At 46.4% G+C, this 144,179-nt stretch overlaps 3 protein-coding genes across 5 annotated transcripts in view; 1 reads left to right on the top strand and 2 right to left on the bottom strand.

The window, feature by feature from the left end:
• Window positions 1-7,467: 7,467 nt before the first annotated feature.
• On the bottom strand, window positions 7,468-21,091 carry LOC143927237 (uncharacterized). Its single transcript, XM_077451234.1, has 3 exons — window positions 20,514-21,091; window positions 17,975-18,066; window positions 7,468-11,202 (listed from the first exon to the last, which is right to left on the bottom strand). The coding sequence occupies exons 2-3, from the start codon at window positions 18,057-18,059 to the stop codon at window positions 9,845-9,847; spliced, it is 1,443 nt and encodes a 480-aa protein (XP_077307360.1). The 5' UTR covers window positions 18,060-18,066; window positions 20,514-21,091; the 3' UTR covers window positions 7,468-9,844.
• A 6,395-nt stretch (window positions 21,092-27,486) lies between these two features.
• On the top strand, window positions 27,487-85,403 carry LOC143927236 (sphingomyelin phosphodiesterase 5-like). 2 transcript variants are annotated; one of them, XM_077451233.1, is made up of 9 exons: window positions 27,487-27,557; window positions 31,900-31,921; window positions 51,069-51,957; window positions 54,572-54,647; window positions 62,630-62,770; window positions 68,621-68,710; window positions 73,998-74,061; window positions 74,147-74,285; window positions 76,530-76,638. In XM_077451233.1, the coding sequence occupies exons 3-9, from the start codon at window positions 51,103-51,105 to the stop codon at window positions 76,620-76,622; spliced, it is 1,458 nt and encodes a 485-aa protein (XP_077307359.1). In that variant the 5' UTR covers window positions 27,487-27,557; window positions 31,900-31,921; window positions 51,069-51,102; the 3' UTR covers window positions 76,623-76,638. The 2 variants fall into 2 exon arrangements, with proteins under 2 accessions (XP_077307359.1, XP_077307358.1); XM_077451232.1 differs by lacking the exon at window positions 76,530-76,638 and adding an exon at window positions 85,087-85,403 and having other exon boundaries at window positions 27,488-27,557.
• A 19,510-nt stretch (window positions 85,404-104,913) lies between these two features.
• Window positions 104,914-144,179, bottom strand: part of LOC143927234 (transient receptor potential cation channel subfamily M member 2-like) — a 219,172-nt gene continuing 179,906 nt past the window's right edge. For both annotated transcript variants that reach the window (XM_077451231.1, XM_077451230.1), the window contains exons 26-34: window positions 131,544-131,625; window positions 130,789-130,940; window positions 127,614-127,690; window positions 125,936-126,031; window positions 120,274-120,360; window positions 117,921-118,026; window positions 111,933-112,034; window positions 111,738-111,848; window positions 104,914-105,070 (exon numbers count right to left, since the gene is read on the bottom strand). In XM_077451231.1, coding sequence (XP_077307357.1) covers window positions 104,945-105,070; window positions 111,738-111,848; window positions 111,933-112,034; window positions 117,921-118,026; window positions 120,274-120,360; window positions 125,936-126,031; window positions 127,614-127,690; window positions 130,789-130,940; window positions 131,544-131,625 — 939 coding nt within the window. In that variant the 3' untranslated portion in view covers window positions 104,914-104,944. The remainder of the gene's footprint in view (window positions 105,071-111,737; window positions 111,849-111,932; window positions 112,035-117,920; window positions 118,027-120,273; window positions 120,361-125,935; window positions 126,032-127,613; window positions 127,691-130,788; window positions 130,941-131,543; window positions 131,626-144,179) is intronic.

Genomic DNA, 144,179 nt, shown 5'->3' with positions numbered 1-144,179 from the left:
CTTGGCACCCCAGATGATTTAGAACTACATTTCCCATGCTTATGGACTCTGTAGTGTAGATGAGCATCATGGGAAATGTAGTTCCAAAACATCTGGAGTGCCAAGGTTCACCATCACTGGGCTAAGCTACTGATTGCCACCTGCCCTGACCCTTACCTGAATAATGGGTAAGCTACCAATTGCTGCCTGCCCTGACCCTTGCCTGGATAACAGATAAGTTACTGATTGCCACTTTCCCTGACCCTTGTCCGGATAAGGGATATGCTATCGATTGCTGCCTGCCCTGACTCTTGCCTGGATAACGGATAAGTTACTGATTGCCACCTGCCCTGACCCTTGCCTGGATCAGGGATAAGCTATCGATTGCTGCCTACCCTGACGCTTGCTGGATAACGGATAAGCTACTCATTGCCACCTGCCCTGACCATTGCGTGGGTTATAGTGAAGCTACCGATTGCCGCCTGCCCTGACCCGTATAACAAATATGCTACTGATCTCCGTCTGACCCTTGATTGGATGAACACTGCTTCTGTCCAGTTCTAGACTGTCCTGACCGCTGCACACTTGCTGTCCTGCCAGTCACTCGCCCTGGTCCCTTCAGCATACGATACCGGTCTTGAACCTTTTCTGCATCAAGAAGCCACCTGACATGGTACATCAACTCTCTCTCACTCTCTGAAAGTTGCTGGGGAGTATCCTGGCTCTGCAAAAAAAATAAAAAAATAAAAAATAAAATAAAAAAGCGCTGCACCTTACAAGTGGTTGTAAACCTCAGACATGAAATATGAACAAAATATATCCCTCTATAGTGTATACTTGTCTGAATTAAGAGCACCAAGTGTCACTTTTGGCTACTGCTTTGTTCCTCTGCTAATCAGTACGAGTCTGATCTGACAAGTTTTCCTGACACCAAGAGAAAAAAAGGTGACGGGGAGGGACCTCCAGCTGATTGACAGCCTCAGCTCTGTTCCTGTCTGCTGTATGGAGAGGGGGATGTGTCTCTTCCCTCCAATCAGCTCTCAGAGCTCTCCCTACAGATGTAACTACAACTCTCCACCCCCAACTTTACAGAGCTGAGAGATCCTGTGTAAATTCTGCACTTTGAATGGATGTAGAGGAAAGATGGCTATAGATACACAACTTATGTATGAAGGATTGGTTTTATCTCGGTATAGCACCTAAAGCCAGTCTGGGTATATGTAAAGCTCCGTTCACACCCAAGTTGATTTTGATCGCAAATCGGAATCGCCACGATTCAGCCCGCGATTCCAGAATCATGGCAAAGTGTGGAACATATTTGCGATGCCATTATTTCTTAATGGCACCCCAAAACGCAGTGTGAGTTTGCCACGATTGTCAAGCGACAAAACACGTTACAATCATGGCAAGAATCGCAAGCGGTTCTGCCTCTGTGCCAAGAATTGGTACATGAGCTTCTTTGGAATGGAGGGAGGCCCATTCAAATGAATGGTACCGGTCCAAAAAGGCTCTACTAAAAAAAAAAAATAGTCCAGGAGCTACTTTTGGGCCTTCCGCGATGTGGGTTGTAGCGATTGCAGCATATTTTATCGCGCGACAATCACAGCAGACCCACGCCGCGATTTGAGGGGGGTCAAATGAATGGCATCTCAAATTAGAGTCCCGCGTTTTGTCATTTACACCATCGGCGCTGTCAAATTGCTGGCAGATCTGCGGCAAATCTGCCCATGATTCAAAACGCTGTAGTGTGAGTGCAGCCTAAGGGTTTACAACCACTCTAAGGTCCTTGTGGGATTCAAGTACCAGTGTGCATACCAGCCTAAAAAAAGTGAAAGGCGGCTTCTATAGGTAAAAACGCGTATAAGGCTTTCTAGAATAGAACATGAACAGGTAAACCTTAGAGAGAGGAATTGGCAAGACCACTAAGGAAAAACATGAAAACTAATGCAACCACCACATCTAAAAAGACAAGTAAGCTGTAATATATGACATTTTTGTTTTGGGAGTTAGATACATTTGGGGCTCTACTGGGGTTCCTGCATCTGCTCAAATGCTGTAACCAATAGGCCCCTTTCACACGATCAGCCTGCTCGGATCTGAGCGGGCCACCCATTGTCCTCTATGGGCAGTGGATCAAATGAAAACAGACAGGCTGTCCGTTTTCACCTGTTCTCCCCACAGAGAACAGCGGGGGGGGGGCTCTGACAGGTCCATCCCTGCACAGTGAGCGGCGACTGACCTGCCACTCGCCTGCTCAGCGCGGGGGGGGGGGGGGGGGGGGAATCAAAATGGAGCGATTCCCAGCTGAGCTAATAAAGTCCGGCCAGCGGATCTGCCCAATATGAAAGGAGCCATATGGGGGCTCCCACATTCCACTTCTGTTTTTCCTAATGTACAGTGGTGGAAAAAAAAGTATTTGATCCCTTGCTGATTTTGTACGTTTGCCCACAGACAAAGAAATGCTCAGTATATAATAATTTTAAAAGGGTCGGTTTATTTTAACAATGAGAGACAGAATGACAACAACAACAAAAAATCCAGAAAAACGCATTTCAAAAAAGTTATAAATTGATTTGCATTTTAAATGAGGGAAATAAGTATTTGATCCCCTATCAATCAACAAGATTTCTGGCTCCCAGATGTCTTCTATACAGGTAATGAGCTGAGATTAGGAGCACTCCCTTAAAAGGGAGTGCTCCTAATCTCAACTTGTTACCTCTATAAAAGACACCTGTTCACAGAAGCAGTCAGATTCCAATCTCTCCCCCATGGCCAAGACCAAAGAGCTGTCCAAGTATCTCAGGGACAAGATTGTAGACCTACACAAGGCTGGAATGGGCTACAAGACCATCGCCAAGCAGATTGGTGAGAGGGAGACAATGGTTGGTGCGATTATTCGCAAATGGAAGAAACACAAAATAACTGTCATCTCCCTCAGTCTGGGGCTCCATACAAGATCTCACCTCGTGGGGTTTCAATGATCATGAGAACGGTGAGGAATCAACCCAAAAAGACACGGGAGAATCTTATCAATGATTTCAAGGCAGCTGGGACCATAGTCACCAAGAAAACAAGTGGTAACACACTACGCTGTGAAGGACTGAAATCCTGCAGTGCCCGCAAGGTCCCCCTGCTCAAGAAATCACATGTACAGGCCCGTCTCAAGTTTTCTAATGAACATCTGAATGATTCAGAGGAGAACTGGGTGAGTGTGTTGAAGTCAAAGAGCTCGCTTTTGGTCTCATCTGACCACAACTCAACTCGCCGTGTTCGGAGGAGGAGGAATACTGCCTATGACCCCAAGAACACCATCCCCACTGTCACACATGGAAGTGGAAACATTATGCTTTGGGAGTGTTTTTCTGCTAAGGGAACAGGACAACTTCACAGCATCAAAAAGGACAATGGACGGGGCCCATGTATCTTCAAATCTTCCCTCAGCCAGGGCATTGAAAATGGATCATGGATGGGTAATCCAGCATGACAATGACCCAAAACACACGACCAAGGCAACAAAGTAGTGGCTCAAGAAGAAACACATTAAGGTCCTCGAGTGACCTAGCCAGTCTCCAGACCTTAATCCCATAGAAAATATGCGGAGGGAGCTGAAGGTTCGAGTTACCAAACGTCAGCCTCAAAACCTTAATGACTTGGAGAGGATCTGCAAAGAGGAGTGGGACAAAATCCCTCCTGAAATGTGTGCAAACCTGGTGGCCAACTACAAGAAACGTCTGACCTCTAATTGCCAACAAGGGTTTTGCCACCAAGTACTAAGTCATGTTTTGCAAAGAAGTCAAATACTTATTTTACTCATTAAAATGCAAATCAATTTATAACTTTTTTGAAACGTGTTTTTCTAGATATATTTGTTGTTATTCGGTCTCTCGCTGTTAAAATAAACCCAACATTAAAATTATAATGACCACGAAAACTAATAATAATGAAAATGAGATGTGAAATTCACACCCAAACTAAAGTCCACGGGCCATCATACAAAAAAGTTGTTTTAAAACATAAACATAGCAGTCTTTAACTAAACGGTGAAAAGAAATTGTGTAGATAGAAGTGGGATTCCACGTGACATCAATGTTGAGGTGAGGACACAGACAATAGAATCACCACCGGTTAGTGAGGAGGCTTACCGGAGTGAGAGGACTCAAATGGGCACACGCTCAGTGAGTCAACAAGGCTTATGGTCCAACCACCTAAATATGGGACCTCCACGTCTGAGTTCCAGATCAAGTTGTAAGGCAATCCAGTTGGTCAAGAGATATCACCAAGAAGCGGTCTTCAGAAGCAGCCAACTTGTCAGACCAAATACTCTCAAGTGTTCAAAATATCACACACACAAAAGAGAATACTCCACATAGTGTGCATCCGTCTAAATTTTAAAATTAAAATTTATTAAAAGAAAATTGGAAACGCTCACATTAAGAAAGTGGGTCAAGCGCTTTAAATTGAACTTTGTGGGTAACTCAATGACATCAGCAGGGCACGTCGCTTGGGTCACTACGTTACCCACAAACTTCAATTTCAAGCGCTTGATCCACTTTCTAAATGTGAGTGTTTCCAATTTTCTTTTAATAAATTTTAGTAAAATTTATTATACGGATCACACTTTGTGGAGTATTTTCTTTTTTGGTTTTGCTATTTTGAACGCTTGAGAGAATTTGTTCTGACAAGTTGGCTGCTTCTGAAGACCGCTTCTTGGTGACCTCTCTTGACCATTTGGATTGCCTTACAACTTGATCTGGAACTCAGACGTGGAGGTTCCATATTTTGGTGGTTGCACCATAAGCCTTGTTGACTCACTGAGCATGTGCCCATTTGAGTCCTCTCACTTCGGTAAGCCTCACTTACCGATGGTGGTTCTATGGTCTGTGTAGCCTAGGCTTATGACGTCGTGCACAGCTCGCTCTCTCTCTCTGGTGGGAGTTTGCCAGGAAGGGAGGGAGGGAATAAGAGCTGGAAGTGTGCCTGTGTAAATCCAGGAAGTGAACAGGCAGCAGCTTCAGCTGCCCACAGTTAAAATGGCCGCAGCCAGACTCCGTGGAGGGAGATTTCTGCAACATATTTGGCAAGTACAGAATCACAGTATATACAAAATAATATGCAAAGTGTTTGGAGGGATGCTTCAGAATGTCAAAGATAGAGAGGATTTGGTCTGACAAGTTGGCTGCTTCTGAAGACCGCTTCTTGGTGACCTCTCTTGACCAATTGGATTGCCTTACAACTTGATCTGGAACTAAGACGTGGAGGTCCCATATTTTGTTGGTTCCACCATAAGCCTTGTTGACTCATTGAGTATGTGACTATTTGAGTCCTCTCACTCCGGTAAGCCTCCTCACTAACCGGTGGTGGTTCTATTGTCTGTGTCCTCACCTCAACATTGATGTCACGTGGAATCCCACTTCTATTTAAAACCCCTTCCTGCCGAGCGTACGCATATGTGCGTACTCGGCTTCCGGGGGGGGGGGGGGGGGGTGTACCGGGATGATGCCCGCACCTGCCGTTTTTTACAGCTTAACCGTTTTTTTTACAGCGGGCGATTGGCTATCCAGCTATAACAACCGAAGCAGCTAAAAGCCGCTCGGCTGTTATGCCGGAGGAGCGGGAGGGGACGTCCCCCCTCCTTCCGCTATTACCGGTGCTCCCGTTCAATCGGGAGCACCGATTCAAGATCCGATGCCTCCGGCTGCTGGGGAGGAACTGTAGCAAAGCCGTAAATCGGCTTCGTTCCAGTCTCCTAATAAAAGAAATAAAAGTGATCAAATTTAAAACAAATTTATTCATTAATAAATAAAAATGTAAGACGCCCCACTGTCCCCGCGAGCTCGCGAAGCAAAGAAAAAGCATACGGAAGTCGCGCCCGCATATGTAAACGGTGTTCAAATCACACATGTAAGGTATCGCCGCGGTCGTCAGAGCGAGAGAAATAATTCTAGCACTAGACCTCCTCTGTAAAGCTAACCTGGTAACCGTAAAAAAAAAAATTTAAAGCGTCGCCTATTGAGATTTTTAGTTACCGTAGTTTGTCGTCATTCCACGAGTGCGTGCGATTATAAAGTGTGACATGTTTGGTATCTATTTACTCGGCGTAACATTATCTTTCACATTATGCAAAAAAATTGGGCTAATTTTACAGTTTCATTTTTTTTTTCAATTCATGAAAGTGTCCCTTTTCCCAAAAAGTTGCATTTAAAACACTGCTGCAAAAAAACGTGTGACAATATATTGCAACAATCGCTGTTTTATTCTCTATAGTCTCTGCTAAAAAAAAAAAAAAAATTTTATATATATATATATATATATATATATATATATATATATATATAATGTTTGGGGGTTCCAAGTAATTTTCTAGCAAAAAAATATGGATTTTAACTTGTAAACACCAATAATAGGCTTAGTCATGAAAGGGTTAAACAATTTGTTTTCACCGTTTAGTTAAAAACTGCTATGTTTATGTTTTAAAGCGGGAGTTTCGCCGTTTTTTTAAAAAAAAGCCAGCAGCTACAACTACTGCAGCTGCTGACTTTTAAAATAAGGACACTTACCCGCCCAGTGCACCCGCGATGTCAGCACCCGAAGCCGATCTCTCGATCGTCTCTCGGGTGCTGCCGCCGCCGCCATCTTGGGTATGGGAATCAGGAAGTGGAGCCTTTCGGCTTCATTTCCCGGTTCCCTACTGCGCATGCGCGAGTCGCGCTGCGCAATAAGGATGGACCCCGCTGTCTCTGGGATCTGTGTGTTTCCCAGCAGGCAGCGGGGGAACTTTCGGAAAGGGGCGTAGATTCTGCAGAATCTACGCCCCTTTTCGCAGAGAGCTATCCCGGAAGTGGGTGCAGATACCTGTACTGTACACATGTAGGATTCCAATGAGCGGAAGGTCCACTTTAGGGTGGACCTCCGCTTTAAAACAAGATTTGTATGATGGCACATGGACTTTAGTTTGGGTGTGAATTTCACATCTCATTTTCTTTGTTATTAGTTTTTTTTATGGTCATTGCACAGTGTACATTAGTTTGTATACATATGTATTTCCATGTTTTGAGCGCTGCACGTAATTTCACTTTTTACTTATTCCTTGATTTGCACTTGTCCTAGTGTTGTGCAGGCTGCTACTAGATATAGGTCGGCGCGATATACACCAATTTTTTCTATTAAAATTATAGACAGATCATTTCTTTGTCAGTGGGCAAAACGTACAAAATCAGCAGGGGGATCAAATACTTTTTTTCCCCCCTCACTGTATATCTTGGATGGTGTAATGGTGTAGATCAGGGATATGCAATTAGCGGACCTCCAGCTGTTGCAAAACTACAAGTCCCATCATCCCTCTGCCTCTGCCTGTCACGCTTGTGGCTGTCAGGGTCTTGCTATGCCTCATGGGAATTATTAGCGGACCTCCAGCTGTTGCCGAACTATAATTCCCATGAGGCATAGCAAGACCCTGACAGCCACAAGCGTGACAGGCAGAGGCAGAGGGATGATGGGACTTGTAGTTTTGCAACAGCTGGAGGTCCGCTAATTGCATATCCCTGGTGTAGAGGGATCACCCACCCCAAAGAGGCCAGGAACAGAGCTAGGAGCCATGGAAATCTAAAATAAATAGGGATATAAATAAAAGGAGGTATGAAAAGGGTGATTTGGCCCCCGGGTGCCACCGATTCCTGAAATCAGTTTTGGATGGACTGAACTTTTATCACGAACCTCTTTCCCAAACTGAAACATAAGAGGTGGATAAAAGGCAGTGCAACACTGGGGCCCTTTTATTAATAAGGCAAAGAGCAATGCGTAACTCACAGCAGCCAGGACCGATCTCTCTCCATACCGACTGCTTTTAAACTATGGCAGATACATTCTGATTGGCAGCCTTAAAAGAGAAAAACTGCCAAGGCAAATTATAACCTGGAACAGCTGAGGCCCGTATCCAGCTTTGGGGAAAGCTCTAGCTGCACTCCTGTAGTGATGAGAAAATTTGGTACACAACTCAGGTCTACAAAATTGTGCAAAAGTGACCGATCGCGTCCCGCACCAATGCCTGGCTTCCAGAAAGTTGTACAGCGACGGCCCCCCCATTGCTGGATGGAAAACACTGATATCTGGAAAACACAGCAATCAAAAATTTAAAATATTTCTCTCTCCTTTTCTTTCTTAGCAGACATATTTTTTACGGTTGCCACAACTTCCATGATGCCATTTCTTGTGATTCCCATGAATACTGTAACTTTTTCAACAAATGGAGCCAACTATATATCCACAGCGGAAGGATGAAGAGGGCAGGTCAGAAGAAGAATGTTTGTATCCCGAGTACCAGTCTGAGAGTTTTAATATTTAAAGCACATGCCCCCTTCCCAATGTGACATCACAAGGCCACATTTTTTAGTGGGTAGAATCAGACATAGATGAACTACAGATGAGCCGGTGTGTGGCAAAGTCACAAGTTGTGGCAACGGTGGGCAAAGCTTCAGCCCATGCAATGCATTTCATCCATAGAATCTAAAGTTCGAAAATTGGCTCATTTAATGAGAATGAATCAGGCAACGACGTTTGGCCATTCGGGGAACCTGAACTGCCTGCATCACCCAAATGCACCAGAGATGAAGACATTTAATAAGATGGCATTCACCCTGGAAGATCAGGGACAGCAAGAAATGACTACACACAGTGTGGGTTGTCTATGTGTCCCAGTGATACTCCCACTGTGAAAAAGGCCATCAGACCTAATACTAGTCCAGCATTGGTTAACATCTTGATATAATTATCCAAACCTTCAGCGAAATGTAATGCAACAGAGAAACCTCACGAAGTTGGCAAAAAAAATAAAATAATTCTGGATTGGTTGGTGTCCAAGTCTGTATTTACTAATACATCACTGGACAGTTGCCAACTTGGCAAGCTAAACAACAGACACTTCGATTGGCTATCAAGAAGCCCAAAGCTGGCCATACACACAAGTGATATTTGGTTTGAAAGTTTGTATGGAAATTCTGAAAAAAAATAGTCCTTCAGTGCCTACAATCCTCGCCATCGAGCTAAAATAATTTTGTTTGGAAACTACTGGAATGCAATCCCAGACATACAAGGAGAACTTCTCTCAAGAAGTGAAATCTTGCTGGTTCTAATTCTACTAGTGTATGGCCAACTTTTGTCCACAGATTACAATCACTCGTGTTGCTCCTCACAGGCTCTGTACACATTCGAGTCATGGCCCTTCCAAAAGCAAGCTGGGAGAGGTTTCTGAGAGCTTAAAAACCATTCAAAAAAAAAAAAAATGAGGAGGTGGATGTTTCCTCCATTTTTATCCACGGATGTGAATATAACATGGCAAGATATATTGGCTTGGCATGGTTACCACTAAAATTTGGACTTCAAGTTGCAGGTCTTTGTGACCCAAGGCTCTATTCTTTGTATTTATGTCTGTACCGGTGTGAGAGAGCATCCGAGCCAGAGCACCCACAAGCCTGCAAAGGACTTACATTTTGAGCGTTGCATTATCTGCTTTGATCTTTGTGAACCAAGGTTGCAATCTGTATGTAAACATTCCAATTAATGGAAAGGGTCATTAGGCCTTAGGACAACACCACAAGATCTGCGATCTACAATACAACTGAGAATGCTGCGTGCAGGCCAACCCCATTCCGCCATTTCACCAAATATTTGTGAATGGATATTGGGCACAAGATGGACAAAGATCCAGCCATTCACAGATATGATGGAGAATTGGGGCACGAGACAGGAACACGCTGTATGGTATGATTGGATATTGGGTACGGGATGGACAACTGCCCAACTGCCCTGCGATATGGCCGCATATTACGCCCAGGTGGGTACGGTTTAATTGTTCTCATAAATAGCGTATTTACACAAAGGAGTTTTCTGTCGTGTGCGATTTCTGGTGAGTGGCCAGTTGGTAGCTCCAGCAGAAGCTCTGCCCGCATTCAATACAAATGTAAGGCTTTTCACCAGTATGGACACGCTGGTGGCGGACAAGCTGGTAACTCCAGCTGAAATTTTTGCCGCACTGCGGGCAAGCATACGGCCTCTCTCCGGTATGGGTGCGTTGATGTTTGTTGTAGTCGGAGTTGCGACTGAAGTTCTTGCCGCAAAGGGGGCACTGGAAAGGCTTCTCGTCGCTGTGCGTGACGCGGTGGCGGTCGCAGCCCACCTTGTCGATGAAACATTTGCCGCAGTCGGGACAGGTGTAGGGCTTTTCGCCCGTGTGTATACGTTGGTGGGTCACCAGGACGGAGCGCTGGCTGAAGCTCTTGCCGCAGGTGGCGCACGTGTAAGGGCGCTCGCCGGTGTGAATGCGTTGATGCATCACAAGCTTGGAGCTCTCGCTAAAGCTCTTGCCACACTGTATGCAGGTGTAGGGGCGCTCACCCGTGTGAGTCCTCTGGTGCGTGATAAGGTGCGAGCGCACGCTGAAGCTCTTGCCACAGTCGCTGCAGGAATACGGCCGTTCGCCAGTGTGAGTGCGCTGGTGGATGACTAGCTTGGAGCTCTCGCTGAAACTCTTGCCGCACTCTATGCACGTGTACGGGCGCTCTCCGGTGTGAGTGCGCTGGTGGCGGACCAGCTGGGAACTCTCGCTGAAACATTTGCTGCAGTCCAAGCATGCAAAGGGTTTTTCACCAGTGTGAATCTTCTGGTGACGGATGAGCAGAGAGCAGGAGGTGAAACTTTTGCTGCAATCCATGCATGGGTAGGGGCGCTCGCCGGTGTGGTTACGGTGATGCTGGATGAGCAGAGATTTCTGGCTGAACCATTTCCCGCACACCGTGCACAGGAAGGGCTTGGCTTTTGTGCTGGTTCCTTTCTGAGATCGGAACATTCGGCTAGCAGAAAATCGCGACCCGCAGGATGGTACAGGACACTCAGCTCCTCCATTGTTGTTTGTTTCATTCTTCTCCCCTGTGTGAGCCTTCAACTCGCCAACTAAAAGGTCACTGTTGCGGGCCTCCATTTTGTCCCCACTCAGCAGCTCAGGCAGCTTGTTTGGGGAATGATCGTCGCTCGTCTCATTATCCTGACCAGAAGCATCAAACTCATTCACATTGTTCAGAGACGGTTCTGGAGAGCTGCTGCTTGGGTTGCGATGTGTTTTGGTGGGCTTCCTCCTACGTCTGGGGGAATCTGCTAAGCTACGCTTGGTATTATTCTTCTCCTGCCACAGGGGGGGTGGCGTTCTTGGGGCTCCATCTATTCCTTTAGACTCTGTGGAATAAAAAAAATAAAAAATAAAATAAAAATTACCTTTAGCAATAACAATAGCCTAGAACATAGTTACATAGTTAGGCTGAAATAAATAAAAAAAAAAAAAAAAAAAAAAACACAAGTCCATCTAGTTCAACTAAAAACATTATTAATAATAATAATAATAATAAAAATAAATATCCCATATATACAAACCTATACCCACCATTAATCCAGAGAAGGGCAAAAAAATAAATAAATAAAAAAAACACAGCAAAGCATGAGCCAATTTGCTACTGCAGGGGAAAAAAATAATCCTTCCTGATCCCCCGAGAGGCAATCGGATTTTCCCTGGATCAACTTTACTTATAAATGTCAGTACCCAGTTATATTATGTACATTTTAGAAAGAATCCAGGCCTTTTTTAACCACTTGCTTACTGGGCACTTAAACCCCCCTCCTGCCCAGACCAATTTTCAGCTTTCAGCACTGATGCCCTTTGAATGACAATTGCACGGTTATACAACACTGTACCCAAATGAAATTTTTATAATTTTTTTCCCACAAATAGAACTTTCTTTTGGTGGTATTTAATTACAGCTGGGAGTTTTATTTTTCGCTAATCAAACAAAAAAAGATGCAAAAAAATAAAATCATGTTTAATAGTTTGTTATAAAATTTTGCAAACAGGTCATTTTTCTCCTTCATTGAAGTGCGCTGATGAGGCGGCACCGATAGGCACAGTTAAGGTGGCACCAATAGGCACAGATAAGGCGGCACCAATAGGCACAGATAAGATGGCACGGATGGGTGCTGACGGGGGGCACTTATTTATTGATGGGTGGCACTGGCAGGGGGCAGGTGGGCACTGGCAGGGCTGGCCGTGATCGGGACTGATGTCCCGATCATGGCCGCCGGTGATCGGCTCTTTTTTTTCTCCTCGCGCTGTTAGCACAAGGAGGAATAATAGCCGATTACTGGCTCCGTTGTATCACATGATCAGCTGTCATTGGCTGACAGCTGATCACGCGGTAAGGGGTCAGGATCGACCCCTTGCTCGGATCCGTGATCAGGCGAGTCTCATAGACTCGCCGATCACAGAGCGCGCCGCGCGCGCAGGCCGCTCGTGCACGGGACAACGTCAATAGACGTAGGCCCAGCAAAGGAGGTCCGTGCTGTAGGCGTCATTTGGCTATAGCACGGATCTCAAGTGGTTAAAGCAATCTACTGAGCTGGCCAAAACCACCTCTGGAGGGAGTCTATTCCACATTTTCACAGCTCTTAAGCCTTGTACACACGATCAGATTGTTGGCCAACAAAATCGTGGAGTTTTGTCCGAAGGCCGTTGGCCCAAACTTGTCTTGCATACACACGGCCACACAAATTGTTGGCCAACAATTACGAACGTAGTGACGTGCTATGCATTTTTTTCAGCTCTTTAGCACCACCCTTTAAGCTCCTTCTTCTAATTTTGTGTTAGCAGAAGTTTGGAGAGTGTTGATTTGCACTTTTTTTTTTTTCGCATTTTTCATTTCGTGCTTTTCAGTTCATTTCTGAACGTTCGTCAAATAGACATGTTGCGGAATCGGAGGAGATAAGGTGTTATTTATTATCAGCCTTGGAGTTATTGCTTTGAGATTAATTTTTTGGTTGAATAATAATGATTTCATTTGGTATATTTTTGGATGCATAGAATGCACTTTTTGGTTAAAGGGGTTGTAAAGGTTTGTTTTTTATTTTCTACATAGGTTCCTTTAAGCTAGTGCATTGTTGGTTCACTTACCTTTTCCTTTGATTTCCCTTCTAAATGTTTTTTTTTTTCCTTTGTCTGAATTTCTCACTTCCTGTTTCTCCTCAGTAAACTTCACACCATCATCCGAGCGGTGTTTAGTCAGCCAGAACAGATTACTGAACAGCTTACTGAGGAGGAACAGGAAGAAATTCAGACGAAGAAAACAAAGAAAAAAAACATTTAGAAGAGAAATCGAAGGAAAAGGTAAGTGAACCAACAATGCACTAACTTAAAGGAACCTATTTAGAAAATAAAAAACGAACCTTTACAACCCCTTTAAGTTCTATTGGCAGATTACATGTGTAATTTTATTTGTTTTCTTTTTTTAATGCACATTAAAAAAAAAATTGTGGAGAATAAATACTTGCCCATTTGTTTTACTTCAAATGACAGTTTGGGAGTAGGCAGATATATTTTAAAAAATACAATAAAATTGACAAGGGACACCAACATAGTTGTATCTTTGATCTTAAAAAGTACGGGATAATGGTGTTGTGGTAACTTGCACAAATTTAAAAAAAAAAAAAAAAAAAACACATAATAAATATTATTCTTGATATCACTAGAAAAAAAAAAAAAAAAAGCCTTTGAAAATCAGTTTGCCATAACTCCATCAGTATCACCAGCAAAGCAGCTTCATTATTATCCCATTATAGAAGAAGAGAATTGTGCGCTGCATTTCAAGATTTCATAATTTGCATCACGTCACAAATGTTAATTCTCCATTACGAGTGCTAGTTTACAAGACCGACCGGCTCGTCCTCGCTTCTGAGCATGCACGTTTGTACTTTGGACTTTTGTCCAACAGACTTGTGTACACACGCACGGAAAATCTGACAACACACATTTGTCCGCGGAAAAGTCCGACAACAAAATTGTCAGATGGAGCATACACACGGATTTACCGTCAACAGCCTGTCATTGAACATTTCCCGTCGGAATGTCCGTGTGTACGAGGCTTTACTGTGAAGAAACTTTTCCGTATTTGTAGATTAAATCTCTATTCCTCTAGAAGTAACAAGTGCCCCCTTGTCCTCTGTGATGACCTTAAAGTGAATAACTCAACACCAAGTTCACAATATGGACCCCTTCTATATGGTGATCATAGCCCCCCTTAATCTCCTCTTATCAAGAGAGAATAAATTCAGTTCCTCTAATCTTTCCTCATAGCTGAGCTCCTCCATGCCTCTTATCAGTTTGGTTGCCCTTCTCTGCACTTTCTCCAGTTCCCTGATATCCTTTTTGAGAACTGGTGCCCAAAACTGAACTGCATATTCCAGATGAGGTCTTACTAATGATTTGTACAGAGGGGCAAAATGATATCTCTCTCTCTGGAGTCCATACCTCTCTCAATACAAGAAAGGACTTTGCTCGCTTTGGAAACCGCAGCTTAGCATTGCATGTTGTTATTGAGCTTATGGTCTACCAAAACCCCCAGATCCTTCTCCACTATGGATCCCCCCAGTTGTACTCCCCCTAGCATGTATTAACAGATCTGTGGGGGAAGTTTAAAGCATTTCCAAGTGTCAAAAGCACTTCTTAACACCCGCACACACAAAATTTTCCATCCCTCTACAAGCCGATCATTCCCTTTTATGTAGCCACTTTCGGACCAGTGACAGGGCCATCTTTAATATAGATTGGACCCTGGGCAAAAATTTTCTTGGGCCTCCCCCCATGCAATTTCCCTCTCCACCTACTCAGACATACAATAAATAGCATCTAGACTTAAAATCAGTTTTCTGTATCAGATCAGGCAGTGATTGCGATTGGTTGCCAGCAGTTACAGCATAATATTACTGCTTACTGACTAGTTGCTAGAGGTTACAGCACACATTACGGCTCACAGATTAGTTGCTAGAGGTTACAGCACATCACCTCCACACAGCAGGGGAGCATGATATACATAGGAATGCCGCCTTTATTTACATATCAATGCCACCAGTCGCAGCTATTTTCTTAGTATTGTCACCGCTATTTACATATAAAAGTCGGTTATTTACATGTAAACACAGGGTCTGCAGGTGAGTCATCTGCACACAACAATAGGGCAGAGCTGGGCAGCATTAGTAGCAGCACTTCACACTGAGATATTGGGATACAGCACAGGAATAAAACTTCAAGGGACAAGGGAATTTAAACCTGGATAGTTGGCAAGTATGAGGTAGCCGTTTTGGGCCCCACAACAATGACAGGGCCCAGGGCAGCTGCCCCTTTTGCCCTGCCTTAAAGACGGCCCTGACCAGCGACATACCTGTACATCACTGGACTTTCAGTGGTTATATTGGGATGATGCCTGCAGCTGCAGGCATCAATCTGGTACCATTTTTAGAGTCAGCTTTAATAGAGGGGATCTCTTCCCTCTCCTATGGCTTTCTGAGGCTCTCCTGTACCACCGAATCAGCTTTGATCTGCTCTCCCCTCTCGTAATGACCTGACATATCTTTTTGCCTGTTTGTCCAGAGGTCAACGTCCCCATATTTAAAATAAATAAATAAAAAAAATAAAAAACATTCGAAAACACCAATCTTGGTGTTTTGAATGCTTTTAAGGGCAGATGAGGAATTTGGGGGTTTTATAGAGCCCAAGCGTCTCCATAAAAAAAAAAAAAAAAAAAGAGCACCCTTCTCTGTGGATTACTGTCACAAAGGAGGAGTACAGTGAGGGAAAAAAAAAATGTATTTTATTATTATTATATAATTTTAATTGTAGGTTCATTTTAACAGTGAGAGACAGAATAACAAACAAAATGTATAAAAAATTTTATAAATGTAAATTGATTTGCATTTTAAATGAGTGAAATAAGTATTTGATCCCCTATCAATCAGTAAAATTTCTGGCTCCCAGGTGTCTTCTATGCAGGTAATGAGCTGAGATTAGGAGCACGCACTCAAAAGGGAGTGATCCTAATCTCAACTTGTTAGCTGTATAAAAGACACCTGTCTACAGAAGCAATTAATCAGATTCCAATCTCTCCACCATGGCCAAGACCAAAGAGCTGTCCAAGAATGTCGGGGGTAAGATTGTAGACATACACAAGGCTGGAATGGGCTACAAGACCATCACCAAGCAGCTTGGTGAGAGGGTGACAACAGTTGGTGCGATTTCGCAAATGGAAGTAATGCAACTGTCAATCTCCCTTGGTCTGGGGCTCCATGGAAGATCTCACCTCGTGGAGTTTCAGTGATCATGAGGACGGTGAGGGATCAGCCCAGAACTACACAGGAGAATCTTGTCAATGATCTAAAGGCAGCTGAGACCATAGTCACCAAGAAAACAATTGGTAACACCCTACGCCGTGAAGGACTGAAATCCTGCCGCACCCGCAAGGTCTCCCTGCTCAAGAAATCACATGTACAGACCGTCTGAAGTTTACTAATGAACATCTGAATGATTCAGAGGAGAACTGGGTGAAAGTGTTGTGGTCAGATGAGACCAAAATCCAGCTCTTTGGCATCAACTCAACTCGCCGTGTTGGGAGGAGGAGGAGGAGGAGGAGGAGGAGGAGGAGGAGGAGGAGGAGGAGGAGGAGGAAGAGTGCCGCCTATGACCCCAAGAACCATTATACATGGAGGTGGAAACATTATGCTTTGGGGGTGTTTTTTTCTACTAAGGGGGTGGTGAAAAGTAGGGGAGGGGGAATTTGGGACTTTGAGTGAAATTACGGCCTGGTAAGGTCATGTATTACCACCCCCATTAATGTAATAATAAAAAAGGCACGTGAGCATAGGCTAGCGGGCTGGGGGGGGGAAGAGTTGGGACTTTAAATGAAACTCATTGTTTGCAAGCAGCAGAAGGTGGATAAATAAGCGGTTTAATATAATATCTCTATAGCTCTAATTATATATATATATATATATATATATATATATATATATATATATATATATATATATCTATCTATCTCTATCTCTCAATCAAACATGTTCCTATTGATACTTAAAGTAGATAAAATAGGTAATAAAACTGGTGTACAATGATCGACATATATATTGCTAGTATCATATGGCAAGACTGGTAGAATAAGTAATACAGGTAATAACATTAATAAAACCAATATTACTGAATAAAAGCTAAAAGGGACCACCAATAACTGGAGGAATAGACAATTCTTGCACGGTAATGCCTACATAATCTCTGGCCTCTAAAATGGAATGTTTCACGAACAGGGTGCACTGTGTAAATGGGAAATCTGGTAGCTCGACGCGTTTCGTGGATTCAAGATCACTCATCAGGAGCAGACACCAGGGCGGTTCTGAAATTGAAGTAACATAAAAAGGTCAGCGTAATTAAAGTGGACACAAAAAGGGGCAAATAACCCCCACTCTGGCTGGATCAAGGTACTCACTGGGGTAGCTTTTGTTGGTGGTCAGGGGCCCGAAAGTGGTAAGCCATCTGGGATCACCGCAACCGGGAGCTGAGGCAGGCAGCCCCGCTACGGCTTTAATTTCACAACCATGGCGTGTCTGCTCATGATGAGTGATCCTCATCAGTGGTCCCATGTCCTATTCCTATTACAAGGGATATTTACCTTCCTTGTAATAGGAATAAAAGTGATCGAGAGAAGAAAAAAAAACGACATGTTGTCAGGTATCTATGTACTCGGCGTGACATCATCTTTCACATTACACAAAAAAAAATAAAAAAATTGAAAAAAAAATTAGCTAACTTTAGTGTTTTTTTTGTTACATTTGTGAAAAAAAAAAAAAAAAAACACGTTTGAAAAATTGCATGCGCAAATACCGTGACATAAAAAGTTGTAATGACCGCCATTTTATTCCCTAGATCAGTGATGGAGAACCTTGGCACCCCACGTAGGCAAAAATGGCCAAAGGCAGTGAAAGAGTTAAGGAGACACAGAGCAACGAGTAAAGTGCAATAACCCAAGCCTAGCCAATCAGAATTAATTTACAGTGAAGTGGGAGGGGCTCTGCCTTCTGAAATAGGACAAAAAGTACAGTTATAAGGAGTGTGATCATAAGTGAAGTGTACAATGCTCACCGTACACAGGGGCATTTGAGGGTCCATCCCCAGGGCCCTCCACGTCCTGCATACTCTCCCTGCTGCGCCGCGGCTTCACGATCATTCGGCCACTGCAAAGACAACAAGACTCGGGTTACTAGACAATGTCTGTGAATGTCATTACCCCCCACCACGTACACTTTGGTCCCCACTGACAGAATGGTCTTTTCCTGGCACATTCCAGCATCAGCTGGTGGCTGTCCAACGTGTGGGCACGGGCATAACCAGAGGGTCACATTCAATGACCTTAGTGCTGCCTGAAAATAGTTTTTAACAAATCTTCATAATCTACAAGCTCTCTGTACTGTATTTTCATTCATGTGAAAATATCTGTGTTTCAGGCAGTCAGTCAGCACAACAGCCGCTGAGATCATACCAGAGAGAGAGAGAGAGAGAGAGAGAGAGAGAGAGAGAGAGAGAGAGAGAGAGAGAGAGAGAGAGAGAGAGAGAGAGAGAGAGAGAGAGAGAGGAACAGGAAAGGGAAAACTATGAAGGATTGCCGAAGTGTTGAGTTTCCGGGTCTGTACACCCACTGTGCCCATTATGAGGGGTTCCCACCATCCCTGTGCTGAGTTCTCGGGTCTGTACACCCGCTGTGCCCATTATGAGGGGTTCCCACCATCCCTGTGCTGAGTTCTCGGGTCTGTACACCCGCTGTGCCCATTATGAGGGGTTCCCACCATTCCTGTGCTGAGTTCCCGGGTCTGTACACCCGCTGTGCCCATTATGAGGGGTTCCCACCATCCCTGTGCTGAGTTCTTGGGTCTGTACACCCGCTGTGCCCATTATGAGGGGTTCCCACCATCCATGTGCTGAGTTCTTGGGCCTGTACACCCGCTGTGCCCATTATGAGGGGTTCCCACCATCCCTGTGCTGAGTTCTTGGGTCTCTACACCCGCTGTGCCCATTATGAGGGGTTCCCACCATCCCTGTGCCGAGTTCTTGGGTCTCTACACCCGCTGTGCCCATTATGAGGGGTTCCCACCATCCATGTGCTGAGTTCTTGGGTCTCTACACCCGCTGTGCCCATTATGAGGGGTTCCCACCATCCCTGTGCTGAGTTCTTGGGCCTGTACACCCGCTGTGCCCATTATGAGGGGTTCCCACCATTCCTGTGCCGAGTTCCCGGGTCTGTACACCCGCTGTGCCCATTATGAGGGGTTCCCACCATCCCTGTGCCGAGTTCTTGGGTCTGTACACCCGATGTGCCCATTATGAGGGGTTCCCACCATCCCTGTGCCGAGTTCTTGGGTCTGTACACCCGATGTGCCCATTATGAGGGGTTCCCACCATTCCTGTGCTGAGTTCCCAGGTCTGTACATCCGCTGTGCCCATTATAAGGGGTTCCCACCATTTGTTCTCTTTGATTAGATACAATTCATGTGTCATTGAAATAAAAACAGGTAACCAGTATAAACATGCATTTCAATGTACGGCACGATTCACAGCATTAGTGGGGGGTTCTGTGCATCAGTCACCGCACACAGAAAGAATATAACTTGTGATGTGATTTATAAACACATGAGCCATGTACAGCGAGTCATCAGATAGTCCATGAGCGGTGTGTACAGGCAGTATACGGGGTGTACAGGCAGTATACGGGGTGTACAGTCAATGAACAGTGTATACAGTCAGTGTGTGGTGTATGGAGTGTAGAGTCAGTATATAATATGCACAGTCAGTGTATAGTATGGACAGATAGTATACAGTGTATGGGGTGTACAGTCAGTATACGCTGTGTGATATATACAGTCAGTATATAGTGAATGGTGTATACAGTCAGCATAAAGTATATGCAGTCAGTATAGGGTATGTGGTGTATACAGTCAGTATATAGGTGCACAGTGGTCAGTATATAGAGTATACAATCAGTATATATATTATGTAGTCAGTATGTATGTGCAATTAGTATATAGTGTATACAGCCAATATATACAGTATGTACAGTCAGTATAGGCATATATTGTCAGTATATAGTATTTACAGTCAGTATATACAGTCAGCATACAGTTAGTATATAGGTGTACAGTGGTCAGTATATAGAGTATACAATCAGTATATAGTATGTACAGTGGTCAGTAGAGTATAGAATCAGTATATACAGTCAGTATACAGTGTGTGGTGTATACAGTCAGTGTATAGGTGCACAGTGGTCAGTATATAGAATGTGCAGTCACTATAGAGAGTGTATACAGTGTATGGTGTACGGTGTACGGTATATAGTATGTACAGTTAGTATACAGTGTATATTATGTAAAGTCAGTATACAGCGTCTGGTCATATACAGTCAGTATATAGGTGCACAGTGGTCAGTATAGTGAGTATACAATCAGTATATATTATGTACAGTCAGTGTATATAGTCAATATACAGTGTATGGTGTGTACAGTCAGTATATAGGCGCACAGTGGTCAGTATATGGTATATACAATGGTCAGTGTATGGTGAGCCCCCTCCCCCTCTCCTCACACACACTGATATCACACTGACACACACACACACACACAGATCTCTCTACCTGCAGTCATCCTCCGGCCCGCCCTCTCTGACGACGTCACCTCCTCTTCCGCCCTTCCCACGTCATCGCCCCGCCTTTTCTTCACACGTGGGCTGTGCTGTAGTGAGGTAACGTGTTTCCTAGGCCTGTGATTGGTGGATCTGTGTTTGTCTCCGGTGTCTCCGCCCTCATACGCTTTCCTGTCGTCCTGTGTCCCCAATAGGCACATCGAGCAGAGAGAGCGCTGTGTGTCCGCACTGTGTGTGCAGGGGGCGGGGCGGGGCGGGCTGACATTAGGGAGCCCATACGAGTAGAGAGTGTCCCCCCCTTTGTGTGTTATCAGCGATGTACACAACGTGTCCTCATCCCACCCCTAGGTCATATGATCTCGTCTCCGGGGCGTGGTCTGCTGAGTGGGCGGGTCACTGTCATGTGTGGATCCACCCACCGGCATGTGGAAGAATTAAAGAGACTTGCACCAACCAATCAGAGTTCTTCTATCTTTTCTGTTCTGCTGGTTGTCCCAGGGAAAAGGACATCTCCTTGGTGATACACCAGAGGGGCGTGTATATACGTCCTACACCCGAGAGACCGGTGTTCTACCGTATAGTGTCCGGCCATCAGTACGGAGCAGACGAAGCTTTTGAAAATCTCCGAAGCTTTTGAAAATCACGCCTGCGCCGTGAGTGGAGGTGGTAGCCCCACCATCCAAGCGGACATAGGGTTGTGAATTTTAGAGGGCCCCTCGCGGGTGAGCTTCGCTCGCCACGCTTCGGGCTCGGCTTCGCTGCGCTCAGCTCTTTTTTATTCCTGCTCTATGTCCACTTGTATAGTGGGGATAGAACCTGGACTCACGGCGCAGGCGCCGGTCATCCTCGGCAATTTTCGGAATATGTGTTGCTGTGTACTGCGCATGCGCAGTACGCAGCGGACACTATCCGATGGAGGACGATATTTGACAAGACATCGGCCAATGGTGCACAGCCCACACCTCTCCTCCTCACTATTCTTACACGTTTCATTTTGTCATCTTCCTTATATTAGAATGACTTTCACATCAGTTATTCTATTCTTTTATATTCAAATCTGATCACCAGTTAGATCGTATATATATATATATATATATTGTGTATATTCCTGAGCGCTACACCTGTCCCCACTCCCTAAACCTGTCCCCGCCCCTACATCTGTCCAACGCCCCCTACACCTGTCCCAGCCCCTACACCTGTCCCCACTCCCTACACCTGTCCCCACCCCTTCACACTACACCTGTTGCCCCACCCTACACCTGTTCCAGCCCCCTTCACACTACATCTGTCCCCCGCCCCCTTCACACTACACAAGTCCGTCGCCGGTTTCGTTCCCAGTTTGGATTTCAACAGGAGCTGGGGCAATTTCAAAGACATTCAGTGCAGAATAAAAAATAAATTCTGAATTACACACCTCCACTCCACTGCTCCTATTAGCTTAGGGGGTGTATTTTTTTTTCTATTATCTGTGCCCCTTTCTGATGATCTGATGTGCTGGTCAGAGCGGAGGGACTATTTTTTTAGCTCCGCTCCCATCTTCTTCTGCCTTGGCTCAAATCCCGGCCAGCCACCTGCCTGCTCACCTCCTTGCTTGGCAGAGTGGTCTGCCTCTGCTCCCCACCCAGTAGTATCCAGGGGGCCCAGAGAGTGAGACTTGAGAGGCTGTGCGGCGGCGGGCACAGAGTGGCAGCTGAGCTCAGCTGATGGTGTCCATCAGCAGGACCCGAGGGGAAGCGCATCCGATTGTGGGGCTGCCCGTGGCTTCAAGAACTCAACACAGGTGTGCTTTGGGGGTGTCTGTGATTAGACTACATTGCACTTTGTCTATCTTTCTGGCATAGTGGATGGTATTGTAACTCACAGGCAGTGGGCACTTATTGGTCATCATATGTTAACCACTTAAGCCCCGGACCATTTTGCAGGCCAAAGACCAGACTACTTTTTGCGATTCGGCACTGCGTCGCTCCCAAACAAATTTGACGTCCTTTTTTTCCCACAAATAGAGCTTTCATTTGGTGGTATTGGATCACCTCTGCAGTTTTTATTTTTTGAGCTATAAACAAAAAAAAAGAACGACAATTTTGAAAAAAATGCAATATTTTTTACATGTTGCTATAATAAATATCCCCAAAAAATATATAAAAAACAATTTTTTTCTCAGTTTAAGCCGATACTTATTCTTCTACATATTTTTGGTAAAGAAAATCGCAATAAGTAATTATTGATTGGTTTGCGCAAAAGTTATAGCGTTTACAAAATAGGGGATAGTTTTATGAAATTTTTATAAATTTTTTTTTTTTTACTAGTAATGGCGGCAATCAGCGATTTTTATTGTGACTGCGACATTATAGCGGACACATCAGACATTTTTTACACATTTTTGGGACCATTATCATTTATACAGCAATCAGTGCTATACAAATGCACTGATTCCTGTGTAAATGACACTGGCAGTGAAGGGGTTAAGTGAGCCCTGAGGAGTGTTTCTAATTGTGGGGGGGGGGGGCGTGGCTGTGTATGACACGTCACTGATCTCTGCTCCAATCACAGGGAGCAGAGATCGGTGACACTGTCACTAGGCAAAACAGGGAGATGCTTGTTTATATTAGCATCTCCAGGTGAGATGACCGCGAGTATCCCCGTGGTGATCGAGTCTGCAGGACCCGCGATCGGAGGTCCCGATCAGCGAGCGCACACGATGGCACAGCTGCAAATTTAAAGGGACGTAACTGTACACCCATTTGCCTGTCCATGCCATTCTGCCGACGTATATCGGCGTGCGCCGGTCAGCGCGTGGGTAACAAAATCAGCACTCAGCAGCCATGTTATGTGACAGAGTGCCTGCTGCCTGTGAGTTATCATAACACGGTTGATCTTAACCAGTTGGCAACCGCTCAATAGTGTCAGAAACCATGAATTAGACCGAGACAGAAGTACAGTTAAATCTCACTTGTTTAATAATAATAATAAAAGGTAAACAGAGTAAAATGTAGCCAAAACTTAGCCAGAGTTCAGGAACCAAAAGGGATAGTCAGACAAGATGTCAGGGAGCCGGATGTCACAGATGTCCCCGCTAGCAGCGAGCATCCGTCTTCGCCCCTCTTCCTTCCGGGGCCGCAAACTCCCGCTCTGTGATTGGCTGGAGTCGCGTGACCTCACTCCTGCGCCTGGGAGCTGCCAATCACGGCATGACCCCTTTGCAAACAGCACGATCTGCCCTTTCTAAAGTGCACATGCGCTGTAGACATCGGCACGCGGCTTTTTTGTAATTATCTCCTAAACCGTGGAGGTGTAGGCGATATTTCCAGCACCTACAGGTGACCCTTAATATGGGCTTACTTGTAGGCAGGCCTTTTTTCCAGCGGGAACGCGGGGGAATGCAGTTCCGGCACCTCCAACACTGAATGTATTTTATGGCATGGTGTGCTGGAGGGTCAATTGATGCCGGCTGCTGGGGAATCTATTGTCGCTGGTGGGAATCTATTTTTTGTGGGAGTCTATTGTTGCTGGGTGGGTCTATTGCTGTTGGCTGGGGGGGGGTCAATTATTGCTGGGAGGGATCTACTGTTGAGGGAGAGGTCTATTGTTGCTTGCTGTTGGGGGGGTCTTATCGATACTGGTGGCTGGGGGTCTATTGTTGCTGGGGTGGCATTTTGTTTTCGGGGGGGGGGGTCCATTGTTGCTTGGGGTGGGGTCTGTTGTTGTGTGGGCTATATCTTTTGTTGCTGTGGTGAGGTCTGTTGTTGTGGTAGTCTATTGTTGCTGGGGTGGTATCTTGTAACGGGGGTCCATTGTTGCTTGGGGGGGGGGGGTCTGTTGTTGTGTGGGCTATATCTATTGTTGCTGTGGTGAGGTCTGTTGTTGTGTAAGTCTATTGTTGCTGGGGTGGTATCTTGTTACGGGGGTCCATTGTTGCTTGGGGGGGTGTCTGTTGTTGTGTGGGGGATCTATTGTTTCTGTGGTGGGGTCTATCAAATTCCATACAATTACTTTGTAGCACACAATGATACTTGGTTCTGTATTCGCTTAAAGGGGTGGTACTAGGGGGTTGGTAGGGGGTGGAGCCAAAAGACAGTGCTCAGAGGTGGGTAGGGGCAGAGACTAAGGTTGGCTCAGAAAGGGGGAGTTCCTGCACCTATTCTCTGAGAAAAAAAAGCCCTGCCTGTAGGTAAAAGTGGTTGTACAGGGTGTGCAACCACTTTAAGGACTGACGAGCAGGATATCATCAACAGGTGAGTCACTGTGGAGAGATAGGAGCTGGTAATAGGAGCTGGCAATTAGCCAACAGCTGAGCGGGCAGCTCAGAGAAGTAAGGGCTGAGCCCAGCCCTGACACATAGCAGATTTACAGCTACAGGGCAGTCACCCTGCGCAGGATCACTTATATATACGTCATCCTGCATTTCTGGGCATCTGAGCCAATCAGCGGGTCTGGCAGACTCGATGACCACCGGTACCCGCTGATCGTTATGTACATTAGAGGGAGGAGGTGGTGCCTGTTACACTCTGTAAACTCCACGGGCTAATAAACTGATGGGAGAATGTTTTTTCATTAATATTTCACTGACCCAGGGTTGGGGCAAGGGGGGGGGGGGCAGGAGGGGCGGCTGCCCTGGGCACTGTGGTTGCATATGTGTGTGTGGGGGTTGGGGGCAGGAGGGGCAAGTGCCCTGGGCACTGTGGTTGCATATATGTGTGTGTGTAGGGGGACAGGAGGGGTGGCTGCCCTGGGCACTGTGGTTGCATATGTGTGTGGGGGGGCAGGAGGGGCGGCCACCCTGGGCACTGTGGTTGCATATGTGTATGTGTGGGGGGACAGGTGGGGCGGCTGCCCTGGGCACTGTGGTTGCATATGTGTGTGTGTGTAGGGGGACAGGAGGGGTGGCTGCCCTGGGCACTGTGGTTGCATATGTGTGTGTGGGGGGGGGGGGGGGCAGGAGGGACGGCTGCCCTGGGCACTTTGGTTGCATATGTGTGTGGGGGGGGCAGGAGGGGTGGCAGCCCTGGGCACTGTGGTTTCATGTGTGTGTGTGTGGGGGGGATTTGTGTTAACTGTGTAACTTGCCACCAAATGCAGCGTGCCACTTGCTGCTGAGCCAGTCACATCCGTCTCTGCACCAGAGGAGCTTACACTCTAATGTCCCCTCCCCCACAGTCACACACTTTTATTATTGTAGCAGCCATAACCCTTGATGGGGCGGCCTTGACTTTTGGGCTTACCGGTTACCTCCTCTTGGTTTGTTCTTCCACATCTAGGGGTTCCCAGAGTTAGTACCCAACGACTTTGGACACTGGCACCATAAAAGTCTTTAGAAAGGTTTTTATTTGCAGGGGTAACATCCAACAATACAGTCTCGTATGGGAACAGGGGGCAAGGGTGAAGAAACTCGGGCACCTTGAACTGCTAATCGTCAGAAAGTCTCTAATACCACCCAGAGAGTAGCCACTCGTAGCTGGGCACTTCAAAGCTGAACAAATCTCTAGCCAAAGATTATGGCAGTGAGGACTTTAATCCGGAACTCGCAAAGTCTCTGACCTTGAATAAATTTGCAACTGAAAGTGAACAGGAACCTTTTTCCTCAGTACCTGGAACATTCTCTGCCTCCGTGGCAGTACTGGAAAAACGTGGCTTCGTCAGTGTCCTTCACAACCCAGCAACCAGGCACTTCTTGGGATGCCAGCTTGTTGGCCCTCATCCGAAGAGTCCTCCCCCGATCGCTTACACGAGCTGCAGCGCCCTGCAAGCCGAGAGCACACCCGGATGCCTTGAATCCTCCCTCAGTTACTGCGCTTCGGACCAGCCGGTTCCGAGACTCGAGAACAGACGGATCCTTACCCCAGACCAGGCGGGTCTATTGGGGCTAGTCAAACCGACCATGTTGCGGGGCGGCCTACGCTCCTGTGACCGGGACCCCTCGTGGGGCTACCCCGGTCCAGACTCAGGAATAGGCAGCTCTGGCCTCACGAACGACCCAGAACACGTGACTTCAACATCTTAAGTAACCCTTCCCCAGACTTCTCAGCGGGGCCCGACACACCCACTGATTGGCTCCGGGAACGCTGATACTTAAAGCCTCCAACCAGGCCTGGTTCTGGGCCTGTCATGTGCACCTCACCACACACATGACCAGGCAGAACTCTAATGCCGCATACACACGACTGGACTTTTCGAGGGACTAGGTCCGACGGACTTTCGGCGGAGTTCTGACGGACTTTCCAAACGAAAGGACTTGGCCACACACAATCACACCAAAGTCCGATGGATTTGAACGTGATGACGTACGACCGGACTAGAATAAGGAAGTTCATAGCCAGTAGCCAATAGCTGCCCTTGCGTCGGTTTTTGTCCGTCGGACTAGCATACACACGAGCGGATTTCTCGGTAGGAACTGGGTCCGACGGAAAAATTTGAAACATGTTCCATTTCTAAAGTCTGTCGGATTTTTTAAAATGAAAAGTCCGCTGCAGCGCACACACGATCGAATGGTCTGCCGGAATCGTTCTGTTGGACCTTTGATGTCGAAAAGTCCGGTCGTGTGTACGTGGCATTACACAACCCAGCCAGACTGAGGCCAAAGCCAAACCTGCACAATCAGCCCTCAGAACCTCTTTACTGTTCTGAGGAAAAACTACATTTGCACAAAGCGGACATCTTGTCCAAAGTGTCGCCGCTTCATTATTATTATATATTTATATAGCTCTGACATATCGCGTAGCTCTGGGACTTGTACAGGATTCCTGTGTTGCGGTGGAGAATGGGATAGCACTGTGTGTAATGGCTGGTTTGTTTCCACCTCCAATGTTATGTTTTATTCAGAGTTCAGCTTATAAAACATTGAGATCCCATCTGCTGGGCATCAGTCAGTGTGGGGTTCTGTCATTAGAATTCATAGATGGAGGGGAGATACGTGAATGGTGAGGGGGGCTGCGGAGTCCAGGAAGAGAAAATGAATGAGGTGTCCAGTGCTGAGTTGTAGCTCCGCCCACATGGTCATGTGACTTCCACACCAACATTTCCTGGATTGCTGAGCTGGGAGGTGAGGAGACATCAGTGTGTATATTATATGGAGGATGTATTGTATATATTTCTAATGTATGCTGTGTGTGATATCGGTGTACAATGCTGTGTGTGTGTGATATCGGTGTACAATGCTGTGTGTGTGTGATATCGGTGTACAATGCTGTGTGTGTGTGTGATATCGGCGTACAATGCTGTGTGTGTGTGTGTGTGTGATATCGGCGTACAATGCTGTGTGTGTGTGAGATATCGGTGTACAATGCTGTGTGTGTGTGAGATATCGGTGTACAATGCTGTGTGTCTGTGTGTGTGTGTGTGTTATCGGTGTACAATGCTGTGTGTGTGTTATCGGTGTACAATGCTGTGTGTGTGTGTTATCAGTGTACAATGCTGTGTGTGTGATATCGGTGTACAATGCTCTGTGTGTGTGTGTGTGTGTGTGTTATCGGTGTACAATGCTGTGTGTGATATCGGTGTACAAAGCTCTGTGTGTGTGTGTGTGTGTGTGTGTTATCGGTGTACAATGCTCTGTGTGTGTGTGTGTGTGTGTGTGTGTGTGATATCGGTGTACAATGCTCTGTGTGTGTGTGTGATATCGGTGTACAATGCTCTGTGTGTGTGTGATATCGGTGTACAATGCTCTGTGTGTGTGTGTGATATCGGTGTACAATGCTGTGTGTGTGTGAGATATCGGTGTACAATGCTGTGTGTGTGTGTGATATCGGCGTACAATGCTGTGTGTGTGTGTGATATCGGCGTACAATGCTGTGTGTGTGTGTGTGAGATATCGGTGTACAATGCTGTGTGTCTGTGTGTGTTATCGGTGTACAATGCTGTGTGTGTGTTATCGGTGTACAATGCTGTGTGTGTTATCGGTGTACAATGCTGTGTGTGTGTGTTATCGGTGTACAATGCTGTGTGTGTGTGTTATCGGTGTACAATGCTCTGTGTGTGTGTTATCGGTGTACAATGCTGTGTGTGTGTGTGTGTGATATCGGTGTACAATGCTCTGTGTGTGTGTGTGTGATATCGGTGTACAATGCTGTGTGTGTGTGTGTGATATCGGCGTACAATGCTGTGTGTGTGTGATATCGGTGTACAATGCTGTGTGTGTGTGTGTGTGAGATATCGGTGTACAATGCTGTGTGTGTGTGTGTGTGTGTGTGTGTGTGTGTGTGTGTGTGATATCGGTGTACAATGCTGTGTGTGTGTATGATATCACACACACACACAGCATTGTACACCGATATCCCACACACACAGCATTGTACACCGATATCGGTGTACAATGCTGTGTGTGTGTGTGTGTGTGATATCGGTGTACAATGCTGTGTGTGTGATATCGGTGTACAATGCTGTGTGTGTGTGTGTGTGATATCGGTGTACAATGCTGTGTGTGTGTGTGTGTGTGTGTGTGTGATATCGGCGTACAATGCTGTGTGTTTGATATTTGTGTACAATGCTGTGTGTGTGTGTGCTGCAGAGAGACAGCTGCTTCCACACACACACAGATGGGTCGTTGTTGGTAGAGGGGTAGATGGGTAGATGTTGGTAGGGGGTAGATGGGGGTAGGGGGGGTAGAGGGGTAGATGTTGGTAGAGGGGTGGAGTAGATGTTGGTAGGGGGGTAGAGGGGAGTAGATGTTGGTAGGGGGGTAGAGGGGGGTAGATGTTGGTAGGGGGGTAGAGGGGGGTAGATGTTGGTAGGGGGGTAGAGGGGGGTAGATGTTGGTAGGGGGGTAGAGGGGGGTAGATGTTGGTAGGGGGGTAGAGGGGGGTAGATGTTGGTAGGGGGGTAGAGGGGGGTAGATGTTGGTAGGGGGGTAGAGGGGGGTAGATGTTGGTAGGGGGGTAGAGGGGGGTAGATGTTGGTAGGGGGGTAGAGGGGGGTAGATGTTGGTAGGGGGGTAGAGGGGGGTAGATGTTGGTAGGGGGGTAGAGGGGGGTAGATGGGGGTAGAGGGGTAGATGTTGGTAGAGGGGTGGAGTAGATGTTGGTAGGGGGCTAGAGGGGGGTAGATGGGGGTAGATGTTGGTAGGGGGTAGATGTTGGTAGGGGGTAGATGTTGGTAGAGGGGGGGTAGATGTTGGTAGGGGGTAGATGTTGGTAGATGGGGGGTAGATGTTGGTAGGGGGTAGATGTTGGTAGAGGGGGGGTAGATGTTGGTAGGGGGTAGATGTTGGTAGAGGGGGGGTAGATGTTGGTAGGGGGTAGATGTTGGTAGAGGGGGGGTAGATGTTGGTAGGGGGTAGATGTTGGTAGAGGGGGGGTAGATGTTGGTAGGGGGTAGATGTTGGTAGAGGGGGGGTAGATGTTGGTAGGGGTAGATGTTGGTAGAGGGGGGGTAGATGTTGGTAGGGGGTAGATGTTGGTAGGGGGTAGATGTTGGTAGAGGGGGGGTAGATGTTGGTAGAGGGGGGGTAGATGTTGGTAGAGGGGGGGTAGATGTTGGTAGGGGGTAGATGTTGGTAGAGGGGGGGTAGATGTTGGTAGAGGGGTGGAGTAGATGTTGGTAGGGGGGTAGAGGGGGGTAGATGGGGGTAGATGTTGGTAGGGGGGTAGAGGGGGTAGATGGGGGTAGAGGGGGGTAGATGTTGGTAGGGGGGTAGATGGGGGTAGATGTTGGTAGGGGGGTAGATGGGGGTAGATGGGGGTAGATGTTGGTAGGGGGGTAGAGGGGGTAGATGGGGGTAGATGTTGGTAGAGGGGGGGTAGATGTTGGTAGAGGGGTGGAGTAGATGTTGGGAGGGGGTTAGATGTTGGTAGGGGGGTAGAGGGGGGTAGATGGGGGTAGATGTTGGTAGGGGGTAGATGTTGGTAGGGGGTAGATGGGGGTAGATGTTGGTAGGGGGGTAGAGGGGGTAGATGGGGGTAGATGTTGGTAGGGGGGTAGAGGGGGTAGATGGGGGTAGATGTTGGTAGAGGGGTGGAGTAGATGTTGGTAGGGGGTTAGATGTTGGTAGGGGGGTAGAGGGGGTAGATGGGGGTAGATGTTGGTAGGGGGGTAGATGGGGGTAGATGTTGGTAGGGGGGTAGAGGGGGTAGATGGGGGTAGAGGGGGTAGATGGGGGTAGATGGGGGTAGATGTTGGTAGGGGGGTAGAGGGGGTAGATGGGGGTAGATGTTGGTAGAGGGGGGGGGGTAGATGTTGGTAGAGGGGTGGAGTAGATGTTGGGAGGGGGTTAGATGTTGGTAGGGGGGTAGAGGGGGGTAGATGTTGGTAGGGGTAGATGTTGGTAGAGGGGGGGTAGATGTTGGTAGGGGGTAGATGTTGGTAGGGGGTAGATGTTGGTAGGGGGGTAGAGGGGGTAGAGGGGGGTAGATGTTGGTAGAGGGGGGTAGATGTTGGTAGGGGGGTAGAGGGGGGTAGATGGGGGTAGATGTTGGTAGGGGGTAGATGTTGGTAGGGGGGGCGCCTTCTGTGTTTCCTCCTCTTCTATGTGATGACTTCCTCCTCCTCCTCCTCGCTCTCCCATGTCCTGTGGATGGAGATGTGGTGACGCTCGGTGATTGTCTCCTCTCCCCTCCGCTCCCACACACTTCTCACAATCTTTGACTAATAGCAGCAGAAGTCAGTGGCTGCCAAATCTCCTGGGAGAAGAGAGGGGGGGGGGGGGGGGAGCTGCTGGAGGTGGGCACAGTGCTGGGTTGAGATGGGGTTCAGGTAAGTGTTAGGGGGGTAGTGCTGGGCAGGGGAGGGAGCTACGTTCACAAAGCCTGCTCAAATTGGAGTGACGTTCGTCCAATGAATGTTTTATCAATAAGCCCCTCAGGCTCGGCTCACACTGGGGCGCCTGACAAGTAGCGCTCCATTCAGTGCAATGGAACCGTTCCAAGCGGAGCGACTCAACTCACCCGACTTAGAAAAAGGCTCTCGCACTACTTGAGAGCGGTTTCCATCGGCTTCTATTAACTTCTTGCCGGCCCTCATGTGACGGCCAGGCGGAGCGACTTTCATATGACATCCGTCCATTTAAAACGGGGAATGCGCGCAGTCGTGCACGCGCATCCCTGTACCTTCGGTGGCGCTGTGTCACAGAGACGCCGCTTGCCGCCGAGATGTTTTGTGATTGGGGTTTGTATCTTGTTTAATGATTGCGAGGTTGATTTTGATAAAACACGAATGATGGGATATGTCAGTTGGGGGTATTTTTTATTTGTCCTTCTCGGTCACATGTCTGGCTGTCGTCTCGGTCGTGATTGGTCAGGCTGTGGTGGGAGGAGACTGCTGGGTATCTGGGAATGTGGTTTAGAAGATGAACGGATGATACGGCACTGCCAGAGTATGAATATTTATGGCTGATATGAGGATCTGCTCCACCCAGAATCTGAGCTCATTATATGTTCTGATCTGTTTTCCAGCATGCCTGAAGAAGAAGACGAGGTAAGCGGTGAGACGGGCGCAGCTCTACACGCACAGATAAGTCTGTAGATGGGGTGGAGCTCCGCCTTTAACCTAGAAATGGTATCGCCAAAGATCGTTCAGGATGTGCATGCAGAATAGAATTTTGTGGTTAAAGTGCCTGTCGTAGGCTATAAGGCTGGGTTGACACTAAAAGCGGGTGCAGCTGGCAGCAGGGGGGTCCGGTGCGTCCCCGTTCTCCGTTTTTAGGGACAAATCGGGCCTGAATTTGACAGACTTTTTGGCTGAATACAGACCTGAACCTGAGCCAAAGATGCACAGGACTCCTGTGCAAGTCGCCCCACAGCCGCCTCGGAGATTCGTGAACCAGCTCCATTGAGAGAGCCGGGCACAGTCTTCTGTCATGCGAATTGGATGCGGACAAAAACCCCACATCCGATTGGCACTAGTGTGAACCCAACCTAAAAGAAATTGACTTTTGCTTACTTTAACCACTTCCCGACCGGCGCGCGCCGATGTAGGTCGGCAGAATGGCACGGGCAGGCAAATGGGTGTACCTGGACGTCCCTTTTAAATTTGCCGCAATGCCATCGCGAGTGCGCCACCGGTCGGGACCCCGTGAGTCCGGTCGCACGGACTCGATTGCCGGGGCGGCTGAGCTAGGAGATGCCGTTGTAAACAGCATCTCCCCGTTCTGCCTAGCAACAAGTGACGCTGATCTCTGCTAAATGTGATTGGAGCAGAGATCAGTGTTCACTAAAACAAAGCCCAGCCCCCCAACAGTTAGTAACACACCCCTAGGAACACTTAACCCCTACACTGCCACCCACTGGTTAACCCCTTCACTGCCAGTGTCATTTACACAGGAATCACTGCATTTGTATAGCACTGATTGCTGTATAAATGACAATGGTCCCAAAATGTGTCAAAAATGTCCGATGTGTCCGCCATAATGTCGCAGTCGCAATAAAAATCGCTGATCGCCGCCATTACTAGTAAAAAAATAATAAAAAAAAAAATTAATACAAATGCCATAAAACTATCCCCTATTTTGTAAACGCTATAACTTTTGCGCAAACCAATCAATAATCGCTTATTGTGATTTTTTTTTAAATTTTTTTTTTTACCAAAAATATGAAGAAGAATACGTATCGGCCTAAACTGAGGGAAAAAAATGTTTTTTTATATATTTTTGGGGGATATTTATTATAACAAAAAAAAAAAATGCGTTTTCTTTCAAAATTGTCGCTCTATTTTTGTTTATAGCGCAAAAAAAAAAAAAAAAAACGCAGGGGTGATCAAATACCACCAAAAGAAAGCTCTATTTGTGGGGAAAAAAGGCCGTCAATTTTGTTTGGGAGCCACGTCGCACGACCGCGCAATTGTCAGTTAAAGCGACGCAGTGCCGAATCGCAAAAAGTGGTCTGGTCTTAAGCCAGCAAAATGGTCCGGGGCTGAAGTGGTTAAAGAGACCCTGTCACCCACCTAAAAATCCCAGGTGAAAGCAAATGGGGGGGGGGGGGGGGGAGAAACAGGTACAGTTGTACCATCGATTAAGAGCATAATTCATTCCAGAAGAATGCTTGCAATCCAAAGCACTCGTATATCAAAGAGAGTTTCCCCATAGGGGTCAATGGAAACTCAGATAATTAGTTCCACAGTAACGGCTACAGCCCCTCCGCATTGGAATCCATGCGCCCTTGTCCTGAAAGGGGCCAGACACATGGTTGGGGGGGGGCAGGGGGTTTATGGTGCCCGTGTGCCCTTAATGGACGGGCTGCCCCTGCCTAAGTTAGATCCTCCCTTTATTTGTGTCTCACACGCTTCCCCCTTCCAGATTGTGCAACTCATACTAGGAGGGTTTCAGTTACAGAGGCAGTGCCCAATCCAGAAAGCAGTGCCCAAAAAGAGAATACCCCATGAACACTGTGGGGTTGATTTACTAACACCGAGGGGTGCAACATCTGGTGCAGCCGTACATGGTAGCCCATCAGCTTCTAACTTCAGCTTGTTCAATTAAGCTTGGACAAAGCAGCACCGGGTTTTACACTCTCCAGTTTTAGTAAATCAACTCCAGTGCATGCTTCCCCCTCCGGCGGTCCAGGTCTCCTACTTCAAATAGCTTTGCAGCTTCAGAAAACCTATTTAGCATTTGACACTTTCGGGGATGTTGTTAGTTAGGGAACCGCCCCAGCACCCTGCTTGAGTGCTTTCGTTAGTATACCGCTAACTCCAGTCTGGGAATAGATACCAGATATTGTAGCTAACCATAGGAGAAGACTAGCTGGCAAATAGCTTGTATGAGCCTGGAACCTTTTATTGAACAGAAATACAGGCTTTTTATACACTTAAAAAAAATAGGTCAGTCACCACAAGAACAATAACCCAACTATTTACCCACAAGGTCACACAATGGTTTAGCTAACATCATAGATACCTCCCAAGAGTTAGTCAAATTAGTCAACACATACTTAAAACATTAATTTGATGAAACAACCAGCCACCTGGACGATGTTGTGAGTAATCAGACAATAGGTGACCCAATTAATGAGACAGACATGCTTGGCAGAAAACACACTTTTTAATAAACACAATAGCAGGAGACCACCCGTAACATACTGTCCTGCTGCTGCATTGAAGAACATGGAACAGAGGCTAATGTGACCAGATCTTTCAATGAACGTGTATAGTTCAGAATCAAACAAACCAGGAATAGTCTTCATATATTTCTTGAGGGATGTTGTTGATAAATATCACTGTCCTATTTTGAAGTAATCCAAACCACATTCTCAGTGTCCGTGAAGTAGTTGTCCATCATTTTCTCAAGCACCCTGTGCCCCTAATAGACACAGGGTGACTTACACATAAGAGAGGCCTGTGGAGCTGAACCAGGAGTTTGCCGACCTCTCTAACTTAAAGTGGGATGCCCCTAAAAAATATAATAAAAATAAAAGTCAGCAGCTACAAATACTGCAGCTGCTGACTTTTAATAATCGGACACTTACCTGTCCCAGGGTCCACTGATGCGGGGGGGAACGAAGCCCCCCCCCCCCCCTCATTCCCCCGCTCCCCTCGCGGCGCCGTCATTCTTACCGTGGGCACCTGGCTGTGGCTTCACAGCCAGGCGCCCACTGCGCGAGCGTCGCAGGGTGCCGTGATTCGCCACACAGTCATCTGGGACACGTGACGGGTCCCAGATGACTGTGCGGCGCGAGGGGAAGTGATGTCACCAGCCCGGGCAAGGAAGAAGGCAGACTACGAGGGGACCCCCTGGCAACAGGTAAGTAAAAAAAAAAAAAAAAAAAAATTCCACTTTTTTTTTTTTTTTTTTGGTGGCAACACCACTTTAAGCTGGGTTCCATGAGCCCCCTGCCCAAAGTGACTCTCGTCACATTGTTTTTTTTTTTTACATGCGTTCCCCACTATGCTCTGGTTCCTTCCTCTGACCCATATGTTCCAATATGACTCGAGGGTCCAAGGAAGAAACGGGACACATGTATCCAACAATCCCAGACGTGTGTCAAATGGTGAACAGGTTTTCTGAGATTGCAGTGCTGGAATATTGGGGATCTTTAAGTAACCAGTAGCAGGAGGGTTAAAGAGGAAGTAAAGCCTTAATAAAAATAAAAATAGACCCTGCACGGCAAAGGCATAATGAGCTGATATGCATAGCATACTAGCTCATTATGAATAACTTACCTGAGATGAAAGCCCCCTAAGCGACCCTCGTCGTCCTCCTCGGACGCCGCCTTGATACCCGGAGTGACATCCGGGTATCGTGGCTTCGGTGCTGTGACTGGCCAGAGCCGCGATGATGTCACTCCCACACATGCGCGCGTGAGCCGCCACTAACAGCAGGATTGCCGTTAGCAGCGGCATGCTTAGTGCGCCTGCGTGCCGCTGTCTACGGCGCATGCGCCATAGACAGTGGTGCCTGTCATTTGCAAATATCTGCTAAACTGTGTAGGTTTAGGAGATATTTCTTGGACCTACAGTTAAGCCTTAATCTAGGCTTACCTGTAGGTCAAAGTGGTCTGTAAGGGTTTACAACCACTTTAAGCACTTTTCTATGTTGTTTCAGGTTAGGCTGAGGTTTGTGGATCCTCTATGTTGACTGCAGCTTTGATTGAGGTCTGAGCCAAAGTGTAGAGTCTAAGGAGCCACCTGGTGTGCACTCACACACACACGCACGCTGCAATTGGTGATGGGTTGCAGGGTGTCTCCCAGGTTACATCACTTAACCACTTAAGCCCCGGACCAATTTGCAGCCAAAGGACCAGGCCCCTTTTTGCGATTCGGCACTGCGTCGCTTTAACTGACAATTGCGCGGTCGTGCGACGTGGCTCCCAAACAAAATCTGCATCCTATTTTTTCCCCACAAATAGAGCTTTCTTTTGGTGGTATTTGATCACCTCTGCGGTTTTTATTTTTTGCACTATAAACAAAAATAGAGTGTCAATTTTGAAAAAAATGCAATATTTTTTACTTTTTGCTATAATAAATATCCCCCAATAAATATATAAAAAAACATTTCATTCCCTCAGTTTAGGCCGATACGTATTTTTGGTAAAAAAAAATCGCAATTAGCGATTATTGATTGGTTTGCACAAAAGTTATAGCGTTTGCAAAATAGGGGATAGTTTTAAAGCATTTTTGTTAATATTTTTTTTTTACTAGTAATGGCGGCGATCAGCGAAATTTTTTTTTTTTTTTTTTTTTTTATTGTGACTGCGACATTATGGCGGACACATCGGACATTTTTGGGACCATTGGCATTTATACAGCAATCAATGCTATTTAAATGCATTGATTCCTGTGTAAATGACACTGGCAGTGAAGGAGTTAACCACTAGTGGGCAGTGTAGTGTTATGTATGACGTTATGTGTTTTTTTTATTTTTTTTTATTGTAGGGGGGCGTGGCCTGGCATGTGACGTCACTGATCGTCCTTCCCTATAAAGGGAAGAGACGATTGGTGACAGCCACACAGGGAAGCACAGGGAGAGGTTTGTTTACACAGACCTCTCCTCGCTCTTCAGCTCTGTGACCCAATCATGGGACACCAGCGGCGATCGGGTCCGCTGGTCCCGCGGCCACGGTCACGGAGCACAGGACCGGGTTGGGAGCGTGCCGCCGGCAGCGTGCTCCCGACCCACGGCTGGGCACTTAAAGAATCACGTACATCTATGTGTCCAGCCGTGCCATTCTGCCGATGTACATCGGCATGAGGCGGTCCTTAAGTGGTTAAACGCACCCATGTAGACGGCAACTGACCTAGAAAATTACCAGGATGTAGTCGAGCTACATAATTGGTAGGTTGAATAAAGAAACCAGTCCATCCAGTTCAACCTGAGCATGTGTATGTATGTATGTATGTATGTACAGTATCTTACAAAAGTGAGTACACACCTCACATTTTTGTAAATATTATATTCTATCTTTTCATGTGACAACACTGAAGAAATGAAACTTGTCTACAATGTAAAGTAGTGAGTGTACAGCTTGTATAACAGTGTAAATTTTCTGTCCCCTCAAAATAACTCAACACACAGCCATTAATGTCTAAACCGCTGGCAACAAAAGTGAGTACACCCCTAAAGTGAAAATGTCCAAATTGGGCTCAAAGTGTCAATAGTTTGTGTGGCCTCCATTATTTTCCAGCACTGCCTTAACCCTCTTGGGCATGGAGTTCACCAGAGCTTCACAGGTTGTCACTGGAGTCCTCGTCCCCTCCTCCATGATGACATCACGGAGCTGGTGGATGTTAGAGACCTTGCGCTCCTCCACCTTCCATTTGAGAAACCCTTAGCCCTTGTACACACGGTCGGAGATTCCGTCGGAATGTGTCCTATCGGACCGTTTTGTCGGATAATCCGACTGTGTGTGGTATGCATCGGACTGTTTCCGTCGGAATATCCGTCGGACCCAATTTTCCAACTTGTTGGAAATATTTTCCGACAAACTGGTCCGATAGGACATACTCCGATCATGTGTAGAGAATTCCGATCGGACAAAGTGCCACGCATGCTCAGATCAAATTCCTACACCAAAGCTATTGGCTACTAGCCTGAATGTAGTCCCGTCGTAACGAAATTACGTCATCACGTTCTGAACGATCGGATTTTCCGACAACTTGGTCCGACCGTGTGTATGCAACAGTTTCGGACAAAATCCAACGGATTTGGTTGGCAGAATGTCCGACCGTGTGTACAAGGGCTAACAGATGCTCAGTAGGGTTTAGGTCTGGAGTGTAAATAGTGTTTTGGTATATACTGCGCTGTGATGATAAACTTTATCAAGCCGCCAACACAGCTTCTAGACAAAAAAGCATAAATAGAAAAAGAAAAAATAGATGTGTAGCGCTATGACAAAGACAAACATTTTTTAATTATATGTGTCACCGTATAAATCTTAAATAGGGCTGCAACGATTAATCGATATTATCGATAATGAAAATCGTTGTCAACGATTTTCATTATCGATTAGTTGGTCCGCACCTTCCGCCTGTATGTTCCTTGAAAAAAAACAAAATAAATCCTTTCCTCCTATCTCATGCTTCCTGTGTCCTCGGCGGCGCTCTGTGATTAGGCACGCACTCACCGCTGCAGGTCAGCGGCGCGCCTCTCGTCCTCGCTAATGTCACGTGACATTCACACAGATCTCAGCCCCTGCTGCCTTGAGGGAACAGAGAGGCGAGGGAGAGAATCTGTGAGGAGGACACTGAGCCGAGCTGCACACAGAGTGTGAAAAAAAGGTAGCAGCTATCGGCAAGTTGTAAAAGCACACACAACATTCAGTGCCACATTGGTGTTTCTGGGGGGGGGGGGGGGGGGGGGGGGGGAATAGTGCCCCATCATTGGTGTCCCTGGGAGGAGTAGCGCCTCCCGCGTACACCAATGATGGGGCACTATTCCCCCCCCCCCAGAAACACCAATGTGGGAGGAATAACGCCCCATCATTGGTGTCAGTGGGGGGGAATAGTGCCCCATCATTGGTGTCAGTGGGGGGGGGAATAGTGCCCCATCATTGGTGTCAGTGGGGGGGAATAGTGCCCCATCATTGGTGTCAGTGGGGGGGAATAGTGCCCCATCATTGGTGTCAGTGGGGGGGAAGAGTGCCCCATCATTGGCGTCAGTGGGGGGGAGTAGTGCCCCATCATTGGCGTCAGTGGGGGGGAGTAGTGCCCCATCATTGGTGTCAGTGGGGGGGAGTAGTGCCCCATCATTGGCGTCAGTGGGGGGAGTAGTGCCCCATCATTGGCGTCAGTGGGGGGGGAATAGTGCCCCATCATTGGCGTCAGTGGGGGGGGAATAGTGCCCCATCATTGGTGTCAGTGGGGGGGAATAGTGCCCCATCATTGGTGTCAGTGGGGGGGGGAATAGTGCCCCGTCATTGGTGTCCGTGGGGGGAATAGTGCCACGTCATTGGTGTCCGTGGGGGGGAATAGTGCCCCATCATTGGTGTCAGTGGGGGGGAATAGTGCCCCATCATTGGTGTCAGTGGGGGGGGGAATAGTGCCCCGTCATTGGTGTCCGTGGGGGGAATAGTGCCACGTCATTGGTGTCCGTGGGGGGGAATAGTGCCCCATCATTGGTGTCAGTGGGGGGGGGGAATAGTGCCCCATCATTGGTGTCAGTGGGGGGGAATAGTGCCCCATCATTGGTGTCAGTGGGGGGGAATAGTGCCCCATCATTGGTGTCAGTGGGGGGGAATAGTGCCCATCATTGGCGTCAGTGGGGGGGAAGAGTGCCCCATCATTGGCGTCAGTGGGGGGGAGTAGTGCCCCATCAATGGTGTCAGTGGGGGGGAGTAGTGCCCCATCGGCGTCAGTGGGGGGGAATAGTGCCCCATCATTGGCGTCAGTGGGGGGGGAATAGTGCCCCATCATTGGTGTCAGTGGGGGGGAATAGTGCCCCATCATTGGTGTCAGTGGGGGGGGGAATAGTGCCCCGTCATTGGTGTCCGTGGGGGGAATAGTGCCCCGTCATTGGTGTCCGTGGGGGGAATAGTGCCACGTCATTGGTGTCCGTGGGGGGGAATAGTGCCACGTCATTGGTGTCCGTGGAGGGGAATAGTGCCCCGTCATTGGTGTCCGTGGAGGGGAATAGTGCCCCGTCATTGGTGTCCGTGGAGGGGAATAGTGCCCCGTCATTGGTGTCCGTGGAGGGGAATAGTGCCCCGTCATTGGTGTCCGTGGAGGGGAATAGTGCCCCGTCATTGGTGTCCGTGGAGGGGAATAGTGCCCCGTCATTGGTGTCCGTGGAGGGGAATAGTGCCCCGTCATTGGTGTCCGTGGAGGGGAATAGTGCCCCGTCATTGGTGTCCGTGGAGGGGAATAGTGCCCCGTCATTGGTGTCCGTGGAGGGGAATAGTGCCCCGTCATTGGTGTCCGTGGGGGGGGGAATAGTGCCCCGTCATTGGTGTCCGTGGGGGGGGGAATAGTGCCCCGTCATTGGTGTCCGTGGGGGGGGAATAGTGCCCCGTCATTGGTGTCCGTGGAGGGGAATAGTGCACCGTCATTGGTGTCCGTGGGGGGGGGGGGGGAATAGTGCCCCGTCATTGGTGTCCGTGGGGGGGGGAATAGTGCCCCGTCATTGGTGTCCGTGGGGGGGGGAATAGTGCCCCGTCATTGGTGTCCGTGGGGGGGGGGGAATAGTGCCCCGTCATTGGTGTCCGTGGGGGGGGGGGGGACTAGTGCCCCGTCATTGGTGTCCGTGGGGGGGGGAAATAGTGCCCCGTCATTGGTGTCCGTGGGGGGGGAATAGTGCCCCGTCATTGGTGTCCGTGGGGGGGGAATAGCGCCCCATCATTAATGTTAAACGTTTTTTATTCTGCAGTTTGAGTGTAACACTCAGTTCTTTCATGATTACTTTTAAATAAACGAAAAAATTGAACATTACGTTTTTTGTGTGATTTTATCCGATTAATCGAAAAATAATCGGCCGATTAATCGATTATGAAAATAATCGTTAGTTGCAGCCCTAATCTTAAAACAAGAAAAACATGTTCCCTAGTGGTAAAAGGACATAAACCCCGAAAACCACATTTAAGAAGTTAAATAAACCTTTGAAATACAAATATAAGTGAAAAAATAAGTAAGTAATAATCCTTCACAAATAATTCTCAAAAAAGTGTTCAGGTGCTAAATAAGTCCCAAACTATAAAGTCCAGTAATGAATTTGTAGAAGAATCAACTTTCCCACAAACAACTTCAAAAAAGTGTGTACTCTTCATACATGCATCACCACCACCACCGTGAAACTGGGGGAGGCTTACCGGAAGACTTGGGACTTAGTCAGGCATATGCCCCCCAAGTCATGTAGGCTTGTATATGGAATTCACCCAATAGGTGTAGAGACTCCACGAACTCAGCTTGCACCACCACGTCAAATAGGCGAGAAATTCATTAATATCCAATGAGAGATGAGGTAATGGTCTCGTGCATAGAACTATAAAAACAAAAGCCCAACATGGCATAATATTGTCACGAATAAATTTTATCATCCGCTTCTTTAGCAAAGCAGTGGTCATCTTGAATATGTTTTTGGGTTCGTTTATCATGTTGGAATACTGCCCTGCGGCCCAGTCTCTGAAGGGAGGAGATCATGCTCTGCCTCAGTATGTCACAGTACATGTTGGCATTCATGATTCCCTCAATGAACTGTAGATCATCAGTTCCGGCAGCACTCGCCCAGTCCCTGACCATGACACTCCCACCACAATGCTTGACTGTAGGAAAGACACACACTTGTCTTTGTACTCCTCACCTGGTTGCCACCACACTTGTCACCATCTAAACCTAATAAGTTTATCTTGGTCTCATCAGACCACAGAACATGGTTCCAGTAATCCATGTCCTTAGTCTGCTTGTCTTCAGCAAACTGTTTGCAGTATTTCTTGTGCATCATCTTTAGAAGAGACTTCCTTCTGGGACGACAGCCATGTAGTCCAATTTGATGCAGTGTGCGGTGTATGGTCTGAGCACTGACAGGCTGATCCTCCACCCCTTCAACCTCTGCAGCAATGCTGGCAGCACTCATACATCTATTTCCCAAAGACAACCTCTGGATATGACGCTGAGCACGTGACCTCAACTTCTTTGGTCGACCATGACGAGGCCTGTTCTGAGTAGAACCTGTCCTGTTAAAGCACTGCATGGTCTTGGCCACTGTGCTGCAGCTAAGTTTCAGGGTCTTGACAATCTTCTTATAGCCTAGGCCATCTTTTATGTAGAGCAACAATTATTTTTTCAGATCTTCAGAGAGTCCTTTGCCACGAGGTGCCATATTGAACCTCCAGTGACCAGTATGAGAGTGAGAGCGATAACCCCAAATTTAACACACCTGCTCTCCATTCACACCTGAGACGTTGTAAAACGAATGAGTCACATGACACCAGGGAGGCAAAATGGCTAATTGGGCCCAATTTGGACATTTTCACATTTGTTGCCAGCGGTTTAGACATTAATGGCTGTGTGTTGAGTTATTTTGAGGGGACAGAAAATTTACACTGTTATACAAGCTGTACACTCACTACTTTACATTGTAGCAAAGTGTCATTTCTTCAGTGTTGTCACATGAAAAGATATAATAAAATATTTACAAAAATGTGAGGGGTGTACTTACTTTTGTGACATACTGTATGTATTTCATTACAATTTTCCATATCACTGTACATTGTGCTCGCTAAGAAACGCATCTAAAAGGTCTTTGTGTTTTTTTTTTGTTTTGTTTTTTTCCTACACTCCCCACTAATACCACCAACTGTGGAAGGGAGTTCCACATTCTTACAGCTCTAAAGAACCCCTTATACATTTAAAGATTGAACTGCTTCCCAACTTCATTGTGTGGCTACGTGTCTTCTTTAAGTTTAAAGTTTGTAGTCACTCTTAACAACTGAGGTCCTCCAGCCCCCTTGTTGACCTTCTTTGGGGTCTCTGTTGTTCGAGCACATTGATAGTTTTATAAACGGGGGCAGGTTGCAAATTAGTGTGATCAGGTACAAAGTTCAGAACCAGAGAGACCGAAACTGGAACAGAGAAACACTGGGTGGTGACACGGGGTGCCTTGGGGGGGGGTCACTGCATGGCACGGGATGTTCTGGGGTCACTGAAGACACCAGGTATACTAGAGATGCAGGGGATAGTGGGGGTTATGGGTGTGCAGAGGAGTCACAGGAACTTTCCCTGAAACTGGATCGAGCAACTAGGAAGGAAACCAAATGCTCAAGGTAGAGGGGTGTGAGACTAAGCCTAGCTTATACAGAGAGGTGGATAGCTAGGCTGGGTGGGAATTTGACATGTAGCTGATTAGATCAGTGTAAATAGGTGAACAAAATGAGCTGCGCTAAAAACAAAAAATAATATACCTAAAACCTAATCCAGAACTATACCGATAGATATAGAAAAGAACAATATTAAGTGACGAAATTATAATTAGTAAACAGTATACATAAATGTTATCATATCATCATATAAGTGAATATAGTGTATACTAGATATAAAATGAAGTCAACATAAATCCTAAAGAAAAACCCCCCCCCCACAAAAATTAATGTATATTAAAACAAAAATTGTGTGTGCTAAATCTAAACCAATAAAATTAGCAAAAATAGTATTCAAAAGCAATAAAGAGTTCATATATAATGAAGAGAAAATTGTCCAAAAAGTATTGTTGATTCCTCAAAAATGATATTAAGGTGCAAAAATATCCACAAATGCGTGTATATATAGAAAATAATCAAAACAATCCTCCACCAGTGAGAAGAGGGGCCGCTTACCAGAGTTTTAGATCCCAGTGTTAGTGAGATCAGTAAGGCAACAGCACAGAGGTTTCTGGATAAACCGTCACAGGCACCACACCATTTGCATCTCCAATACGAAGGCTCCAATCGGGAAACGAAGGTATCGTAAATTGCTGACACCACGCTGCTTCTATCTCCAATACGAAGCCTCCAGTCAGGAAACGAGGGTATCGTGGATCATGTATAAAAAATCAAAGGCACTCGCATAGCGTAAAACCACTTGGTTTAATGAAATAGAATAAAAAAGTTTACACTCACATATGTATAGAAAAAACGATCACATAAAAAGCGAGCCGGCCGGACTCGTGTGCCGCCCGCACTTCCTGGTTGGGCGTAGAACGCGGAGACGTCAGAACGCGCATCCCCGCATCCCGTGAACACGTCCGTTCGTGACGAAACGCGCGTAGGGAGATAGGCGTTCTGACGTCTCCGCGTTCTACGCCCAACCAGGAAGTGCGGGCGGCACACGAGTCCGGCCGGCTCGCTTTTTATGTGATCGTTTTTTCTATACATATGTGAGTGTAAACTTTTTTATTCTATTTCATTAAACCAAGTGGTTTTACGCTATGCGAGTGCCTTTGATTTTTTATACATGATCCACGATACCCTCGTTTCCTGACTGGAGGCTTCGTATTGGAGATAGAAGCAGCGTGGTGTCAGCAATTTACGATACCTTCGTTTCCCGATTGGAGCCTTCGTATTGGAGATGCAAATGGTGTGGTGCCTGTGACGGTTTATCCAGAAACCTCTGTGCTGTTGCCTTACTGATCTCACTAACACTGGGATCTAAAACTCTGGTAAGCGGCCCCTCTTCTCACTGGTGGAGGATTGTTTTGATTATTTTCTATATATACACGCATTTGTGGATATTTTTGCACCTTTAATATCATTTTTGAGGAATCAACAATACTTTTTGGACAATTTTTTCTCTTCATTTATATATGAACTCTTTATTGCTTTTGAATACTATTTTTGCTAATTTTATTGGTTTAGATTTAGCACACACAATTTTTGTTTTAATATACATTCATTTTTGTGGGGGGGGGGGGGTTTTTCTTTAGGATTTATGTTGACTTCATTTTATATCTAGTATACACTATATTCACTTATATGATGATATGATAACATTTATGTATACTGTTTACTAATTATAATTTCGTCACTTAATATTGTTCTTTTCTATATCTATCGGTATAGTTCTGGATTAGGTTTTAGGTATATTATTTTTTGTTTTTAGCGCAGCTCATTTTGTTCACCTATTTAGTTTGATATCGGAGTATTACGATTAGGGTTGCTGCTTATAGGTTACTTTCTTTTGCTGTTTGAGTAGCGCGGTTTACCCTTTGTACCGAGCTGATTAGATCAGTCAACAGGTAAGACCAGATTTTGACTATAGCACATTTGTAGAACCATTATTTACTTATTACAGGTACTTGTATAGCACCATCAATTTACACAGTGCTTTACATATATATTGTACATTCACATCAGTCCCTGCCCTCAAGGAGCCTACAGTCTACGGTCCCTATCTCACATCCTTGTTGTAGGGCCAATTGTCCTACCAGCATATTTTTGCTGTGTGGGAGGAAACCCACGCAGGCACACTCCAGACAGGTAGTGCCATGGTTGGGATTTGAACCGACGCCCCTAGTGCTGCTAGGCGGAACTAGTACTTCCACTGTGCTAGCAGGATAACTTTGCTGCTCTTGCTCCTATAACTACAAGTGGCAGATCAGCTTTGTTGCTAATGCTCCTATATTCGAATATGAAACAATAACAACAAATATTACACATTGGGGTAAATATCCCACAATGGTTAGGTAACGCAAAGTTGACAGAAGACTAATCACATCTCCAGGAGGATTAGCCAACAGACAGAAACAATAGGCGACTCAGTGAACAATGGGACTTCACACCAAGTAGGCACACAATGGGGAAATTATGTAATGGAAGAAAGACACTTCACAGTAAACACATAACCTCTTAATAAACAGAGACCCCAGCATCAGGTTGTTTTGTGCCCATTATAATCTTCTGCTTTGAGTCTAGGAGGGAGTTAAAGCAGTGAATGCTGGTTTGGGCTGTCTATACCCCAACAGAACACGGAGGCCCCAAATCTGTATCTGGGTCCTCCAGTTCTCAGAGTCTGTGTATTTTGGTGAGACATGGACTGGAATCCAAAGTAGGACTACTCCAATGTTCCCCCTGGGCCCACACCTCCCAAAGAATACAGCCCCCTTAATGCCAGGGCCCATAGTCAGTAAGCAAAAGGCTAGCCTGCTGTCCCCTCCAAAAGCCTCTGTCCCAATTGGGTCTGTCCCATGGATTATCCTGGAGTTTAGCTGTAAAGCTGGGTATATATGGGTTCATCAAGCTGATGGAAATGAAACTGAATGGATCCCCCCCCCCCCCCGATCCACACAAACAAGGTGGATAGAGGAATCCTCGCTGTGCTACTCTGTTCTGGCAGCCGGGACACCTCTGCTGTCAGAACACATTGATCAGCACTGCAGACGATTGGTTGCATCGCTGATCGAACAAAAAATTTCCATCAAGCCTGTCTGTGAGAAGTCAATTATTAGAAAATGAACACCCATAGATGGATTGAAAGTTGCCCAGTCCCTGCTGAACCGGCCGATTTTTGATTCCTCTATGGCCAGCTTTCTCTTCTGGCTGGAGCTAAGCTTTAAAGTGGTTGTAAACCCTTACAAACCACTTTGACCTACAGGTAAGCCTAGATTAAGGCTTACCTGTAGGTCCAAGCAATATCTCCTAAACCTATATGGTTTAGGAGATATTTGCCCGAAAACGGGCACCGCTGTCTACGGCGCATGCGCCGTAGACAGCGGCGCGCAGGCGCACTGAGCGCGGCATTTCCAAGAATGGAGCTGCCGCGCGTGTCGGCTCCCGTGCGCATGCGCGGGAGTGACGTCATCGCGGCTTCGCCGAATGACAGCGGCAGAGCTGCGAGACGCCACCAGCAAGATGGATGCGGCGGACTACAGGGGACATCGGTGACATCGCTGGCTCCTGTGTCAGGTAAGTGACACATAATGGACTACTATGCGATGCACAGCAGTCCATTATGCTTTGCCTTTTCAGGGAATGAAAGAGGAAGTAAACTCATCAGGGTTTACTTCCTCTTTAAAGTGGTTTTAAAGTCAAGACATTGGGGGTTATTTACTAAAGGCAAATCCACTTTGCACTACAAGTGCACTTAAAAGGGCACTCCGGAAGTAAAGTCTCTGTAGATCCGAGGGGGACATGCAAGGAAAATAAAAAAACAGCATTTTAGCTTGCACATGATTGGATGATAAAATCAGCGGAGCTTCCACTCATTTCAGATCTACCCCTTAGATTTAGAGCCACTGCACTTCTGTGCAAAGTGGATTTGCCTTTTGTAAATAACCCCCATTGTTACCTTAGTGCATTCTCTGCATTAAGGTAAAAAATATGTCCCAGTAATTGTATTGCGCCCTCCCACCCCCCGGCTTAATGTCCAGCCCTGTGCCCATCTGCAGCGGCCCTCTCTCTGCTCTCTCAAAACAGCAGCGCAAGCCATTGGGGAAGATTTACTAAAACTGGAGCATGCAAAATCTGGTGCAGCTGTACACAGAAACCAATCAGCTTCCAGGTTTTATTGTCAAAGCTTAACCACTTGCTTACCGGGCACTTAAACCCCCCTCCTGCCCAGACCAATTTTCAGCTTTCAGTGCTGATGCACTTTGAATGACAATTGCGCGGGCATACAACACTGTACCCAAATAAATTTTTTCATTTTTTTCCCACAAATAGAGCTTTCTTTTGGTGGTATTTAATTACAGCTCGGAGTTTTATTTTTTGCTAAACAAACAAAAAAAGATGCAAAAAAAATAAAAAATCATGTTTAATAGTTTGTTATAAAATTTTGCAAACAGGTCATTTTTATCCTTCATTGAAATGCGCCGATTAGGCTGCCCTGGTGGGCGCCGATTAGGCTGCACTGGTGGGCGCTGATGAGGCTGCACTGGTGGGCGCTGATGAGGCTGCACTGGTGGGCGCTGATGAGGCTGCACTGGTGGGCACTACTGATGGGCACAGATAAGGCGGTACTGATGGGCACAGATAAGGCGGCACTGATGGGCATGGATGGGCACTGATAGGTACCACTGATAGATGGGACTGATGGGCACTGATGGGCACTGGTAGATGACACTGATGGGCACGGATATGTGGTACTGAGGTGCAACACTGTTTTTGCGGCAGGTTGTGGGCACTGATAGGTGGCACTGATGGGTGGCACTGTGGGCACTAATGGGTGGCACTGATGAGTTTCACTTTTTCCAACACATAGGTGGCACTGGCAGGCGGCAGGTGGGCACTGATGAGCTGACTCCAGCTCGCCGTGATCGGGACTGTCAGCGCGAGGAGGAAAAATAGCTGATTACCAGCTCTGTTGTTATCACATGATCAGCTGTCATTGGCTGACAGCTGATCACCTGGTAAAGGGTCAGGATCGACCCCTTGCACCGATCTGTGATCAGGTGAGTCTCATAGACTCACTGATCACAGAGCGCGCCGCGCGCGCCCCTCAATAGACGTCGTCCCGGCAAAGCAGGTCCGTGCTGTAGCAGTCGTTCTGCTATAGCGCGGATCTCTAGAGGTTAATTCAACAACCTGTAGTAAACGCTGATTGGCTACCATGCACAGTTGCACCGGATTCTGGGTGCTGCACTTTAAATAAATCTCCCCCTTTTGGCTCTTACTGTTGTCAATCAAATCTTGCAAAGAGGGAGCGGGGAGGGCTTTGGCCACACACAGCCCGGGACTGAGCCCACTCAAGTGCCCCCATAGCACCTGACTTGCTATTGGGGCACTTGCAGAAGAGGTAAGTATAATGTGTTTTATTTATTTTTTTAAAATCACATTTTATAACCACTTTTATGGGGGGTAGCAAATGCTATTTGGAAGAATAACCTGTCCCAGCTGTGTATTTCCAATGTCTTCTTTAGCAAATTAAGAGATTGATGGGTTATCACCTGGCGCCACATCCTGAACTCATAGAAAAACAAAAAAATTGTATCCGTGTAAACTTAATAGTACTTAAGGTGCCATTAACAAACAAATGTATATGCATTTGTATAATGGTGATGATGAGAATATTACAACAGGTCAACAACGTCAGATTTCGTAACGCAAGTGACGTTTCGTCACGGCCATCTTGGTACACCACACACACTCAGCTGCAGTAAGCCTACAGTCTGAAGTTGCCAAGCTGACATCTTTTTACACAGCATCGAAGTCTTGCATTTCACACTTAATTTTACCAATAAACTGAGCTTATATCGTATTTAGAAGTCCTTGACGCTGTTTTGATGTTAAATTTTTAAAAGCAGCGGTCTTCTGTCAGATTAGAAAATGTGAAAGAAGGAAATCCATTGCTCCAGGCTGATCCACCGGAAAACTGATTGCTCTTCCTCCAAACAGATAGGGGTCCCAGGTGCAGGCTAATTGCACTAGCCAAATGGAAAAGAACAGAAGAACTCTGGATAGCCGCACAACAGCAAATGGAAAAAGAATATAGAACAAAAATTCTGCCGCGTTTCACGCTAAAGTTTGCGCTTATTCATAGCGTCAGCATTTTTTGTTCTATATTCTTTTTCCCTTTGCTGTTGTGACTTGTATGACGTGAAGGTTTTTTAGTGGAAACAATAAAGGCACAATTCACTTTATCTAATCCAGAGTGCGGCTATCCAGAGTTCTTCTGTTCTTTTCCATTTAGATTAGAAAATGTGTGAGATCAGCAGGCTTGCCGCTGCTTTTAAATTTCAACATCAGAACAGTGTCACGGACTTCTAAATACTGCATTTCATGATATAAGCTCAGTTTAGTGGTAAAAAAATAAGTGTGAAATGCAAGATTTTGGTGAGTGTAAAAAGATGGTAAAGACGAAAGAGGTTTAGGGACTTTAAATGAAAGTGTGGCCTGGTAAATGTGTACTGTGGAATTTTGTGTTGTTCATATTACTGTATACACATTCATGTTAATATTATGTATTGCCAGTATCCTTTTATCAATTGTTATTGAATTAACTATGTACATGTTATACTCTTTATGAACTTAATACATTTTCCCAAGTGTTCACCAATTTATTCTATTGCAATTTCGCACCTCATTTAAAGTCCCGCCCCCGTTGCTCTCCCCTTTTGTTGAGTGTAAAAAGATGTCCGCTTGGCGACTTCAGACTGTAGGCTTGGGGTGGCCGAGTGCAGGGGTGTACCAAGATGTCCGTGACGGAACGTGACTTCCGTTACAAAATCCGACAAGTCACCTAATCTGACGGAACACCGGCAGGAGGGTGTGTTTAGCTGGGAAACCCCTCCTCCTCCTCCTCCTCCTCCTCTCCTGAAGACTCCTGGGATATATAACATAATTTGCCTAGGCATAGAAAGCAGGAAGTAACTGAAGAAATGTAAAAAAAAGTTTAAAACAAGCACATATAACCTACTTTCCTATCTATTTACTAATGCTAGCAGTATAAGGATTACAAATAGTCAATGTTGATTGAGAGAGTGAAGATGGTGAATAACTTTGGGCTCATTCGCACTTGTAGCTGGGAGACTGTTTTATACTACTATTTTATTGTAACTATAGAGTTGATAAAACTACCATTTTGTTAACAACCCCGTTCAGCTAGGGGGTTGAACTACCATTTTATTGCCCCCTGACTGCCCACCTTAACGTAGCATTATGGCCAGAGGGGCCTAAACACATAGCTGCCTCCAAAATGTATACCCCGTGTTGTATTCGGCAGGCAGTACCACCAAAGGCAACCCCTTAAACTGAGCAAGGCCACATCACAACCGCGAATAGCGTATCGCTGCAGCGGCCTTTCAAGGTTTAAAACGGGCAACACATCGCCTTCCAACTGCCTGTCAACTTTTTCTTCTGTAAACGACCCTAGATTACTTTTGAGGATGGTGAAAACCGCCACAAGTGTAAAGGAGCCCCTTTTTATTTTTTTTTATTTTTTTTGGATAGAGTAACCTGTTGAGTTTTTATATGGCAGTCTGTGTCCCCGACATTATTACTATGAAAATTCCAAATTTTGAGTTGAGGAAATCTTTCAATGGGGATGCAAGTTCTCTGAACATTTCCTTCAAATTCCTCTCACTTCCTATTGCGCTTTATGGGACTGAAAGTGAAGGGGAACCTCCCCAATGGAAAAAGAACTGACAGAGTTATAACCCTCCCTTTCTCAACCCAAAATTAAAAAAGTATTGGCTTTGGTTCTACTTTATTCATTGTAATTTCAAATAATGTGGAGATGCTGCTCAATGTTAATGATTTCCTGTGTTTCTCCCCCCCCTCCCCCTTCTCTGTTTCAGTCTTGCTTTTCTAAGAAAGCTTCATGTAGCCTAGATGTCTCTGTCCGAGTCCCCATTCAGTTGCCTTTGTCTACAGTTCCTTTTCTCTCTGAGCTCAGCTCTGCTTTTCCCTTCTTATTGGTTTATCGATCGTCTCTTGTCCTGTGCGGTTTTCACTAGCATAGAGCGCTTCCACCGCCCAGGCCTGAGGTTCCTCTGCTTGCTCCTTGGGGTCCCATTGTTCTTTCTTCTCTTCGTTCTTTCTCTACCGCTAGGTTTTTTTGGTTTCCTGTTTTGGGCTCCTTTGCAGAAGCTTCGCCGTCCCTTCTCCTATCAGAACTCTGTAAAGACCCGCGATGTCCCGGAGAAGATACTCGAAGGTGACTGCTCCTTCATCTTCATCAGTGCCAACCTCTGCCTCCTGCCCGATGGCTTGGCACGTTTTAGTAATCTGCACCACACGCAACGTCGCAGTCTTGCCATTTCCCGGCTCCTGTGTTCCTCCTCAGAGCCTTCCAAGAATAACTGTGAAGACAAAGTGCCAATGTGTAGCACAGAAGATGTCCTGCCAATGATCGAGATACCTTACAAGACAGAGGGAGACACCAGTGCAGAAGGAGATGTGCTATTCGAAGTGTCCGCCGTCTTCCCCCAAAATGCCGACTTTGTGTGCTTGCAGGAAGTGTTTGATGGACGAGCGTCACGTAAACTACGCCATTGCCTTGGGTCAACCTTTCCTCACATTTTATATGATATTGGGCCCTCAGGACCTCATGGCTGTGGTTTTAGGTTCTTCAGGAGTGGATTGTTCTTGGCCAGTCGGCACCCGTTCACGGCGGTCAAATATTATTTCTACCCGAATGCACGTGGGGAGGATGCCTTGGCTTCCAAAGGTCTTCTCTGTGTCAAGGTAAATTCACTTAATAGAACCTAAAATGGAATGAAGTGTTAAAGTCAAGTGAAGTGTTCTTATGCTCTGTACACACGGTCTGACTTTCCGAACGGGAAATGTGCGATCGGACTGTGTTGTCGGGGAAAATCCGATCCTGTGTGGGCTCCATCAGACTTTTTCCATCGGAAAGTTTGAGAGCTGGACCTAAAATTTTCCGACAACAAAATCAGTTCAGACAGACAAAATGCCATGCATGCTCAGAATAAGAGACAAAAGCTATTGGCTACTGGCCCGTTTATAGTCCCGACGTACATGTTTGACGTCACCTCGTTCAGAACGATTGGATTTTCCGACAACTTTGTGAGTCTGTGTGAATGCAAGACAAGTTTGGTCCAAAATCCATCGGAAAAAATCAGATGCATTTTTTCATCGGAATGTCCGACCGTGTGCACAGGGCATTAGAGTTATAAGACCACATAGAGTAGCTCTATTTGGGATATTTGCATGGCAGTCTATACTTCTATCAATGTTTATCCTCATAAGTTTTTTTTTTTTTTTTTTTTTTTTTTTTTTTTATAGAATGTTGCGATTACTTGTTTTATTTAATCTAGGACAAATGTTCTCAACAAGGGTTCCACAAAACCTTTAGCTCAGTGTACACGTTAATTTATTTTTTTAAATGTTATTTTCAACCATCAGGTTGAATGAAAAAACAGACAGATTCCCCACTTCAGTGCAACGTTGCATAATGCAAGGATCTCTCTCACTATGCTATTGTATTCTGACAAGGGGACACCCTGCCAGAATACAACGATCAATGCTTGCAGCCATTGGCTGCGAGCGCTGATTGAATGCTGGTTTTCCAGCGTGACCATTCAACAGAAACTAGTTGTTATACCGTCTTCTGTTGAACAGACCATAGTACACATGTACCGAAAGTTGGGTCGGTTCCTAATGAACCGGCCGACTTTCGGTGTGTTTTTTGTACTGGGCCTTTGGGTTCCTACTGAGGTTGCAAAGGGTTTTTTGAGCAGTAAGCAGATTGATCTCCTGCATAGCCATCAATGTAGAGCACTGACCACCAATGTAAGAGAGCAGTACGCTGTCTGGTGGTAGGTGTAGCGCTGCCTATGTTGGCAGTCAGAGTATCACCTCCTTATATTGGTTGCCAGCTTGGTAAGCTTTACATTTCCAAGGTAATACAACGCTACAATGACCACAAATGTAATGTGATATTACACCAGGGGCGGACTGACAACTCATGGGGCCCCCAGGCAATAGGAGATTATGGGGCACCCAGGAAATCAGAGAATATGGGGCCACCCACCCACACACACACACACACACACACACACACACACACACACACACACACACTATACAATCACACAGACATGTTTCTATTGGCTGAGAAGGTACTGGAGAGGTGGGGTAGCTATAATCTCAGGATTTTTACACCAAAAGGATGTTGGTAAGGGACATTTCAGAGATAGATGTAAAAAAAAAAAAATAATTTTTTTTACATACTGTCCCTGGTTTACTGAGGCTGGCAACCCTGATGGGGCCCCCTAGTGCAGTGATGGCGAACCTTGGCACCCCAGATGTTTTGGAACTACATTTCCCGTGAGGCTCAACTACACTGTAGAGTGCATGAGCATCATGGGAAATGTAGTTCCAAAACATCTGGGGTGCCAAGGTTCGCCATCACTGCCCTAGTGGCATGGGGCAGTGCCCAAGTGGCCCAATGGACAGTCCGCCCCTGTACCACACTGTCTATTTTTGTAAGGAAGCACTACCTTGGACACCACTATAAGGATACACAATACTAACCACCCATTTATCAAGATAGCACGCTGACCTACCAGCGTAAGTGGACGCTACGCTGACCGCCAGCGCAAGTGGACACTAGCTACCAATGAAATGAGAAACTACACAGGCCACAATATAAGGGAGCACTACTCTGTCTGGGAATGTAAGGGGACTCCAAACTGGCCACCAATGTAAGGAGATGCTGCACTGACCACTAATATGGGGAGCACTTCACTGACCACCTACATAAGTGCTACACTGGCCACCAATGTAAGGAGACCATACACGTTTTTTTTCTAACCATCATTATTATTAATTTAATATGGTGGTGTTTTTTTTTTTTTTTTTTTACTACAACTAATTTTGTTGTATATAACTCAGGTGGTGAATTTTCTGATCCATTCTGGGCGGTACTAAATATCTACAACTTTGTGATCACTGTAGTCCATAAGCTGTGGGTTTGTAGGTGGGGTTCCCTAGGGCTAAAAAATAACTTCCATGGGTCCTCTGGGGAGAAAAAATTGAGCGAGGCTGATCGCGAAGGGTCAGTGTTTTTCCAAGTAAAAGCAATAAATTAATATTGGATAATGGGAGATCTATAAATGTTTTAAGAGTGTTTGGAATTTTTAAGTCACCCATATCTCATAATATACAAAGGTCTGTGCTGTACATACTTGGTACTTAAAAATGAGGAAAGTTCCAGTCTGTTATAATACACAGATGAGTGTCTGTGATTCTGGCCTGTGTTATATCTTCTCTCTGAGGCACACCGAGGGGACGTTCACTTCTAATCTCCGATTTTTGAATCCTTTTTCCATTTCAGGTTTACATTGGAATGACGAAACAAAAGCAAAAAATTGTGGGATATATAAATTGCACGCATTTACATGCGCCAGAGAGTAAGTAGATTCCAGATAATCTGGATGGTGACTAATTATACACTGAAAAATCAAGGCTGGGGGGGCAGAGGCATAACTTAACGCTTATGGGTCTCAATGTAAAAGTTGACCTGGGGCCCCTCCACTACCACCCGATGCTTCCGCTGCATGCCAAGATACTCAAAGTTGCTACTGGCTGCACGTGCACACGAGGTGGGGGCAGGCAGGCCACAGGTGCCAGGTGAAAGTGGTGGGCTTGTATATAAGAGGCCTGGGCCCAGCTTGGGGTGGGCAGTCCCCCTGACTTCCAGATTCACATACAAGCCCGCCGCTTTCACTTGGAAACTCAGTGTTGCCTGCCTACCCCCACCTTGTGTGCATGTGTATGGTTGGGTAGGGAAGAGCTGTACTGCTAGAAAACTACTTAGAACCCCCAAATATATATATATATGTTTTTTTCAGACACCTTAGAGAATTAAAATGGCGGTCATTGCAATATTCTGGGGGTTATTTACTGAAGGCAAATCCACTTTGCACTACAAGTCCAAACTACAATTGAAATTGCACTGAAAGTGCAGTCCCTGTAGATCCGAGGGGGACATGCAAGAAAAATTAAAAACAGCATTTTAGCTTGATTGGATGATAAAATCAGCAGAGCTTCCCCCTTTTATTTCAGATCTACCCCTCAGATTTACAGCGACTGCACATCCAAGTGCTCTTTCAGTGCAATTTCAAGTGCACTTTGCACTTGTAGTGCAAAATGGATTTGCCTTTTCGTAAATAACCCCCTCTGTCATACTGTATTTGTGCAGCGGTCTTACAAACGCAATTTTCTCTTATATTCACCGACCAACACTGCTTCTCTCTTGGCCATTGGGTTGTTACGCCCACCTTTAGGAGAATACTAGGCATTACTTGTTATGTAACGCTCAGAACTTTCCAGTTCTACCCAGGGGGCAGTCCCTTGGGTAACAACCCTCCAGCCTGCCTTGCAGTCATCAGTACGTCAACAAGCGGTATAACGTAAAGATAAAAAGGAGGGGCGGGTGCTGTGTCGGCCGGTGAATTACAGAGAAAAGTATTTGACGGGGAGTACAATAAAATCATATTTTCTCTTATATTCACCGACTGACACAGCTCCTCTCTTAGCCAATGGGACGTCCCCAAGCAGTGTCAAACGAGGGGTAGGAAAACCGCATAAAAACTTCATCCACCCTGGCAAGTGGAAACTAGTGAAACTTTACCCACAAAAAAACAACAGTGCATGGAAGAATCCACCACAAAACCAGGGTACCCTCAACAGGAGTGACCACCCACAACCACACCAAACCTGCGGCATGTAATGCAACAGCGCATTAACTTAACAGTACTGCGTTATTGAAAAAAAAAAATGGAAAAAAGAAAATATATTGCATATTCAATTGCAACTATACGGCCGCCTGCAAAACTTTGCGGCCAAAACAGGCATCAGCCGATGCACTGACGTCTACCATGTAGAACTTGGTAAATGTGTGGACAGACGACCAGGTCGCCTCTTTACACACCTGAACGACAGACGCTTGGTGTCAGAAGGCCCAAGATGTTCCGATTGCCCTTGGGGAGTGGGCCGTGAACGGAAAGGGGGGCAGCTGTCCCTTTTAGGGCTTAGGCTTGCACTACAATCTGTCTGATCCACCTGGAAATGGTGACCGACATGACTTTCTTTGGACCAGCCACCGAAACAAACAGTGAGTCTGACTTCCAAAAGGGAGCAGTGGCAGACAAATACACCTTTAGAGCCCGAACCACATCCAGAGAGTGAAGGGCCACTTCCTTAGGGTGTTTCGGCTTAGGACACCACAAAGATAGCAACACAATGTTCTCGTTGATATGAAAAGCCGAGACCACTTTCGGCAGAAAAGACAGTTGGCTCCCAGGTGCAGAGGAAACAGTGCTATGTTGGTGGAAGCAGCTGCTAATGGTGCTGAAACTGCTCTGAAGTGTGCTCAGGCTTAAAGAAAATGACCGCCCAGTGTCCAGCCTAAGGACATAAAACACAGGGAAAATGGCAGTCAGAGCACAGGAGCACATGTTGCCGCTAGAGAACACTGAAAAACGTGTTCAGGCTTCCAGAAAATGGCCGCCGGCGTCCTGTATAGGGACAATCACAAGGAAAATGGACGCCGAAGCCCAGGAGAGCATGCTTTCCCTTGCCCACACCTAAGATGGCCACCGAATGCAAGAACCATGAGGGACAGGGAGAAACAATGGCGGTGAGCACAGCGCTGCACAGGACACGCGCACAGCCTCACAGACACCTTCCAGGGACATGAAAAACAGGACCCAGGACTCAGCCAGCCAGTGCCACCCCCCCCCTGGAGAGCCCCTGCACAGACACACACACACCGCTCAGCAGCATCCCCCCAAGGAGGGGGGGGGGAGGGACAAGGAGAGAAGAGAGGGAGGTGAGGGAGACTACAAGGATAAGGGTATCCAGCCTGTCACCCAGCCGGCTGTTAATAGCAGATCACAGGATCAATTATCTTGCACAAAAAGTCAAACTTCTGCAGAAAAAAGATGGACCGATGGGCCCGTCAGGGTTCCTAGGTCCTTCTCCTTCACTAGGCAAAATAAAACTGATGACTGCATGGCAGGCTGGGAGGGTTGTGACACAAGGGACCGCCCCCTGGGCGGAACTGGAAAGTTCTGAGCGTAACATAACAAGTAATGCCTATTATTCTCCTAAAGGTGGGCGTAACAACCCAATGGCCAAGAGAGGAGCTGTGTCATGCAAGTCGCCTTATCTGGTTATCCACAGGGATAAGGTGGTGTTGCGTCCGCAACTGTCTTTTCTGCCGTAAGTGGTCTCCGCTTTTCATATCAACGAGGACATTGTGTTGCTATCTTTGTGTCCTAAGCCGAAACACCCTAAGGAAGTGGCCCTTCACTCTCTGGATGTGGTTCGGGCTCTAAAGGTGTATTTGTCTGCCACTGCTCCCTTTTGGAAGTCAGACTCACTGTTTGTTTCGGTGGCTGGTCCAAAGAAAGTCATGTCGGTCACCATTTCCAGGTGGATCAGACAGATTGTAGTGCAAGCCTAAGCCCTGAAGGGACAGTTGCCCCCCTTTCCGTTCACGGCCCACTCCCCAAGGGCAATCGGAACATCTTGGGCCTTCTGACACCAAGCGTCTGTCGTTCAGGTGTGTAAAGAGGCGACCTGGTCGTCTGTCCACACGTTTACCAAGTTCTACATGGTAGACGCCAGTGCATCGGCTGATGCCTGTTTTGGCCGCAAAGTTTTGCAGGCGGCCGTATACCGTATATACTCGAGTATAGGCCGACCCGAGTATAAGCCGAGGCCCCCAATTTACCCCCAAAAAACTGGAAAACTTATTGACTCGTGTATAAGCCGAGGGTGAGACATGGCTGTCCATCCCTGTGTGTCCGTCCATCCCTGTGTGTGTGTCCGTCCATCCATCCCTGTGTGTGTGTCCATCCATCCATCCATCCCTGTGTGTGTATCCATCCATCCATCCATCCCTGTGTGTGTGTGTGTGTGTGTGTGTATCCATCCATCCATCCATCCATCCCTGTGTGTGTGTGTGTGTGTGTGTGTGTATCCATCCATCCATCTATCCATCCCTGTGTGTGTGTGTGTGTGTGTGTGTGTGTGTGTGTGTATCCATCCATCCATCCCTGTGTGTGTGTGTGTGTGTGTGTGTGTGTGTGTGTCCGTGCAGCCTTGTGTGTGTGTCCAGCCTACCTGTGTCCCAAGCCTCCGTCCCGAGCCGCCGTCGTCCCGAGCCTCCTCCGTCCCGTGCCGTGCCTCCTCCGTCCCGTGCCGTGCCTCCTCCGTCCCGTGCCGTGCCTCCTCCGTCCCGTGCCGTGCCTCCCCCGTGCCGTGCCTCCTCCGTCCCGTGTCTCCTCCGTCCCGTGCCGTGCCGTGCCTCCTCCGTCCCGTGCCGATGGATCGCCGCTCTTCTCGGCGGCCATTCTACAATTCAAAATTCCGCCTCCGCCTGTGATAGGCGGAACACTCAATTTCCCAGCAGCCTGTGTTCCGCCTATCACAGACATCCTCTCATACTCGTCCGTAGTATGAGAATGAGCGGATGTCCGTGATAGGCGGAACACTGACTGCTGGGAAATTCAGTGTTCCGCCTATCACAGGCGGAGGCGGAGAAGGAGGCGCGGCTTTTGAAAATTAATGTCCGCCGTCTGTCTGCTCGATACGCTGATCGAGCAGTCAGACAGCGGCGACTCGAGTATAAGCCGAGGGGGCACTTTCAGCCTCAAAAAAGAGGCTGAAAATCTCGGCTTATACTCGAGTATATACGGTAGTTGCAATTGAATATGCAATATATTTTATTTTTTCCATTTTTTTTTTTTTCGATAACGCAGTACCGTTAAGTTAATGCGCTGTTGCATTACATTCCGCAGGTTTGGTGTGGTTGTGGGTGGTCACTCCTGTTGAGGGTACCCTGGTTTTGTGGTGGATTCTTCCATGCACTGTTGTTTTTTTGTGGGTAAAGTTTCACTAGTTTCCACTTGCCATGGTGGATGAAGTTTTTATGCGGTTTTCCTACCCCTCGTTTGGCACTGCTTGGGTGACGTCCCAATGGCTAAGAGAGGAGCTGTGTCAGTCGGTGAATATAAGAGAAAATATGATTTTATTGTACTCCCCGTCAAATGCTTTTCTCTGCAATTCACCGACCGACACAGCACCCGCCCCTCCTTTTTATCTTTACGTTATACCGCTTGTTGACGTACTGATGACTGCAAGGCAGGCTGGAGGGTTGTTACCCAAGGGACTGCCCCCTGGGCGGAACTGGAAAGTTCTGAGCGTTACATAACAAGTAATGCCTAGTATTCTCCTAAAGGTAGCGTAACAACCCAATGGCTAAGAGAGCAGCTGTGTCGGTCGGTGAATTACAGTACACTAAGAAGGAGTAAAGCGGACATGTTGTTACACCCGCATTTTACACTTATTTATAACAGTAAAGTCAGTTTATATAGTGAAATACAGGACTTAGAACTCCATCTGACTACTTAGATCTTGAATTTTAAAAGCAGTGGCAACCCTTCTCCTCTCACAGGTTTGCTAATCTGACAGAAGTTCGCTGCTTTTCAAAATTCAACATCTAAGTAGTCAGACGGAGTTGTAAGTCCTGTATTTCACTATATACTAACTTTAATGTCATAAATACGTCTAAAATACAAAACTCCGGTGGATGTAACACCATGTCCGCTTTCCCACTTCTTAGTGTATCCTTAATGTGGATGAGTGTGGGGTGTAGCAAGATGGCTGCGATGGAACGTCACTTCCGTAGAAAGCTGCGATGGGTTGCCGAATATTACAGCGGCTCTCGGGTCCTCTCGCAGTCCCGAGCGGAGCCGAGAGTAGCCGAGTGTACTTGGCTCGGCCCGCAGTCACGTCCAGTCCTTATGTTATGTCCATCATAGGGTGGGACTGGGCGTGACTGTGAGCGGAGCCGAGTACACTCAGCTATGTATCTCGGCGGGGCCTGTAGGGCCCATGGGATTGAGCCCAGTCAAGCCCAATAGTAAGTCCGGCCCTGCCTGTAATCCATAATCCTACTCGGGAGCAAGCAAGGGAGGGTGGCTACGTTCCTACATACAGAGGGACCATGGAGAACAAAGGTAGCCACTCTAAAAGGAAGCCTGATCAGAGCAGCAAAAAAAAAGGAATTTGGAGGAAGCTGGGAGAAGGAACTTAGAAGGGGCTTCAGAACCTTCAGTTCAGAACGTTAACTTTACTAGATAAACCCTGTGTTTTTTTGTTTTTGTTTTTTATTATACTATGGCCATTTTGTGAATTCAAGTAGATCCCAAGCAGCTGTTCAAAAAAAAAAAAGGATTGGCTTTGATGACTCCAAAACAAAAGCAGAGAAGCGCCTCTAAGTGCAGTAAGACGGTGTATTTTAATGGAGCCCCCAACAGGGCTACTTACAATAGATGGGTAAACAGGCACGTCAATTGGAGCGGGCCGCGGGAGCTGCTGGTACCACCAGGTGGAATGCAACAGGAGTCCCCGTGTGGAGGCTGTGTTGGGTAGAACGCAGCATCGTGGGCAACCAGGAGCTGGATGACGCGGGCAGGGCTTAGAATTCAAAGCGTTTTGGAGCATACGCTGCTACCTTCTCAAGCAAAGTACAACATCTGGCACAAGGGAACACTATGTGGTACAGTGCATTCTGCGAAGCGCATTGCATTCTGGTCCTGAGCCCTGCCCGCGTCCTCTCACTCCAAAAGATGGAGGGATGGTGCGGCTCTCGTTCTGGGAGGACGTCATATGACGGCACCCCAAAATGAGTGATATCGTGGGGGGCGCTCTGTGATCATGGCCACGCCGTGCTGCTAGGTCATGGCGCGACCCCTGATCCCTGTGAAAAGCCGCTGCTCTTGTGATCGGCTGTATCCAATGACAGCCAGTCACATGTAAATACGGAAGTGCCGTGAATCGGCTCTTCTCACCTCACACTGACAGTGTATGTGGCGGGGAGTGCCAATCAACAGCATCTCCTCGCAGAGGAGACCTGGGCAGGTAATTGGGGCACTGATCATTAGTGCCCTGATTACAGGAAAGCCCAATCAGTGCCACCAATCAGTGCCCGTAAGTTATGCCAGTCAGTGCCTGCTCATCAGTAATGCCCATCAGTGCCTGCCACCTATCGTTGCCCATCGGTAAGACGAGACATGTTAGTGCACATCAGCAAAGGAGAAAAATTACTTATTTACATTTTTCTTTTTTTTTTTGGGGGGGGGGGGGTGAAAAATAAAAATCCCAGCAGTGATTAAATACCACCAAAAGAAAGCTCCATTTGTGTGAAGAAAAAGATAAAAAAAATTATTTGGCTACAGTGTTACATGAGCTCGCAATTGTCATGTAAAGTGTGATTGCGCTGAAAGTTAAAAAATGGCCTTGGCAGGAAGGGGGTGAAAGTGCCCGGTATTGAGGTGGTTAAAGGCTTGACATGTTTGGTATCTATTTACTCAGCACAACCTCGTCTTTTTTTTTTTATATTTTAGCAATAAAATTGGGTAACATAATGGGGTTGATTTACTAAAAGTGGAGAGTGCAAATTCTGGTGCCACTCTACATAGAAACCAACCGGCTTCCAGGTTTTATTGTCAAAGCTTAATTGAAGAAGCCGAAGTTAGAAGCTGATTGACTACTAGCGGTGCACCGTAATGAAAATTCTGGTGTCAAAAGTGAAAATTCAGCATGCACTTGGCCCAAAATTTATGTTTTTTTTAAAAAAATATATATATTTTTATAAATAACTGTATTATATTCGAACATCGTGAATTTAAATGAATATGAATTTATTATTGGTCATTATCGACACCATTTGAAGCGGTGTGAAAAATCCCGCTCGGTGCATATTTGGCAAACTGTACCAAAAACGCACCTGCCCATTGAAATGCATTTTTTGTGTCCCATGACCTATGAAAAACACCATTGGCTATGTAAAATTGCATCAAAATCGCAGGATGATTGTGGGCTTTTTTTTCCGCAGCCATTATTTGCACTCTTAAACCCCTATTTTCTGCCGATAATTTTCCATGGCTGAAATTTCGGTGCTTGGGTATTGCGTTCAGAAAATATATACAGCTTTGGGGAAAAAGAAATCTTCAGGCATTAAATTATTTTTTGTTTTTTTTAATTGTGCAAAAGATTTAAAAATGGTTCCTTCAGCGAAAGGGTTAAAGGAGAATTATGGTGTCAGTAAAAAAATAAATAAAGATAAAATGGAGAGCTGACAGATCACATGACCACAGTCACTGCGCTCTGCTCCTCCTGTGCTTACTGGAGTGACAGGCTGGGGAGGAGTCGAGCATTGATGGCTCTCAGCCTTGTGTCAATAAGGCAGCTGTATGAGGAAAAATATAAGCAGAATAAGCTTCAGCTGTATGGATTCGGGGGGTAGGTTCATGTTGTAATCAGGTGTCACTGTGCATACAGATACCCCGGCACCAATCAAACCTTTCTTTGCATTTAGGTGATGCGGTCATCCGCTGTGATCAGATGTCTTTGCTCCTGCAATGGGTTTTGGACTTCCAGTCACAATACAGTGAAGATGGAGATCTGGTTGTGTTTGATATCCTTTGTGGAGACTTGAACTTTGACAATTGTTCCACAGGTAAATGTCGTCTACTAATTAGGAAGTGCTGATCTGTAAACTGTATCACCCTCCGCCTTCTTCCGCCCTCTACCCTCCGACCTTCTTCCGCCCTCTACCCTCCGACCTTCTTCCGCCCTCTACCCTCCGCCTTCTTCCGCCCTCTACCCTCCGCCTTCTTCCGCCCTCCACCTTCCGCCCTGTACCCTCCGCCTTCCGCCCTGTACCCTCTGCCCTGTAACCTCCGCCTTCCGCCCTGTACCTTCCGCCCTGTACCCTCCGCCTTCCGCCCTGTGCCCTCCGCCCTGTGCCCTCCGCCCTGTGCCCTCCGCCCTGTGCCCTCCGCCCTGTGCCCTCCGCCCCGTGCCCTCCGCCCCGTGCCCTCCGCCCCGTGCCCTCCGCCCCGTGCCCTCCGCCCCGTGCCCTCCGCCCCGTGCCCTCCGCCCTCCGCCCTCCGCCCTGTGCCCTCCGCCCTGTGCCCTCCGCCCTGTGCCCTCCGCCCTGTGCCCTCCGCCCTGTGCCCTCCGCCCTGTGCCCTCCGCCCTGTGCCCTCCGCCCTGTGCCCTCCGCCCTGTGCCCTCCGCCCTGTGCCCTCCGCCCTCTACCCTCCGCCCTCTACCCTCCGCCCTCTACCCTCCCGCCTTTGGCCCTCTACCCTCCCGCCTTTGGCCCTCTACCCTCCCGCCTTTGGCCCTCTACCCTCCCGCCTTTGGCCCTCTACATTCCCGCCTTTGGCCCTCTACCCTCCCGCCTTTGGCCCTCTACCCTCCCGCCTTTGGCCCTCTACCCTCCCGCCTTTGGCCCTCTACCCTCCCGCCTTTGGCCCTCTACCCTCCCGCCTTTGGCCCTCTACCCTCCCGCCTTTGGCCCTCTACCCTCCCGCCTTTGGCCCTCTACCCTCCCGCCTTTGGCCCTCTACCCTCCCGCCTTTGGCCCTCTACCCTCTACCCTTCGGCCCTCTACCCTCTACCCTTCGGCCCTCTACCCTCTACCCTTCGGCCCTCTACCCTCTACCCTTCGGCCCTCTACCCTCTACCCTTCGGCCCTCTACCCTCTACCCTTCGGCCCTCTACCCTCTACCCTTCGGCCCTCTACCCTCTACCCTTCGGCCCTCTACCCTCCGCCTCTCTACCCTCCGCCTTCGGCCCTCTACCCTCCGCCTTCGGCCCTCTAGCCTCCGGCTTCGGCCCTCTAGCCTCCGGCTTCGGCCCTCTACCCTCCAGCTTCGGCCCTCTACCCTCCGGCTTCGGCCCTCCGCCTTCTACCCTCCGCCCCGCCCTCCGCCTTCTACCCTCCGCCTTCGGCCCTCTAGCCTCCGGCTTCGGCCCTCTAGCCTCCGGCTTCGGCCCTCTACCCTCCGGCTTCGGCCCTCCGCCTTCTACCCTCCGCCCCGCCCTCTGCCTTCTACCCTCCGCCTTCGGCCCTCTACCCCCCGCCCTCCGCCTTCGGCCCTCTACCCCCCGCCTTCTGCCCTCCGCCTTCTGCCCTCCGCCTTCTGCCCTCCGCCTTCTGCCCTCCGCCTTCTGCCCTCCGCCTTCTGCCCTCCGCCTTCGGCCCCCTGCCCTCCGCCTTCGGCCCCCTACCCTCCGCCTTCGGCCCCCTACCCTCCCGCCTTCGGCCCCCTACCCTCCCGCCTTCGGCCCCCTACCCTCCCACCTTCGGCCCCCTACCCTCCCACCTTCGGCCCTCTACCCTCCCACCTTCGGCCCTCTACCCTCCCACCTTCGGCCCTCCCACCTTCGGCCCTCTACCCTCCCACCTTCGGCCCTCTACCCTCCCACCTTCGGCCCCCCACCTTCAATCTTCCTTCTTGAACAGCTTGTGATTTAAAGTGGTTGTAAAGGCTGAAGGTTTTTCACCTTCATGCATTCTGTGCTTGAAGGTAAAAAACCTTCAGTGTGCAGCTCCCTCCTCAGCCCCCCCAATACTTAAGCCAGATCCTGATCCAGCGATGTGCATGAGAGACTAAGCTCTCCTGGGTCTCTCCCTTTTTCATTGGCTGAAATGACAAACTTTTTTTTAAAACAAAGACCCCCAGTGCTGCAAAGCAGACATGCTAACCACTGTGGTCTTTACACTTTCCTTGGGTTGTCTTCTTCTCTAGGAACACATCGTAAAAGGCTAATCGTAACCTCACTATTTATTACTGTAAAACAGTTGAGCTGCATGTACTGTTTAAGTGCTGCATCAAGGGTTAGAATACTCTGCTAGCAGCACATGAAAGAGTCAGACTGCAGCTTGAGTTGCATATGTTGCCCTTGCAGACCTTGAGCAGCTACCATAGTGGGTGCTGGGCTGGGAAGGTGGTTCTCTGTGGCTATGAGCTGAATTCCGTATCTTATCCATCTCTTTGATCGCTCTGTGGTCCTGTCTCCCATTTTCATGTATAGTAGGCCTGCCTGCGGCACTCACGAGCCTTCAAATATTGTGGGTTTTTCTTTCATCCCAGTTCTTGTGGTGGAGAGGTTCAAGGTTTTCTTTGTTCCAAAACCATTCTCACTCCTCAAGATTTAGGTTGTCCCACCTGTTCCATTACGGCCCTGTTTCCTCAGGCCCTGGTGTTCCTTGTGGAATCCATTGGCTCCGTATTAGCCTTTTTTGCATCAGGAAAACCTCAGGCTTGCTGATTTTTTATTTTTTTTTTTCTTTCCGGACAAGTATATGTATGCTGCCAAATGGTGTGTGTGTGTGTGTGTGTGTTTTTTTGTTTTTTTTTTGTTTTACATGTCAGTGATTACTTAGCCATGCTTGGGGGGTTCCTGACATCTCTGTCGGTATCCTGCCATTTGACCTATCTCCCTTTGTCCCGGGTATTTGTAAATGCTTGCCCTTTCCAGCTCTATTAAGCTTTTGAGTGGTGGGTATAGTCAGTGCTGGTATTGGCTGCAGCTGGGGTTTTTTCCCATCTACTTAAGGTTTGGCTTTTATTTTGTTTATTCTTACCAACTTGCCTGACATAATCTAGTTGCCTCCAGGATGGTAGACTTTAACCACTTCCTGCCTGGCCTATAGCAGAATGACGGCCGGGTGGTGGTTCATTTATCCTGACTGGGAGTCATAGGATGTCCAGCAGGATAACATGCTGGTGTGCAGCCGTGGGGGGTGCACATCGCGCCGATCAGTGGTGCGGTTTGTCACTCTGACACTGCATCTCCGATCGTAGTAAGGAGGACCCCCTTACCATGTGATCAGCTGTGACCAATCTCAGCGTGAACCAGGAAGTGCCGGTAAACGTCTTTCCTCTATTCTCGCTGACAGGGAGAGCCTATTGGCGGCTCTCCCTGTCAGAAGGGGGTCTGTGCTGACAGTCAGCATATTGATTATCAGCACAGCCCCATCAGATGTGCCACAAACCATGCCAATGAGTGCCCATCAGCTGCCAGTCAGTGTCCCATCAGAAATGCTTGTCAGTGCCCACAACAGTGCCAATCATTGTACATCAATAAAACCTGTCAGTGCCTTATCAGTGCTGCCCATCAGTGCCCATCAATTCTACATATTAGTGCCCATCAGTGAAGGAGAAAACAAAATGTTATAACAACAAAACATATTTTTTTTTTTTTCAAAAATTTCGGTCTTTTTTATTGTTTTAGAAAAATGTTTTCTTCTTGTTTGTTTAGCAAAAAATAACCCCAGAGGTGATTAAATACCACCAAAAGAAAGCTCCATTTGTGGGAAGAAAATTATAAAAAATTTGTTTCGGTACAGAGTTGCATGACCGCGCAATTGTCATTCAAAGTGCGGCAGCGCCGAAAGGTGAAAATTGTCCTGGGCAGGAAGGGGGGAAAGTACCTGGTATTGAAGTGGTTAATAGTGCCCCCTGATTACTTCTGTCATTTTTACTCTAACCTTTCAGTAAATTTTTTAGAAATTTCCCAATTTCAGCACAATTTGTCCTTTTTTAAAATCTAAAACTTTTTTATTTTTGTATTTGATTTTTCCATTCTTGTTTTAATATCAAACCAAAGACCTTGGGGATCACTAGAACATCTGTGTTAGAAAAGAAAAAAATACAAGCATGGAAAATGACTGTTGCCTCCCCAGATACTGCTGAAGATGGAGATCATTTGTTTCCAGAAATGTTTTTTGAATCTCCAATAGTCATCCATCGTTTCTTTTTGGCTTGGGTGTTCTTCAGCTGTGGTAGTCTTCATTCATGGAGGTTCTTTGTCCACCACAGCCTTTTTTTGCCTCCTTTTGATCATGCTGCGTGAGACAAGTCTTTCAGTTCTCTGGTGGACCTCCTTGTGTAAACTTTAAGATTGGTTTGTTCTTGGCCTGGTTACTCTGGTATGCCATTTGGTTCCTTCTTCCTGTGTCTTGATAATCTTCGTAATGCATGCCACCTTGTCCGTGTCCGGGTTACCTTCTCAGGCAGGAGCTTTGGAAGCGAGAGTTCACTCTTCATCCATGTGCTACCTGAAGGTTTCAGGCTCTTGGTTGTTCCTAAAAGTAGACCATTGATAGCCCTTCGCCTTAGATGCTGTCTGATCATACCCCAACAATGGCAAGTGTCTCCTTACTGTTCTGACCAGAATTCCATGCTGAATCCTTATTGCTGCTTTAATTTCCAAGCTTGGGCTTTGGTTTTGTATGGCTGCCTTTCTCAACTTTCTGTGCTTGAAGCCCTGGAGGTGGTTTCTTGTGTGGGCTGCCAGTTGAACCTCCTGGTTCAGAACTATCTGGACAAGTTATTTTTGATACCAGTATCTAAGCCTAGGTTGCTCCATGGGATTGGTCCTGCTTGGTCTACACCCTTCCACCCTCATCTCCTGCCTCCCCTTTTCCAGGTGGTTGGGGTTTTTGTCCCGTTCAGGTTCCTGACAGATGTTTATAAGCTTCTCCTGACTATCAAGATCTCCAGGCCCAGGTTTGATGTATTATACATAAGTAAAGGTGCAGGGAACTAGAGCAATAGGTATCCCGCAGTGTTGAAAAGCATAAGTTAAAAGCATAATCCTTTATGCACAAGTGAAATAACAAGAGTCCATAGTCTTGTAATATATTAAAAAGTCCAAGGACCGTATGGGGTGGTGATTGGGGGAACAGAAACCATGTCCTGGTACACTGAAAAACACACAAGGGGAGTGGCGCCTCTGGGTGCAGATATAGGACAAGTTTAATAACACTTTAATACAGGCAACTCACAAAAAGTTTGTTCATTTTTGTTTCATGCGTTTTTTTGCTTTTTTCAGAAATTTGGAAATCCAAAAATTCGGAGGTTCCATTTTCCGAAATTTCCATTTTCCGAAATTTCCATTTTCCGAAATTTCCATTTTCCGAAATTTCCATTTTCCGAAATTTCCATTTTCCGGAAATTTAAACTATCCGAAATTTAGACTATCCGAAATTTTGACTTTCCAACTTTTCCACTTTTTTTACTTTTCCAATTTCTGAAATTCTGAGTTTTTGGAAATTGAAAAATTCTGAAATTTCCGAATTTGTTAAAAAAAGAATTCGGAACTAAACAAATTGCACATGTCTAATGTTTTTATGCCTAGTGTCCTACTGCTGAAGGGGGTGCCATAACCCAACAGTCAAATCAGATCTCCACTCAGGTCCCTGCAGTGAGTACAAAAAAAATGTTTTATTTTTTCACATCTGTCCTTTTGTCAGCTTATAAAAGAAAAAGTATGCAGGTAATTTTATTAAAACAGTATACCAAAAAAAAGACACCTTTGTCCTCAGGAGAAAAATTTTAAAAATGATGTAGTTAAGTTTGTCTTGCTTACTGACACTCTCTTCTATTTGGTCTGAGCATATAGTCATCATTGACCGCCTACTTTTGCAACATATATATTTTTTTTAATAACCTACATATTGACACCCAGATCATGTGTGAGTTTACACCCCATTTGTCTCCTATTTCAGACGACTCCATGGAGCAGAAACATCAGCTGTTTTCTGTATATAAGGATCCGTGTAGAGACTGTGCCGGCCAGGACAAAAGAGGTACAGTGGGTGAGTATAGAGGCACGCCGGATGGTCTTCACCAACGTTTCTCAACCTCTTCTCCATCATGTTACCTTTTTTTGTTTTTGTTTTTTTTTCTATGCAAGATCTAGAGGCACCCCAAACCCATGATTCCTTTATTTCAGAACAAATTGCTGGCAAATGTCAATATATCCTGATTTTTTATTTTTTTTTGTCAAAGGAAAACTACCAAAGTAGAAAAAAAAGTAAAAACAAGTTTGAACTTTAGCTGTATATTTTTTGCCATTACCATTACCCACCACCAAGAATACCTTTAAAATAAATTCTCTATTCCTGATGTGCACAAGGATGCCACACATGGTTACATCATTTTATTGTTTGTTACCCCTAGTAGGGCCCAGAAACAAATTTCATTTTATTTTTTTATTTTTTTTATACTACCCAAACATGAAACTTTTTTTTTTTTTTTTTTCTACCCAACACTGACACAAAAGATGAGCTGACACTGGGGGCAGTGGGGTAGTAAAAACAAAATAGGCAGCTAACCATTTTTATCACCACCACCCTGTAATGGGCCGCCTGGGTGCCTCCGCCTAATGGTGCATTCTGCCTTCCAAACCCTTCCAGTAGAAGACACCTTCCTGAAGGTGAACTTATGCTTTTATCCCTTTCACAGCCTGTTTTTGCATTTTTTGCACATATTTAAATAATTTTAGGACTGAAGATTACATAACCCCCCCCCCCAAACATTCTATGTTTTCTGAATGCAGACACCCTAGAGAATAAAATAATGGTAGTTTCAATTTTTTTATGTCACATGATATTACCCCAAAGGTCTAGGAAACACAACATTCATGTAAAAAAAAAAAAAAAAAAAACACAATAAAAGTAAATTTTAGGGGGGCTCAAAAAACACAAACACGTGATGTCCCTTCCAGGTCAACAACTAAAAAATGTAAAGGGCAGCACAGTGGTATAGTGGTTAGCACTCTCGCCTAGCAGTAAAAGTTTGAATCCCAACCAGGACACTACCTGCCTGGAATTTGCATGTTCTGCCTGTGTGGGTTTCCTCCGGGTACTCCGGTTTCCTACCACACTCTAAAGACATGCAGGTAGGTTAATTGACTTCTGTCCAAAATTGGCCCTAGTATAAGAATGGGGACCTTGGCTTGTGGGCTCCTTGAGGGTAGGGATCGATGTGAGTGTGCAATGTACAGGGATAGGGACAATTGTAGACACCTCACTCAGGATAGACTGGTGTCTTTATTCAACCTTACTAACTATACTATATGACTATATAACTAGAAAAACTCCCCTCTCCCCACCCCTTTCATTTATTGTATTTCACGTCTTTTACACCCCATTCACATTTGTTCAGCTTGTCATGTGACCTGTCAATGTGAACCATTCATATATGTGAGACTTATGGTGGTTGTAAACCCTTACAAACCACTTTTCACTACAGGTAAGCCTATATTGAGGCTTACCTGTGGATATCTCCTATACCTGCACAGCAGATATTCACTGTATCAGCATGTGCTGGAGTCATCGGCACATGCTCACTGAAGCAACGGCTCGTTTGTGCCATTGCTTTAGCTGATGTGCCATTACCGGTGGCTCCCGCGCACATGCGTGGGGGTGACGTCATCGCAACTCCGGGCAATCACAGCGCCGGAGGCCGCAAACCTGGAAGTAACATTCTGGAGACATGTTGCCGGTCACAGCGGTGTACAGGGACCACTGCACCAGCTTCGATCTAAGGTAAGTATTTCATATGCATCGCATACTAGCTCGTTATGCCTTTTTGTCTTGCGGGATTATTTTTTTTGGATGGATTTACAACCACTTTAAAGTCACAGCAACTGCATGCAATTTGAGGGCCTCAGGCTGCAATGTTAACTTTTAAAAGTTGCATGAAAGTCGTACCTGAATGTTTTACATGCAACAGTGGGTCCAACTTTGCAGAGGGACAAGTCGCATGCAAGTCGCACCCATCCAAAGTTGCGGCAAAGTTGTGCGACTTTGGAGTCGTACGAGTGTGAATGGCGCCTTAAAGTGGAAGTAAACCCTTTTTTGTAAACTTGTACCTATGGGCAAGCCTATAATAATGCTTTACTGTAGGTACTGTGAATATCTCCTAAACCACGCAGCATGTAGCCAGTGACGTCACTGGCGCATGTGCTCTGAATGGACAGTATACCCGTGCTGTCCCTTCAGAGCTCTGTGCTGCAGTCCGTGACTCCCACACGCATTTGTGGGAGTGACATCATCGCGGAGTAGCCAATCAGGCCTTGAACCCAGAAGCAAGGCTGGGTGAAGATGGAAGTGCCTGTCGGTGGTGACAACGCTTTGTTGGAGGGCTTTGTTTTAAGGTAAGTATTTTTATAATGTGCTAGTATACGATGCATACTAGCACATAAGGCCTCTACCTTGCAGGGTTTAAAAAAAAAAAAGAGGTTTACTAGTGCTTTAATCATAGTTTCAGCATCATATGTGGGTGTTACCCAGGGTGGTCTGTATGCAGATATGCTACTTAGGAATGCCCAGCCCTTCAGACTGACATCCATCCGTCAGGGCATGTTGATAATTACATAACTCCTCTCAAGAGCCAGCCCACTGCTTACATCAGGGCTGAAGGCTCTTGAGAAGCGTACTGAGGCAGGGTGCTGGGATGTTTTCAGAAATCATATGGAGAATCCTGCTGGCCCTTCCCTGCAGTCATTGTGGGTCTGTAGCACAAAGAGACCCAGAGAATACATGACTGGCCTTTAAATTACATATGTAATCCAGTTCCAGGTATGATAGTCCATGATGGTACCATTCCCCTTCTTCCCCCTATATAGTGTTTATAAGATTGGATAGCCCCTTAAAATCTGGACAAGATAGGAAAGCACAATGCAATTTATATAGGGCAGGATAGCCCTAAACAAGCGTCGTCCTCCTTTCATATTCCATGAGATTGTATAGGGCTATCTTGTTCTATAAAGACTGTATAGTGTTATCCAATTCTATGGAAATTGTATTCAGCTATCCTATGGCAATTGTATAGTGCTATGCTATCCTATGAAGAGTGTATTGGGCTATTTTATCCTGTGACAGTTTGTATAGGGCTATCCAGCCTTATGAAGATTGTATAGGACTCTCCTGTCCTAAAAAGATTTGTAAAGGGCTCTCCTATCTTATAAAGAATGTATAGGGCTCTCCTATCTTATAAAGAATGTATAGGGCTCTCCTATCCTATAAAGAATGTATAGGGCTCTCCTTGTCTATGAAGCCTGTAAAGGGCTACCCTGTCCTAATGAAGCTTGTATAGGGCTATCCAGCCCTATGAAGATTGTATAGGGCTATCCAGCCCTATGAAGATTGTATAGGGCTATCCAGCCCTATGAAGATTGTATAGGGCTATCCAGCCCTATGAAGATTGTATAGGGCTATCCAGCCCTATGAAGATTGTATAGGGCTATCCAGCCCTATGAAGATTGTATAGGGCTATCCAGCCCTATGAAGATTGTATAGGGCTATCCAGCCCTATGAAGATTGTATAGGGCTATCCAGCCCTATGAAGATTGTATAGGGCTATCCAGCCCTATGAAGATTGTATAGGGCTATCCAGCCCTTTGAAGCTTGTATAGGGCTCTCCTGTCCTTTGAAGCTTGTATAGGGCTCTCCTGTACTATAAAGAATTGTATAGGGCTCTCCTTGCCTATGAAGCTTGCATAGGGCCATCCTGTCCTAATGAACCTTGTATAGGGCCATCCTGTCCTAATGAACCTTGTATAGGGCCACCCTGTCCTAATGAAGCTTGTATAGGGCCATCCTATCCTAATGAAGCTTGTATAGTGCTATCCAGCCCTATGAAGATTGTATAGGGCTATCCAGCCCTTAGAAGATTGTATGGGTCTTGCCTTGCCTATGAAGCTTGTATAGGGCTATCCAGTCCTATGAAGCTTGTATAGGGCTATCCAGTCCTATGAAGCTTGTATAGGGCTATCCAGCCCTATGGAGCTTGTATAGGGCTATCCAGCCCTATGGAGCTTGTATAGGGCTATCCAGCCCTATGGAGCTTGTATAGGGCTATCCAGCCCTATGGAGCTTGTATAGGGCTATCCAGCCCTATGGAGCTTGTATAGGGCTATCCAGCCCTATGGAGCTTGTATAGGGCTATCCAGCCCTATGGAGCTTGTATAGGGCTATCCAGCCCTATGGAGCTTGTATAGGGCTATCCAGCCCTATGGAGCTTGTATAGGGCTATCCAGCCCTATGGAGCTTGTATAGGGCTATCCAGCCCTATGGAGCTTGTATAGGGCTATCCAGCCCTATGGAGCTTGTATAGGGCTATCCAGCCCTATGGAGCTTGTATAGGGCTATCCAGCCCTATGGAGCTTGTATAGGGCTATCCAGCCCTATGGAGCTCGTATAGGGCTATCCAGCCCTATGGAGCTCGTATAGGGCTATCCAGCCCTATGGAGCTCGTATAGGGCTATCCAGCCCTATGAAGCTTGTATAGGGCTATCCAGCCCTATGAAGCTTGTATAGGGCTATCCAGCCCTATGAAGCTTGTATAGGGCTATCCAGCCCTATGAAGCTTGTATATCCTGTCCTATCCTATCCAAGGGGAATAGTACAGTATCTGGAATTGTATCAGGTACAGGCAAAGTCTGGCTAAGAAGGACAAGATCTGCCTGCCATCATCTCAATCATGTTCTCATTTATAAAGTGTTCCTATTATATGAAAGACAGGCATTTTTATTTTAAATAAGAGAACTGAGAGTACATAAAAGCAGCGCTCCACCCAAAAGGGGAAGTTCTGCTTTAAGCACCCCCCCCCCCGGCCACATTAGTATGTAAAGCATTTTTGCATGTCATTTTATTTGGATGGGGGAGTGGGTAACTGCTCCCACAGGTGATCCAAGCAGAAGTTCTACCCTCCCCCTCACTCCCTGCAGTCTTCTGGGACATGTCACAGGTCCCAGAAGTCTGTCGGACCATTCACACACAGCACAACTCACACATGGGCGGTGCACAACCGGCTGTGAAGCCACAAACTGTCACAGCCGGGTGCCCACAGTTCAAATGCAGTCTCGAGGGAGAGAAGCGACGGTTCGGGTGAGCACATCACTGGATTCTGGGACAGGTGAGTGGCTGTTTATTAAATAATAAACTAAAAAGGACTGAAGCTTTGCTTTAAGAATGGCTGAATTTGGAGTTTTATCGTGGCAAATGGGTGAATTACAGTGACTCAGATTGGTGTTTGAAGGTTTATGTTGGGTCCTCTGGATGCAGACCTCTAACAATGGCTTCTTGTTTGTCCCAGGCACCCTCCTCAGATGGGACTGTCTATACCATGAGGCTGTCAACACTCCAGCCAGTCTAAAGAGGTGAGATGGGGATCATTGGGAATCAGTGAGATATTATTTTACTTGTCATGTTAATCCAGGAATCTCACTCCATGTTCTGTTGCAGGACCCTGGATTCAGACGCCGAGCGAAGATTGTACGTGGCTCCACCTCTTCCTGAAGGAATCGATGGGAGTGATGCACACTGGACAGGGCGGAGAATAGATTATATCTTATACAGAGAATCCGATTCCTTACTTTCTCTGGTGAGACACATGTCTGTGTTCTGAGAATGTATAGGGCTACTTTTTAGAGATTGTATAAGGCTATCCTATCCTATGGGGATTATATGGATCTATCCTAACCCATGGAGAATGTTTGGGGCTCGCCTTTTCCTCTGGCGAATGTATGAGACAGTCCTTTCCTATGAAGACTGGATAAGTCTGTTTTATCCTATGGAGATTGCATGGGTTTATCCTATTGTATGAGGCTGTCCTATCCTATGGAAATTGTATAGGTGCAGCCTATCCTATGGAGAATATATAAGGATGTCATATCCTATGGCAGTTGTATAGGTATATATCCCATGGGGGTTTTATGGGGTTGTTCTGTTCTATGGAGAATCTATGGGTCTAACCTATGGAGATTTTGCAGCAGGCTTTCCTATCCTATGGGATTGCTTAAGACAATCTAATGGAGATTGTATAGGTCTGTCCTATCCTATGGAGATTGTATAGGTCTGTCCTATCCTATGGAGATTGTATAGGTCTGTCCTATCCTATGGAGATTGTATAGGTCTGTCCTATCCTATGGAGATTGTATAGGTCTGTCCTATCCTATGGAGATTGTATAGGTCTGTCCTATCCTATGGAGATTGTATAGGTCTGTCCTATCCTATGGAGATTGTATAGGTCTGTCCTATCCTATGGAGATTGTATAGGTCTGTCCTATACTATGGACACTGTGCAGAACTGTCCTAGCCTTAGAAAATTCCATAGGGCTGTCTAATCCTTTGGAGATTGCATAGAACTGTCCAATCCTTTGGAGATTGTATAGGGCTGTCCAATCCTTTGGAGATTGTATAGGTCTGTCCAGTCCTTTGGAGATTGTATAGGGCTGTCCAATCCTTTGGCGATTCCATAGGGCTGTCCAATACTTTGGAGATTGTATAGGGCTGTCCAGTCCTTTGGAGATTGTATAGGGCTGTCCAGTCCTTTGGAGATTGTATAGGGCTGTCCAGTCCTTTGGAGATTGTATAGGGCTGTCCAGTCCTTTGGAGATTGTATAGGGCTGTCCAGTCCTTTGGAGATTGTATAGGGCTGTCCAGTCCTTTGGAGATTGTATAGGGCTGTCCAGTCCTTTGGAGATTGTATAGGGCTGTCCAGTCCTTTGGAGATTGTATAGGGCTGTCCAGTCCTTTGGAAATTGTATAGGGCTGTCCAGTCCTTTGGAGATTGTATAGGGCTGTCCAGTCCTTTGGAGATTGTATAGGGCTGTCCAGTCCTTTGGAGATTGCATAGGGCTGTCCAGTCCTTTGGAGATTGCATAGGGCTGTCCAGTCCTTTGGAGATTGCATAGGGCTGTCCAGTCCTTTGGAGATTGCATAGGGCTGTCCAGTCCTTTGGAGATTGCATAGGGCTGTCCAGTCCTTTGGAGATTGCATAGGGCTGTCCAGTCCTTTGGAGATTGCATAGGGTTGTCCAGTCCTTTGGAGATTGCATAGGGTTGTCCAGTCCTTTGGAGATTGCATAGGGTTGTCCAGTCCTTTGGAGATTGCATAGGGTTGTCCAGTCCTTTGGAGATTGCATAGGGTTGTCCAGTCCTTTGGAGATTGCATAGGGTTGTCCAGTCCTTTGGAGATTGCATAGGGTTGTCCAGTCCTTTGGAGATTGCATAGGGTTGTCCAGTCCTTTGGAGATTGCATAGGGTTGTCCAGTCCTTTGGAGATTGCATAGGGTTGTCCAGTCCTTTGGAGATTGCATAGGGTTGTCCAGTCCTTTGGAGATTGCATAGGGTTGTCCAGTCCTTTGGAGATTGCATAGGGTTGTCCAGTCCTTTGGAGATTGCATAGGGTTGTCCAGTCCTTTGGAGATTGCATAGGGTTGTCCAGTCCTTTGGAGATTGCATAGGGTTGTCCAGTCCTTTGAAGATTGCATAGGGCTGTCTAATCCTTTGAAGATTGCATAGGGCTGCCCAATCCTTTAGAGATTGCATGGGGCTGTCTAATCCTTTGAAGATTGCATGGGGCTGTCCAGTCTTATGAAGATTGTAGTCACTTTGTTGTTACTAAGATACCAAAGTACTGAATCTAGGGCTCAATTCACAGAGCTTTAACACAAGAATGGGGATCTTTATTTTCAGATATACTTTATATCTGGAATTTACCAGCCCTGTGGGTACACAGGGTATGTTTTTTCCTACAAACACTGGTCAGTTGATAATTATTTTCTAATATTCCCTGTTTGCTCACGCCTCACAATTCCAGATTGTGCTTTGTATTCCGTTTCAAGGCTGTGAACAAGTTCCAGTTCATCACACGATTGGTAGGACTGTCGGGTCACATTCTGGTCTCGATGCACTTCTCCGTCTCACTGCCAGGGTGAATATCTCCTAAATGGTGCACGTTTGGGAAATCTTCATTTTACCTACAGGTAAGCCTTATTATAGGCTTACCTGTAGGTAAAAACCACAAAGCAGGCTTTACTACCGCTTTAAGGGGATTGCATAGGGCTGTCCAATCCTGTGGAGATTGCATAGGGCTGTCCAATCCTGTGGAGACTGCATTTTGGGACATTGCATAGGGCTGTCCAATATTGTGGAGATTGCATAGGGCTGCCCAATCTTGCGGAGATTGCACAGGGCTGCCCAATCTTGCGGAGATTGCACAGGGCTGCCCAATCTTGCGGAGATTGCACAGGGCTGCCCAATCTTGCGGCGATTGCACAGGGCTGCCCAATCTTGCGGCGATTGCACAGGGCTGCCCAATCTTGCGGCGATTGCACAGGGCTGCCCAATCTTGCGGCGATTGCACAGGGCTGCCCAATCTTGCGGAGATTGCACAGGGCTGCCCAATCTTGCGGAGATTGCACAGGGCTGCCCAATCTTGCGGAGATTGCACAGGGCTGCCCAATCTTGCGGAGATTGCACAGGGCTGCCCAATCTTGCGGAGATTGCACAGGGCTGCCCAATCTTGCGGAGATTGCACAGGGCTGCCCAATCTTGCGGAGATTGCACAGGGCTGCCCAATCTTGCGGAGATTGCACAGGGCTGCCCAATCTTGCGGAGATTGCACAGGGCTGCCCAATCTTGCGGAGATTGCACAGGGCTGCCCAATCTTGCGGAGATTGCACAGGGCTGCCCAATCTTGCGGAGATTGCACAGGGCTGCCCAATCTTGCGGAGATTGCACAGGGCTGCCCAATCTTGCGGAGATTGCACAGGGCTGCCCAATCTTGCGGAGATTGCACAGGGCTGCCCAATCTTGCGGAGATTGCACAGGGCTGCCCAATCTTGCGGAGATTGCACAGGGCTGCCCAATCCTGTGGAGAGTGTAGTCACATGAATAGGTATCTTCAGTCTTAAGGTGATTGCATAGGACTGTCCAGCCCTATGGAGGTTGCGCAGGGCTGTCCAGCCCTATGGAGATTGTAGTCACTTTGTTATTACTAAGAGATCAAAGCAATGCCTATATGGCTCAATTCACAGAGCTTTAACACAAGGATAGGGATCTTCAGTCTTAAGGTGATTGCATAGGGCTGTCCAATTCTATAGAGATTGTAGACACTTTGTTATTATGAAGATACCAAAGTAGTGCATATAGGGCTCAGTTCACAGAGCTTTACCACAAGAATATGGATCTTTATTTTCAGATACAGTGGTGTGAAAAAGTGTTTGCCCCCTTCCTCATTTCCTGTTCCTTTGCATGTTTGTCACACTTAAGTGTTTCGGAACATCAAACCAATTTAAACAATAGTCAAGGACAACACAAGTAAACACAAAATGCAATTTGTAAATGAAGGTGTTTATTATTAACCAGTTGCCGACCGCCGCACGCCGATGTACGTCGGTACAATGGCACGGGCAGGCATAAGGACATACATGTACGTCCCTTGCCTCCCGCGGGTCGGGGGCCCGATCGGGCCCCCGCCCGGTGCCTGCGGCGGTCGGTATTCGTGCGGGAGCGATCCCGGACGAGGGGACGGCCATTCATTCATGGCCACCCCCTCGCGATCGCTCCCGACGAATAGAAATCCCCGGTGACATCACTTCCTCTCCTGTAATGTAAACACAGGAGAGGAAGTGATGTATTCTCTCCTCCGTGTCGGTATTTTTCGTTCCGACACGGAGGAGAGCGGATCAGTAAGTTGCACCAACACTCACACACACAGTAGAACATGCCAGGCACACTCACACCCCCCCTTTACCCCCCGATCACCCCCCCAATTACCCCTGCCCCCCAGTCACAGTGACACCAATGTCATTTTTTTTTTTTTTTTTTGCATTGGTGTCATTTGTGACTGTAATAACTGTTAGGGCAGTTAGAGTTAGCCCCCTTTAGTTCTAATGTACCCCCCTAACCCCCCCAATAAAGGTTTAACCCCGTGATCACCCCCCGTCGCCAGTGTCACTAAGGCTGGGTTCACATTGCAGCGGTTTATGAGAACGAATGTGATTCGCACCGCACTGCAGTGCAAATCACATCCGATCTCTGTGCGATTCGAGTTCAGCCATTCGCCGCACCCGCCACACCCGCCGCACCCGCCGCAAATTCGCACGGGACCCTTTTTTTGGCCCGCAGCAGAATCGGATCGCATGGGTGTTCACACCATGCGATCCGAGTTTGCAGATCGCACTGCGATATGCGAACTGATCTGGGGGTGTCAGTAACATTTCACTGACACTCCCAGCAGTTCGCATAGGGCAGTGTGAACTGCCGCCGGGAGGCATGCGATGCGGGAACCCGCCGCGCATTCGCGGCGTTTCCGCATTGCTCCAGTGTGAACCCAGCCTAATAAGCGATCATTTTTCTGATCGCCGTATTAGTGTCACAGGTGACGCTAGTTAGGCAGGTAGGTATTTAGGTTCGCCGCAGCTTTTTATAGCGCCAGGGACCCCCATATACTACCGCATAAAGCCCCCTGATTGCCCCCTAGTTAACCCTTTCACCAGTGATCACCATATAACTGTTACAGGTGACGCTGGTTGGTTAGTTATTTTTTTATAGTTTCAGGGCACCCGCCATTTATTACCTAATAAAGGTTTAACCCCCTGATCACCCGGCGGGTGTCATTTGTGACTAATAACTGTTAGGGCAGTTAGGGTTAGCCCCCTTTAGTTCTAAGGTACCCCCCTAACCCCCCCAATAAAGGTTTAACCCCGTGATCACCCCCCGTCGCCAGTGTCACTAAGGCTGGGTTCACATTGCAGCGGTTTATGAGAACGGATGTGATTCGCACCGCACTGCAGTGCAAATCACATCCGATCTCTGTGCGATTCGAGTTCAGCCATTCGCCGCACCCGCCGCACCCGCCGCAAATTCGCACGGGACCCTTTTTTTGGCCCGCAGCAGAATCGGATCGCATGGGTGTTCACACCATGCGATCCGAGTTTGCAGATCGCACTGCGATATGCGAACTGATCTGGGGGTGTCAGTAACATTTCACTGACACTCCCAGCAGTTCGCATAGGGCAGTGTGAACTGCCGCCGGGAGGCATGCGATGCGGGAACCCGCCGCGCATTCGTGGCGTTCCCGCATCGCTCCAGTGTGAACCCAGCCTAATAAGCGATCGTTTTTCTGATCGCTGTATTAGTGTCACAGGTGACGCTAGTTAGGCAGGTAGGTATTTAGGTTCGCTGCAGCTTTTTATAGCGCCAGGGACCCCCATATACTACCGCATAAAGCCCCCTAATTGCCCCCTAGTTAACCCTTTCACCAGTGATCACCATATAACTGTTACAGGTGACGCTGGTTGGTTAGTTATTTTTTTATAGTTTCAGGGCACCCGCCATTTATTACCTAGTCTCACTAGTGTACCCCTAAATTTAGGGGTGTCTACTTTCCAAAATGGGGTCATTTGGGGGGGGGTTTGTGCCATCTTGGCATTTTATGGCCTTCAAAACTGTAACGCCCTTAGAAAGCCTGAAGGCGGTGCTTGGTTTTCGGGGCCCCGTACGCGGCTAGGCTCCCAAAAAGTCCCACATATGTGGTATCCCCATACTCAGGAGAAGCAGCAGAATTTATTTTGGGGTGTCATTTCACATACGCCCATAGCATGTGTGAGCAATATATCATTTAGTGACAACTTTGTGTAAAAAAAAAAAAAAAATTTTTTTTTTTGTCATTATTCAATCGCTTGAGGCAAAAAAATAAAATATTCAATGGGCTCAACATGCCTCTTATCAATTTCCTTAGGGGGTCTACTTTCCAAAATGGGGTCATTTGGGGGGGTTTTGTACTGCCCTGCCATTTTAGCACCTCAAGAAATGAGATAGGCAGTCGTAAACTAAAAGCTGCGTAAATTCCAGAAAACGTACCTTAGTTTGTAGATGTGACAACTTTTGCGCAAACCAATAAATATACAATTATTGACTTTTTTTTTACCAAAGACATGTGGCTGAATACATTTTGGCCTAAATGTATGACTAAAATTGAGTTTATTGGATTTTTCTAATAACAAAAAGTAGAAAATATCATTTTTTTTCAAAATTTGCGGTCTTTTTACGTTTATATCGCAAAAAATAAAAATCGCAGAGGCAATCAAATACCATCAAAAGAAAGCTCTATTTGTGGGAAGAAAAGGACGCAAATTTTGTTTGGGTACAACATTGCATGACCGCGCAATTACCAGTTAAAGCAGCGCAGTGCCAAAGTGTAAAAAGACCTCTGGTCATTTACCAGCAAAATGGTCCGGTCTGAAAGTGGTTAAAGGTGAAAAAAAATCCAAACCATCATGGCCCTGTGTGAAAAAGTGATTGCCCCCTAAACCTAATAACTGGTTGGGCCACCCTTAGCAGCAACAACTGCAACCAATCGTTTGAGATAACGTGCAATGAGGCTTTTACAGCGTCCTGGAGGAATTTTGGCCCACTCATCTTTGCAGAATTGTCCTAATTCAGTTACATTAGAGGGTTTTCGAGCATGAACGGTCTTTTTAAGGTCATACCACAACATCTCAATAGGATTCAGGTCAGGACTTTGGCTAGGCCACTCCAAAGTCTTCATTTTGTTTTTCTTCAGCCATTCGGTGGTGGACTTGCTGGTGTGTTTAGGATCATTGTCCTGCTGCAGAACCCAAGTTCGTTTCAGCTTGAGTACACGAACAGATGGTCGGACATTCTCCTTCAGGATCTCTTGGTAGACAGCAGAATTCATAGTTCCTTTTATCACGGCAAGTCTTCCAGGTCCTGAAGCAGCAAAACAGCCCCAGACCATCACACTACCACCACCATATTTTACTGTTGGTATAATGTTCTTTTTATGAAATGCAGTGTTCCTTCTACGCCAGATATACTTGGACACACACCTTCCAAAGAGTTCCACTTTTGTCTCATCGGTCCACAGAATGTTGTCCCAAAAGTCTTGGGGATCATCAAGATGTGTTGTGGAGAAATTGAGACGAGCTTTGATGTTCTTTTTGCTCAGCAGTGGTTTTCTCCTTGGAACTCTGCCATGCAGGCCATTTTTGCCCAGTCTTTTCCTGATGGTGGAGGCATGAACGCTGACCTTAACTGAGGCAAGTGAGGCCTGCAGTTCCTTGGACGTTGTTGTGGGGTCTTTTGTGACCTCTTGGATGAGTCGTCGCTGCGCTCTTGGGGTAATTTTGGGCGGCCGGCCACTCCTGGGAAGGTTCACCACTGTTCCATGTCTTCGCCATTTGTGGATAATGGCTCTCACTGTGGTTCGCTGGATTCCCAAAGCTTTGGAAATGGCTTTAACCCTTTCCAGACTGATAGATCTCAATTACTTTCTTTCTCACGTTAAATAGACATCTACAAGATAAATGAATGAATCAATTCACCCGTAGAAGCAACAGCGCATATTCCTCTATAGAGAGAAAAAAATATATATATGTTATTTGTTCTAGTGCAAACTATTGTTCTACGGAAAGCACGTGTATCCTCCACAATATAGTCATACAAAATAGTTATTGTCCATGATAACTGTCCATATGTCCAGATTATGGTGAATAATCAAGATGGTTCCAGGAAAAGAGGAACTGAAACAGATTACCTATTTCAGTCCATAAACAAAATAAGAAGCAAAACTGAAACAAAGTATCCTGGTACAGATCATAAGGGGTATACGATGCAATCCTTCCTTAACGTGATTAAACTTCCAACAGTGAAATGCAGTGTTCCCAAATTTGCTGGGGTACAATCTCAGGCATGAGGCGACCCCCCTCAGTTATATTCTTACCAGATGTGCCTGGTTATGCGGGCTCTCAGATATTACTCCTCATCGGCTGGATCTCATCCGCTTCATAAGTGCCGGGTAATTCAAGATCTTCTATCAGGCTGCAGGCTGTGCCCTCCTTCTTCTTCTCTCCTCCAGCTAGAAGATCTTGAATTACCCGGCACTTATGAAGCGGATGAGATCCAGCCGATGAGGAGTAATATCTGAGAGCCCGCATAACCAGGCACATCTGGTAAGAATATAACTAAGGGGGGTCGCCTCATGCCTGAGATTGTACCCCAGCAAATTTGGGAACACTGCATTTCACTGTTGGAAGTTTAACCACTTGGGATCCGCGCTATTGCAAAATGACGGCAACAGCGCGGACCCACATTTCCGGGACTACGTCTATTGACGTAGTCCCGGTTACGAGCGGCCTGCGCGCCCCCTGAGGGGCGCGCGCGGCGCGCTCTGTGATCGGCGAGTCCGTGAGACTCGCCTGATCACCGATCCGTGTAAGGGGTCGATCCCGACCCCTTATCACGTGATCAGCTGTCAGCCAATGACAGCTGATCATGTGATAAAACGGAGCCGGTAATCGGCTAGTATTCCTCCTCGCACTGACAGCGCGAGGAGAAAAAAAAAAAGCCGATCGCCGGCGGCCGTGTTCGGGACATCAGTCCCGATCACGGCCAGCAATTTAAACGGACACCTGCCCCCTGCCAGTGCCCACCTGCCACCCGCAGTGCCATCCTGAAATAAAGTAAGTGCCCCCCTGTCAGTGCCACCCAGCAGTGCCCATAGTGCCCACAGTGCCACCCAGCAGTGCCCACAGTGCCACCCAGCAGTGCCCACAGTGCCACCCACAGTGCCACCCAGCAGTGCCACCCACAGTGCCACCCAAAATCTGCCTCAAAGGTGCTGCACCCCAGTGCCGCCCATCAGTGCCCAGCAGTGCCGCCCATCAGTGCCCAGCAGTGCCGCCCATCAGTGCCCAGCAGTGCCACCTATCAGTGCCCATCAGTCCCATCTATCTGTGGTACCTATCAGTGCCCATCCGTGCCACCCATCCGTGCCACTTATCCGTGCCACCCATCCGTGCCATCTTATCTGTGCCCATCTTTGCCCATCAGTGCCGCCTTATCTGTGCCCATCGGTGCCGCCTTATCTGTGCCTATTAGTGCCGCCTTAACTATGCCTATCAGTGCCCACCAGTGCAGCCTATCAGTGCCCACCAATGCAGCCCATCAGTGCCCACCAATGCAGCCCATCAGTGCCCACCAATGCAGCCCATCAGTGCCGCCTAATCAGCGCACTTCAATGAAGGAGAAAAATGACCCGTTTGCAAAATTTTATAACAAACTATTAAAACATGTTTTTTTTTTTTTTTTTTTTTGCATCTTTTTTTGTTTGTTTAGCAAAAAATAAAACTCCGAGCTGTAACTAAATACCACCAAAAGAAAGCTCTATTTGTGGGAAAAAAATGATAAAAATTTCATTTGGGTACAGTGTTGTATGACCGCGCAATTGTCATTCAAAGTGCATCAGCGCTGAAAGCTGAAAATTGGTCTGGGACTGAGGGGGGTTTAAGTGCCCAGTAAGCAAGTGGTTAATCACGTTAAGGAAGGATTGCATCGTATACCCCTTATGATCTGTACCAGGATACTTTGTTTCAGTTTTGCTTCTTATTTTGTTTATGGACTGAAATAGGTAATCTGTTTCAGTTCCTCTTTTCCTGGAACCATCTTGATTATTCACCATAATCTGGACATATGGACAGTTATCATGGACAATAACTATTTTGTATGACTATATTGTGGAGGATACACGTGCTTTCCGTAGAACAATAGTTTGCACTAGAACAAATAACATATATATATTTTTTTCTCTCTATAGAGGAATATGCGCTGTTGCTTCTACGGGTGAATTGATTCATTCATTTATCTTGTAGATGTCTATTTAACGTTTTCTAGTGGTTTTATTGATTTAATGCCTTTTAAAACAGCTGCTTAAATTCCACAGCTCCCAGGTAGAAAGCATATCATTTGATGCTGAGCGCCTTTTTATTTGCGTGGTTAACGGGCGGAGGTTACCCTAAGCAAAGGTGTATACTTTCTTTCTCAATTGTTCCTGAATTTCTTTGGGTCTCGGCATGATGTGTAGCTTTTAAGGATCTTCTGGTGGACCTCACTGTGTCAAGCAGCTCCTATTTAAGTGATGCCTTGATTGTGAACAGGTGTGGCAATAATCAGGCCTGGGTGTGGCTAGAGAAATTGAACTCAGGTGTGGACAACCACAGTTATAGTATGTTTTAACAAGAGGGGCAATCACTTTTTCACACAGGGTCATGATGGTTTGGATTTTTTTTCACCTTTAATAATAAACACCTTCATTTACAAATTGCATTTTGTGTTTACTTGTGTTGTCCTTGACTATTGTTTAAATTGGTTTGATGTTCCGAAACACTTAAGTGTGACAAACATGCAAAGGAACAGGAAATGAGGAAGGGGGCAAACACTTTTTCACACCACTGTATACTGTTTATTTCTAATTGACCATCCCTGTGGGTGCACATGGTATGGTTTTCTTACAAACACTGGTCAGTTGATTATAATTTTGTATTGTTCCCTGTCTGCTCTCACAATTCCTGATTGTTCTTCGTATTGCTTTTCAAGGCTGTGAACAAGTTCCAGTTCATCACACAATTGGCAGGACTGTCGGATCACGTACCGGTCTCAATGCACTTCTCCGTCTCACTGCCAGGGGGCGCCTCCCCTGTGAATAACGACACGATAATACCTCACTGACACGTCTGATCTGATGTACTATACATGTGACAGGATTACTAATCCTAAATTTTGTAAAATGTCTTGTTTATGGAAAGATCGTTATTTTCTTACTGGGATGTAAAATATATAAATCTTGTCGTTTTTTTTTTTTTTTTTTTTTTAACCATGTTCTGACACGACACAAATAAATATTGTGTTTGCAAGCAGTTTGTCTGTGGAATGAAGAGATCTTGCTGAATTGTTTTGAGTTCAGATATTTCTTTCCATTAGAATCTTTTAACTGGCTGAGCAGCTATGAAGTGGACCTGTCCTCTCTCGGGGTCGGCACCTTTATCTGTAGTTTTCAGTGCTGTGATACTTTGACTGACAACAACTCCGTCTTTCAACAATGTAACCAAACAATTTAAATTTATTTTCTGAGACAGCGCTCTCTTCTGGTGGTATTTAAAGTGGTTCTAAAGTAAAATCTTTTATTTTTTTTTTTTTTTTTTTTTTTTTTACCTTAAAGTGGTTCTAAAGCCTTAAGGTTTTATTTACCTTCGAGCATTCTATGCGTGAAGGTAAAAAACCCACTTTGCTTCAGTGCTGGTTGGGAATCCAGAAAAGGGAGTAAGAGACCGCTCTATGGAATACCACACAGCAGGTAAGAATAACATTTTTTATTTTAATTTAAAAAAATTACTTTAGAATCGCTTTAATAACCACTTGGCTTTTATTTTTTATTAATTAAAGGAAAAACCTTCATTTTCATTAGAAAAAACAAAAAACAGGACAGTATAACTTCCATCACTAAGCGATCCAATTTTTTGCAGCAATTTTTTGGAAATGCCAGCATTGAGGGGTTAAATGTGCAGGTCATATAAAGAGGGATCGGGAGGTATAGAGGGTAATGTGCAGGTCATATAAAGAGGGATCGGGAGGTATAGAGGGTAATCTACAGGTCATATACAGTGGGAAGGTTATTGTGCAGAATAATGGGTAGGGTAACGTGAATGACTTGGTTGGACGTAACCAAGACTTGGCAAGAAAGTTGCCAAAAAAGGAGTCCCATGGAAAAATACTTTTCACGTCTGCCGGTCCCATAAGACAGGGGTAGGCAACCCGGCGCCCTCCAGCTGTTGCAGAACTACAAGTCCCATCATGCCTCTGGGAGTAATTGTAACTGCCAGCCTTGCAATGCCTCATGGGAAATGTAGCACCACAACAGCTGGAGGGCCCCAGGTTGCCTACCCCTGCCATAAGGAACCTGGGAATCTGATGCCTGGGAAGGGAAATCTTCCATTTTTAAAGTCCCCACTGACCTTTTTAACTTTTCTGTATGGGGGTAATTCTTCCCAATGACCACAAGTGTAAGGACCATTCTTCCCAATGACCACAAGTGTAAGGACCATTCTTCCCAATGACCACAAGTGTAAGGACCATTCTTCCCAATGACCACAAGTGTAAGGACCATTCTTCCCACTGACCATCACACTAATGTATCTTGTGTAGTGGGTATAGTCGTTTTAAGCAGGGCTTCAAAAACTGGAAAATTATTTCAAGAGTTCCTCCGTTGAAAAGGTTGAGAAAAGCGGATCTGGGGTATGTTACAGGAGCAGCAGTGGTCAAAGTACAAAAAAGCCTATGCCTGATAAAAGGGGTCCTGCACGACTCTGAAACATTGCACTTAATATGATGTGATTGGTTTATTAAGTTCTTTTGAACTTTTACATGGATCCCTGGTGTCCTGGCGACGTATGCTTTCTTGTCCATTCATCAGGAAGAAGGATCCCTGCTTTTGCTTTTCATCTGCACTAGAAGTATGCAGTGTCCTGGTGGCCGGGGGGTATTCGCAATTTAGTTGGACCCCTAAGACCCGTTGTTGCGTTGTCTGCCGCATCCACTACCATCCTGGCTGATGGGGCTAAAATCCTCCATAAAACACGATCCATGGAGAAACACTATAATTGTAAAACAAAACCATTGCACGGGGTTATACAAACTTAATTTCCCTATTCCGTATGGAAGCACCCTGCATAGCCCTGAGCTCAGAAGCAGCATCTTTGTATTCAATGTTATTTTGTAAATTTGTCTTTTCTTTGGATGGTTGGAGAAGAACTTTGCATTAGAAATGTATTGTGATTGGGTACAGAGCTAACTTGTTGCTTTCTGGGTTATGGTTTATGAGTAGGAGAGAAAAAAATGTCACATCACAAATGAAGTGTTGCTTCTTCTGCAATTTATAGCTCAATAACTGTCCACCAACCCATCATCTCACCATTCCACATGCCAATTCACCAACCTACCAAGCCTCTATTTCACCGACCCACCAGATCACCATCCCACCAACCTAACAAACTGTTATCCCACTGATTAACCATCCCCCCCAACCTTCCATCCCACCACCTTACTAAACCCCTATCCCAGCAACCCATAATCTCACCATAACCCCAACACACCCATCCACTGATCCATCATCCCAGCCACCCACAGAACCATCAACATTTCATTCCGCCGAGCCAGGAACCCATTAATACACCAACGACCAATATACTGTTCCACCCAACCACAATATTACAACCCAACATTCAAGTAAAGCTGACCATGCTGAAGTGAAATTTAAAGCTGAGCTTTTTTCTCCCCCCCCCCCCCCCCCCCCCAAAAAAAATTTAAATCAGGAGCTGCAAATACTGTAGCTGCTGACTTTTTTAATTTTAGGACACTTACCTGTCCTGGGGTCCTGCAATGTCAGAACCCCACCTGATTTTTCAATCGGCTCTTGGCTGCTGCCACTGCCATTCCTTGTTAGGGAAACCGGCAGTGAAGTCTTGCGGCTTCACAGCCGGTTCCCTTCTGCGCATTGGCAAAGCTCGCTGCACTTTGTGAATGGCGCGGCGGTGGAAGGAGGAGGGGGCCCAAATTTGTAGGGGGCCTTGCTGTGGCGAGGTCTCACGGAAGTGGGGATGAGTACCTGTAAACAGGTACCTGTTCCCCCCAAAAGGTGCCAAATGTAGCAGTGGAGGGGGTAGGAAGCAAACAAGCAGGCCTTCCCCTTTTGGGTGGAGCTCCACTTTGAGCTGTGAGTGGCCCTGTCAGCATTCACTCTGCAAGGCTGAAGCAGAGAAATCTTACAGTATATGGCCAGCTTAACTCACAGACCTACTAACCCAGCATCCAACCAACTCACCATCTTACTAAACGACATCCAACCAACCCATCAACATTTCATTTCACCAAACCTCCATCCTGTTAAGCTAGCAACAACCCAAACAACTAACCCCACAATCTTCCAAAACACCAACCCAACATCAACCATCTTACTGACCCATTATACCTCCAACCCACCATTCCAGCAACCAATCCATTCAATCAACCCACCATTCTACTGACCCATCCTCAGGCCAACCCACTGGTGCATTGACATTATTATTAATATTATTATATACCTTTTGTGCATTACTTTACAACATGAGGGCTGACAGTACAGTTACAATACAAGTGCGGGATGAGGTAATGCAGAAGATAAAAGTACAGTTGCTAGGTTGAAGAGAGAGAGAAGGGTTTTCATGGAACAGTAGTAGATAGAAGGACAGATTGGGGTAGAGGATCCAGAGGCTGAGAAGAAGTCCAAGCCCTTGTACACACGGTCGGAGAATCCGTCGGAATGTGTCCTATCGGACCGTGTTGTCGGATAATCCGACTGTGTGTGGTATGCATCGGACTGTTTCCGTCGGAATATCTGTCGGACCAAATTTTCCAACTTGCTGGAAATATTTTCCGACAAACTGGTCCGATAGGACATACTCCGATCATGTGTAGAGAATTCCGATCGGACAAAGAGCCACACATGCTCAGATCAAATTCCTAGACCAAAGCTATTGGCTACTAGCCTGAACGTAGTCCCATCGTAACGAAATTACGTCATCACGTTCTGAAAGATCGGATTTTTCGACAACTTTGTCCGACCGTGTGTATGCAACAGTTTCGGACAAGATCCGACAGATTTGGTTGTCGGAATCTCCGACCGTGTGTACAAGGGCCTAGAGGCGAGCATGGGAGGCGGTGACAAGGGAGCTAGAGAGCAGGAGGTCCTGGGAGGAACACATTTTATGACTAGGTTAGTGATGTAGCTGGGGCAAACTTATGGATGTCCTTGCACCAACCAACCATCTCACCTTCTCATCCTTCTGTTAGGACCATTTTCCCCATCTACTCTTTTACAGAAGAAAGCATTTAACTACAGTGCCTTGAAAAAATATTCATACCCCTGGAAATTTTCCACATCTTGTCGTGTTGCAACCAAAAACGTAAATGTATTTTATTGGGATTTTATGTGATAGACCGACACAAAGTGGCACATGAAATAAGAATAACACAACTATAAATTCATGCGCTAATGGGTAAAGAAATTCCATGCGTTTGAGTGCATGAACACTGTAGGTGACAAATGAATCATATCCTTTGATAACGTCTCGCGGACGGTTACTCAATTTCCCGGCGTGAGACGCAGGTCGACAACCACTTTCGGTTCCGGTTTGTAATGTTTTAACATGTGAGTGGATATTGTTCGTTATCTTTGCAATAAACAGACGGCATTACGCTATATCGCTCTCTTTGACATTTATCCCTGATGATTTGCTGAGAACAAGGCACGTTACGGTTGGAGACACAGCTCGTGGAGCCACAGAACCCAGCCACCTTCCTGGGCACTTGTGGTTTCTGTTATGGGAGTCCTGGATTTCTGGTGAGCGAGGGGACATGCAGAGGAGAGCACGGATCACACGGATTATCTTCTTAGTATTTGGTACTTTATTTTGCATATATTGAAAACCTTGTGTAGCAGCACTGCAGAGTTTGAAGCTCATGAACTCGATACACGTCTATCTCCTATGGACTATTATTATTTATTATATCATTGATTTTTTTTTTTATGGTCAATGGCACTATTGGCATTTACTTTGTGTTATTAATGTATTCGTTTAGCACAAGGTTGCGCTCTTACTTTAAATCACAAAAAGTGGCACATAGTTGTGAAGTGGAAGGAAAATTATAAATGGTTTTCAACATTTTTTACAAATAATTATGTGAAAAGTATTCATTTGTATTCAGCCCCCTTTATTCTGATACCCCTAACTAAAATCTTAGTGGAGCCAATTGCCTTCGGAAGTCACCTAATTAGTAAATGGAGTACACCTGTGTGTAATTTAATCTCAGTATAACTACAGCTGTTCTGTGAAGCCCTCAGAAGGTTGTTGTTGAACCTTAGTGGACAAACAGCATCATGAAGACCAAGGAACACACCAGACAGGTCAGGGATAAAGTTGTGGAGAAGTTTAAAGCAGGGTTAGGTTATAAAAAATATACCAAGGTTTGAAGGTCTCACAGAGCTCTATCCATCATCCGAAAATGGAAAGAGTATGGCACAACTGCAAACCTACCAAGACATGGCCGTCCACCTAAACTGACAGGCCGGGCAAAGAGAGCATTCATCAGAGAAGCAGCCAAGAGGTGGTATGTACCATGGTAACTCTGGAGGAGCTGCAGAGATCCACAGCTCAGGTGGGAGAATCTGTCCACAGGACAACTATTAGTGGTGCCCTCCACAAATCTGGCCTTTTTAAAAGGAGTGTCAAGAAGAAAACCATTGTTGAAAAAAAGCCATAAGAAGTCCTATTTGCAGTTTGCGAGAAGCCATGTGGGGGACACAGCAAACGTGGAAGAAGGTGATCTGGTCAGATAAGACCAAAATTGAACTTTTGGCCTAAAAGCAAAATGTGTGGTGGAAAACTAACACTGCAACTCACCCCAAACACACCATCCCCATCGTGAAACATGGTGGTAGCAGCATCATGTTTTGGGGATGCTTTTCTTCAGCAGGGAAAAGGAAGATGGTCAGAGCTGATGGGAAGATGGATGGAGACAAATACAGGGCAATCATAGAAGAAAACCTTAGTCTGTAAAAGACTTGAGACTGGGGCGGAGGTTCAACTCCAGCAGGACAAGGATCCTACAGCTACAGCCTGAGCTACAATGGAATAGTATAAATCAGGGGTATTGAATTAAAATTCACGAAGGTCCGATTACTAAAATTTTCTTGCAGCCGAGGTCTGAATCGCAGTTTTGTGCGAGGACTCAGATTCTTTACATCACAGCCCAGGTGTGTAGGCACGACAGTCCATTCATTTGAATGGACTGCTGTGCCTGCGTTTTCTGCTAGGAAAAAGTCCTGCACCTTTTTAAAAATGCAGCTGCATGGTGCGTTTGTAGCATGCAATTTCCATGTGCTGGAAATTGCACATTGTATTTCAGTGCGTTTAAGAGTCAATGGTACCCCTACTTATTTTCTGTGCAGCTGCTTGTCCCCTTTACATCTTCCTCACCACAGCACTGCCCCTTCACATATCACCCCCACACAGTATTGCCCCCTTCACATATTACCCCCTTCACATATCGCCCCCACACAGTATTGCCCCCTTCACTTATCACCCCACACAGTATTGCCCCCTTCACATATCACCCCACACAGTATTACCCCCTTCACACATCACCCCCACACAGTATTGCCCCTTCACATATCACAACACACAGTATTGTCCCCTTTACATATCCACCCAGCACTGCCCCCTTTCCGCCGCTCCCCGTCATTCACAGTTCCATGTATTTTCCTTCCTTCAACAGAGCAGAGAGCAGGAGGCGGGACAATCCTAAACTGAAGGCACAGCAGCACTGGGCGGGGCGGAGAGCTGCCGGGTTAACTTTTCATATTAGCGAACTGGTGATTGGCTGCTAGGACCGCCTCCTAGCAGCCAATCACCTCCCGATTAACATGACAGGCAGCTACCTCTCTCCACGCAGTGCTGATCCAGCCCCTAGTCCTGAATTGTCCCGCCTCCCGCTGTCCCCTCCTCTCTACTCAAATGACAGCGGAGGAGGCTGGGGACAATAGCGGTGACTAAATCGCGCAATCGCAGTCCGGAAAGAGCAGCGGCTCATATTTATTTGTAAAACATTTTGAAAACCATTTATAATTTTCCTTCCACTTCACAATTATGTGCCACTTTGGGTTGGTCTATCACATAAAATCCCAATAAAATACATTTACGGTACTTTTGGTTGTAACGTGACAACATGTGGAAAATTTCAAGGGATATGAATACTTTTTCAAGACAGCAGATGTCCTAGTGTAGGTTACTTTTATCTTATGTTGTTATTTGCTTATATATACCTTTAACTTTATTTAAAGCGTAACTCCACTTTTGTTGAGACAAAAACATTCCCCTCTGGCTGATCTCTGTACATTACAAGGATTATAACAACCTTTGCTGCAGATTCCTACCTTGTTATTCTGAAGAAATCTCTGTTTGTTCCTCTGTGCTGAGTCAGTGTAATGGGAGTGGCTTCATAATTATCAATCAGCTGTGGCAGCTGCAGGAGACTAATGAGGAAAGCTGCTGGGCCTGCATCCCTTTATACATGATTTCCTACTGGGAGTATCTTGCCAAAAAATTACATTTTCTCTCGTCATCTTCCAGGACGGCATAACCTGAGAGATGAGATGACTGGTCCACCTGACAGGAAACACAATCTCCTCAGTTTTTGATTGTGTTTCCTGGCAGTGAAATGTTTGTTGTTTTGAGACAGACCTGAGGCTTGTAGCGGATGGTCCCCCCCTTGAGGGCTGGACGCCAAAACCGGGGAGGGTGGCGGGTCCAGCCAGGGCTCAGTTACTTCTCGGGGGGGGGGGCCCCAATGGCTGGGGGAGAGGGGTTCCCTGACAAAGGAGTCTCCCGGGTACAGAGGGGTATCCCGGAACTCCTGTGAGCTAATTCCTCTTACCTTTTTTTCCTTCCACCCAGTCAGGTACAGGGGTGTTGAAGGAAGCAGAGTCTGGGCAGAGGTCATGGCCACGGAGGAAGAGTGGTCCTGCCCTAGGGTCTGGTGGTGGGATTGTTTTCATGTGCTGTAAGTGTCCCGGGTGGAGCATGATGGTGCCGTTACCACTTCCGGTTCTGGGTGCAGCTACTTCCGGTTTACGGTCTACACCAAAATGGCGGAGTGGAAGCACTAGAGGCCAAAATCTACTTCCGACGGCGGCCTTCCAACAAAATGGCGCTGTTCACTGGCGTCTGAGGGGCAGACACAGCCAGACTCTGGAGGGACAGGTGGAGGCCTCACAACTGTCGCTTGCCTTCCTCCCGGATTATGCCCAGTACAGAACAAGCAGCAACTGGTATGGATAGAGAGTAGGAGACAGTTGCACCCTTAACCCAGGAAGAGGCTGCAGGTGGTGAGTCCTCTCCTGTTGGTATAGTTGTGGGGTAAGAGGGGTCTTACTTACACCATGGGGGGAGGCAGGAGAAAGACTATGAGACTACTAAGGATGTTATGTTTTTTGTCTCCTTAGAACCTAGCGACTCTGCTCAAGGGGCTCACAAGGTTAGGCGAAAAAAATCCCCCTCCCCCAAAACAAAAAGGTGTGGGAACTGTAGTGATAAGCTCCCACCAGACCATGTTAAACCTTTTTGTTATAAATGCATTCATAAGCTGACAAGTAAGGAAACCTCACAGGTTATGAAGGATTTCCTTGTAGTACAGTCTGGGATGCTGGCTACCCTGCAATCTCTCAAGACAACTATAGCAACTAAGGAAGTACAGAGGACGGATGACAAAGAAATCTTGTCCTCTAGAGGAGATACTTCCTCTCAGGAAGGTGTTTCAGATAGGGGGTCTGAAAACCTCGCAGAAAACCCCATCCTCAGTGACTTCAGGGGTAGAGGAATTCGAGGACTCAGAGGAGTCTGAGGAGGACTCGTTAGAAGAGGGGGAGAACTCGGAGGCTGAGAGCTAGGATAGTGACAGTCCTTGAGCTAGTAGCCACCTCTTTCCTTTGGAGGATATGGCGCAGTTACTCAGGGCAAATTATGTCTCTGAGGATATCCCAGAACTGCCGGTTCAGGCCACAGCCAGGGATAAGATGTACAGGGGATTGGGAAAGCCACAAACCAGGGTGTTCCCAGTCCACCAGGCTCTAAAGGAGGTGATATTAAAAGAGTGGAAAGACCGAGAAGGAAAGGTTCTTAGACTCAAGACTTGGAAGAGAAGGTTTCCCTTTGGGGAGGAAGAAGAACAGAAGTTTTTTTTTTTTAAGACCCCCAAGTTAGATGCAGCCCCGTCTCAGGTCTCTAAGAAATCTGATTTGTCTTTTGAGGACTCCGATAACTTAAAAGACCAAATGGACAGAAGGGCTAAGACGCTCTTGAGGAGAGCATTGGATGCCAATGCCGCAGCTATGGCTCCTGCCTTAGCGTCAGCTTGTGTAGCAAGAAATGTGGATGCATGGTTAGGCAGACTTTCCAGCCATGTGTCTAGAGGAAGTAACTCTAAAGAAGTCACAGATTTGCTAGAGCTAATAAGTAAGGCTGTGGCATATTTAGCAGATGCGGCTGTATAATCTGTAAGGAACACGGCTAAGTCTGCGGCCCTCCTTAACTCCGCAAGAAGGGCTGTCTGGGTCAAGTCATGCGAAGGAGACCATTTGTCAAGATCACGACTATGCAGGTTACCCTTTGAGGGCTCTCAACTTTTTGGACCCGGCCTGGATCAGGTCTTATCGAGGTCAGCAGAAAAGGGAAAAAAGTTCCCGGTTAAGGCTAAGAGAGAGAGGGGCAGGAAGTTTTTTCGTCCCTCCTCTAACCATGGACAGTTCAAAGACAAAAAGGATGCAAATAGAAGGTGGGGGAAGGGAAATAGCACACAAAAAGGTAGCCTGCTCTTTTCTGGACCTAAAGATGCCACCAAAACAGTCCAAGTGACGCCAGCGTCACGGTAGGGGGGAGGCTGGCTCACTTTGTCCCTCAGTGGAACAAGATCTCCAGAAGCCCCTATATCTTTCAGATTTTGACAGAGAGTTACCGTCTGGAACTCCTCTCCCCTCCCCCTTCAAAACTTTTTCCTGACCTGTCTCCCCAAGGAGACCGCAAGGGCTGCAGGGCTATTGCACAGCCTGCAGGGACTGGCGCCCCAAGAAGTGATTGTCCCTGTCCCACCGGAAGAGCATTACCAGGGATTTTATTCCCATGTTTTTATCGTTCAAAAACCGTCAGGAAAATTTCGCCTGATATTAACTCTCAGGAAGCTGAACAGGTTTTTGCGACAAAAGTTCTTCCACATGGAGAGTACATGATGTGCAGGCATTTATTAAAGGATGCGTTCTTAGCCACGATAGATCTCAAGGATGCTTACCTCCACATTCCGATTGCCTTGGAACACCAGTCCCTGTTGAGGTTTGCAGTCCTTACGAGCAGAGGAATTCAACATTGGCAATTCCGAGCTCTCCCCCTTGGATTGACAGCAAGCCCAAGGATCTTCACAAAAGTCCTGGCGGAGGCTGTAGCTTACTTACATCTGCAAGGGGTGTCCCTTATACCCTACTTAGACAACCTATTGGTATACGGGCAGTCTCAAGAGTAGGTGGAAGTCGACGTAGAGAGAGTGATCTCTACCCTGGAAACCTTGGGCTGGATAGTGAACAGAGAGAAATCTTCTCTGACACCATCACAAGTAATGATGTTTCTGGGATATCTGGTGGATACAGGAGCTCAGAAACTGTTTCTACCAGAGGAAAAAACGTCTGAAAGTGATGACAGAGGTCTCCTCTTTAAAGGAAGCCAGGGAGTGCTCTCACAGGCATATCATGTGGGTTTTAGGTCTGATGACCTAGTGTATTCCAGCGGCCCCTGGGCTCAGCTCCACTCAAAGGAGCTGCAGTTCTTCCTTCTATCCTCCTGGGACAAAAAGAGGGAATCACTGGATGGGAAAGTGTCTATTCCAGCAACAGTAGAGGCCTCCCTAGACTGGTGGCTGGCTCAGGACAGGCTCACGTTGGGTCGCCCTTGGGACCAGTTGAATCCCACAAGAATCACTACCGATGTCAGTGCTTGGGATTGGGGAGCTCACCTGGGGGACATCCAGGCACAGGGGGCCTGGACTGCTTCTCAGGCCGGGGCCTCCTCCAACCACAGGGAACTCCTGGCAGTGGGCCAGGCATTGAGAGCCTTCGGAGACAGGATTCAGGGTTTAGAGGTTCAAGTCCTATCGGACAATATGACAACTGTCTCTTACCTAAATCGTCAGAGGGGCACCAGATCCAGGAAGCTGCTGAATCTAGCCCTGAACATCCTAGATTGGGCCGAAGAAAATCTTCTGTCTATATCGGTTCACATCAGAGGAACAGCCATTGTGGTGGTAGATTTTCTACATTGGCAACCCATCCTCTAGGGAGAATGGGAGTTAAATCAGGAGGTCTTTCTCCAGGTAACTCACAAGTTTGAGTTCCCTGACATAGACCTTTTTGCCCACAGAGGGAACAAAAAAAGTAGATTGGTTCTTCTAACTCAGCAGAGAAGGGGGATCTCAAGGAGTGGACGCTGTCTCAGGACTAGGATTTCCATATAGCATACACTTTTCCTTCACTAGTCCTGATACCACGGGTACTACAAAAGCTAGCCCACTCAGACTGCGGACTGACCCTGATAGCCCCTTGGTGGCCAAAAAGGACATGGTTTGCCACTCTCAAAGAGTGGTCAATTTCTCCTCCGCTCTGTCTTCCAGCCAGATGAGATCTTCTCCTACAAGGACCAGTCCTTCACCCCGACCCGGGGTTCTTTTGTCTGACGGCTTGGTTCTTGAGGAGGAGAGCCTCAGAGGTAAAGGTTGCTCTGATAAGGTAATTAAGACCCTCTTGGGTAGCAGGAAGCTGGTCACCAGGAGGATCTATTCTAAGGTTTGGAAATGCTTCTCACATTGGTGCCAAGATAGGGAAGTGTCTGTCCCATCAGTTCCGGTGGTCCTGGAATTTTTTGCAAACAGGGGTGGACCAGGGGATTTCCACGAACACCCTGAGGGTACAGATATCAGCACTATCTTTATTTCTGGATCAGAGGCTCGCGTTAGACCCTCTGATTAAGAGGTTTATTCTGGCAAGGGAGAGGTTGACCCCGGTTAGGGTGAATTTATTCCCCCCATGGAATCTAACACTGGTTTTGGAGGCACTGACGAAAGCACCCTTTGAACCAGCGTAGGAAATTTTGAACTCTGAAGTTAGTTTTCTTACTGGCTATAACCACGGCCAGAAGGGTGAGCGAGCCTTTTCTGTTGGTTTTGAAAGATAGAGTGGACCTAAGACAGGATCCACTATATCTTCCCAAGGTCGCATCTAAGTTTAATAGGTCTCAGGAGATCATTTTGCCCTCCTTCTGTGATAATCCAAAGAATGAGAAGGAGAGGAAATTTAATTTATTAGATGTCAGGAAATGTCTGTTGACATATCTGGATAGAGTGAAGGACTACAGGAAGTCGAATCACCTTTTAATTTTATTTAGCGGCCCCAGAAAGGGAGAGCAGGCATCTAAATCTACGGTGGCTAGGTGGATTAGGCAGACAATAGCATTGGCCTATGAACAGACAGGGGTGCCAGTACCAGTGGGCCTTAAAGCCCACTCAACAAGATCCTTGGCGGCTTCTTGGGCAGAGAGAGCTGGGGCCTCATTAGAGCAGGTCTGTCGCACAGAAGATACCTTCTTGAAGCACTATAGAGTGGAACTGCTATCGCCTCAGGATCTGACATTTGGAAGAAAGGTTCTACAAGAGGTTATGCCTTTCTAGAAGATGACTAGAAAAAATTGACAGTTACTTATCGATAACTGTTTTCCTGGGATATCTTCCAGGACGGCAGGCCTAGTTCCCACCCAGGTTTTTAATGTAGGTATTACGGGAAGAGTTCCTCTCTGTTACCCGGATAACCTATTACTTTGGGAAAACTGAGGTACAGGGGGAAGGGAGGGGCCTTTTAACCTTGTGTGTGATTGTGTTTCCTGTCAGGTGGACCAGTCATCTCTCGGGTTATGCCGTCCTGGAAGATATCCTAGAAAAACAGTTATAAGTAAGTAACTGTCAATTTTTGTTGCAGGGGATGTCTGAAATCTGATTTGTATCTTAGGGAGACTTCTGGAAAAATTGGTGATCACAGAGCATGGCTAGCACGCTGTTACAGCTTTCATTACAATTGCCTACACTCTGCTCGCCGTCATACACAGCCCCGCCTTCTCCTGACCCTGCGCCTGTGATAGACAGAATGTGGGTCCAATGCTGGGATGAGTTCTGTCTATCACAGGCAGGAGGTGGGCACAGGTGAGGCTGCAATGGTGGGCAGAGGTGAGCCTGCATTGATGAGCACTGTTGAGGCTGTGCTGAGGGGCACAGATAAAGTTGTTAATATTTTTTTTTTTTACTTAATTCTGTGTAGCGGCGGGCTCCTGAAGAGCACGCGCTATGTGTTTTTCAAAATTTAACTTTAGCCAAACTACAGTTTGGTTTGGGTCTATTTGCCTAAATTTGACTTCTGTGTCAGTCTGACTGGGCTGTGAGATATTCAGCCTGGCCACAAGGGGGCGCTGTCTCTGGTGGCAGGCGTGGAACTATGGTCTGGTTGGGCGTTTAATTTACTCTCTCTCTGAGTCAGGTCAGTGGGAGTGGCCCTCTCGCTGTGCCATCCAGGAGAGGGTATTTAAGATGCGGACGTCACATGGTTCGGGGTTTCGGTCCAGTATGCTGTGCTGATTACATGGTCCTGGTCCTCCTGACCAGCCCCCAGGAAGGCTATGGCCTGGGGTGTGGATCCACCCGACTTTAATGCCTCGGGGCTGGCTAGCCCAAGGCAAGGGAACTAAGGAAGGATTCCAAGGTGGATGGGTGCTGTCTCCGGTTCCACTGAACTTCGAGCATTCCAGGGGATGACTCTTTAGAAGAACACCACGTACGGGTTGGTTTTCTTAACAAGAGCCTGGAAGGGCTGAAGTTACCGAGAGAATCCGGTCTTGTGGATATCACCAAGCAGGCTGAAAGATTCAGGTATCCTACAAGTGTTCTACAGCTTAGTTTCCCTACGTGTTCTGCAACAACGTCGGTGATAAAGACTTTGCTCCTGAGTAAACACCTAGTTGGCTGCTAGGCCTTGTGAGAGAGGGACTGTCCAATCTGAGTGATCATCCAGCTGCGAATGGCTATTCTCTGGATGCAGTCAAAGTAAGCAAGTTCTCCAATGTTTTTGACTTTGACATTGAGAGTACCTGAACTTTCCTTTCCAACCCTCTGATCCCAAGTTGAAAGACTGTTCAATGGTTTGTGTTTTTGCAAATAAAATTCAAGTGGCTCTATTGTCAGTCTCAAGTTACTGGGCCATTTACCACGGGACATCCCCTAGACGTGAAACAAGGAGAACGAAAGGTAACGGTGAGCCCAAAAATAACCAGCAGCTCCTTCGTGGGATAGTGCCACATCTGCATAAAACATTTAAGTGTCATTTCATGAGATAATTTCTGAGGGCGTGTTTATGGGTGGAATTAGGGGCGGGCAGGGGAGGGGTTTGGTGGGGCAACTGGTGGCGAGTAACCCTTGAGGCCTGGCTAGTAGCTCAGGACTTGAAATTTTGAGCCCTGGTATAAGCTATATTATTTTTTCTTCATTTGCTATTTTTCCCCCCACAAAAGTGGAGTTACCTTTTAAGTGTTGCCAAAGCAGACCACTGTGGAGCCTTCAAATCCTTTCAACCTCCGTAAACACTGCCCCCTCTTTCTGCCATACATGCTTCTCTCCCGGGTGTTTGGCCAATGTGGTGGTCAGGAACTTCATACTTGCAGACATGCATACAGTAGGTCATACTTGCCAACTGTTCCGGATGTGCTGGAATAGGCCTGTTTTTTATTCACCTGCCCCTTGAAGGCTGTGTCCCAGGCTTTGTCTCAAGATCATAGCATAAAGCCTGAGCCTGTCACTACCTTTGCCCAGCCCTGCACAGCTAAAATGTGTACACTATTGAATTAAATCCTGCAGTGCCTAGAAGCTACAACACTGAACACTCTAGCTGTGTAATTATTGGCTGCAATTCTTAGACTAAAATACAAAGGATGGGAGGACTGAGAGTCTGAATGCTACAGTAGAAATATAGATTATAGTGCTAAATTATGAGTGGTCCATGTACACTATATTACCAGAAGTATTGAGATGCCTGCCTTTACACGCACATGAAAACTTTAATGGCATCCCAGTCTTAGTCTGTAGGGTTCAATATTGAGTTGGCCCACCCTTTGCAGCTATAACAGCTTCAACTCTTCTGGGAAGGCTGTCCACAAGGATTAGGATTGCACCAACGCACAAAGAAAGGTCCATAAAGACATGAATGAGTGCATTTTTTAGGGTGGAGGAACTTGATTGGCCCGCACCTCAACCCGATAGAACACCTTTGGGATGAATGAGAGCGTAGACTGCGAGCCAGGCCTTCTCATCCAACATAAGTGCCTGACCTCACAAATATGCTTCTAGAAGAATGGTCAAACATTCCCATAGACACACTCCTAAACCTTGTAGACAGCCTTCCTAGAAGAGTTGAAGCTGTTATAGCTGTAAAGGGTGAGCCAACTCAATATTGAACCCTACGGATTAAGATGGGGATGCCATTAAAGTTCATTTGAGTATAAAGGCAGGCGCCCCGATACTTCTGGTAATATAGTGTATTTGTGGTCCTGAAGCGTCTGTGTTTATGCCTTCAGCATTGATACTGTGTGACAGTTTGATGGAGATTTTTTCTCCTTCAACGGAGATGCAGCGCAGATGTAATCTTTCTTGAGGTGTGATGCTGGACTGCGAAACCAGCTTGCTATAATACCCTTCCAGGAACAGGGTTTTCTTGAGCTACCCTGGACATCCACTAGTGGTGTACCTACCATAGTTTCTTCAGCTGCGGAAGCTTAGGGCTTCCCTGATATGACTTTCCTGAGGGTGACCAGAGCCCCTAGTTACTCTAATGCCGTGTACACACGGTTGGACTTTCCGGCAGAAAAAGTCAGACGGAATCATTTCATCGGATATTCCGATCGTGTGTGGGCTTCATCTGACTTTTTTTTCAAAAATTCTGACGGACCTAGAAATAGAACGTGTTTTAAATCTATCTAATTTCTATCGGGAAAACCGTTGTGTCGTTTTTGGTCCGTCGGAACAGCATACAGACAAAGGCCAGCTATTGGCTACTGGCTATTGAACTTCCTTTTTCTAGTTCCATTGTACGTGTTGTACATCATCACGTTCTAAACAATCAGACAGTGGTGTGATCGTGTGTAGGCAAGTCCGTTTCAGCGGAACTCAGTCGGAAAAACCGTCAGAGAGTTTATTCTGATGGAAAAAACGGTCATGTGTACGTGGCATAATACACCAAATATATGATGGATGACTGCAGAGGCCCCAATGCAAAAGTTGACCTGGACCCCCTCCCTCACTACTTCCAACATGCGTGCAGATACATCCACTGCACGCCAAGATACTCAGAGTGGCTTAAGAGTTTAGAGTTCCCAGAGTTCCTCTTTACATCAGAGGACATGGATCACCGCTGGAGAATCAGAGGACAGGGGCCACTAGCAGGTCACTTGGCAGACCTTCTTTCCCATCCCAGCCCTTTTTACAGCTCCTCCCCCACACACTACACAGGGCTTGAATCACATTCCTTTGCATACAGTCTGTCAGTCTTCGCAGGGTGTATCTGGCTTTCATGTTGCCCTTCTGACCTGTGATATTCTCTAGTTGGAACAGCAGTGTAGTTGAAGTAGGCAGATACACCCTGTGAAGATCATGGCTGACTGGCTATATTGTAATATTGTAATGTGATTTCAGCCCTGCGGAGGAGGAACAGTATAGAGTGCTGCAATGGGAAAGGAGCTCAGCAGCCAGGCATAGCATGCAGGGTGGAGGGGGTGGTCAGGGGGCAACTTAGATCTGGGAGGGAAAAGCCATGTGACAAAATCTGGAGTCTGTAGCCCTTCAGGGGCCCCCGGGAAGGTGTTAAGGGATTTGTTTTAGACATTTCTGAAGGTTTCTTTGTCAGTGTTGGCAGGTGTTGGGGAAGGTCACCTCCCGAGGTGTGTGTCTTTTCCCCAGTTGTCAGGGAAGTGGGGTAAGTAGACATCTCCGGGTGGGGGGTACAGAGAATCCCAGCTGGTGACTAGGAGACACTGAGCCATGTCTTACCTCACCAGTGACATCGGTCCTATCGTGGCTACAGGATGTCACTCTCCTCCTCTTGCCTCGCTGATCTCGGTTACCATTCCATTTTGCCAGCACACAGCACAGACACTTCCCCATCCTGGGCTGTTTTCACCCCATACTCCTCTCCATTCAGGAAATGGCTCACAGCTTCTCCCCAGCCAATGAGAACAGATGGGGCATGGACTGTGGAAGGCAAAATAGAAGCCCAGAACTGGAGTGTGGCTGTGGGGCCCTAGGGCAGATCAGAGCTGGATTTTGTGGAGGATATGATAATATGACAAAGAGGCTGCAGGGGCCCCCTGGAGCTAGGGGCAGGGTTGCAATTGTGATCCCTGCAAACCCTTATGCTATGCCCATGGATGACTGGCACACTGTAACTGAGACTTTTACTGTTCCACAGAGTTGTATATGAAATGAATTTGGATAGATATTGGTGCCTTAGTGCTTGATGTGGAATTGGCTAGTGCCAACTCTGGAGGGAATTTACTAGAAGAGGAGGCACAGGGGTTAATATACAGGTCACAGCAGGCTGGAGCTCAGATGTGTATGGGGAAGAGGTAAAAAAAAAAAAAATGATCACAGGATCCCATATCAGTCATGCCATTCACATTAAAGTCTGCAGTATGCACAAAGTTCAGTTGTTGAATCTCTATACTGGCCTTTGGCCTGCTTAACCACTACAGATCCGCGCTATTGCCAAATGACGGCATCAGCGCGGACCTACATTTCCGGGACTACGTCTATTGACGTCGTCCCGGATACGAGCGGCCTGCTCGCCCCCTGAGGGGCGCGCGCGGCGCGCTCTGTGATCGGCGAGTCCGTGAGACTCGCCTGATCACCGATCCGTGCAAGGGGTCGATCCCGACCCCTTATCACGTGATCAGCTGTCAGCCAATGACAGCTGATCATGTGATAGAACGGAGCCGGTAATCGGCTATTATTCCTCCTCGCGCTGACAGCGCGAGGAGAGAAAAAAAAAGCCGATCACCGGCGGCCGTGATCGGGACATCAGTCCCGATCACGGCCAGCAATACAGCTGACCACCTGCCCCCTGCCAGTGCCCACCTGCCCACCGCTGTGCCATCCTGAATAAAAGTAAGTGCCCCCCATCAGTGCCCCCCATCAGTGCCCATAGTGCCCACAGTGCCACCTACAGTGCCACCCACAATGCCACCCACAGTGCCATCCAGCAGTGCCACCAACAGTGCCACCCACAGTGCCCACAATCTGCCTCAAAGGTGCTGCGACCCAGTGCCGCCCATCAGTGCCCAGCAGTGCCGCCCATCAGTGCCCAGCAGTGCCGCCCATCAGTGCCCAGCAGTGCCACCTATCAGAGCCACCTATCAGTGCCACCTATCAGTGCCCATCAGTCCCATCTATCAGTGGTACCTATCAGTGCCCATCCGTGCCACCCATCCGTGCCACTTATCCGTGCCACCCATCCATGCCATCTTATCTGTGCCCATCTTTGCCCATCGGTGCCGCCTTATCTGTGCCTATTAGTGCCGCCTTAACTATGCCTATCAGTGCCCACCAGTGCAGCCCATCAGTGCCCACCAATGCAGCCCATCAGTGCCCACCAATGCAGCCCATCAGTGCCCACCAATGCAGCCCATCAGTGCCGCCTAATCAGCGCACTTCAATGAAGGAGAAAAATGACCCGTTTGCAAAATTTTATAACAAACTATTAAAACATGATTTTTTTTTTTTTTTTTTTTTTGCATCTTTTTTTGTTTGTTTAGCAAAAAATAAAACTCCGAGCTGTAACTAAATACCACCAAAAGAAAGCTCTATTTGTGGGAAAAAAATGATAAAAATTTCATTTGGGTACAGTGTTGTATGCCCGCGCAATTGTCATTCAAAGTGCATCAGCGCTGAAAGCTGAAAATTGGTCTGGGACTGAGGGGGGTTTAAGTGCCCAGTAAGCAAGTGGTTAAATATGTTTATTAAACATAAGAGAAATAATAAAACAGCAACTCAAACTGGTGTACTCGCCATTAATTGGGTGCAACCTTCCTACCCCCACAATACATCTTCTTAACCACAAGATGTCCTCCGTCTTGCAGGTTGAATGAGGCCTATAGTCACTCAACCTGGAAGACTGAGTACTGGACTGTGATTGCAGGGTGTCATGGTCCTGCCCCCTCAAAAGATATGTCATGGCACTTTTTATTCTCACCGTAATGGAGCATAGAGCAATGCTGACATAATCATGATGGCACCGCTTCATACATCAGGATGGGATTGATCTTGGGGGGACATGGAGAGAGAGTTGAGTTCTACTTTACCTGACCCTTCTCAAAAATCATATGTCCTTACTGGTGATTGATACAAAGGTAATACTATCTTGGTATCACATGTTTTTAATCTCCCTTTTTCTACACCCCAAGATTTTGTTTGCTTTGGCAGCTGCCGCTTGGTATTGCATTGAGTGGTTCCCGCTAATTGTTAAATTTGGACTCTAGCCTTCAGTACAGGCTCCTCTGCGGCACCGAAATTTCTCAGCTAGCACCTGCCTCATTTTCTGCCCACGGAACACAGCATCCTCTAGCTCTTTCCTCCCCAGCCCTACTGGCCCTCTCCCGCCCCTTCTATTCATTGGTTTTCAGTTTTTCTTTTCAATTAGAGGGATTCAGCATCACATGACTATAAAAAAACAGGTTTAATCAATAAATTAATATTGGGCATGGAGGTGCTTGGCTGTCCTCTGGAGAATCTCCTTCTCATTGGCATACATAGGAATCTTGTGGTCCAGGAGTTGCCACCGCAGTGTTATCTCATCATCTGATTCCTTCAGGTTCTGAAATGACAAAATACTGGAATATAAAGACTGAACCAGTGGAAGTGGAATGCCTCTGACCCAGAGTGATGGAAATGTGAAGCCTATAGTGATAATAATGAATGTAGCATCACCCCTGCTCCATACTCATACTTTTAGACCTCTCTGCTGCCTTTGACACAGTTGACCACCTGCTCCTCCTCAGCAAATTACACTCCCTTGGCCTCCATGATTATGCTTTTTCCTGGTTCTCCTCCTACCTATCTCAGCGCACTTTCAGTGTCACTTACAACTTCATCTCCTCCACTCCCCTTCTTCTTCCTGTTGGGGTACCCCAAGGCTCCGTCCTTGGGCCCCTCCTATTCTCACTCTCTTCCCTGGGCCAGTTGATAACCTCCCATGGTTTCCAATACCACCTCTATGCCAACGACACCCAGATCTATCTCTCCACTCCTCAACTCACCGCCTGGATCTCCTCACGGATCTCCAACTTACTGAATGACATATCGGTATGGATGTCACACCACTTCCTCAAACTCAATCTTTCTAAAACTGAGCTTGCTATATTTCCTCCTTCACGGTCCCCCCCCCTATGACTTCACCATTAATATCAACAACACAACCACTGGTCCCACCACACATGCCAGGGTGCTGGGTGTAATTCTTGACTCTGACCTCTCCTTCAGCCCCCATATCCAATCACTGGCTAAATCCTGCCGCCTTCACCTCCGCAACATCTCCAGAATTCGACCCTTCCTGACTAATGACACCACAAAGCAACTTATTCACTCCTTGAATATTTCCCTCCTTGACTACTGCAACTCTCTCCTTAATGGCCTACCCTTAAGCAGACTATCCCCCTTCAGTCTATTATGAATTCTGCTGCTAGACTAATATACCTCACTAACCAGTCCATGACTGCTGATCCTCTCTGCCAATCCCTTCACTGGCTTCCCCTACCCCACCATGTAAAATTCAAAATGCTAATCATAACATACAAGGCCATCCACAACATCGCCCCCATCTACATCACCAACCTCATCTGCAGATATCGGCCAAATCGTCCCCTCCGCTCCTCCCGGGACCTCCTGCTTTCTAGCTCCCTTGTTACCTCCTCCCATGCTTGCTTTCAGGATTTCTCCAGAGCCTCTCTCATCCTCTGGAACTCCATGCCCCGGTATGTCCGATCAGCCCCTACCCTGTCCACCTTTAGGAGATCCATGAAAATTCATTTATTCAGGGAAACCTATCCCACACCTACCTAACAACTGTCCCTGAGCCACCCGCATTAAATCATTCCCTGCAGCTATTACCTTTTGTACCACCCCCTCCCTTTAGAATGTAAGCTCTACGAGCCGGGCCCTCCCATACCTTTTGTATTGAACTGTACTGTATTTGTGTTGTCCCCCCTCTACATTATAAAGCGCTACGTAAACTGTTGGCGCTATATAAATCGTGTATAATAATAATAATAATAATGTGGTGGGTCCAAATGTTCCTGGTACTGATGACTCGGTAAATAGTACTTCATTATGCTAGAAGAAAAAAATCCTAAATGGAAACTATTCTCACTGCCATCCTGTAATAACTGGTGCCTGGCTGTCAGATCCACGCTTCCTATGTACCAGTTAATATAAATAAACAGAGGCTGCCTGGCTAAATATGACAAAATCTGGTCCACATTGATGGATTATGCTTCAACAACCACTTGCCCCCCCCCCCCTCATCTTCTTACCCCTCGTTACTCTATCTCCTCCCCCTTCCCGCCCTCTTCTTTTTCTTATGGGTTTAAAAATGTCCAGATTGTTGATAACTCTTGGTCTCTTCAAGCGGAGCTCCACCCAAAAGCCCCCCCCCCCCCACTGCCACATTTGGCACCTTTCGGGGGGAGCGAGTACCTGGCTTTGACATGTACCCACACCCACTTCCAGCTGGGTTCGCTGCGGCAAGCTCAGTCGGAAGTTCAGGCCCCCCCCCCATCCTTTCCCCGCCGTCAGGCCATTGTCGGGTCACCTTGAGGCGAGGTGACAGATGCACACCGTAGGGATCAGGAGTGCACCGCAAGGTTGTGGATCCTACGGCTCACTGCTGCGGACGGGAGACAGATCTCACCGGGGTTAGAGCATAAGATTCCCTGGGGCGCGGAGTCTAAGAGCCAGCAGGTGTTCACCAGAGCCTCTAGAGGTGAGGATGGACTGGGCTGCAACTGGCTCCAGGTCGTGACCCCCAGGGTCCCCCAGCTCACACCCACAGTAGGCAACAGGAGGATAGGGATAGTGAGGGATAAAACCAAGGTCGGGGCCACAAGCAGACAGGAATAGTCAGGGACACGCCAATAGGTCAGGATCACAGGCAAACAGGGATAGTCAAGGACACGCCAAAGTCGGTAACGGAACAACAGAAGAGCACACGGCAGGTAACAGGAAGCTAACACACAAAGGTTGATCAGCAGGGTTGGCCTGCAGTGCACAGGTTAATATAGAGTCCTCTGATAGGAGCTAGGGTGGAGCCATGCCAGAGGATGGATTACAAAAGCAGTCAGGTGAGGGTCTGCTAGTCTCTAGAGATGAACACATGGAAACAGGTAAGCAGACAAACTCTATTGCATAACCGTGACAGCCATTCACAAAGCGCAGTAGGGTACTGGCTGTAAAGCCCCAAGGAAGGCTTCAGTGCCAGTTTCCCTTAGCTGAGGTGGCATCGGCAGCACTCGAGAGCTGATTGGAAAAATGGTTTGGGTGAAAACACTGCTGGATTCATAGACAGGTAAGTGTCCTATCAATAAAAGTCAGCAGCTACAGTATTTGTAGCTGCTGACTTTAAAGTTTTTCTGAAGGAGCCTGGAGCTCCACTTTAACAAAGGCATACAAAATGTCATGAAATATGGTCTCTGTAAGTTCTAAACAGATATTGAACTTCTCTACATGCTATTTTCTGTGATTTAAGGGCCACTGATTTTTACTGGTTCTCCCCCAAACAGCACAGAGGCTTCCAGCCACCCAAGCAACAGTCCATTCACTCCGGCTCCAATAAGCAGTCTAGGGGTTATTTTTTTTCTGTGATTTATTATTGGTAAAAGTTGGAACAGGATAGGGATCGGGGCATGAGATACTCCAAAATGCTCAGCCATAGATAGTGAACTAAGGACAGTCTTTCTAGTAGAAGTATCAATGGCTAATAATGAACAGTCCAAGGCCTCACAGCTGAAGACCATGGGGCATGTTTTGGGACATCTGGTTACCCTACGCCAGTGGGCAACTATCAGAAACTAGTGCAGTGTCCAGCACACAGTCCAGGATGCACTGGAAATGGAGCGAGTACAAAGAAGGGCCACAAAGCTAATAAAGGACCTGGAGGATATTAGTTATGAGGAAAGGTTGTGAGCACTGAACTTATTCTCTCTGGAGAAGAGATGCTTGAGAAGGGATATGATTTCAATTTACAAATACCGTACTGGTGACCCACAATAGGTAAATTTTTTTGGGGAGAAGGGAGTTCAATAAGACATGTAGCCACTCATTAAAATTAGAATAAAAGAATATTAATAGGAAAAATGTTGGAAGAGTAAAAAGAGTCGAGGAGGGGTAAAGGGGGTTATAGTACTGTCTAGATAATGTTTTCATTTTCCTTTTTTTCTGTTCTTCTTATTAAATTATACTCGTTGTATGGATGTATACTTATTGCCCCCTTCTTCCTGGCACTTTAAAACCCAGACTCCTGGTTGGAAGGAATATGTAATGAACTGTTGGCAATGTTATTTGAAAAAGGTGTTCTGTATAGTCTGAAAATTTAATAAAGATTAAAGTAAAAAAAAAAAAAAAATTAGAATAAAAGAGGTTTAACCTTAAACTACGTAGAGGGTTCTTTACTGTAAGAGCAGTAAGGATGTGAAATTCCCTTCCACAGGCGGTGGTCTCAGCGGGGGGCATCGATAGTTTCAAAAAACTATTAGCTAAGCACCCGAACGGCCACAACATACAGGGATATACAATGTAATACTGACATATAATCACACACATAGGATGGACTTGTGTCTTTTTTTCAACCTCACCTAATATGTAACCTCCTCTGTGCAGTTGGTTTTGCACAGAGTGGCCCGATGCTCCTATTCTGGGGTCCCTCAGCGGCACTCCTGGCTCCTTCTCTTCTCGAGTGCCCTGTCAGAGAAGCGCTCTCCTTTGTGGACACCCATGCGGGCACACTCCTGTGTCCTGCTTCTGTGTCTATTGACACAGAATGCAGGACTCGGCCCTGCCCCCCCCCCCCGCATAATTGAATTTGATTGACAGCAGCAAGAGCCAATGGCTGCGCTGTTCTCAATCTATTCAATCAGGACACGGGACACTAACTAGAACTGGTGTGCTCTTTCCCATCATGGGAAAAACAGGGCTCAGGTAAGTATAATGGGGGCTCAGGGGGGCTGCTGAGTAACAGAATGTTTTTTATCTTAATGCATAGAATGCATAAAGGTGATAAAAAGTGAGGGTTTACAACCCCTTTAAAACCTAACCCTGTCATGGCATACATATATATATATATATATATATATATATATATATATATATATATATATATAAAGTACAGACCAAAAGTTTGGACACACCTTCTCATTCAAAGAGTTTTCTTTATTTTCATGACTATGAAAATTGTAGATTCACACTGAAGGCATCAAAACTATGAATTAACACACGTCCAATTATATACTGAACAAAAAAGTGTGAAACAACTGAAAATATGTCTTATATTCTAGGGTCTTCAAAGTAGCCACCTTTTGCTTTGATTACTGCTCCGCACACTCTTGGCATTCTGTTGATGAGCTTCAAGAGGTAGTCACCTGAAATGGCTTTCCAACAGTCTTGAAGGAGTTCCCAGAGATGCTTGGCACTCGTTGGCCCTTTTGCCTTCACTCTGCTGTCCAGCACACCCCAAACCATCTCGATTGGGTTCAGGTCCGGTGACTGTAGAGGCCGGGTCATCTGGCGCAGCACCTCATCGCTCTCCTTCTTGGTCAAATAGCCCTTACACAGCCTGGAGGTGTGTTTGGGCTCATTGTCCTATTTGAAAAATAAATGATGGTCCAACTAAACGCAAACCGGATGGAATAGCATGCAGCTGCAAGATGCTGTGGTAGCCATGCTGGTTCAGTATGCCTTCAATTTTGAATAAATCCCCAACAGTGTCACCAGCAAAGCACCCCCACACCATCACACCTCCTCCTCTATGCTTCACCGTGGGAACCAGGCATGTAGAGTCCATCCGTTCACCTCTTCTGCGTCGCACAAAGACACGGTGGTTGGAACCAAAGATCTAAAACTTGGACTCATCAGACCAAAGCACAGATTTCCACTGGTCTAATGTCCATTCCTTGTGTTCTTTAGCCCAAACAAGTCTCTTCTGCTTGTTGCCTGTCCTCAGCAGTGGTTTCCTAGCAGCTATTTTACTATGAAGGCCTGATTCACACAGTCTCCTCTTAACAGTTGTTCTAGAGATGTGTCTGCTGCTAGAACTCTGTGTGGCATTGACCTGTTCTCTAATCTGAGCTGCTGTTAACCTGCGATTTCTGAGGCTGGTGACTCGGATGAACTTATCGTCCGCAGCAGAGGTGACTCTTGGTCTTCCTTTCCTGGGGCGCTCCTCATGTGAGCCAGTTTCTTTGTAGTGCTTGATGGTTTTTGCCACTGCACTTGGGGACACTTTCAAAGTTTTCCCAATTGTTCGGACTGACTGACCTTAATTTCTTAAAGTAATGATGGCCACTCGTTTTTCTTTACTTAGCTGCTTTTTTCTTGCCATAATACAAAGTCTAACAGTCTATTCAGTAGGACTATCAGCTGTGTACTGTATCCACCTCCTGCACAACACAACTGATGGTCCCAACCCCATTTATAAGGCTTGAAATCCCACTTATTAAACCTGACAGGGCACACCTGTGAAGTGAAAACCATTTCGGGTGACTACCTCTTGAAGCTCATCAACAGAATGCCAAGAGTGTGCGGAGCAGTAATCAAAGCAAAAGGTGGCTACTTTGAAGAACTTAGAATATAAGACAAATTTTCAGTTGTTTCACACTTTTTTGTTCAGTATATAATTCCACATGTGTTAATTCATAGTTTTGATGCCTTCAGTGTGAATCTACAATTTTCATAGTCATGAAAATAAAGAAAACTCTTTGAATGAGAAGGTGTGTCCAAACTTTTGGTCTGTACTGTATATATATATATATATATATATATATATATATATTTATCTCCTCAAATATGGCCAAGAGTTGTTTGGGGTTTAGAAGCTCATCTGAGCTCCTACAGCTAATAAGCACTCCCGGACACAACAATTTTGAGAAGAAATGTGGCAATATTAAGACAAACTGATACTTTGCTTTAGCTGTGTGCGGCTTCAGCTAGTGCGGCTTCAGCTAGCGCTCCTCCAGACATGCCCCCATGATGTGTTTTGCCCCAGTGGCCAAGGCAAAATGCATCAGGGGTGTTTCTGGAGCAACGTTGGCTGAGGCCACACACAGTGAAAGCTCCTGGTCGGTCTTAGTGACGTCTCCCTCTCGGCATGTCTACACTTCTGGATTAGTGCACAGACGCCTGCTTCAACATTCTGATTTCCGGCAGGGAAATCCTCAATCCTCCAGCTTTGAGAGGCGCCACAAGCCCAACAATATTAAGACAAAACGTTAATTCACCTGCATCAAATTGTCCAAATCCTCTCTTTTGTCCAGGTGGACATTGACAGCAAGAGTCTCTATCCAGGCATTGTCTGTGTTTCGAGGGTCATCCAGGTACCCCAGGAAGACCTATGAGAGAAGACAGATATGTTGTTGTGTATTACTGCTATTAGCCTGATTAGTGCCCCAACATGTAAGCAGCAAACTACCAACCTCTGCCGCAGAGCCCAGTAATGCCAGAAACTGGCCAAGGTATGTGGGCTTTAGCAGGGCCTGCAACTTAATGGGTATCTGCTGTCCGGGATCCAGCGTGCCCTGAAAAATATCACCAACATTCAGAAGAACATTACTCAGAATGCTTTGCAGTAGAATGGTTAACATTTACAGCAAAGGGAATTTCAGCATAATACATACAAATTATAGCAGATCAAGCATCTGCACCATGGGTGCTCAATCTGTGGCCCTCCAGCTGTTGTGGAATTACAAGTCCCACGAGGCATTGCAAGGCTGACAGTCACAAGTGTGATGAGACTTGTACTTCCGCAACAGCTGGAGGGCCACAGGTTGAGCACCTATGATCTACACTTTCCAAAGAGACCATGGACAATTGTGCCCTTCTTAACCTGTGGCAACAGTTGGGGGAAAGCCCTTTTTTGTTCCAGCATGATAGTGCCCCTTTGCGCAAATTGAGCTCCATTAATACATAATTTGACCAGTGTGGTGTTAAGGAACTCAAGTGTCCTGCACACAGCCCTGACCTCAATCATTTTGAACACCACTGGGTTGAACAACGAGCCAGGTCTTCTCGTCCAACATATGTGCCTGCCCTCACAAATGCCCCTTTGGCACGAATTACCACAGACTCCAAAACCTTATGGAAAGCTTGCCCAGAACAATGAAGGCCATTATACTGTAACTGCAAAGACAGAGGGGGGGCAACTCTTTATCAACACTCACAGTTTTTAATATGATGTTCAACAAGCTCAAAAAAAGTTTGAAGGTCATGAATGAATGAATGAATGAATGAAATACTTATATAGCGCACAATGCGAACTGAATCGCCTCTAGGCGCTGTGGCGAGCTTTGATCATCTGCTAAAAGAGGAAGGTCTTGAGTTTTTTCCTAAAAGCCAGGTGATTTTCTTCCAGGCGGATGTTTATTGGTAGAGCATTCCATAGCCGAGGCCCTTGGACAGCGAATCTCCGATCCCCCTTGGATTTATACCGGGCTTTGGGCACGAGGAGGAGGTTTTTGTTGGCTGATCGAAGACTGCGGTTTGGTGTGTAATGATTTATTTTCTCCATTAGGTATTGCGGAGCTTCTCTATGCACGCATTTGTGGGTGAGGCAAAGGGTCTTGAACGTGATCCGATTTTTTACGGTTAGCCAATGTAAGCTCCTCAGTGAAGGAGAAATGGATTCCCAGGGTTTTTTCCCTGTTATCAGCCTTGCCGCCGTGTTTTGGATCAGTTGTAATCGCGCAAGTTGATATTGTGGTAATCCTATGTAAAGCGAGTTTGCGTAGTCCAGTCGTGAATTAATGATTGTTCCAACTACCACTGCTTTGTCATTCTTTGGGATAAAAGGGATGAGTCTGCGAAGCATGCGCAGCAGATGGTGAGATCGACTGACTACTGCTCCTATTTGCGCATCCATTGACATTTGTGCGTCTAAAATAACCCCGAGACTCTTGGCTTTGGTCTTTGGGGAGATAGTCTGCCCAAAGACGGTTGGTGGAGACCAGGAGGTTTTGGTTGCGGGCTTATGATTTGGGTGTAAGATAAGAAGCTCTGTCTTTGATTGGTTCAGCTGGAGGGAGTTGGTGGTCATCCAGTCCTCTATTGATTTGAGGCAGTTTTCAAGTTGTTGTTGGTGATCTTTTTTTCCATTGATCCGGAAATAAAGTTGCGTGTCGTCAGCGTAAGAGTGGAAGCAGAGATCTGAGCATCTGATGATTTGAAGGAGTGGGCGAATGTAAATGTTGAAGAGAACGGGTGACAACGGAGAGCCTTGAGGGACTCCGCAGGTGACTGCCCGAGTTTCGGAGAGGAATTTTCCTAGTTTCACTGTCTGTGACCGATTTCCTAGGAAGGACGCGAACCAATGGAGATCTATGTCTTGGACTCCGGCTACTTCTGTGAGGCGGACGAGTAGAGTATTGTGATCTACTGTATCAAACGCTGCACTTAGGTCTAGCAGTACGAGGAGACACGGCTCTCCGTCATCTGCCGCTTCGAGGGCGTCATCCCAAATCTTGAGGAGAGCTGTTTCTGTTCCATGACCCGGGCGGAAGCCTGATTGCAGCGGGTCCAGGAGTTTGTGAGTATCCAGGTGAAGTTGTAGCTGATGTACTACAGCTTTCTCCATGATCTTAGAAATGGTGTTGAGGCTTGTAATTGGCCTACGGTTGTTTGGATCCTGAGGGTCCAGGTTTGGTTTCTTGAGTAGAGGTTTGACAATGCCTTGTTTGAGGATGCTGGGAACAATCCCTTCGTGGAATGATCGGTTTATGAGGTGGGTTATGGTTGGAGCCACGATGTCGGAGCATTCTTTCAGTAGTTTTGTGGGGATGATGTCAATAGGTGAGGTACTGTCACGCAGTTTATTAATGATGTTTTTTGCGTTGTCTACGGTAATTGGGGATAGTGAAAATTTTGGCGGTTGCGGTATGTTGGTGCGGACATCCTCTTTATGTATTTGCTGGCTGAGGTCGGATGTTTTCTTCTGACAAATTGTTTCCCTGATGGTTTTGACTTTATCGATGAAAAAATCTGACAGTTTGTCACAGTAATCCTGGGATTCGCTTTCTGGGGGTTCTAGGCACACCGGATTCATTGATTGATTAACCAGTTTAAACAGTTCCCGTGGTTGGTTTGCGGCCGTTGAGATTGTATATGAGAAGTGGTCCTTTTTGGCTTTGAAGATTGCTTTCCGATAATTCTCTGTCAGACCTTTGTAGTTAAATAGGTTTTCCTCGGTGGGATTTCTTCTCCATGTTCTTTCCGCTCTTCTGCGTTCTTGCTTTAGTACGGAGAGGGAGCTATTAAACCATCCAGCATTTTTCTTCCTGATGAGAGCCCTGCGTTTTGGTGCTACCGAGTCTGCTGATTGCAGTAATGCCTTGTTCAGGGAGTTGAGTGTTTCCTCCGTAGAGTGGTTTAAGGTTATTGTAGATATTTTTTTGGACAGAGTGGTTTTGAAGGCTTCGGAGTACAGTTTTTTATGCGATCTGGTCCAGTGCGTTGTTACAGGTTTCCGTTTTGCGTTGGTGATGTTGGTAGTGATTTTGAATTTGATGGCGTGATGATCCGTCCATGGTAGAGTTATGTTGTCGAGTATGTTGACGTCGATGTTCTGTTTGAAAATGAGGTCCAGGGTGTGTCCTGACCCATGCGTGGGAGTCTTTATCAGTTGCTGTAGACCCAGTTCTTCTAGTTGATTGATGCAGGCAGTCGCGATGGGGTCTTTAGGCTCGTTTGCCCAAAGGTTGAAATCTCCGAGTGCCAGGAAATTTTTGAATTTTAGGGTGTGCATTGCAAAGGATTCCGTGAGGGGTGAAAGAAGATTGGACTTTGGTCCCGGTGGTCTGTAGCACAGTAGAATATGAGTGGTGTCATGGGGTGTTGGTTGAAAATGTAGCGTCAGGGTTTCCATAAAAGACACTGGGTTCTGAGATGATGGTTTAGTGAGATCCAGGTGACCTTTAAAGATCACTGCTAGGCCTCCTCCTTTTTTCCCTATCCGGTGTTCGGTTAGGATCCTGTAGTTTTCCGGCACCAATTCGGTGAGGATGGTGTTGCAGTCAGAGGTTAACCAGCTTTCGGTGATGAAGAGACAATCTACATTGTTCTCGATGATGAAGTCGTGTACTTCCAGTCTATGTTTGACTGCAGACCTGGCGTTAATCAAGGCGCAATCTAATTGTAGTGGTCGAGTAGATGTCTTCCTGTGGTTGGGAGCTGCTTGTCGTCCGGTTTTTAATAGTTGTTCTCTTTGAAGTATTTTTTGTATGGAAGATGGCAATGTGGTGTTGATGTTCCTTAGTCTGTGCAGAACTTCAGCTGAGTATTTGAAGTAGCACATGGTTTGCGGATGCTGTTGATGGTACTATGGGCCTAAGATGATGATCCTGATCAGGGTATTGATCCTGAGGTGGGGCTAGGTATCAGACTTGCCGCCGTGCTTGAGGCTATTAGCGCGCAAGTTGATCAGGGGATGCCTATATGGATGCGGAAGGAGTTGTTGTATTCGGTTGCTGGCTGTTCCAGCTGCCTTTACTTAAGGTGGAGGTCTCCGCTTAGAAAAGAAGTCTGGCTGTGATCTGGAATAGTCGTCCTAGGATAGCGTAAAAAATGGAAAGGAGGCCAGAGGTAGGGGTATGCTAACCTATGGTTGTTCCAGAGGAAGGCAAAAAACCCCCTGACAGTAGCAGCCAAATGCACCAGTGGGGCAAAAATTCCTTCCTGATCCCCGTAGGCGGTCGGACAGAGTCCCTGGAACAATCACTGGGGGGGGGGGGGGGGGGGGGGGGGAGTGGAGGTGCGAGCTTACCTGGCTGCGGTTGTCCCCTTAAAACACTCTGATCCGGTGAATCTGGCTTGCTGTCAACCTGACATTTCTGGAAAGCTGTCTGGTTGCCCCTTGCAGTGGGATCTTTAAAATGGAGGGGAGGATGGATGTAGGATAGAGGTTAGAGACTCCTGTCTTAACTCCTGGTTATTAACTCTCCACTTTAGTTCAAAAAAATCCACTTATGTTCAGAAAATCCACATGCAAGCCACAATCAGGGAGCAAGCTCAAGGGGGAGTTTGTATAACTACCTTTATACACCTGTGAACAATTAACCCCTCCCCTAATTTGGGAGGAAGAAAGAGGGGAAAAAAAATGCTGTTTAAAAAGTGTCAGCAAAAAAGGTCTTTTAAAAACTGCTAGCAAATGTATCAAATAAAGGAGGGGAGAAAATAAAACACCCCCAAAAACAACACTTGCAAGCAGAAGCAGTCAAGCAGAAGCAGTCAAAGCACAACTCCTGGTTATTAACTCTCCACTTTAGTTCAAAAAAATCCACTTATGTTCAGAAAATCCACATGCAAGCCACAATCAGGGAGCAAGCTACAAGCATGTGCCCACAAGCTACTGTGATTATATTTAAAAAATAAAAATCAAAAAACAATTCCTAGAAGGTTTATATTCTCCTCATGCTTGTCCTCTGACAGCCTCCATAATAATCGACACCACCTCCTGCTTTCATGGGTCAAAGCGTTTGTGGTGTTTTGAATTGCCAGCCGGTGATGAAGTACCATGGCAGTCTTAGCCCTTGTACACGCGGTCGGACATTCCGACGGAATGTATCCGATCAGACCGTTTTGTCGGATATTTTCCGACTGTGTGTGGTCTCCATCGGACTGTTTCCGTCGGAATATCCAACGGACCAAGTTTTCCAACTTGCCGGTAAAATTTTCCGCCAAAATGCTCCGATCAGACATACTCCGATAATGTGTAACCTACTCCGACGGACAAAGTGCCACGCATGCTCAGATCAAATTCCTAGACCAAAGCTATTGGCTACTAGCCTGAACGTAGTCCCGTCCTAACGAAATAACGTCATCACGTTATGTACAATCGGATTTTCCGACAACTTAGTCCGACCGTGTGTATGCAACATCACTTCCGGACCTCTTCCGGAATTAAACCGTCGGATTTGGTAGTCGGAATCTCTGACAGTGTGTACAAGGGCTTACACCTACACACAGTACCCAAGGTGACCAGCTATTACCATTTGATATGGCCAAGCCTTCTGATATATGACCTATGCAGTGAACATGTGTCACATGATCAGAGAAGGTCACCTAAATAGATCATTGAGATTAGTACATTTGCCGTGACATGATCTTGTGATTTATTGAATGAGAGTGTTTTACAATTACATCTGCGTATAATTTATGTTGTTAGTTTGCTTTACCCAGAAAGCGTTGAAATACAAAAATCCCAAAAAACTATATGCAATCCAGAGCAAATGCCCTCTAACACTAATGATCCTGGAGGCTCAACCTTACCCATAATTAACCAGAATGACTTGTAATACAATGTAAACCCAGAGTCCCCAAACACTGACTCAAGACCAAACAGTCCTTTGGCATAGATTATTCCCTTCCATCAATACTGTGATCAATAATTGGTAGTATACTGTTTTTGCCCTCACCCCCGGTAATGACCAAAGCTCGTTGTCTCTTCTCCTCACTATCAGAACTTCCAGCATATTCTTGGATGTTTTTCGGATGGTTCCATTGGCTGAGCTGATGTTCCACCTAGGAATGAAGTCACGAGATGAATCGGTCAGTAAGTGCAGTCACATCACAATGTGTTTTCCAAAAACAAAAATGTTAGAGCCCCTAAAAAGGTGCAAGTTACCCCAGGGGCCACTAACATGACCTCTCTTCTGGGCAGTGCTGGGACAAGGTCACACAGCGCCCAGGGCAAAGATGCCAAACTGCGCCCCCACCCCATTCATAACATGCACGCTTAGGGGATGTAGGACCCAAGTGTAGTGCCCAGCAGTGCCGGTACAAGGTCACACAGCGCCCATGGCAAACATGCCAAACTGCACCCCCCGCCCCCAAAGTGTATGAGCATTATGCGTCATCAAACCCCCCCCCCCCAAAAAAAAACCTAAGCATAAATTCCCCCTCCTCCCAGTGCAAATCTGTTCCCCTGCTGAAATCCCCCCTCCCAGCACAAATCGTATCCCCCCACCCCCCAAATCACCCCCAATTCAAGTGCCCCCCCCAAAAAAATCACTCCTCCATGCACAAATTATCTACCCCTAAGATTACCCCTCCCAATAACCCCACTGCAAATCCCCCCTTCCAGCACAAAGCGCCCTAATCATCCTTCCTAGCACAAATCTTCTTCCCCCATTCCTTCTCGACCCTAAATTTTACCATACCCCCCCAAATTTCCCCTCCTAGAACAATACTTACTCCCTGCTGCCCCCCAAATCCCCCTTTCCAACACAAATCCCCTCCCCCCTATTACCTTGTGGTGCTCCCCCACCGCCCATGATACCACTGTGCCCAGGGCAGCCGCTGCTTCTGGGTCTTCTTACTAGATGCCTTAAATCAGCCTCCAGAGAGATATGAACATGGAGACATGGGTCATACTGTCCATGGTGCTGTCCTACTCTGTGCTCCATCCTCCTCGATTTTCTCTGTTGTCCTGCTGTGTCCTTTATGCCATCTGTTCCATCTTCTGCACTGTCCTACTTTGTTCTATGTGCTCAACTGATCTATCCCTGTTTTGTCCTCTTTGCTCTTCACCTCTGTGCTGTCCTATTCTATCCTCTCTACTGTCCTGCTCTGTCCTCTCTGCTGTCTAATCTGCCCCCTTTGCCGTCCTACCAGGGGCGTAACTATAGGGGGTGCAGCAGTGGCGACCGCAACTGGGCCCTGTGCTGCAGGGGGCCCATGCAGCCCCCTCTACATATGGGCGGCAGCAGCATAGGCAGCTAGGGGTACCAGTGCACCATACACACGGGTGGTGGAGGTGGAGGGTGACTAGCAGAGCTCCATGCTCGACTATCGCACTGGCTGCTCTTTAGTTGTGCATTCCCCGCATGACCTGTGTCCTCGGCCGGCTCCTCAGAGTACCCCTCTCCTGCTCCATGCATTGCCGCTCAGTCCGATGTCTGTTCTCCCCAGCCAGAGTCCCGCCCCCCCTGAGTCCGGCCCACACTGCACTGCATACTTCTCCCGGGTAAACAAACTTTAAGCACACAGATGCAGTGCAGCCCTATGAGAGCCCCCCGGAGGACACTGCAGGCTTGTCTGCCAGCCCCCCTCCTCCCCCGTCATACACAGATGATGAAAGGTCTTTCTGGGAGATATGCTGATCGCCCGTCCAGCACACTGGATGGAGCCCAGGCCAACATGGATGAGTGCGCGACCTACAGCTTGGTCATGGTGAGTGAGAGGACCCCATCCCCCACACACCATTACATACCCCCTCCATCTCTCCCTGGGGACAGGGACCCCTTCTCACGTGGGGACAGGGACCCCCATCTCCCCTGGGGACAGGGATCCCTTCTCACCTGGGGGCAGTAACTTAATCTGCCCTGGAGAAAAGGACCTCATTTCTTCTGAGGACAGGGATCCCATCCTGCCTAGGGACAGTCCCCCAATGGGGCACCTAAAAATAAAAAAATAATAATAAAAATAAATACTGATACCAGTGGTGGAACTACAGAGCTCACAAAGGTCATACCTGTGACCACGCCCTGGAGTTCCAGTGCCGGACTCGGAGGGAAGGGCCCTGGCTGGGGTTCAGGGGGGCCCTTCATGGTTTCTTGCATCGGGGCCCTGAAGGTTCTAGTTACGCCACTGCGTCCTACCCTGCCATCTGTGTGCTCCTGCCCAGTCCTCTGTTCTACCCTACTCAATCATCTCTGCTTTTCTATTCAGCCCTCTGTACTGTCCCGCTCAATTCTCAGTTCCGAGATGCACATCTAGTCATTAACTGTAGAGAAATAAAGTATTTAAATAAAGATGATTGCAGCTCACCTTGTCAGTACAGGGTGCAAAGAATGGTTTGGTCCAAACCAACGTAGACTCCCAACTCCTCTCAGTCCAGTTCGTCCCATGGGGTTTCTGCATAAAGTTAGAAGATTGTCTTTGTGAACATAGAGTATACCTGGTCCCATTGTTCATCATTCTAGTAGAAAGAAATCCTTGTTCATTTACTCCAGAGAATACTCTACATATGAGTTCCAGGATAAAGAAAGTGGTAGGACTTCTACATAGCAAAACAGTACATAATGACTGTGCTCTTTAATTTATATCACTGGCCTATAAAAGCCATCATTTATGCTCTGAAAACCCAAAGCCGGGACCATCCACAGGAAGATAACACCAATGGACCACCATGACTGCTACCTCAACCCTGGTCTAGACATGTGCCATTAGTTTCGGAGGAATCTCAAATTTGTACGAATTTCCCTAAATTCGTACGTTCGGGAGGATCCGAAATACGAATTGTTATGCGTCCGAATTTTGTACGAAATACTAACTTTTGTTTACGAATCCCCAGGAGGAAGTCAGCACAGGGATGGTGGGAGCCCCTCATAATAAGCAGCCCCAGGAGGAAGTCAGCACAGCACAGGGATGGTGGGAGCCCCTCATAATAAGCAGCCCCAGGAGGAAGTCAGCACAGCACAGGGATGGTGGGAGCCCCTCATAATAAGCAGCCCCAGGAGGAAGTCAGCACAGCACAGGGATGGTGAGAGCTCTTCATCTAACGAAAATTCGTATTTCGGATAGGAAATTCTTCAACGGAATTTCATATTTCGGATAAAAACCAAACTTCCATCAGCATCGACTGTCATATTGAGGTATATTTTTGCCTTTAAATTCATCGTAAAGAACGTTCGTAAAAAGTTAACAAACCTAACGACAATTCGTATTTCGTACGAATTGAAATTGAATTTCGGACATGAAATACGAAGTACAAATTAATTCTGATACGAACCGCAACGGAACAGAACAAAACAAATTTATTGACGGTGCCCATGTCTACCCTGGTCTACTATAAGTGAAGAAATTATCTGTCACCTCTTCTCTGCTCTCTGGTATGGCATAGAGTGAGAAAATGAATGGAATTCATGATGTTTATTGAGGACAGAAAGAATTTCACATAACCCCCTTGAGAGCTCCGGCCATCGGTGGTGCTGTGTGACATGGGGTATTACTCCTTTATTGAAAAAGGGAAAAATCAATATAAGGTGATCTCTCCAGAGCAAGTTTTTGCTGTTCTTTCTTATGTATTACCTCCTGTAGGGTTTAGGTCGCTAAGGCTGCATTCCCACCTGAGCATAGCGTCTTTGAGCGTTTTTCTGGCATTTTTTCGTGTGTTTTTATGTACGATTTCTATACAGTGTTTTTGAGCTTTGGTATTTTTTTTTAGCTAATACACAAAACTATTATCTGTTACATCATTTGTTGTTAGGTATTTCAGCTTTTTTTTAAAACTTTTCCATTACATTTTAATTCTTTTTTATTATTATTATTATTATTAATTTTTTATTATTATTTTTTTCATTAGGGTAAAGGGTTAAAGGTAAGGTTAGGTTAGGGTTAGAAGTTGGGGTTAGAGTTATTCTTTTATTTTTGTATGGTTAGGGTGTTAATGATACTAATACTGCTACTCATAATCATAAAAAATGTATAAATAAATGTAAATTAAATACACAAATAAATAAAAATAATTCATTATAATTTATTATTATTTTTTCATTAGGGTAAGGAGTTAAAGGTAAGGTTAAGTTAGGGTTAGGATTAGGATTAGAAGTTGGGGTTAGGGTTATTGTTTTATTTTTGTACAGTTAGGGTGTTAATGATACTACTACTACTCATAATAATAAAACAATTATAAATACATGTAAATTAAATACACAAGTAAATAAAAATAATTAATAATAATTTATTATTATTATTTTTTCATTAGGGTAAGGAGTTAAAGATAAGGTTAGGTTAGGGTTAGGATTAGAAGTTGGGGTTAGGGTTATTTATTTATTTTTGTTACTGTTAGGGTGTTAATGATACTACTACTACTACTACTTTTATAAATAAATGTAAATTAAATACACAAATAAATAAAAATCAAATACAAAATAAAGAAATTGAATAAATGAATACCCCTTAAAAAAATAATAAAAAAATAAAGAAATAATAATAAATAACTAAACACCCAAACCCTAACACTAAATAAAGACATTACGATGATGGTTATTATTATTAATAATTGAATTAATATTTTTTTAAGGTTAGGGATTAATTATTATTTATTTATTATTACATATCATTAATACATTTTATTTATTTATGATGATTTTTAGTTATGTGTGTATTTATTTTATATTTATTTATTCATATATTATTACTATTTTATTTTTGAAAAACTTTAATTTGAGCAGAAAATCACGCAAAAACATGTGACAAAATGTGTGACTGCACATACAAACATGCAAATATCGCTTTCTATTTATCTCTATGAGAATAAAAACGTGCCAAAAACGCTCATATCCGCCCGATTTGAGCTATAAAAAAAGCTCCAGAACTTTTTTGGGCTTCAAGCTATGGCTTCAGGCAATGTGAACCATCTCCATAGAGAATAACAGTTTTTTTTCTTCTCCTCCATCATTTTGGAGCTTTGAGCTTCAAACTACAAAACGCTGAGATGTGAATGGGGGTCTAAGCAAAGAAACCCTACCTCTTCTTTTGTTCTTGGTTTCTGTTTTGAGTTGTCTTTACTCATTCTTTCTGACTCACGGAGAGGGCTCCCTGATCTTTACTGACCCTTCCCACTCTACCATTGGTGGGCTGACAGGGTGCAGTGGCTTTACTAGGGTTGGTGTCACCCGGTGCGAAATAAAATGGTGTCAGTGGTGCTACTAGGGTTGGTTTCACCGGGTGCAAAATAAAATGGTGTCAGTGGTGTTACTAGGGTTGGTGTCACCCGGTGCGAAATAAAATTGTGTGACCCTTCCCACTCTACCATTGGTGGGCAGACAGTGATGAATCCTTGGTACATTGTGTTTGAGGGTGTAGTGGCGTAACTAGGGTTGGTGTCATCCGGTGCGAAATAAAATGGTGTGACCCTTCCCACTCTACCATTGGTGGGCAGACAGTGATGAATCCTCTGTACATTGTGTTTGAGGGTGCAGTGGCGTTACTAGGGTTGGTGTCACCTGATGCGAAATAAAATGGTGTCAGTGGTGTTACTAGGGTTGGTGTCACCCAGTGCGAAATAAAATGGTGTGACCCTTCCCAATCTTCCATTGGTGGGCAGACAGTGATGAATCCTCGGTACATTGTGTTTGAGGGTGCAGTGGCTTTACTAGGGTTGGTGTCACCCGGTGCGAAATAAAATGGTGTCAGTGGTGCTACTAGGGTTGGTTTCACCGGGTGCAAAATAAAATGGTGTCAGTGGCGTTACTAGGGTTGGTGTCACCCGGTGCGAAATAAAATGGTGTAACCCTTCCCAATCTACCATTGGTGGGCAGACAGTGATGAATCCTCGGTACATTGTGTTTAAGGGTGTAGTGGCATAACTAGGGTTGGTGTCACCCGGTGCGAAATAAAATGGCGTGACCCTTCCCGATCTACCATTGGTGGGCAGACAGTGATGAATCCTCTGTACATTGTGTTTGAGGGTGCAGTGGCGTTACTAGGGTTGGTGTCACCTGATGCGAAATAAAATGGTGTCAGTGGTGTTACTAGGGTTGGTGTCACCCGGTGCGAAATAAAATTGTGTGACCCTTCCCACTCTACCATTGGTGGGCAGACAGTGATGAATCCTTGGTACATTGTGTTTGAGGGTGCAGTGGCGTAACTAGGGTTGGTGTCATCCGGTGCGAAATAAAATGGTGTGACCCTTCCCACTCTACCATTGGTGGGCAGACAGTGATGAATCCTCTGTACATTGTGTTTGAGGGTGCAGTGGCGTTACTAGGGTTGGTGTCACCTGATGCGAAATAAAATGGTGTCAGTGGCGTTACTAGGGTTGGTGTCACCCGGTGCGAAATAAAATGGTGTGACCCTTCCCAATCTTCCATTGGTGGGCAGACAGTGATGAATCCTCGGTACATTGTGTTTGAGGGTGCAGTGGCTTTACTAGGGTTGGTGTCACCCGGTGCGAAATAAAATGGTGTCAGTGGTGCTACTAGGGTTGGTTTCACCGGGTGCAAAATAAAATGGTGTCAGTGGCGTTACTAGGGTTGGTGTCACCCGGTGCGAAATAAAATGGTGTGACCCTTCCCACTCTACCATTGGTGGGCAGACAGTGATGAATCCTTGGTACATTGTGTTTGAGGGTGTAGTGGCGTAACTAGGGTTGGTGTCACCCGGTGCGAAATAAAATGGTGTGACCCTTCCCACTCTACCATTGGTGGGCAGACAGTGATGAATCCTCGGTACATTGTGTTTGAGGGTGCAGTGGCGTAACTAGGGTTGGTGTCACCTGATGCGAAATAAAATGGTGTCAGTGGTGTTACTAGGGTTGGTGTCACCCGGTGCGAAATAAAATGGTGTGACCCTTCCCAATCTATCATTGGTGGGCAGACAGTGATGAATCCTTGGTACATTGTGTTTGAGGGTGCCAGTGGTGTTACTAGGGTTGGTTTCACCCGGTGCAAAATAAAATGGTGCCAGTGGCGTTACTAGGGTTGGTGTCACCCGGTGCGAAATAAAATGGTGTCAGTGGTGCTACTAGGGTTGGTGTCACCCGGTGCGAAATAAAATTGTGTGACCCTTCCCACTCTACCATTGGTGGGCAGACAGTGATGAATCCTTGGTACATTGTGTTTGAGGGTGCCAGTGGTGTTACTAGGGTTGGTTTCACCCGGTGCAAAATAAAATGGTGCCAGTGGCGTTACTAGGGTTGGTGTCACCCGGTGCGAAATAAAATGGTGTCAGTGGTGCTACTAGGGTTGGTGTCACCCGGTGCGAAATAAAATTGTGTGACCCTTCCCACTCTACCATTGGTGGGCAGACAGTGATGAATCCTTGGTACATTGTGTTTGAGGGTGTAGTGGCGTAACTAGGGTTGGTGTCATCCGGTGCGAAATAAAATGGTGTGACCCTTCCCACTCTACCATTGGTGTGCAGACAGTGATGAATCCTCTGTACATTGTGTTTGAGGGTGCAGTGGCGTTACTAGGGTTGGTGTCACCTGATGCGAAATAAAATGGTGTCAGTGGTGTTACTAGGGTTGGTTTCACCCGGTGCAAAATAAAATGGTGCCAGTGGCGTTACTAGGGTTGGTGTCACCTGGTGCGAAATAAAATGGTGTGACCCTTCCCACTCTACCATTGGTGGGCTGACAGTGATGAATCCTCGGTACATTGTGTTTGAGGGTGAAGTCACAGTTACAATGATGGTAAATGATAAACCAGAAGGTAGACCTTTCCCTCTAAAGCCATTGCCATTAGTTTGGAGGCATTTCATTTTCAAGACACAAGTGGGTGACTGCCTTGCTCTGACCAGCTGCTTGCCCTCTCTTGGGCTCTGTACAAACCACATCCACAAATTTCACTTTCACCTTTTTCTACCATTTTTACACATATGAGGTCAGGGGGTCCATCAGACACCCCTCACAAAGGTCAGGAATTGGGGCCGATACAGATCTGTGCTGAATGACAGAAGACAACATAAGACACATTGGACTCACAGGGGCAAACCATCCTTGACTGTATAGGTGCCACAACAACTGCGGAAGTCATAGAGTCCATCTACGGAATTGTACTTGCGGTTCTTCTGCTCCATCCTGGATTTAGGAGAGACACAAAGAGAACACAGGTTAGGTCCAGAGGCTGCACACAGGACAGGACCTCTTTAATCTTCCTCTATAGAATTAGAGATGGTAACGTATAGTTTGCTGTGATGCTCTCTGTAGGTTCCATGGAGGAATAATTTTACCATTCCTCACGTATGAATGTAGACAACACAACAGATGTCCATATTCAGCTTGGTGGTGTATGGATTTGTGAGTACAGCATTCATTTTGTCTATTTTGTCACCATTTGGGAAATGGCAAAACTATATGTGAAATGGTTAAAAATGTGACATACTACTATCCCTGCGTGTTGGAAATACCTTTCAAAAAAACATGGAACTTACAGTATTATGGTAGGTGCCCCATTGCTCCAATAACAGCCTTCGCTCCTCTGGGAAGATTTTGGTGTGTGTCTTTGGGAATTTGTTCCCATTCAACTAAAACAGCATGAGTGAAGTCAGGTACTGATGTTGGATGAGAAGATCTGGCCAGCAATTGACATTTCAGTTCACCCCACTAGGGTTGAAGTCAGGCCACTCAGATTCATCCTCAACAAACTGGTCTGGTCACACCATATCTTTATGGAGCTGGCTTTGTGCACAGGGGCACAGTCGTGTGTCTTCACCAAACTGGTACCACAAGGTTAAAGTTGCACAACTAAATACAATGTGTTTGCATGTTGTTGCATAATCAGTACTCTTCACTGGAAATCTGGAGGGGGGGGGGGGGGTCTACATAAGTTTCAGGCAGGGCCGTCTTTAAGGCAGGGCAAAAGGGGCAGCTGCCCTGGGCCCTGTCACTGATGTGGGACCCAAAGCAGCTGCCTCATCCTTGCCAACTATCCTAGTTTAAATTCCCTTGTCCTTTGAAGTTTTAGTCCTGTGTCCCGATATCTCAGTATGAAGTGCTGGTACTAAAGCTGCCCAGCTCTGCCCTATTGTTGTGCACAGATGACTCACCTGCAGACCCTGTGTTTACATGTAAATATCGGCATTCATATGTAAATAGCGGCAGCATTCATAATTAAATAGTTGCGGCCAGCGTCATTAATATGTAAAAAAAGGAGGCATTCATATGTATATCACGCCTCCCTGCAGTGAGGAGATGATGTGCTGTAACCTCTAGCAACCAATCAGTGAGCAGTATTACTGTACAGAAATCTCTAGCAACCAATTAACAAGTGGAAATCATTTGCTGTAACTTCTAGCAACTAACCAGTGAGCCATAATGTGTGCTGTAACCTCCAGCAACCAGTCAGTAAGCTGAATTATATGCTGTAACCGCTGGCAACCAATCACAATTGCTGCTTGATCTGTCTAGCTCCTATTTATTGTATGTCTCAGAGCAAGTGGAGAGTGAAATTGCATTGAGGGGGGCCCAAGACATTTTTTGCCCAGGGTCCTATCACTATTAAAGATGGCCCTGGTTTCAGGTTGAATGTTCAGATGTCCACAGAGGGCCTTAATACAAAGTCAGAAGAATCAGTTTTACCCTGAACTTTAGGATAGTAATTTTTTGCGCTTTTTCGACCTGTAAATATGAGTGGTAAGATGCTGAAAATGATAGGACTTACTCAGTGTTTGGGTCATACGTCCCACGGTCAATCCTATCAGCATTGTATAAGGGAGGATTATATCCTGGGTATTCCACCTGTGGGTGATATGCAAGGTAAGTTGATCATATCAGGAATATCCACATATCACCACTTTGTGTGTATGTGTTGTTGTTGTTGTTTTTTTTGTTTTTTGGTAATTGTAGCCTCTTAGTAATTTTACTTAAAGTAGAACTATAGGCAAAACTTTATTTTTTATTTTTGGGATGGAGCAGCCTTTTTCAACCAGGGTACCTTGATTTTTCTTCTGGGGTGCCTTAATAAAATGCCTAAAAATGTAAATAAAAAATTGGATACAAGCTAATGTGTGGATGAAGCCTGCCTTCTAGACTCGGTTCACACAGGGGCAACTTGTCCGGCGACTTAGCCGCCTGACAAGTCGCGCTCCATTCTGTACAATGGAACTGTTCTAATAGGAGCGACACAAGTCTCTCCGACTTAGAAAAAGGTTCCTGTGCTACTTTTGAGACGACTTCAGGCGACTGTCATTGACTTCTATACAGAAGTCATTTTGCAAGCCGCCGCTGAAGTCGGGTGCAGGTCGCCTGAGGCAGTTGCGCTGCAAGCCGTACTGCCTCATTGTGAACCGACCCTTAGTCCTTGTACACACGGTCGGACATTCCGGCAACCAAATCCGACGGATTTTGTTCGAAACTGTTGCATACACACGGTCAAGCAAAGTTGTCGGAAAATCAGATTTTACATAACGTGATGACGTTATTTCATTAGGACGGGACTACGTTCAGGCTAGTAGCCAATAGCTTTGGTCTAGGACAGGGATATGCAGTTAGCTGACCTCCAGCTGTTGCAAAACTACAAGTCCCATCATGCCTCTGCCTCTGGGTATCATGCTTGTGGCTGTCAGAGTCTTGCTATGCCTCATGGGACTTGTAGTTCTGCAACAGCTGGAGGTCCGCTAATTGCATATCCCTGGTCTAGGAATTTGATCTGAGCATGCGTGGCACTTTGTCCGTCGGAGTAGGCTACACATGATCGGAGTATGTCTGATCGGAGCATTTTGTCGGAAAATTTTACCGGCAAGTTGGAAAAGTTGGTCCGTCGGATATTCCGACGGAAACAGTCCGATGCAGACCACACACAGTCGGAATATCCGACAAAATGGTCCGATAGGACACATTCCGTCTGAATCTCCGACCGTGTGTACAAGGGCTAAGTCTACACAGAGTCATGGGTTTTCATTGTGCACCATTACAACCTTCTAGCTGCCAGAATCCTGACAACCAATGGCATCATCAGTTGATATGGAGGATGCCAGTCGCTTGCATAGCATCTTGTTTGATCCTCCCATGCCCCTCTCCATCAGCTTTGGGGTCAATTAGCTGAGTGATGGAGAAAAACTGAGGGAAGAAGAGAAACATTGGAATACTAGTCTATATGTAGAGAATGAGTACCCCCGGTACTAAGGGACTTCAAGGGCGAACTTTTGAAGACACAATATTTTCAAAACATAGAAAAATATATTATTTCATAAAACAGTGTAACGGTCAAGGATAACAACCATACACAATGTGATACATAATATCCATATATAGTATATGAGAAAAAAAAAAAAAAACACTTCTCCTATGGCCCGACACGTTTCGTGAGATTCAAGATAAATCCCTTCTTCAGGGGCATGAAGGAGATAATAGTCGGAGATGCTCAATACTACATTCATGGAATCAAATATTTGTTAAAAAGATTGTTAGGATGGCGCTGAGCAAAAAATGAGGACACATATCCAGAATGAAGGAAATCACTAAGTAAAAAATAAATAAAATATCCTCAAGGCTCGAGAGATTCCTCACAAGGATCCCCCAAAAATAAGGTCCCAGCAGTAGACTTGTACAGATCAACATATGGCTGGAAATATGGGAATATCAATCCTTGATGAGGGATGATAGCGTTTGTCTCTCCTTCATGCCCCTGGAGAAGGGATTTATCTTGAATCTCACGAAACGTGTCGGTCCATAGGAGAAGCGCTTTTTTTATCTCATATACTATATATGGATATTATGTTTCACTTTGTGTATGGTTGTTATCCTTGACCGTTACACTGTTTTATGAAATAATACATTTTTCTATGTTTTGAAAATATTGTGTCTTCAAAAGTTTGCCCTTAAAGTTCCTTAGTAACAGAAGGTACTCATTCTCTATATACCAGTGATGGAGAACCTTGGCACCCCAGATGTTTTGGAACTACATTTCCCATGATGCTCACCTACACTGCAGGGTGCATGAGCATCATGGGAAATGTAGTTCCAAAACATCTGGGGTGCCAAGGTTCGCCATCACTGGTATATACAATATATTTGGGATGGTGGTAACAACAAATGGAATTCTCTCTCCATAATGGTTCTTTTTAGATAATTGGAATACTAGTGAGTACCAGTGCGAAAAAAAAGTGTATTTGCTTTGGACGAATAATTCACGATAAATTTAAGGTTGGGTGTCCTCCTTGTGTGGATGTTGCTGCGTTATGTAAAACTATTAGAGTCATTTTTACATTTTAGAATGAGGTGCCTCGAGACTGTCCATGATTTTTAAAGGGTGCCTCAAGATTGTCCTTAATTCATCATTTTTAAAGGGTGCCTTGACTGAAAGAAGGTCGAAAAGCACTGGGATAGCGTCATCACCCCTGTCACTGTATTTATGTAGCCACCTGTGTCCCATTGGGGAGATTTCACTTTACTTCCTGTCTCATAGCCACAACAGGAAGTGAGAGGAAACCCCTGCAAATTGGGGACCCCCAGGCCGTCAGAAGTTGTGTCCCCATTACAAGATTCTCCCTCTATTAATTTTCTGAAGACATCCCCCAGTGTGAGATTTTGTTCTATTTTCACTTTGAAAGATAATGGTAAACAGGACAAATAAAGAGGTTGTGCTCCCTCTCGGGGGCACAGACAGCAATAAAAACTTGATAGGAGCTCTAATCCGTCTCCACTCCAACAAAAAATAAAAATAAAAGTTTTGTCTTCAGTTGTAATGTAATCCTTATTATTTAATGAACTCTCTTTTCGGACTGCCAAATTAAAAAGTTCAGGGAGAAGGGGGCGCACTTGGCATCCTTGCCTTGAGTGCCAGAGAACTTTATCTTGAAACTGCAATAGTCTTCCTGCCACCAGAATGGACTCACCTCCCATGGCACCAGCTCGTCGGGCACTGGGTAGCGGCTCATTTTAGAGCCCGGGTAGTTCAGGATCCGAGAGTTTATGTGGTACAGACAGTGCTGGTCGACGTATCCATCTGTGCCTGCTGCTAACTTTTCTTCCTGTGAACTGCTGTGAACTGGCCGGGGAAGACAGGAGAGATATCATAACAGAACCCCACCTCATATCAATATACACATAACATATCAGTCTGCAGGGCAGGACTTAGGGTGGTGGGGGCCCCTGGGCTTAAGTCACTTTCGGGCCCTACTTTCTATACATTACCGTATTTATCGGTGTATAACATGCGCCAGCGTATAACACGCACCCCAAGTTTAGGAGGGAATTTTAAGGAAAAAAACTTTTAGGAAACTTACATTTAAATGCCCATCAATGCAGCCTTATCAGTGTTATTTGCAGCCTTGTCATTGCAGTCTTGTAGTTTAAAAATGGCGCCGCCGAGATACAGAGTCCTGTGTATCTAGGCGGCTCTCAGGTGCTCTCGGCGGCTCTTGGGTCCTCTCGCAGTCCCGTGTGGAGCCGAAAGTAGCCGAGTGTACTCGGCTCGGCTCACAGTCACGCCCAGTCCCTGTGTTATGTCCATCACAGGGCGGGACTGGACGTGACTGTGAGCCAAGCCGAGTACACTCGGCTATGTATCTCTATTGGGTGGTGCCCATGGGCTTGAGCCAAGTCAAGCCCAATGGTAAGTCCGGCCCTGCCAGTCTGCACTCACACTTACCTAATAGCCTTGTCTTACTGCTGAAACCTTTCTCCGTTAAGGCAGAGATGATCCAGTTCAGAAATTGTGTAGACTTATCCATCTGCAACACAAGACAGCACAGTTAAGATGGACACTATGCACTCAGATTGTACAATCGCTCTGCAATTTCATTTAAATTGACTAAAACGTAATATAAAGGAAAACCGAAATAATCCTTTTAATTTGTATCAAATGAGACAGGCTCTTGCTCTACATCAGTCTTTCTCAACCTTTTTGGCCCCTTTAGAAATTCTTGAAATAATTTTCAGGTCTTGGGGAAACCTTGATAATGCCAGTTCATTGGTCAGTGGGAAAAATTCCCCTTATGTTGCTGGCCCATTTACAGAAGCAGTCATTATTCCACCCTTACAGATAGTGAAAAAAAATAAAAAAAACAGGGTTTGGGGCTTACCTGTAAATTCAATTTCTTGGAATACATCATGGAAAATCCCTATGAATAGGGTTATGTGCCACCTACAGGTGACCGGACACTGGCAAAAATATACAGGAAGTCCCCTCCTATGCACAACCCCTCCCCATTAGGCAAGACTTCAGTTCTGTAGCAAGCCATAAACCACAAAGACAGAGAGGTGGGATCTATGTGTCCCGTGATGTACTCCAAGAAATAGATTTTTACAGGTAAGCTAATAATCCAGCTTTCTTTATTGCGCATCACAAGACACAGAGCGTCTTCTTTGACGTCAACAAGCTAACAGGCCCCACCAAAACTTAACCAGTAACAAGAAAAACCTCACGTACCAGCCTGCAAAAAACTGTGACAAGTAATGTCTTCAGCAGCCCTAACACTCCCTGGATAACATTTTGTAAAAGTGGCTAAGTGGTTATCACTTCCACTTGGCAGCATGAGGGTCATTGGTTCAAATCCCAACCACAGCACAACCTGCCTAGAGTCTGCAGGTTCTCCCTGTACCTGTGTGGGTTTCCGCTTATACTCCAAAGACATGCTGGTAGGTTAATTGACTCCTGTCTAAATTGGCCCTAGTTTGTGTATGTATGACTGTAAGGTAGGGACCTTAGATTGTAAGCTTCTTGAGGGCAGGGACTGCTGATGTGAATGTACCATATATATTTAAAGCGTATAAGATGTCATCACTATATAAGTATCTGTAATAAAAAAAATAATAAATAAATAAAATTGTGAACTAAAGACCAGGCAGTTGACTTCAAACTCAAGCTACAGAAGTTTGATGATGAATAGCCCAAGCAGCACCTAAAAGGGTGGAACATTCCCTTTCAAACCATAAATTTGAGCAATGAGCTGACAAATCCAACAGTAGAATTGGAAAGTGCTCTTTGAGCCCCCGGGTAGCAGAAATAAAGGTTCCAATTGCTGATTTGCGGCAGTCGACTTCAGGTAAAACCTAATAGCATGAACATGGTCGAATTATGAACAGCTTTGCCACCCCCCCACGTCTGAGGCTTAGATTAAAAAAAGACAACACAATATTCTGGATGAGATAGAAAGCAGAAAAAACCTTCGGCAACAACTACAGCTGAGGCGAAGAACCACCTTGGCACAGTGGAGGTCGAGGAATGGCTCCTTACAGGAAAAGGCAACCAATTTGAAATCCTCAAATCCACAGTAAAGACAATCATAAAACACAACCTTCCACGTAAAAAAACAAACAAACAAAATGAAAGCAAGATCTCAAATGGGATAAAACTGATTTTTCTGTACGACAGAAGGAATCAAGTGAACTGAAGACCAAGCAGTGGCCTTCAAACTTGAGCTACAGAAATTTGATAATGAATAGCCTAGGAAGCACCTGAAAGGGTGTAACGTTCCCTTTTTCAAACCATAAGCTCAAGCAATAAGCTGACAAATCCAACAGGAAATGGTAAAATTGGAAGGTGTGGTGTGTGACCTCTTTGGACCCATGGACATTGCCAAAAGAGAGAATATGATTGCTGAATCACAGCAGTAGACTTCAGTGACCATCGAATTGTGAAGAGCTTTGCCCTGGCCTCTGAGGCCTAAGACAGAAAGAAGGCAACACAATATCCCATTATCCCAGATGAGACAGAAGGCAGAAAACAACTTAGGCAACAATGACAACTGAGGCCAAAGAACCACCTTGGCATGGTGGACCAGGACTAGGAATGGCTCCTTACAGGAAAAGGGAACCAATTCTGAATCTTCAATGCCAAAGTAATGGTAACCATAAAATGCAACCTCCCACATCAAAAGAACTAAAGGAAGGTCCCAAATGGACTCAAATAGTTTTTCTGTATGACAGAACCAAAGGAACCAGGTACAGGAACCAAACTGAGATCTCATGAAGTCAACGGCTGGCTGTCCAGAGTGGAAATATGCCTAACCCAATGCTCAAAAAGCACACATCAAGGAATGAAAAGCATTTGGCCTCTGAAAAAAGGCCTCTCAAAAAAGACTGCCAAGGCTTAAATCTTATCCTTGTGCATACTCAAGGCCAGCCACAGATCAACCTCCATAGGGGGAAGGCCAAGGAATGGCCCTCAATCTACTTGCGAGAATGAAAACTGATAGCCTCGTACCAAGCAACAAAAGACTTCTAAGTAAATCCTCAATAAAGTAGCCTTCCTAACCTCCATAGGAGTGGGAACAAAATCACAGTCTCCTTTGTCTTTGCAGACTTTGGCTTCAATAGGACCATAAAGAGGCCTGGAAGATCAGGCCTTGCAACAGCAGGTCATGAGGATCCAGAAGGACCCAAGGACAGTCAACTCACATGTACACAATGTTGGAATACCCTGTTCTCCTGGGCCAAAAAGGGTGACCTGAAACACAGGGATTCCCTCCACCCAAATTGTACAAGGTACCGTATATACTCGAGTATAGGCCGACCCGAATATAAGCCGAGGCCCCCAATTTACCCCCAAAAAAACTGGCAAACTTATTGACTCGTGTATAAGCCGAGGGTAAGACATGCCTGTCCATCCCTGTGTGTGTGTCCGTCCATCCCTGTGTGTCCGTCCATCCCTGTGTGTCCGTCCATCCCTGTGTGTCCGTCCATCCATCCCTGTGTGTGTGTGTCTCCATCCATCCATCCATCCCTGTGTGTGTGTGTGTGTGTGTGTGTGTGTGTGTGTGTGTGTGTCCAGCCTACCTGTGTCCTGAGCCTTTGTCCCGAGCCTCCGTCCCGTGCCGAGCCTCCTTGCCTCCGTGCCTCGCCGCCGTGCCTCGCCGCCGTGCCTCGCCGCCATGCCTTGCCTCCGGTCCCGTCCCGTCCCGTCCCGTGCCGTGCCGTCCTGTGCCTTGCCTCCGTCCCGTGCCCTCTTCGTTCGTCGGCGGCCATTGTAAAATTCAAAAGCTGCGCCGCCGCCTTCGCCTGTGATAGGCGGAACACTGAATTTCCCAGCAGCCTGTGTTCCGCCTATCACAGACGTCGTATCATCCTCGTCCGTAGTACGAGGATGATACGAAGTCCGTGATAGGCGGAACACAGGCTGCTGGGAAATTCAGTGTTCCGCCTATCACAGGCGAAGGGGGAGCCGGAGGCGCGGCTTTTGAATCAGAATGGCCGCTGTCTGTCTGCTCGACACGCTGATCGAGCGGGCAGACAGCGATGACTCGAGTATAAGCCGAGGGGGGCACTTTCAGCCTCAAAAAAGAGGCTGAAAATCTCGGCTTATACTCGAGTATATACGGTAGTCAGTCAAGGAAAAAGCTGTAGTAGAGAGAAATCATAGATCGTGGAGAACTGGTCCCAAGGCATCACCAGTTCATCTACTGCAAGTACCTGAGGATCCTGTAGCTGAGCCTATAACCTATTAGCTGCCTCTATCATGGTGAACTAAAAGGAGGGATTATAGAGAGCAGACACTGCATGAAAGTGGATTATACATATCAAAAGCAATCAAATATGAGAAGGTGAAGTGTGCAAATAAAATAAATGCAGCAGTTGGGAAATTTCTAATATATCAAACATAGTTTACGTTTTTTAACTGTGCTCTTGAGTTATGTTAAATAACTATTGTACCCCATGACAACTTTTTACTCACAGACAATTTTATAACAGTGAACTGGAGAAGTGACAATTGACCCTAGGTTCACACCTCTGTTTTTTAGTGTGTTTTACAGTTTGCAAAAACACACTAAAATCCATTTTTATATGGTTTCCTACGGTACAGGTTCTATGCATTTTGCAGCTTGTGCTTTTTTGGAAAGAGATAGGGACTTTTTTACCGAGTTTTGTGTGTAATGGACTTAATGGAATCACACCAGAAATGCAAGTGTTGTGTTTGTGATGCAATTTTTGATGTGTTTTGCGCTTTGCAGTTTTTATTTTTCAATTTAAAACACTGTGTATAGCTAGTTGCTAAGGAGGGGGCCAGGAAACTGTGATGTCACAAGGGGCGGGCTCTCTGGGCATCGTCATTGGATGGTCACGCCCCATGGCTATATAAGAGGTGCTGAACAGCGGGGCGACATCCCAATGGAGAAGGACAGCTTCAGGACAAGACAGGCTTTTTTGTTTTTTTAGTGGGTAACGGGCAGCCGAGGAAGATGACAGCGGCAGTGAGGAAGAAGACAGCACAAGAAGAACAAGACACCAGGAGATGACAGCTCTGGGAGATGATGGTTCTGGGAGATGACGGCTCCAGGAGATGACAGTTCCAGGAGAGGCTTCTTATTTAATAAAGGATTTGTCAAAAACCGGCTCTTGTATTTTGGTAACATTTCACATTTTTTTTGGTGAATGGGTAGGGGTACAATGTACCCGATACCCATTCACATAGGGGGGCCAGGATCTGGGCACTCCAACAACCACTGGCCAGGCCATCAACATGAGGGCAAGCTGCTTTGAGGTGTGGGGCGCAGATCCCCTTCTACCCCAAAGCACCCACCCCCCATGTCGAGGGCATGCCACCTGGTATGGTTCTAGGGGGGGGGTACTCGCTCGTCCCCTCCCTTTCCTGACCTACCAGGCTGCATGCTCGGATAAGGGTCTGGTATGGATTGGGGGGGCCCACATCATTTAAAAAAAAAGAATTTTCTCTGTCCGCAACCTTGACGAATGCCTCTCCCTGCTGTGCCAGTGGCACATCTTAGAACCGTTGGAGCAACGTCACCCACACCGCACCACAAGCAGCCGCAATACTGGCGACTGGGATGACTTTGACCCTTCTGATGAAATTACCACCTGAAATGTCTCCAAAATTCCAGGTAACATGCAAGCCCTGGATTGCCCGTCGGAGCCCTCTTCTTCCTCTGAATAGCTCTTTCGGTCGCGGTAGTTACTGCTCATTCCCAAGTTACCCTAATCCCTGTTTATGCGTACAGCATACTTGTTGAAATACTGTCACAATACTGACATTCTTTATTGCTCCGTTTCTGACTTCTTTACAGTCCACAACTACTTGCACTTCTTTTCAGCAAAGACCGACACTGAACAACACCGAAACTACCGAATTCCAGCGGAAGCCGATACGCTACTTCTCTCACGTAAGTTGACCACCACATCTAGTGGCTACCTTAACATTGTCCCCTAGGGCACCACCGGACCTGATACACTGCTGACGCAGGATCCCCATTCAGGTACTGTCACTAACCTTGTAACACTACACGCAACATCTAATCCACAATGCCAATCAAAATTACCTCCTTAAACGTTAAGGGCCTGAACCACCCGGAGAAAAGATACTCACTATAGTCTCACAGGAGACACACTTCTGCCAGGAAAAACCTCCCACCATGTCTCATAAAAACTTCCACCATATATTCTTTGCTATCGCCCCAACCAAATCGAAAGGAGTTCTCATCGCCATTAAAGACACCATTACGTTCAAACTAATCTCAATTACACCTGACCCTCAAGGGCGATATATCATACTGATAGGAGAACTAAACAACGTCACCTATACACTAGTAAACATCTACTCCCCAAATTCAGGTGAAATGCGATTTCTTCACAAGCTCTGGAAAAAAATTCAAGGCCTCCAACAGGGCCAAACCATTTTATGCGGAGACTTTAACCTTGCACCTGATGACTCCATAGACGTCAAAGGGCCATCAACCAGGAAACCACGTCCAGCGACTCTCACTCAATTTCTTCACGCTAACTACCTATTTGATATCTGGAGGTGTCAACATGCATCGGAAAGAGACTTTACTTTCTTTTTGAAACCTCACTGCACTTACTCCAGAATAGATCTATTCGTGGGAAATAAACAATTGCTACAAGATGCCACTGACACTGATATCCAACCCATAACATGGTCTGACCATGCACCCATCTCACTGATTTTGGGAGACAAGTCTACCCACTCCACGTTTCTGCACTGGAGGAACGACCCACATCTAATGGCGATCCCCAGCAACAAAACGTTTATTCAAACCTGCTTACAGGACTACTTTGAATTGAACGAGACATCAGTCCCACACCCGTCTACCTTATGGTTAGCCCATAAGGCAAGCATCCGTGGCACACTCATCAAAATGAGCACTCATGCTAAACGACAAAGGACACAGCGGCTGAACGAACTGCTAGAAAACATCACCAACTTAGAACAAACAAATAAAGCTAACCCTTCACCATCAATTAGCGACAAACTTTTCCAAGCTAGGTATGACCTTAGGTCCTTTCTCAAAGCAAAACATCTGTTTAAATTACGCACTACCTTCTACGCAGCTGGGAATAAGGCTGGCAAGCTCCTAGCGAACCAACTTAAACAAAGAAGAATTAAACACAGGATACCCTTCATCAAACACCCTTCTAAAGGAGACAAACTATACCACCAGAAGGACATATCTAATGCTTTTAGAGCATACTATCATGCATTATACAATCTTGCAACTTATCCAGCAACAACACAACCTACAGACACTGACATCAAAACATTTCTGGGCCAACTAAAACTACCTAAACTGTCTCCTGAACATCTGGAGTCCTTAAATTTCCCCTTTACACCTTCTGAAGTTATTAGAACTATAATCGACACTCCCCTCCGGGAAAGCCCCCTGCCCGGCCGGCTTCTCGGCCGAATATTACAAATTGTTTGCTACCACTTTAGCTCCACATCTCTGCCGTGTGTTCACTGCTGCTGTGTCCTCAGGCGTTTTCCCTACTGAAATGCTTTCTGCAAACATTGTAACACTGCCTAAACCAGGAAGGGAACACCGACCTTACATTATACGCAAAATTAATAGCCCAAAGACTAGCCCCCATCATGCCCCATCTCATCCATCCAGACCAGGTTGGCTTTACTATGGGCAGACAAGCACCTGACGCAACCCGTAAAATAACAAATCTCCTTTATTACTCTGAGACAACTAACACCCCCTCTTTGTTTATAACCCTAAACTCAGAAAAAGCATTTGATAGGATACACTGGGGCTATATGAAACACACCCTAAGCTAATTTGGTTTCACCGGTAATATCCTGTCAGCCATTTTAGCCCTATACACACAACCCTCAGCCCGAGTCCTTTCAGATAGAACCTTTTCTGATCCATTCCTTATAACTAATGGCACCAGACAAGACTGCCCCCTATCCCCAATTATTTTCACACTATTGATGGAACCTTTGGCCCAGAAAATTTGACTTTTCCCTCACATTGATGGACTTCGTGTCAGAGATCGAGACTATAAAATCACCTTATTTGCGGACGACATAATCTTGATGTTAACAAACCCGGCTTCCTCCCTGGTTCACGTACAAAAAATCTTGAATGACTTTAACTCTTGCTCACTCTATAAAGTAAATGAATCCAAATCTAATGTATTGAGTGTAATTATACCTGAAGGTGCTAAGACATATCTCAAAGCTATAGCCCCATATAAGTGGGTAACCACATCCATGCCCTACTTGGGAATAAATTTATCTACCCCGACCTCCAGAATGCACGCATATAACTACACCCCCTTTCTCCAGACTTGTAAGAATGAACTTCAAATGACGAGCAAACATTATCTCTCCTGGGCAGGCAGAACCGCAGCCTTCAAAATGCTCACTTTACCTAAACTCCTCTATTTGTACAGGGCCTTAGCTATAAATATACCCATGTCCTTCTTCAACACTCTTAGCCCTTGTACATGTAGCGGTCAGAGGTATAGGAGACCGCAATGCAGGTTTCAAGTACGGGACAGCAGACAAGGAGGCTGAAACAAAAACCGGCTTTATTAAACAGTGAGATATAATGGCCGGAGGAGGAGGATAACAGTATTAACAATTCACAGTAGTTTACAGTAAGGCTAACTGGAATGTGGTACACAAAATGGCTTTCCCGCCAACACATGCACAGTGATACAGGCTACCCTCTTCTAATATGTCCTGCCTGATTCCCGCTTATCGGGACACGTTTCTACAACGTACTATCTCAGTAGGGACTGTACTATTCCCTATCACAATCCAGCACCGGTGCTCACTCACAGTTTGTTAGACAGCTGGAGGGTCCCTTGTCTTGGCCTCCTTCATGAGGCAGGTGAAGTCCAGTTCCTAGTGCTGCAGCTTGCCCGTCTGGGACGGATGGATGAACACAGATGCGGCCCAAAATCACCACAGCTCTCTCTCTCTGCCCGAGATGCCCGATCTTTAGCTGGATACTGCGACTCTTTATCCACACAAAGTCTCCCTCTCCTCAGGGCAGACTTGACTTTTCCTCAGCTCCGCACAGGAATCCCTCAGCTGCCCACACACTCCTCACAGTTCTCTCTCACTGCCACTTCCTGTTTCCTCTCCTCTGAAGGGTCGGCAGCAACAGTGACATCTTGTGGCTAAACTGGAAATAGCAGGCTGTATATATTATAGATGGAACACAGTGCAATATAGTTCAGTAATCCTAGGGGCTGACCCCTACATGCCTCCCCGCTTAAAGGTGGCCGTCCTCGGCCTTGCTATATAGTCCATGGGGAAGAAAAGGGTTAAATCAATCTTTAACGGCAGCACAACATTGTTCATAATACATACAGTTAGACCAAATAAACTGATCAGCATTGTACCTGTTTGGTGGAACCCCTGCAGTAGACCTACTAGATCTCCGAAGGTCTTGTCTTTCTGTTAGGACTTGTCCTTCCTCCCTTGGAGCTGGTACTGGTTCTATAACAGGGGCTTCATCACGTGCAGAGTCAGGAACAATCCACCAGTCTTCAATATTATTCCCATCGGAAATGACAAATTCTGAGGAAGGGGCAGGGAGTGGTGTCCTCTGTGCAGGTATCCGATCTTCTGACCGACATGGCCGTAGCATATTCCTATGTAGAACCCTTGAAGCCGACTCCCCATTCTCAACACGAACTTCGTAAACTGGACCATTGGGATACACTCTCTTGATCACTTTGTACGGCTGTACCTCCCAACGCTCACTCAACTTGCCTCTGGGCCGTTTCTCTCGAACCAGCACCCGGTCTCCAGGTTGCAACGGAATCTCTTGGATGGGAGGACGGTCAGTATAAGTCTTTTCTTGCAATCTCTGGCCTACTAACCGGCAGATGGTCTGGAGTCGCTTGCGGTGTTCTTTCACCCATGAGGTGGTTGATCGCTCTATCACATCTTCTGGCTGTTCCAAATTCAATTCGACAATTTCTCGTCCGGCTCTACCGAACAGTAGCATGTATGGGGTATAGCCGGTGGTAGTGTGGACACGATTATTGTAGGCCCAGACTAATTCAGGCAGATAGTCTGGCCAGTGTGTCTTTTTGTCCTCCTCTAAGGTCCTCAGCATCTGAAGCAGAGTCCGATTAAAGCGCTCACAGGCCCCATTCCCTTGGGGATGATATGGAGTTGTCCTGGATTTTCCAATGCCATACAGTCGGTGTAACTCCTCCATCACTTTCCCTTGAAAGCATGCTCCTTGATCTGAGTGAATCCGTTTCGGGCATCCATAGACCCGGATGAAATCTTGACAGATGGCCCGAGCTGCAGACTCAGCCGTCTGGTCCCGAGTTGGAGTGACCACTGCAAACTTGGAGAAGTGGTCAATCATGACCAGGCAGTATTGTGGGCCTCTGGCTGACTGTCCCACGAGGAGATAATCTATCAGCAATACCTCCAGCGGTTCCTTGGTCTGTATGGGCTGTATGGGTGCCCTCTGCTCTGTGCTTTTAGTAAGCTCACACACTCTACACTGTCGGCAGACTTCTTCAACTACGACCTCCAGTCGTGGACAATACACATAACGCTGCAGCCACTGGTAAGTTTTGACTGGCCCGAAATGAGCTCCAAATTCATGAGCTTCCCTGGCTATCTCTAGTGCCAGACTCCTTGGTATGACAACCTGCCATCTTGCCTCCAGATCGGCAGGCTGCTGCCACTTGCGGTATAGAACAGCTCCATGAACCTCTAGTCTGTCCCATTGATGTAGAATTGACTTCATCTCAGCATCAAGATCAGCCCTTTCCTCTCTGTCTGGTTTCCTTTGCCGAGCCACCCAACCTTTTATCTGTCGCAGTCCAATGTCTTCATCTTGTATTCGCCCCCATTCCTCATTAGTTCTTGCTAATGCCTTAGGCAGGGACCGGGCCTCCCCGCTTGTCTGTGCTGCGACTGCTGGAGGTGTAAACTTGCGGAAGTCTGGAATTTCATCCTCTTCCTTTTGTTCATCAAGCTCTCCCAATGGAGTTTCAAAAGTAACCCTCGACAGACCATCAGCATTGGTATTCTCTGTAGCAGAGCGATAGCGAATTGAGAAGTCATACTTTGCAAGGCGAGCTGCCCAACGTTGCTCCAGGGCTCCCAGTCTAGCAGTATCCAGATGGGCCAGGGGATTGTTATCAGTCCGTACAAAGATTTTAGCCCCTGTAAGGTAACCGGCAAACTTCTCTGTCATGGCCCACACCAGGGCAAGGAGCTCTAGCCGGAAGGAACTATAGTTATGAGGGTTTCGCTCCGTATCCCGCAGGGACCTACTGGCATAGGCAATCACTCTTTCGTGTCCGTCCTGCATCTGTGACAACACTGCCCCGAGTCCGTAGAGACTACCGTCAGTAGATAAGAAGAATGGTTTGTCAAAATCAGCATAAGCCAAGATGGGGGCCGATGTCAGAGCCTCTTTCAAGGTCAGGAAGGCCTCCTCTTGCTTCTGTCCCCAGGGAACACTTTGACTCTTGGATTGCCCAGCAGTTCCTCTCAAAATCTCATTCAGAGGGCCCGCTATCTTTGCATAGTCTTTGATGAACCGCCGGTAGTAACCAGTCAGACCAAGGAAGGCCTTCAACTCACGCAGCGTTCTAGGCTCCGGCCATTGTTGAATGGCAGCCACTTTATTTTGGGATGGCAGCACCCCGTCTTTGGACACCGTATGGCCTAAGTACTCGATCTCCTTCTTGAAGAGATGACACTTCTTTGGCTTTATCTTCAGGCCATGGGCCCGCAGTCGCTCAAGTACCTGTCCTAATCGGGCCAAGTGTTCTTCAAAAGTAGCAGAGTACACTATAATATCATCCAAGTATATCAGGGTAGCTTCAAAATTTAGATCTCCCAGACATTTTTCCATCAGCCTCTGAAAGGTTCCTGGGGCATTAGACAGCCCAAATGGCATCCTATTAAATTCAAACAGACCCATGGGAAGTATGAATGCTGTCTTTTCCTTGTCTTGTTCAGCCACCGGTACCTGCCAGTATCCACTTGCTAAATCCAAGGTGGAGAAGTATTTAGCCCGCCCTAGGGCTGTTAGGGACTCTTCGATGCGAGGCAGAGGATATGAGTCCCGCACTGTGCACGCATTCAATCTCCGGTAATCCACACAAAATCGAATGGTGCCATCCTTCTTCTTGACAAGCACCACTGGGGCTGCCCAGGGACTTTGACTACCCCGAACCACTCCTGAATCGATCATCTGTTTCAGCAATGTCTTCACCTCTTGATACAACTTGGGTGGAATCTGTCGATATCTCTCTCGGCTTGGGGGAGTGTCCCCCGTCGGTATCTCATGTGTGATAGCATCTGTGCAACCAAAGTCATTGGCATTGCGGGCAAACGCAGCTTGATTCTCCCACAGCATGGTTTCAACTGCTCGTAAATGATCCGGACTTAGAGCTTTCACATCTATCTCCATTTGTTCCAAGATGACTGTCCCATTCCATTCTGGGGTCGGTGCCTCTGCAGGCTTTGCAGTAACTGCCAAGGTCCAAGCAGAATTGCCTATCGGAGCTAGAGTCACTTCTCCCTGACTCAGCACTTCTCCCCGATGTAGGTACACGCGAGCCAGTTCCACTCCTGGCACCAGAGAGACTTCCCGTTGTCCAACGTTTACAGCTCTTATGGGTACTCGTCCATTTTGGACTACTGCCAGTGTCCGGGCCACTAGGACATCCTGACCTAACTCTCCCAGGCCTTCAGGCTCAATGATCACCTCCATACCTTCAAGGTTGCGGGAGGTTCCCACGGGCAAAGTCAGTATAGTCTCCCGATCAGGAGGGAGGGTAAGGGTAGCCCTTCCCGGCACTCGAATATTTCCTACAGACTGATGTACTGGGACACTCTTCTGTGTCCCACAAAACCGGATTAACCGTTGAAATGCCTTTTGCGTTGGTTTGTGTGGAGTGGCATTCTTCCAATAGCCCGGCCCCCTTTTAGTGAACATAATTTGATCCAACTCTCGCAGGATATTCATGCCCATTATCACCGGTACATCTTCTTTGAAGGTTTCAGGGACCAGCAGGATACCTTTTTTTC

This window comes from Lithobates pipiens, unplaced genomic scaffold (assembly GCF_037356315.1).
Source record: "Lithobates pipiens isolate NorthernLeopardFrog02 unplaced genomic scaffold, aLitPip1_a1.2 Scaffold_23, whole genome shotgun sequence".
In the NCBI taxonomy this organism is placed as follows: Eukaryota; Metazoa; Chordata; class Amphibia; order Anura; family Ranidae; genus Lithobates; species Lithobates pipiens.
The sequence above is the reverse complement of the archived record's forward strand: the minus strand, read 5'-3'. Positions and strand labels throughout refer to the sequence as shown.

Bases quoted from the DNA above. Each gene is read 5' to 3' on its own strand.
- LOC143927237 (XM_077451234.1), bottom strand. From the start codon at position 18,059: ATGATCGTGAAGCCGCGGCGCAGCAGGGAGAGTATGCAGGACGTGGAG. The intron at 11,203-17,974 runs GTGAGCATTGTA...TTTATTCCACAG, and splicing joins CTCAAATGCCCCTGTGTACG to AGTCTAAAGGAATAGATGGA.
- LOC143927236 (XM_077451232.1), top strand. From the start codon at position 51,103: ATGTCTCTGTCCGAGTCCCCATTCAGTTGCCTTTGTCTACAGTTCCTT. The intron at 62,771-68,620 runs GTAAATGTCGTC...CTCCTATTTCAG, and splicing joins CTTTGACAATTGTTCCACAG to ACGACTCCATGGAGCAGAAA. The intron at 74,286-85,086 runs GTGAGACACATG...TTGCTTTTCAAG, and splicing joins CCGATTCCTTACTTTCTCTG to GCTGTGAACAAGTTCCAGTT.